We start from the raw sequence: 125,303 nt of genomic DNA, 5'->3' as shown, positions 1-125,303 counted from the left end.
TAGTCGACTAGGTATTCTAGATCTAGACACGAAATTATCTCTTATCTCTGGTGGTATGATCGTTGGCGGCGACGGTGTTGTAAACTGATCCTATTCGAGAAGACAAACTAAGAACGTGAGCAACCATATAAACCGAGAATCCATAAAGGAGAGCATTGTGACGACTTTGGCCATCGTAGCAACAAAATAGAGAGAAATAGAGAGGTGGTGATCGTAGCAGTAGAAGAGAGATACAATGTCGGTGTCGGCACCAGTCAATTTTCCGATGGACGGTGAAGAGAGTGAGTGAGAGATCGAGTCGGTAAAAGAGGGATGTAAGTGGGTTATGAAGGGGTAGGTTTAGATTTTGTCTTATGTTTTATTTTAATAAGATAAAATAAATAAATAAATAAACAAAAAGAAGGGATAAAACAATCATTTTAGTTAGTTTTGATTTTGAAAATGGTCCAAACATTTATAAACGGGAAAATGGCTCTTGAGGGTAATTAACTTTTGCGTTTGTACTCATTTGGTCCTTTTTCTTTTTTTTGTTTTCAATATACCATCGAACTTGTTGTTGGTGTTTACCATAGCCCTTTTGACCGGCTTTTGACCTGTGATAGCCGGTCAAAGGGTTATGGTGAACACAAACAACAAGTTCGATGGTATATTGAGTACAAAAAAAGGAAAAGGACCAAATGAGAACAAACGCAACAGTTGGTTACCCTCCTGATTCATTTTCTCTTTACTCATTTACAACAAATCACACATCATCTCCTACTAATATTAATGACTTTATGAGATTCATTCTTGCTTCACTTCAAAACATAACCTACGAAAGGACATTATTCATACATGTACAACTTTGTAATGCACTTGAATATTTATTAGGGGAATCTTGACTAAGCACTTGTGATTCCACTCGTTTGTAGACTTGTCTAGAATCCATGATACGATAAATCATTTGATTGGAAATGTAAATGTAGTCATGAAATGCGCCTGCTTAGTCAAGATTCCCCTAATAAATATTCAAGTGCATTACAAAGTTATACATGTATGAATAATGTCCTTTCGTAGGTTATGTTTTGAAGAGAAGCAAGAATGAATCTCATAAAGTCATTAATATTAGTAGGAGATGATGTGGGATTTGTTGTAAATGAGTAAAGAGAAAATGAATCAATAGGGTAACCAACTGTTGCGTTTGTTCTCATTTGGTCCCTTTTCTTTTTTTTGTATTCAATATACCATCGAACTTGTTGTTTGTTCACCATAACCCTTTGACCGGCTATCACAGGTCAAAAGCCGGTCAAAAGGGCTATGGTAAACACTAACAACAAGTTCGATGGTATATTGAATACAAAAAAAAAAAAAAAAAAAAAAGGACCAAATGAGTACAAACGCAAAAATTAATTACCCTCAAGAGTCATTTTCCCTTTATAAACATATATTTTGGACTAGTAGTGAGAACTAATAGTCCTACTCTAAAACTTCTTGGACCAAAGTGAGAACTTTTGGCTAAACGGACACCATTTTTGCAAAATTGTCCCTAATATATTTTTAAGGCCTTACTTGTAAAATACTATGTAATTAAAATATGGATAAATATATGAAAATTGAATAAACTAATCAAATGTTTATAGTATTTTGAAGGAAATAATCAATTCATATATTTTTTTTGCAAAATAACCTTGCAACTCCGGAATGGACATTTTAGAGTTGTCGAAAATGGGTCAAGCCCACTAGTGAATCTAGGTGTTATATATATATATATATATATATATATATATATATATATATATATATATATATATATATATATATATATATATATATATATATATATATATATATATATAGATATATATATATATATATAATTAGGTTATTTTGTTTCTTATATCTATTATGTGCCAGAATGCATATATCTGGACCATTAGATGAAATATAACTAATGGTCATGATCTGAGAGTCTATGATATTACAATGGGATAGCATATACTATATAATCATACAAATTTCAGCATAAAAGTATTTTGGACAATTAACTATTTTTAAAAATGGAAATTTTTAGGGATAATTAATTCTCCTAATTTTAAAAATCTGGATTTTTTATATTAATTCAATTTTAATTCTAATGTAATTTGTAAACATAACCGATTTTATTCCGTCATAATGTTTTTTGTTAGAATGATGTTCTTTCAGAATTTTATTCTATTAGAATATTATTGAAGAATAACATAATTCGTGAATCCCCGGTTGAAGAATAACTATGTTCTAATATATTCTTATACATTCAAACATAAATTCAAATTCTTATATATTCTAACAGACTAATAGTCTTATACATTTTAATATAATTATACATATTCTAAAAAAATATCAACAAAAATGAATAAAATTCTTAAAAAATAACAACATTCTTAAATTGTGAGTGTGATCAATCTTTTATTCATTTTTCAAGTAATTCCTATCATGTCTTCAACCCGTTATTCCAGTCATTCATATTACAAATACAAAAAAAAAAAAAAAAAAACAAAAACAACAACAACAACAACAACGAAGTACGGTTAAAAGCATGTTACTTGCAATTCTTCACACTTTATATATTATGACAGAATACGTATAATATGATAGAATTCAAATAATACATTATGGAAGAATACATAAAATACATTCTAACAGAATACATAAAATACATTCTGCTAGTTATAGCTTTAATCGCCACTATACTTGTTTTTTTTTTAACTTCATTCCAAGTCTTTCTTAGGTATGATCAATATTTGATTCGTTCTTGAAGGCATTCTGAAAGAATAACATGCATTATTCATTATTACCAGTTAAGCAAATATACTTGTCAACAAACATTCTTAAAACATTCTGACAGAATGCATTTATACAAATAAATTTTGACAAATTGTATATATTATATCAAGTTCTCTTTTAGACATTTTCACAAACACCTTACATGCAATAAAATTAAAATAAAACTAACATATGTTTGATTTTCCATTAATAATTCTACAATAAAATTAACATATGTTTCTGCAAGTTTTTTTAATACACGTAATGAACATTAATAGATAAAAACAACTTACTGTAATTTGTTAATTAGATACAACATTTTTTTTGCCCAAATGGTGAAGTAAAATTAACACAATATGCCAACATGAAAAAAGTTACTTCATGCTCCATTATTGAAAATACGGCAATACAACATTGTATAATTGCTAATCATTCTAAACTAGCAATACAACCAAGCTTAAGAATAGGAGTACATGAATGTTTCGTGTATGTTCCAAGATATTCAAGTTCGAATCCACATATCAAGAAATATATTAAAAAATGGATTAAATGAAATCTCATGTAGGGTTTTAAGCCTCATTCATCCGATGTATAATTCCAATTGACCCCACCTAAATTAAAGGAGAAGTATGAATGGGGTACAACCGAAGCGTATTTAAAAATTAAAAGAAGTGAGAAGATTACCTGATTGGGGGATACGACGACGCCTGCCACCAAGGTGAACAAGATCAGATCAGAAAGGGAAGCAGAACCAAAAAAATCAGAAGAGGAAAGTGAAAAACCATGAGCGCTATTGTATCGATCGAGAAACCTTCTTCTGAATCTGAATCGTACTAAAAAAATAAACAATAAGGCGTCATTTATCTGAAGCTAAGGATTTCAATGAACATACGATGATTGAACACAATTCAAATATCAAAAGCTTGAATAGTCAAAAGAACAATACAATTTTATTACCTCGTGCAATACCACTCAATCTAGGTAGTATTCGGTAAACAGGTAGTCCACCCTCAAAATCACTTCTTGAAAGCATATGTCAGCATCGTTTTCCATGGTGGGTATGTTTCTTGGATTGTGTTTCAAAAAATGGAAATGGAAGGGAAGCAAGAGATGAGATAGGGCTGAGGAGACAAAACATATTATAGAGTGCATACATGGAAGCCGGCTATCTCCAAATTGAAGCTTGGAAGTAGATGAGTACTCGTATGCCATCCTCTTTAAAAAAATGCTTCGATGGAGGATGGGATAACAGGGTATACAGATGAATGAAAAAAAAAAGCCCTGATTTTTAGCTTAAATTTGCAGGGAGTTCGACAGCCTCTTGTCCACTATGAAATGATGGAGCACCTTCTTCTCAATGAGGGTGAGTAGAAACATAAATGGGTGGTGAAGGACAGTTGGTGAAGACGGTAGTTGAGGAGGAAGATAGATGTGCAGTGCAGGGCGCCGATTGAAATCGATTTAGGGCTAATGTTCTATATTTATCTTTTGCTTCTTACGTGATATAAGGAATTGTTGTTGATCTACTATAATTAACTATGCAAATATTACTATAATACCCTTAAATGATTTACGTAATGATTTATTTTTTCCTAATTTCATATTGGTGCATTCATACACACAATAGTTACTAGAAACATTTGAACCTAGCTCTCTTTCTCTCTCTCTCTCTCTCTCTCTCTCTATATATATATATATATATATATATATATATATATATATATATATATATATATATATATATATATATATATATATATATAGCCGAATACATGTGTGCTGCATAAAATACTACTATATACTTGAATATTTACAAATATATGTTTTTTAAATATAATAGTGACGTTATTGTTGATGTTAATATAATAATTTTATATTAAGTTGCTATAAAACATTGATTAATTTGAATTATATATAAGGCAGTAATCTGTTAAAACTATATAATTTCAATCGTCTCAACGGCCTCTACCTACGGGTTAGAAATGAAAAAAAAAAAATATAATATATGGTTTAATGTTATTTATAGTTATTTTCATGATTAATCAATTTAAAAAAAATATTTGTTTAACATTTAAATTTTTATCATTTTAATTATTTAAAACATCAAACATAGTTTTTTGTTTTTAAAGGTAATAACACAAATTTTTATATAATATTAATTTTGATAATTATTGTTCTAATTTATTTAAAATGGAAAATGACGCAACAACCCTATTATGTATTTCGATTTTACCATTTCAGTCCCTAAAGTTATATTCATATCCGATAAGGGAACAAAGTTGATGTCGACCTATTTTTTTGGTCACTACGACCTAATATACCAAGTTAAAGCTGATGTGGCTTATGATTTGGGTTATTTTATTAAAAAAATAATAATCAAAATTAGAGCCCACCATCTCTCTCTCTCTCTCTCTCTCTCTCTCTCTCCCTCTTAATCTCTCTTATTCTTGGTACAAAACCCACCATGAAACCTCAACAACCCACCATCTTTGCTTTCTTTTTTTATTGACCGGAGCAACCCCAACTGATGTTGTCATCAACCACCTGTTAGTGGCCCCAACTGTGTCACCACCACCCCCTTCGAATTTGTACAATGGCGAGAGGAAGAGATTGTAACGTCCATAAAATTCATAAAAATCTAAAACTTTTTCAAACATCCAAAAACCACCATTTATTACAAATTGTTTTCAAAATAGTTCAATATTAGAGAATCCCAGAAATCATAATATAACATGTGAGGAGGTGCACGATCAAGCATTCACCTTCCCATGATCATCCGAAGTACCTAAAACAAAATCCACAACTGTAACCCCAAAGCTTAGTGAGTTCCCCCAAAGTACCAACACTCACAAATAACACATATCACAAACAGCATATAATGGGTCCAATCAACCATCGGGTTGGAATACCCCAGGCCCCTCAACCATCGGGTTGGAATGCCAACATACTATGGGTCTGATCAACCATAGGGTTGGAATACCCCATGACCCTCAACCATCGGGTTGGAATGCCAACATACTATGAGTCTAATCATCCTTGGGATGGAATACTATGAGCCCTCAACCATCGAGTTGGAATACCACTGCCTGTTGGCTTACAAACAAAGCAGTGAAGCCTCAGCCACCAATCAAACATGTGCACATATATAGATAATCATATAACCGTATACAGCTAGTCAAACAGGTCTTACCGATCACTAATCATAGCAACATCCTATCTACCAGTATACAGAACATAATAGCATAGCAACATCCTATCTACCAGGATACCGATCTAACAGATCATAACAACATAGCAACATCCTATATACCAGGATACCGATCTAACAGATCATAACAGTACTTAATCATATGACAAAACAAGATAACAATCCAAAGGGCCGACCTTGGTGCCTTAGACCCTTAAGTACGGTAAGGAAAACTCACCTCACAAGCTGAACAGAACTGATAAGGACCGACTCCGAATCTTAGCTCTTTACTCAATGCCTACATTCACCAAGTGATCAATCCATCAAAATCCTAAAATACCCTCAAAGTCAAACTTGGCCAACCATGGTCAAAGTCAAAGTCAAAAATCAAGGTCAACAGTCCATGTTAACCCAACTCGTCGAGTACATTTATTGCTTGTTGAGTTTCTTCAGTACTCAGAGAAACGGGAAAAAACCAACTCACCGAGTTGTCAGAACAACTCGTCGAGTTCCTACAGTGTCCAGAACGAAGCAAGAGGCTAAAACACCAGAATGAAGCTTATTAAGGGACTTAGGGAATGAAGGAGGGCCAAGACTTGAAAAAGCTTAAAGCTTTAGTCCCAATGGGGCCACAAGGCTTCCAGATCTGAAGTTCTAACTTCATAAAATGCCCAAATCCAAGAATGGTCCCAAAATGAGCCAAAAATAGCCATAAACTCTCAAATGAAGAGATCTAGTAATTAGATGGTCAATGTATCGACTTTATACCTCAATGTGGATGCAACAATAGTGAATATTTTGGATCTAGAGCTTCTCCCTTCAGCCAAGCACCACCAACTTCAAACTTCTTCAAGAAAAGCACCAAAGAACACTCTTTAAACTCACACACACACTCAAAATCGAGAGGGAACGCGCAATTAGGGTTTCTCTGGACTGAGGGGACGATAAGGGAGGCTAAAAGTGAGTCATAAAGTCTTTAAATAGGGTGAAAAACCCTGAAAATTAGGGTTTCATAAACAACTGTCAACTCGTTGAGTTTTTCTCAACAACTTGTCGAGTAGATAGCTTCCTACACGTCGATTCTGAGGCCATCAATTCGACAAGTTCAAAGGTAAAAATGTATTTTAAGCCGTAAATCTTATACCTGGGATTTAGGATGTTACAACTCTCCCCCTCTTAAACTAGGCTTCGTCCTCGAAGCCTTCTGCCGTGAACAAATCCGAATAATGCTCCCGCATCTCGTCATCCCGCTCCTAACTCCACTCGGATCCCCTCCGATGCTGCCACTGTACCTTTACCAAATGTATCTCCTCGTTACATAGAATCTTTTCCTTCCACTCCAAAATAGCCATCATCCTCTCAACATAGTTCAGGCGCTCATCGATCTGAAAATCATCCAATGACACAACCGCATCCTCATCCAATACACACTTTTGCAACTGCGAAACGTGGAATGTGATATGGATCTGGTTGAGCTCCTTCGGAATATCCAATCTCTATGCCACCTTGCCAACCCTGGAAATAATCCGAAACGGCCCAAAGTATCGACGACCCAACTTTCCCCTCTTGCTGAAGCGGATCACACCCTTCCAAGGTGAGACCTTCAGTAACACCATGTCACCGACCTGAAACTCCAACTCAGCTCGGCACCGGTCGACGTAACTCTTCTGCCAACTCTGAGCAGTCTGCAAGCGTTGCTTGATCTGCTGAATCATCTTGGTAGTCTACAAGACCACCTCAGTCCGACCTAACACCCTGTGACCAACCTCGTCCCAACAAACTAGGGTACGACATCTCCGCCCGTATAACAACTCAAAAGGTAGGGCACCAATGCTGGAGTGAAAGTTTTTGATGTAGGAGAACTCTACAAGGGGTAGGTAAGTGTCCCAACTCCCACCAAAATCAATGAGACATGCTCGCAACATGTCCTCGAGAGTCTGAATGGTCCGCTCAATCTGGTCATCGGTCTACGGATGATAAGCTATGCTGAAATGTAGCCTCGTTCCCAGTTCCTCATGGAACATTTGCTAGAAACAGGAGGTAAACTGAACATCACAGTATAAAAAAATAGTGACTAATACCCCATGGCGAGCAACGATCTTGCGAATATATACATCAACCAACTTCTCGGCTGATGAGCTCTCCCGAATTGCCAGAAAATGGGCACTCTTGGTCAATCGGTCCACGATGACCCAAGTAGCATCGAAACTCTTTTCCGTTCTTGGCAACTTGGTAATGAAACCCATCATGATCTGCTCCCACTTCCACATGGGAACCTCTAGAGGCTGTAGTTTTCCATGCGGCCTCTGATGCTCGGCGTTGACCATCCAATGGGTCAAGCACCTCTCGGCGTACCAAGTGATTTCTCTTTTCATGTACGACCACTAGTAACTCAGTCTCAGATCCCGGTACATCTTGGAGGCCTCCGGGTGAATATAGAAGCAAGACTCATGAGCCTCCTCCAATACAATCTATCTGACCCCAGCAGGAACATGAATCCATACTCGTCCATAATGGGTCAACAAACCACGACTGTCCTGAACAAATCTAGTGATCTCGCCCCTGATCCTCACATTCTTCCAATTTTCCTCCTACACTCCCTCGGCCTGAGCCTCACTAATCAAACTGACCAACATAGAATCCACAGATATCATCATACATGCCACTGGAACAGATGGTTCAGCCAACTTGCGGCTCAGGGAATCTCCCACCACTTTCGCTTTACCCGGATGGTAAAGGCTCTTGCAATCATAATCCTTGACTACATCCAGCCACCTGCGTTGTATCATGTTTAGGTTCGATTGATCCATAGTGTGTCTTAGACTCTTGTGATCTGTGTACATGGTACAACGGACCCATTATAGGTAATGCCTCCAGATCTTGAGGGCGAACACCACCGCTCCCAACTCAAGATCATGCGTGGGATATCTCGCCTCATGTGACTTCAGCTGCCACGAAGCGTAAACTATCACCCATCCTCTCTGTATGAGAACTACCCCAATCCCGTGATGGATTCATCACGGAAAACTACAAAATCCTCTACTCCCTTAGGGAGGGTCAACACCGGTGCCTCGCAGAGTCTCTACCAAAGGGACTCAAATGCCGTATGATGCTAAGGGCCCCACCAGAACTCCACCCCTTCCTCGTCAGATGAGTGAGGGGTACCACAATCTTGGAGAAATCCTGAATAAATCTCCGATAGTACCCTGCCAACCCTAAGAAACTCCTGATGTCTGAAGGAGATTTCAGAACCTCCCACTGCATCACCGCATCAATTTTGGCCGGATCGACCAAAATCTCATCCTAGTTAACGAGGTGTCCAAGGAACTGAACCTCTCGCAACCAAAACTCACATTTCAAGAACTTCGCATAAAGCCACTCTCGTCTCAAAACTCCCAGAAGCTTTCGGAGATGCTCCTCGTGCTGCTCTTGTTGGATTAGGTGTCTAATCCCATAACTATATTTAGTATGTACTTGACCCGATAGTAGCATGATCCATTTCGGGTTGGCTTCACCAGAACAATTTGATAGGATGGATATTTGAGAAATAGGTTATTTGTGATTTATTAATATATTATAAGAATAATATATTAATTGAGAAATCATATTATTTAATTACTATTGGTCAAGAATTAATTTGGAATTAATTTAGTGATCAAAAGAGACTAATTAAATTTACAAGGACTGATTAGGTAAATCAATAATATTTATAGTTTGGGCTAATGATCCAAGTTGATTATGTTTGGGCTACTTCTATGTGGAAGTCCATGAAGAGTTAATCTAAAGGGCCTATCATATGGATCATTGGATTACCAAAGGTTTTAGGGTTTTACATATGAAACCCTAAGGATTCTAAACTATAAATTGAACCCCAAGCTTGCTAAAATCGGCCCTATGTATTCTAAGAAGAAGCTAGCCTATTTTGATGTCTCCGAAATCTCTCTCATATTCCTCTAATTGTTCTTGGTGTTTGTGACTTGTTTGAGGCATCATACTTGAGGTGATAGGCTCTTATAAGGCCAAGTTCTACAAGCTACAACAAAGAGGTAATCATCTAACTAGTTTTTTATTTTATGTTTCAAATATCAATGTTGTATGCTAGTTAGGCTTCATGCTTTGGATAAAAAGAAATTGCCTGTAAATTAGAGAAAACTTAGATCCAAGGCATTAGGGTTGTATGTGTACCATAGGAGTGTTATACTACTTAAATCGAACAGTGGTATCAGAGCCATGTGTGTTTTCTGTGATAGATGATTTTGTTAATTGTTCAAAGTTGAAAAAACTACAATTCTGCATTCTGTCTGTTGGACTCGATGAGTCCCATGAGTGGACTCGATGAGTTGAGTCGTATGATGATGAACTCGATGAGTCCATTGCCTGACTCGACGAGTTACATCATCTGTTTGCAGATGTTCGGGGTTTTTGGCCTGAAATGGATTAAGATCATTATCACAAACTGTTTTGGCTCATAAAATTCGATTTTATTGATAAGGTAATGATTATCTTCATTCAATTTAATGATGATTGTCAATTTTAGGATAATTACTTGATTTTGTGAAAAACTAATTATTTGTGAAATTTGCATCATCTTGCTATATGAATTTGAATTTGATCAAATTGGTAAATGATAAAAAAAATATATGATTATTTTATTAGTTTAAATTTGATCTAACTGTTTTAAAGGGAGTTACAAAACTTGTCATCAAGTTTTGGAAGCCAAAAGGTTTTGAAGAGTTTCAAAACTTACCCTCAAGTTTTGAAATTTGAAAAGTCTCATTAAATTCTAGAACTCTAGTAATTGAAAGTTTTCAAAATGTGCAACTCTTGGTTTCGTAACTTAGAAAAATTAATTGAATAGTTTTAATTTTGAGTTTTATATTCAGAACCATGATGTTTTTTGAATAGTTCAAATTACACTATTATGGAGTGTAACGACCCAAAAATCATGACTAAAAATTTCTTTAAAAAACATTACTAAAATCATATTTATAAAAACTGTATCATAAGTCATAACATAAATTCTCGAGTATTAATTCAAAACATAATATCATTATCAGAGTCAAACATTCCCAGGCTAACTGACTATGATGTGTGCACTGCAATCTTTCCCGAGCTCCTCTTTTGAAAACTGAGTACCTGAAACCAAAACTGAAAACCGTAAGCACGAAGCTTAGTGAGCTCCCCCAATCTACCACATACCATGCAATAACCTATAAAGCACATACTGGGCCTTGCCCACTGCATCGGATCAAGGTCCGGACAGACTGGGGCCTTGCCCCCTACATCAGACCGAAGTCTGGAAACTGACTGGGACCTTGTCCTCTGCATCGGACTGAAGTCCGGACTAACTGGGGCCTTGCCCCCTGCATCGGACCTAAGTCCGGAAGCTGACTGGGACCTTGTCCCCTGCATCAGACCAAAGTCCGGAAACTGACTGAACATAGCATAGCATAACATATCAACTAGCATGAACACATATACTGCATACTGCATCGGGCCGTAGCCCGGAACACATAACACATAACACATAACACATAAATCCTGTCTGAGCCACGAAGGCATCAAACATACTAACTACTGCATCGGAACGAAGTCTGGAAACTACTGCTAACTGAACGGGTCGGCATTGTGGCCTTAGACCCGTTCCTACTGGAAGGAAACTCACCTGATACTACTGAACTGCTGCTGCTAATCCCTTTAGCTGCTACCTGACCTCTGACTTCGAACTGCTGCTCCACTAGCTCCTCGAGCTACCAATATCAATATAACACTTAGTCCAACTGACCTCCAAAGGTCAACTAAGTCAACTCTGGTCAAAGTCAACCTTCTAGGTCAACCCTACTCGCCGAGTTCATATGCTCAGGGTCTTTCTATTCGCGACTCGACTCGTCGAGTCAGTCCATGACTCGCTGAGTCAACTATTCCCGAGTCCTGACCTGTCCAACTCGCTGAGTCTCTACATAACTCACTAATCTGAGCCTTGACTCGAAGGGTTTAGGGTTTCGCGACTTGACTCGCCGAGTCCATGAACAGACTCGTCGAGTCCAAGGCAATCTTCAACAGACTCGCCGAGTTGTTCATCCAACTCGTCGAGTTCATCTCCATCTTCATACTACTCGCCGAGTCCACTCAAAGGACTCCTCGAGTCCATTCAGTCCTTAATCCATGCAGTGGCTTTTCGAGCCAAACAGGGCTTCCAACTCAAAGATCCATACTTCTAAGGCCTATCCCCCACGTAAAGTGGCAAACTTTACGTGTAGATCAAGAGATCTAGGCTTAAAACAATCCAAACTAGGGTTTAAGACAAAGAGGCTTCACTATCAACCCAATAACAGATGCTTTATGACTTTCTAGGCCAATATACACTCAGATCTGAAGTAGCAACTTTAGATCTAGGCTTCTAACTCGAAATAGTTCTTAAGCATGGCATAAAATCCCCAAATCTCATAACAAAATAGATCTATATGCAAAGAAGGGAAAAATGGCAGCTTAATACCTCCAAGAAGAACACAAACAGAAGCAGATCTCGGATCTACACCTCTCCTTTGAAGCAACCTTCTTGATCTTCAATTTCCTTCCAAGATTTCCTTCTTCCAAAGCTATTTCTCTCAATAGATGGAGGCTCCTACGAAATCTAGGGTTTACAGGTTCTCTAGGATGATATGGAGGCTGAGGGAGGGACATAACTCCCTTTAAATAGGATACAACTCCCAGAATTAGGGTTTTCCTCGCACAGACCAGACTCGCCGAGTCTCCTTGGCCGACTCGCCGAGTCGGTCACTTACTCCCCGACCCGGATCCCGCTCGGACTCGCCGAGTCCCTCCTTTGACTCGCCGAGTCGACCTCTAAACTTGGGGTTTTCTTTCCTTTCTTGGTCTTCAAAACTTTGGGTGTTACAACTCTCCCCCACTTAAACTAAACTTCGTCCTCGAAGTTTGCTATGGCCAACTGCCCTGTGAACTGCCTCCAACTCTCTGACTGGGAATTCTGTTACCCTTCATCCGCCTACCGGATGCACAGAGACTACCCTGGTCCAACTATTCTGCCAATATCTGAGTTACCGGACTCCCACCGGCCACTACACTCCATCGCAATCTCCTAGTCGCTCCCAGCGACTCCGGAAGGTACTTCAACTATCTATAACTGTTCTATCCATTCTGCCATCCATACTGAAACGATGCTGCTGGAACCAGCCTACTTATCTCTCACCTGATTACTCAACTCCTACTAATTCGAGCCTTTCATCCTAAAGAAAAGCTACCTGCCTAGCTATCCTTACATATCACTTATACTTGGCAGAAGGGCTCAACTGATCCTGCTGAGAGGGATTTGTCGTTCCAAATCAATCAACTTATACCGTCAGCACTTGCATTCCCACACAAATACTAATACTGTCCAAAACTCTGAAACTATCCAAACACTGAACTGCCTGCAATACTGAACATGCCTGAAACTCTAAACTGCCTGAAACACTGAGCTGCCCGAAACACTAAACTGACTAAAACACTGAACTGTCTGATACACTGAGTTCCAACTCAATTGTGGAGTCAAAGGACTCCTTACTTAGTCGCTCCCATGACTTCTGAACGAAATCTTTCTCTAGAACTAGTGTCAACTAGTTATCCTGTCACTGTGGCTCTTATAACCTCCCGATCCACCGATTAGGTCCTTACGTCACATCCTGACATCATCAATTCCACGACTAACAATATGATGGCTCCCAGACTAACGGTAGCCCTTAACATACCCGAACCCCAACGGTCCACTGCTACTCTGATCTCATAACTGCAGTGACGATCTACTGACAAATCGCCGACTTAACCATAACTGAACCATTTGGGAAATCTAGGATCTAACCCGTGGATTCCCATATCCTCACTACTGCACCCGAACTGGTGGGTACTACTGCTTTCCCGCGTCCAACAACGCGCTCATGCTACCTACCAATCCGATAAAGGCTACGGCTACCCCCGCAGAATTACAACACTCTACTACTATCTGACTGCTAGTGAATGCTATGGCTACCCCCGCAGACTTACAACACCACTACTACTATCTGACTGCTAGTGGATGCTACGGCTACCCCCGCAGACTTACAACACTCTACTACTATCTGACTGCTAGTGAATGCTATGGCTACCCCCGCAGACTTACAACACCACTACTACTATCTGACTGCTAGTGGATGCTACGGCTACCCCCGCAGACTTACAACACCACTACTACTATCTGACTGCTAGTGAATGCTACAGCTACCCCAGCAGACTTACAACACTTTACTACTATCTGACTGCTAGTGAATGCTACGGCTACCCCCGCAGACTTACAACACCACTACTACTATCTGACTGCTAGTGAATGCTACGGCTACCCCCGCAGACTTACAACACCACTACTACTATCTGACTGCTAGTGAATGCTACGGCTACCCCCGCAGACTTACAACACTCTACTACTATCTGACTGCTAGTGAATGTTACGGCTACCCCCGCAGACTTATAATACCACTACTACTATCTGACTGCTAGTGAATGCTATGGCTACCCCCGCAGACTTACAACACCACTACTACTATCTGACTGCTAGTGAATGCTACGGCTACCCCCGCAGACTTACAACACCACTACTACTATTATCTGAGGACATCCTGACTATCCCTAGTCCTGCTAGTGATTCCTCATCCTGATTTCTCAAAACCAGCCCTCAGCCCTTGAATACTGCATCATTCTCGACATCTTATATCCTTGATATACTTAGCGCTTCGTCGAGGAACTCTTCGGCTTGGTTCCCAAACCAACCGTCTACTAATCCGGATACAAGAAACTATTGTTGGGAAGTTTCCAAACTCCCAACTCCTGAATCTACACAATCCTGCATGTTGACTCTGTCACTGGCTACTAATACGAAAACATCTCTTGCTAACCGTTCTCAGGATCCTCATTCCGACTCACTTGAGTCCTATAGGTGGTCCTCCAATCCTGGATTCCCAACCAGCTTCTAACCATCTCGAATACATGAACTAACTGCTGGGAAGGTCCTTGCATTCCCAATTCTGAACTTCTCAATCCATCAATCACTGTGCTACTATCATTTATTCTCAGAGGCTGTGCACTCATTCTGGGCCTACGTGGCTCTTATCCTTGCATACTCGGAGGGTTCTCCCCCACTTAGATTCGGCTAGATCCTTACTGCTCACTGGTTGAAAGGATTTCCAACCTTCCTTCCACTAAAAGGGCGATATGCTGACCGCCGACGTTTACCCTTGCCAACGCTCCTACTAACTCTTACCAGATCCGCACCCTTTTTGCTATCCGACTGAGCAACCTTCAATCCTTAACCATAATTGCTTAAGGGACTGCATTCTGAGAACCTGCGTTTGGGGTGCACATTCCCAACCCACTTCCTTACTGACCGCTAGCTACTCCACTAAAAACTCTGGATTATCACTACCGAGAATATAACTGATCATTACCCGACTAACGCCTCCCGCAAGTAGTAAGGCACTACTGAATCTTACACATACCTGTTACAGTCACCGCATCTGAAGTAACCTGATCTAGAGGGAACGACCTCTAATTCACCATTCTAATCCCATGGTATGCAGATGGCATAAAACTCCGTCACAAGCAGGTAATATAATACCCCCAACACATTGTAAGGTCAAACCTTGAAATATGATAATGTTTAAAATAGACTCAGCGTGAGCACATGTCTCAGCATCAGCGCCAGCGTGTAACTGCTCAGTTTGTATTTCTGTGCATTGTAACAAATCTTGTATATATTCTGTTTCCTTAGTTATCCTGATTAATTAGGTAGCGTATCCCTGAATTGTAGGGATTGTCTAGAATAGCAGTATATATTATCTTGTACAGGTTTGTGAATGGTTACGCCTTTCACAAACCCTAATCGTCGCTTTGTGCACACGATAATCTCTTTGTGAGATTATCTTTCTTAGTGAAAGTTTTTCTTTGTGAATTTCTCTTGTTCTTATTTGTAGTCATTGTTTGATATTTCGATTGATCTAAAGGCCTCTTCAATTGGTATCAGAGCAGGTTTCTTTTATCAAACAAATGGCTTCATCTTCTTCTTCATCAAACTCATCAAATCATCCTTCTGCTAAAATCCCTCCTTTCGATGAAACTAACTTTGCTATGTGGAAAATAAAGGCTCTATATTCCTTGGAGTCTGTTGATAAAGACATGCTGGACATCGTTGAAAAAGGTCCTTATGTTCCGATGTATCAGCCTCTTAAAAATAATGTTCCTGATGGCACTATGAAGAAAACTCCCAAAGAAAACTCCCAAAGAAAACTGGACGGCAGATGACAAGAGAAAACATGGTTTAGATGTTCGTTCTCGTGCCGCTATCAGCTACTCGTTGCCATACAACATCTTTGGGCTGGTTCAAAATTGCATCTCAGCAAAAGAGATGATGGATACTCTGACTGTATCCTTTGAAGGAACTAAAGAAGTCAAGGCTACTCAAATAAATGATCTTAACCGAAGGTATGAACATTTTTTTGCTAAGAAAGGTGAAACCTTGACTCAAACTTTTAACAGATTCAATACTCTTGTTAATGATCTTCGGAGACTAGATCAGTTGAAGCATAGAACTGTTCTAGTGCAAAAGTTTTTGGATTCTCTAGGTGCAGGTTGGGAGAATCATGTTGATGTGCTGAAAAACAGTGAGAAGATCAACTCTATGGACTTACAAAGTCTCTATGGAAATCTTCGATACTATGAAGAACCCAAGCTTCAAAGAAAGGAACTGATGAAAGATTCTCAGCGTGAATCTTCTGTAGCCTTGTTCTCCAGCAAAAAGCTGGTGTCAGATTCAGACACTGAAAGTGATTCAGACATTGATTCATCTAAAACTGACACTGATGATCTTGAAACGGTTGTAGCCAGTGCAGCTTTGATTGTGAAGACCTTTGAAAAATCAGGTCAAAACTTCTCAAAGTTTCAAAAGAAGATTGGTGGAAAATTCTCAAAAGGGTCAGGAGCTGATAAAAGGCATGGTGCTGATAAGAAAGAGAAGGCTCAGTGCTTTAACTATGGGAACACTGATCATTTTGCAAAGGATTGTAAACAAAAGAAACAAGGCTCAGATGAATACTGGAAGCAGAAGTACAACAAGCTGATTGAAAAGTTGAAAGCTGAAAACTTGGAACATAAAGTGCTTGTAGCTGAAGAAGAAAAATGGAAAACTGATGAACAGTCATCAGATGATGAAGTCAAATGTCTCATGGTCAAAATAGAGGACCCGGATATTCCTGATAAAGACAAAAGTACTTTTGACACTGATATGTCTGATGCTGAAAATTTCAGGAAGCACAACATTGACTCTTCTTCAATGTACCATGTTAAAAACTTTGTTTCCTATTCAATGAATGAAAAAATCAAAATGTTTGAGTATTTGGGTGTCATTAATTCTAAGAAGAATCAAACCATAAGAAATTTGCAAAATAAAATTGATCTTCTTGAAACTGATATATCCATGAAAAATAGCATTATTGAGTCCACTCAGGAAAAACTTAGAATTACTAGTTTGTCAAATTCATCCTTTTCTGCTGAAATTGACGATGTTAAAAATCTTTTGATCAAAGAACAAACTGTGCTTCACACTTGGGCAAAATCTCATAAGAATGCCAATTATATTATTTCAGCTCAAATTCCACATTCTTGTGAGAAAATTCTTGGGGGTAATTTTGCAGAAGCTGAAAAAGTTTTTAAATCACAAGAAAAGGAATCTGAGGTCTATTCCATGAATGAGATGAAAAACAATTTCAAAAATAAGTTTCTCAGTAACTCTTTTATTAATCAAAGTTTAATTGATGAATATTGTACTATTAATTATGATGGTATTACTGAGTGTAATGTTGAAATTACCGGAATTGATCCTACTTCTTATCCTGCACATCTTGTTAGACCAACCCCTCTAACTGAGAATATTATTGCTTTTCCTATCTCTAATGGAGTGTTTCATGCTGTTCATGAACAACTCAAGCACTTCCCTGATTGCAATCCATCTGTGAATGAGTCAAAATCAGATACTGATAGTTCATCTCCTAACACTGATCAAATTCCTTCTGACACTAATCTCAGTCATGACTCAGTGATAAACAAAAGGACTCAAAGCTCTATTGGTGAATCTTACATATCAAAATGTGTTAAATCAAAAAATTTGCTCACCGAGAACTTTGGAACTAGAGTTTGTTACAGATGTGGTGATTCCTCTCACAAGATCAGTGAATGTTCTTTTGATAAATCATCCTCAAGAGCTGAAAATATTAAAGTTAGGAATGAAAACTGGACTCTTAAGTCAAACTCTTTAAACTGTCTTCCTAAGGAGTGTTATAATTTATTATCAAATAACTTTGTGAATGACCCATCTTCGAATGGGTCAGTGTGTTCTAACTAGTTTCTCAGCACTGTAGGGTCAGGAGCATCTTTGGTACTTAGACAGTGGTTGCTTAAGGCATATGACAGGATCAAAGTCTCTCCTAGAAGATTATGTTAAGAAAACTGGTCCTGTAGTTACTTATGGAGACAATGGAAAGGGGTTCACTAAGGGATATGGAAACATCAAATGCAATAACGTGGTTTTTCAAAACGTTTCATATGTTAAGGGTCTCAAACACAACCTTATTTCTATCAGTCAATTGTGTGATGCTGACTATGAAGTTCACTTTACAAAGAAAGAAGGAAGAGTTGTAAACACTGACAAGAACATCGTACTCTCAGCAAGTAGAAAAGATGATATATATGTTCTTGACATGTTCTCAAGTGACAAGGCACTGATGCAATGTTTCTTTACAAAGTCTCAGACGAATCTTAGCTGGATTTGGCACAAAAGGTTTTCTCATCTGAACTTCAAGAATCTATCCAAGATATCCAATCAAGACCTAGTTAGAGGGCTCCCAAAATTCAGCATTGTGAAAGACAAGATGTGTTCAGCTTGTGAACAAGGAAAACAAACCAAGTCCTCTTTCAAACCCAAGTCATGTTCCAGTATATCAGTCCCTCTTCATCTACTCCATATGGACTTGTTTGGACCTATTCCTGTTCGTTCACTAGGTGGAAATAAGTATACTCTAGTGGTCGTTGATGAGTTCACTCGATTTACATGGGTAGTTTTCTTGAAGAAGAAAAGTCATGCTGCACAGGAAATTATCTCACTGATTCGTAAAAATGAGACACTGACAGGTTTTAAAGTTAAGCAACTAAGAAGTGATCATGGTACTGAGTTCCGAAACTCAACTCTTGAAGAATTTTGTGATCATAAAGGAATTGGACAAAACTTCTCAGCTCCTCGTACTCCTCAGCAAAATGGTGTTGCTGAACGAAGGAATAGAACACTGATTGAGGCAGGAAGAACCTTGATGATTCATGCTGGTCTTCCTATGTTGTTTTGGGCTGAAGCTGTCAATACAGCATGTTTTACTCAGAATCGATCTCTAATTCACAGGATTCACAAGAAGACTCCATATGAAATGCTGAAAGATCGAAAACCAGATGTATCCTTTTTTCATGTGTTTGGATGCATTTGTTATATTCTAAATCAGCGTGACCTAAGATCCAAGTTTGAACCTAAAGCTGATAAAGGTATTTTTGTTGGGTACTCATCTATTTCAAAGGCTTTTCGTGTTTTTCATGTGAACAGGCAATGTGTTGAAGAATCCATTCATGTGAAGTTTGATGAGGAATCATACACTGATGAAAAAGTCACTCATTCTCCTTCTATCTTTCAAGAGCTTCTCTCTTGTCCATTCGATGAAGCTCCTTCTGCTGAAGATAAGACTGATTCCTCTGATCCTATCATTCCAGTTCCATGTTCCTTGAATCAAGATACTGCTGCCACATCAGCAGATAATTCATTAAGTGCTGATGAAACCCTTGAAGCTGAAGATTCTCCTGAAACTGACAATGTGTCAGTGTCTATCTCTCCGGAATCAGCATCAGTCATTGAACATCGAGATCATCCCGTTGATCGAATTATAGGGAATATTCATGATGGTGTCCGAACCAGATCTAGTGTACTTAATAACTTTTGCATGTATGTTAACTTTGTTTCAATGATCTTACCTGATAAAGTACACACAGCTCTTCAAGATACTGATTGGATCAAAGCCATGCAAGAAGAACTGAATGAGTTTGAAAGGCACAAAGTTTGGACTCTTGTCCCAAGACCATCCGGGAAGACTATCACTGGAACTCGCTGGGTCTATCGTAACAAGGTTGATAAAGATGGAATCATCACTCGCAACAAGGCAAGGCTTGTAGCTCAAGGGTTTACTCAGATTGAATCTATCGACTACGGGGAAACTTTTGCCCCAGTTGCTCGCATTGAAGCTATCAGACTGTTTCTCGCATACGCATCCTACATGAACTTCATTGTCTATCAGATGGATGTGAAAACAGCATTCCTTCATGGTGTGTTAGAAGAAGAAGTGTTCCTAAATCAGCCCCCAGGCTTTGTGGACAAAGATCATCCTGATAATGTGTACCGGTTAGACAAAGCTGTTTATGGACTGAAGCAAGCTCCCAGGGCTTGGTATGAGACGCTGACATCGTATCTGCTTGAAAATGGATACAGACGAGGAGTAATCGACAATACTCTCTTCATCAAAAACAAAGGCTCAGACATGGTTCTTGTTCAAATTTATGATGATGACATCATTTTTGGCTCTCCAAATGAGACACTGAGCAAGGAATTTGCAGAGATCATGTCTCAAAGGTTCGAGATGAGCATGATGGGGAAGATGACCTTTTTCTTAGGTCTTGAAGTTCAGCAACAAAAGACAGGTATTTCCATTTGTCAAAGTAAATATATATCTGACCTGCTTGTTAAGTATTCTCTCAGTGACTGCAAACCAGCCTCTACTCCAGTGTCTAAGACTGATAAGATACACGCTGATCCAACTGGAACTGATGTCAATCACTCTCTGTATCGAGGAATGATTGGATCCCTCTTATATCTCACAACTAGTCGTCCTGATATCATGTTTGGAACCATTCTCTGTGCCCGATTCCAAGCTAATCCAAAAGAATCTCACCTCATGGCTGTCAAATGTATTTTTCGATACTTGAAGGGAACTCAAAACCTTGCTCTGTGGTATCCTCACGACTCAGCATTTGAACTTTATGGATACACTGACTCAGATTATGCTGGATGCAATTTAGACAAAAAAGAGTACATCTGGTGGATGTCACTTCCTTGGCAATCGTCTCATCAGCTGGTCTAGCAAGAAACAAACATCAGTAGCCATCTCAACTGCAGAAGCTGAGTATGTTGCCGCTGGGAGATGTTGTGCTCAGCTCTTATGGATTCAAAATCAGCTTCTCGACTATGGGTTCAAGTTCTCAAAGACTCCCATATCTTGTGACAACACCAGTGCCATTCAGATCACACAAAATCCTGTTCAGCACTCAAAGACAAAGCATATCGAGATCAGACATCACTTCATCAGAGATAATGTTGAAAAGGGAAAAGTTGTTCTTGAACATGTCAAGACTTCGGAGCAACTTGCTGATATCTTTACAAAGGCACTGGATTCTCAATCAATGCTTACATTATCGGAGAACTGGGAATGATTTCCTTGTAATTAATTTTGATGTTTAATTGTGCTAATGTTTGATTTTGTCTTATAAGCTGATGTACATTATGCTGATGATGACATACTGATGATATTTGCTACTGAGCACTTTGGTTTGATTTCTTATCTTTATCTCTTCTTCAAGTCTTCTAAATAAAAGTTGAATGATTCACTGTATTAAACCATACACTGATAACAACTTGAAACTCTTTGCCGATGGTTAGATCAAAACACCAAGATCTATCACACGCAACTACCCCTTCTTACCAATCTTACACTGATTCTGTGATTCAGTGTGCCAAAACACACGCTGATGAGAGTCTAAAAATCTTTGCCGATTGTTAGATCAAAACACCAAGATCTATCACACGCAACTACCCCTTCTTACCAATCTTACACTGATTCTGTGATTCAGTGTGCCAAAACACACGCTGATGAGAGTCTAAAAATCTTTGCCGATGGTTAGACCAAAACACCAAGGTTTATCACACGCAACAATCCATTCTTTACCCTCCTCTTATTCAGTGTCTAATGATTCAGTAAGATAAACCACTCACTGATGAAGTCACAACACTCTGTGCCGATGGTTAGATAATGTAACTAGTATCTATCACACGCACCAATCTCCTTGCTAGCCCTGAATAAGCAAGCTGTACCTTGAATTGACGGAGAAATATTTTCAGCATGTAACTTTTGTGACACTGAGCTCAGCGCTTCCGCAAACACTGATTGACGTTTCACCTTCAGTCAACGGCTCTTTTATCCAACGGCTATTTTCTACTCTGACAGGTTGTTACGATGCGCCGTTATCCTTAATGAAGATAATCATCACCTTTTTAATGAAGATAATCATTACCTTTTAAAACCCCCCTTTTCATTCCATATTTAAATCTCTTTCTCCATTGGTTTAATTTTTCCTTCCAAAACCTTGAACTTCTCTCAAAAACCCTAGAATTCTCAAATACTCTCCAATGGCGGCATCTCTGTTCACATACTCCTCAACCTCTCGAAGAGTCGTTCCTGCCCCAAACTCTCCCCCACTTCCAATTCACATTAAGGCAACCAATGTCGTCTTCAACCCTGACATTCCAGAGGTTCATCGAGGTCTTGGACTCGATGATTTCGTCAATTTCTTGGCTTCTTGCCGCCTTCGATATGCAATCAGTGATGTACCGTCCGAGTTCTTCCCTGAACAAGTATGTGAGTTCTACTATACTGCAACAGTTAATGAAGAAAACAATGCCATCACCGGAACCATTGGCCATGGCAGACACTCTGTCTTCATCACCGCAGAACTACTCAGTGCTACGTTAAGGTTACCAATTTTCGAACCCTTTTCTGAACCTCCTACTATTGAAAGATGTAAACGCATGTTTGATCAACTGGGCTATGATCATTCAAAGGCTGGCACTCGATCAGCTGTTATTTTGCGTCAGTGCATGACCCTAGGCTGGAAGTTTTTCACTGGTGCTTTATGCAAGTGTGTGGGTCACAAGTCTCGCAGTGGTGATCAATTGAGCAACTACGAGCAACAAGTCGTCTGCTCCCTTCTTCTCAACAAAAGATTAGATTATGGGGCACTATTCTTTGATCAGCTTGTTCAGCTTCTACGTGCAAATGTGCGTGCTGATCATGTTCCCTTTCCACGCTGGATTGCCCTAGTGTTCGATAAATTCTTCGCTGCTGACTACTTTTCTCATTCTGGGAATCCAATCCAATGCCCTCGAATGTCCGTTCGTATGTATCAGGATGATCCTTTGGATACTGACATTGGAATCTCCGATAGGATGAGAGAATGGATTGCCAATCCATACACTGTGCCTTCTCTCACCGCTGACACTGATGAAGGAGGTGCTGATGGTAATCATATGGATCATGCTGATCAAGAGGTGAAACATCATGATGGCGGTCATTTCTCCCCTCAAATGTCTCATCACATCATCTCGGACTCTGGCAAAGCCTCCTCAGCACCACAGGATTCCATGCCTCTGGGGGAGCAACCATCTCAGGGGAGCATCCCTCACAGGGGGAACATCAGTCTCAGGGGGAGTATCCGTCACCAACAGCTCACCACTTCTCTCCAAGGATGCCTCCTAGCTCTCCAGTTGCCCCAGGTACCTCACTGGTTCAAATTCCCGCTTCAGCATTTTCTGAACTGATGTCACTGACTCGGGACATGAGTCAGCGTCTGCTTCGAATTGAGGCTGATGTTCAACAAATCAAGGAGGTTCTCTTACTTACTCCTCCCGCTAGTCCTAAATCTGATGATGCTCAAAAAGGGGGAAATACTGATGATGATGCTGATGCTGATGATCATGCTGGTGGTGAACCAAATGCTCATGCTGATGGTGAACCAAATGCTCATGCTGATGGTGAACCAAATGAGAAAGAGACAGAACTGGCTGACAACACTTTCATTCAGCATGAATCTCCCAGCCCCGTTTGTGAATCTGATTCTGCGGGGCATAATAGTCCAGCAGCTACTGAAAAATTGTTTGAAGACAGTGAGCATGATGAAGAGCATGATGAACCTGATGATGAATGTCAAATTCTTGACATGAACTTCATTGATCCTCTCATTCCAGTTCAACAAGAAAGCTCAGATGACCTTGAAGAATCTCATCCGATATTAGCCGATCTTATTGCTAATCCCATCATTCCGGTCCAAGGAGAGGATTCGGACGTTGCTAGTGAAGAATCTCATCCGCTGTCTCGAAAGCGGAAGGTAGCAGATACTGACTTGGATCATTCTCAAACTGATACTTCTTCAACTGTGAAGAAACCCAAGTCCATTGTCAGTATTTCAAACCTTGCCACTGAATGGAACATGTCCCCTGATCAAGTCAAGCAAATTCTTGATGAAGCCAATCGAGCTCAGCTTCTAAAGAACATTTCTCAAGCTGATGAATCTCTTATTCAGCACAAACTTCAGGCCAAGGGATCTTTTGAAGCTCAGATGCAAAAGTTCCTGTAATTTCAGTCCAAGGCTCAGTCTTCTCAACCTCCTCCTAGCTCTAACAAGCCTAAGACTGACAGCGTTCTTGACCGGATTGATCGAAAGAGATTTGAAGATGTTTTTAATCGGCGAATGTATGGAGACAAGATCATCAAAGTCAAAGCTTCTAAACCTCGAAAAGAGAAAATCCTTACGTTGCTGATCACTCGTCAAGGTTCTCAGCATTCTTATACTGAAGTTGTCAAGAGGGATGAGCTGATCAGATATGGGTATTCGGAATGGATGGAACTGCTCGATCTAGCATCCAAGCAAACCTCAACTCACTCTTCCGAACTGACTTGTGCTCTTCATCTGCTGATCAAAAAGGTTCAGCGTTTGGATCTTGTTCCTAAAGAACGACCTCAGCATCAAGGCCAAAGGTTGTCAGTTCCTAGATCTCGAAGAACCAAGTTTCATGTTGATGGTGAAGATGTATTGGTTCTAGACTTTGGTACTGGTGTTATTAACAATTCACTTCCTCTAGGTGTTGATCCGGTTCAGCATCAATTCATCTCAGCTCCTGAACACGGGATGTTTTATCTCGATAAAAACAGGAGGATGTGCTTTCAACGAACAACTGAGATCCCAAAAGCTCCAACCACTCACCTTGTTGGCTTAAGGCAAATGTGTATGAGTCATCAAGATTTGTCGGGAGAATTTCACATTCTTATTGCCATGGAGCTGCTGAATAGAAGACAGGAGTTGCTGGACAGTCCTTACTGGCCAGTCAAAATTGAAGCTGAAGCTGAGTATGAAGAATTTCTTTCCAGAGGTGTCTTAATTTAGTTTGTTTTGAACATCATCATATTGGGGGAGATTGTAAGGTCAAACCTTGAAATATGATAATGTTTAAAATAGACTCAGCGTGAGCACATGTCTCAGCATCAGCGCCAGCGTGTAACTGCTCAGTTTGTATTTCAGTGCATTGTAACAAATCTTGTATTTATTCTGTTTCCTTAGTTATCCCGATTAATTAGGTAGCGTATCCCTGAATTATAGGGATTGTCTAGAATAGCAGTATATATTATCTTGTACAGGTTTGTGAATGGTTATGCCTTTCACAAACCCTAATCGTCGCTTTGTGCACACGATAATCTCTTTGTGAGATTATCTTTCTTAGTGAAAGTTTTTCTTCGTGAATTTCTCTTGTTCTTATTTGTAGTCATTGTTTGATATTTCGATTGATCTAAAGGCCTCTTCACACATATACTTACTAATATCAATGCAACAACATAACAATAATACTATGAATAATGATTGACAGGGAGGTAAAAGATACATACCTCCATCACTCAGGGCTGCTCGAATCCTTGCTGAAATCATCCGGAAAAACTCGGCTTCGAGCCGTGGGCGCCCTTGCCCGGCCTCGGCAACCACTGGCGGTACTTGAAGTCCCAAGGGCAGGAGCTGGCGCCTGCCCTGCTGAATACAAACTCGGACAGTGGGCCTTCTTGTGGCCCCTCTGACTGCAATGGAAACATATCGGATCAAGTCCCTGGGCGATGGTAATAATACAATCCCTGCTAAAATGGCCAATCTGGCTGCACTTGAAACATTCGGCATCGCCACCACTTCTACGCCTGCACGCACCCAGGTGCGTCCTACCGCACTTCCCGCATCGACTGCGACTCTGATGGTCCCTCGTTCTCAAATCCGACCCCTTGGGCCTCTTACCCGAACCTGTGGCTACCTGAGTCTCATCCGTTTTCCTCTTCCCTTTCGACTCCCTGCCCGTCTCTCGCTCCTGCGTTACCTCGTCGACACCGCCCGTCGACTGAACAACAGCTGTCTGATCCTGGAGCTTCGCAATCAACCTATCAGTGATCCTTACGACCTAGTCGGGCAGATCCTCGCGAAGGGCTCGCGTAACCTCCTCTACTATCCAATCATGCAAAGGTCTCTCTTGGAGACAGGGTGCCCCACTCACTCCTATCCACTGATGACAAAAACTAGAGATGGGATCTCCTTTCCCGATGGATCCCTGAATTCCACAAGAATCGGGGCCTAGACGAGCCCCATTCTGTCTTGAAACTATCCCGGCCTTAAAGGCCTTAAGATGACTGTCCATGACCTCCATAATGGCCTTTCTAACTGAACCGAAAATCACTGGAGTCTGATCAACAATGTTGCGCGTGATCTCTGCGGAAATGAAGTTCCTCATCTGATCATCAAGCTTCCCGACTCTAGAGCCTGAGCCCGATCCCTCCCCGGCACCTGAACGACCAACCGATATTTCGCGCAACGTCACCATGCTGAAAATATAACAATTTCGGATCAATTTACACACTATTGCTGAGGGATCTCTCACACACTCTACTAGTTCCCTGGTTTTGCCTTGGCCCCTCTTGAATCGAGTACGGATCCTCTGCTTTCAGTAGTACGGGCCCATACTACCTTCCACATCTATCCGTACTTTCCTCAAGAGTTACCTCAACTCCACCAAGTCCCCTTTTCTCTACTACTGATCTCTGCTACTCTCATCCTAGGCTTGCCCTAGGGAACCTCTGACTCTACCCAAACAGTCCTCAGCTGTTGAAGGCCTTCTTGTGATGCCAATTAGCCACCACCTGAATACCATCACATGCAATGAGGCTCGGATAATCCTTCGAGTAAAAGTCTCGTCCCTACAATGGTTGGACTCAGACAAGAGCTGCGCAATAGGGCCAAATCCAACACTCTGAGATTATTCAACCCTGATCACATGTGATGTGACGTATTCACCTAATGGATAACTCCCATCACTCAGAGTCCCACAAAGCACAAAGCAAGCAGCATTCGGATAAAGGAAACATACTCAGACAAAACTATTCTCATAACAAGAAACTGTACTAGCATACAATGCTAAGCTCATACTATCAGGCATAACCTACACAGGCTATCCTACTACTGTCTACTCATTACTAGCATGAAATTCTTATCAAGCCGAAACACATAAAGCAGGAACATAAGGCATCATCCTAGATCCTTAGTCTTATTCTAGCATGCTGTTCTACTGAAACTGAAAATCATAACGTAACTTGTATGGGTAATTTGGGAATACTTACTTGAGCTCGGCTGATTGCATGCACCACATCCTTTTCTCTTACCAAAACTTCTTTCTTTCTGAATTCTTTTGCTTTACTAAAACTGTTTTCTTTCTCAAAATTCTTTTTACAAAACTGTCTTTTCCTTTTGAAAACCTTTATACCAATCCCTTAGTTTGAGTTCAGACACGCCCGAGGGTATGTCCGAATCCCTCAAACCAAGGCTCTGATACCAACTTGTAACGACCCAAAAATCATGACTAAAAATTTCTTTAAAAAACATTACTAAAATCATATTTATAAAAACTGTATCATAAGTCATAACATAAATTCTCGAGTATTAATTCAAAACATAATATCATTATCAGAGTCAAACATTCACAGGCTAACTGACTATCATGTGTGCACTGCAATCTTTCCCGAGCTCCTCTTTTGAAAACTGAGTACCTGAAACCAAAACTGAAAACCGTAAGCACGAAGCTTAGTGAGCTCCCCCAATTTACCACATACCATGCAATAACCTATAAAGCACATACTGGGCCTTGCCCACTGCATCGGACCGTGGTCCGGACTGACTGGGGCCTTGCCCCCTGCATCGGACCGAAGTCCAGAAACTGACTGGGACCTTGTCCCCTGCATCGGACCAAAGTCCGGACTAACTGGGGCCTTGCCCCCTGCATCGGACCTAAGTCTGGAAGCTGATTGGGACCTTGTCCCCTGCATCGGACCGAAGTCCGGAAACTGACTGAATATAGCATAGCATAACATATCAACTAGCATGAACACATATACTGCATACTGCATCGGGCCGTAGCCCGGAACACATAACACATAACACATAACACATAAATCCTGTCTGAGCCATGAAGGCATCAAACATACTAACTACTGCAGCGGACCGAAGTCCGGAAACTACTCACCTGATACTACTGAACTGCTGCTACTAATCCCTTTGGCTGCTACCTGACCTCTGACTTCGAACTGCTGCTCCACTAGCTCCTCGAGCTACCAATATCAATATAACACTTAGTCCAACTGACCTCCAAAGGTCAACTAAGTCAACTCTGGTCAAAGTCAACCTTCCAGGTCAACCGTACTCGCCGAGTCCACCTAATGACTCGCCGAGTTCATATGCTCAGGGTCTTTCTATTCGCGACTCGACTCGTCGAGTCAGTCCATGACTCACCGAGTCAACTATTCCTGAGTCCTGACCTGTCCAACTCGCTGAGTCTCCACACAACTCACTAATCTGAGCCTTGACTCGAAGGGTTGGGGTTTCGCGACTTAACTCGCCGAGTCCATGAACAGACTCGTCGAGTCCAAGGCAATCTTCAACAGACTCGCCGAGTTGTTCATCCAACTCGTCGAGTTTATCTCCATCTTCATACTACTCGCCGAGTCCACTCAAAGGACTCGCCGAGTCCATTCAGTCCTTAATCCATGCAGTGGCTTTTCGAGCCAAACAGGGCTTCCAACTCAAAGATCCATACTTCTAAGGCCTATCCCCCACGTAAAGTGGCAAACTTTACGTGTAGATCAAGAGATCTAGGCTTAAAACAATCCAAACTAGGGTTTAAGAGAAAGAGGCTTCACTATCAACCCAATAACAGATGCTTTATGACTTTCTAGGCCAATATACACTCAGATCTGAAGTAGCAACTTCAGATATAGGCTTCTAACTCGAAATAGTTCTTAAGCATGGCATAAATTCCCCAAATCTCATAACAAAATAGATCTAGATGCAAAGAAGGGAAAAATGGCAGCTTAATACCTCCAAGAAGAACACAAACAGAAGCATATCTCGGATCTACACCTCTCCTTTGAAGCAACCTTCTTGATCTTCAATTTCCTTCCAAAATTTCCTTCTTCCAAAGCTATTTCTCTCAATAGATGGAGGCTCCTACAAAATCTAGGGTTTACAGGTTCTCTAGGATGATATGGAGGCTGAGAGAGGGACATAACTCCCTTTAAATAGGATACAACTCCCAGAATTAGGGTTTTCCTCGCACAGACCAGACTCGCCGAGTCTCCTTGGCCAACTCGCTGTGTCGGTCACTTACTCCCCGACCCGGATCCCGCTCGGACTCGCCGAGTCCCTCCTTGGACTCGCCGAGTCGACCCCTAAACTTGGGGTTTTCTTTCCTTTCTTGGTCTTCAAAACTTTGGGTGTTTCATGGAGTTTATTAAATTAATTAAATGTTTAATTAAAAGAGAGAATTAATAAATCCATTATAATATGGTTTAAACTTAATTAAATTCAAAGTCTATTTTATTAATAAATTAAATCACCTAGTATTTTAAATGTATAAAATACACCCTTATACTTTATTAAATTAAAAGTCTAATATATTATATATGTATAAGTTAAAATTCAGTCTTACCGTTAGTAGGACTCATTCACGACGATGGTCTATAAGAGGTGTGAAAGGAAGGCGCCTGTAAAATGATTACCATTGGGTATTCATTTCTTACGCACCGCACACTTGACTAGTGGAGGGTCATTAGCCGAATGGGTAGGATAGGACATTCTCATTAAAGTATAATGAAAATACTAAGTAACTAAATGTCTTACAAATTCCCAATCTTAGTTACTTTAGGAAAAATGTGAATTTAGTGCTAATCCATGAAACTACACATTGCAACTTGTTCGTTAGTGGAACGTGTGTGGTTAACCAGCACACTAATATGGGACTAATGAAGGATGACAATGGGTAGCTCGTAGATTATCATAGATCAATGGAGCGTGTGTGGTTAACCGGCACATTGATTAGGTGATAGATGTCTTCGAGAGTACCAAGCTAATTTGCGTGGTTATTCACACCTTGTTTGTGACCCTTGGTATCCCAGTCACAAACTTGAAGGGCATAATCGAGATTAAACATGCCATTGAAAAGCTCAATGAATCTCAAAGAATCTAGGAATTTCAATTCATTTAAAACATAATGTTCATTTTCGTTTTTCATGGTGGAAATTGGTAAATCGTCATTTACCTACCAACAAATAGTTTGCAATTGGATTATGACATCCCTCTTCCAAAATGTAATTTATTATGTTGGGTCCTAGCCTTAATATTTCATTTGGGTGTTATTAAGGATTAAATCAAATCACTTCACTTTCGCCCCTTGTAGATGTCTAATTCTGACAACTATGGTCTTCCCAAATCTTTTGGAAAAAGTTTTTCCCATGAAGATGATGTTCCACGTTTGGATCGTGGAAATGGGAATCATATTTCACTCCTTCCACCTCCTCCAATAGTTCTCCCTGACCCACGTGTTCAAAGACTTGAAAATTTCAAGGTCACTCAAGCCTTATTGGCAAGCAAACACAAAGATGGAAAGTCTGTATGTGTTCACGTCTTGGAGATGAAGTTGCATGTTGACAGATTGTGAATGTTGGGTGTCGATATCTCCAGGAAGCTGGCAATGACTTCCTGAGTCATATAGCGGATTAATTAAGGGCTACTATATGACGGATCACGACATGACCCTTATTGATCTAACTTATTTGCTTGTTGCTGCTGAATCAACAATGATTTGGCGCACTGGTAAAGCAAATTTGATTGGCAGATCTACTTCCCAAACTGCCATGGATATTGACTGGTTGGTAAAGAGAAAGGATGAATATGAGATAGTCCCACGTACCATTCCAAAAGAGTATGTTTGTTTCTATTTCCAAGAGAAGGGGAATTGGTTGCGAAGCTCCCATATCTACCTGAAGGATCGCAAGGATGGTAAAGTCAAAGTGCATGACTCTAATTCGGGTAAATCTATTATCTAACTCTATTAAGTTCCTATTTATACTGTCACACCCCGACCGTTAGTGGAAACAACGGGCAGTGTAACGTCATTTCTTGTATCATAATTAGAAACTTCCTGAAAACACATGCATTTTAAAATACGTCAACATAAAGTTGGTGAGTTCACAGGTTTTGACTCCATATACAATAACATTTTTTCTCAAGTTCAAAAGTATAGTTTTGAAAGTATCATTTGGACTCTCCAACATTTAATATATATTAGGTATAATGGTTTACTTATTAAATAAGTGATATACCTATAAGTTTCACATATTATCAATAAATGATTGTAATCCCATACAAACTAAGGTTCCTACGTATAAATATTATTTCAATTCTAAACGAGTTAAACCAGTACGTATAAATCTATTTCAATTCTATACGAGTAAAACCGCTACGTATAAATCTATTTCAATTCTATACGAGTAAGTGTGCTAGGTATAATTGTCTACTTAATGAGCAAGTAGTATACCTACAAGTTCATTGTACTTAGAGTATAAGTCTTTGGGAAACTTATACTTAACATTCATACTTGTATATCGACAAAGTATAATGCTTCTAAAGTTGTGCTACCATGAGTCCGTAACCACTGATAGACATACAAACCTCTGACTAAAAGATATCCCATTAACGGTTCCTCCATTGGTGCGACAATAAAACCGCCATTGGTGCCATAAAGGATTCCACAAAGGTAAATACTTCCCCCGTACGCTTCATCGCCACCGGGTCCATAACAATCAATAGGACAGTTTGTCACCCGCAGACCGTTGGGTTGTAGCTAGCAACCACGGGTGGGGTCATCAACTTGCATAGATCTATACTCCACCGTAAAACCGATTGGGTTGTCGCCAACAACCACGGATGGGGCGTTAACCCACATAGATACACAACTTCCTTACTCACACAGGATTAACGGTTACAGGTCAGAGGATTTCCACTAAGATTCCCAATCTTAGTTGATGAATGAGGTAGCTCATGTAGACTTTGTCGGCTTCCTATAACTCTAACAACAAAGCATATTCGTGTCTAAAACCCTAAGTTACTAGACTATGCTTTTAAACATTACTCTTAAGTTTATAATACTTTAGGCAGTACAACAGCTATAACTTGAGGTAAAACCCGGTTTTATATTAACATAAAAACAACAATATATAACATACCAAGTTTTTTCTTGACATAAAACTAACAATAACAACATATAACATACCAGGTTTTATCTTAACATAAAACCAACAATAACAACATACTTATCAATTAACATATAGAACTTCCAAGTATAACTCTGGAACCATATCGCACATAACATATATATATATATATATATATATATATATATATATATATATATATATATATAGAACTCCCAAGTATAACTCAGGGTCTACATTAGTATAATATTATGCTAACAAGTTTACGATAGTTGTATGTTTTCAAAATATCAGATTCAAAACAACTATATCCCGGTTAATATAACTATCTATGTTGATACGAACATGCTATCATATAGACATAATATCAACTTAAATACAATATTTAGCATGTGTTTTCCCCCGAAAACATTTAAAAGTGGGGTTGTGAAACCCACCCTAGTAGCATGATCTATAGAATCTAAACGGTCAGAGGCTCGTCGTTGTTAGGCTTAGGAAGGGAAACAGCCTTCGGAAACGAGAGAGAAAGAAGAGAAACAGTGTAAGGAATGAAAGGGTCGAAGCCTCTATTTATAGGCTGATTTTTGGCCCTCATGACGTAAGAATGATAGGCTCATGTCGTGAGCTATGGCAAGAGTCATCCCATATCCTTCCTAGGTGTTTTCCAGGCTCGATTAGTGTCCTGCAGCATCCTCACGTCGTGACAAATCCTTGCTCACGTCGTGAGCTTTTGGGTTATCATTCCATAGACTTGTAACTTCAAAATGTGGCATTTTGACTCCTTACGTCGTGATTTTTTATGGTCACGTCGTGACTCTAGTCAAATTAGGGTTTCTGACACGTGTCATCCTCTCAGACAACTATAACTTCAGAAGGTCATAACTTTCGCATACGAACTTCATTTTTTACAATCTTTATATCCACACGTAGGTAATTCCAAGTACTACAACTTTGTTTTGGATTCCTATAGCTAATTCTAAGCCTATTTTAAATTCCTCTTGTTATACAGATTTTATAGTGTTAGAGTTTATCATAACTTCTTCATGTGATGTCAGATTTAGCCGTTTATTATATTTTTGGAATCGTATGGACATATACTTTGATTTATACTATAAATAATGTATGAAAGTTCATATTTGTATTAGAATTTATCATGAACTACATAGTAAGTTTATCACATTACTAGTTTAACAAAATCATATTACATGATTGGTATAATCACATGTGATTGTTATTGACCTATATTGACGAGTGTTACATATATATTCTTAATACATGATGTGATAAGATTTAATTTTGATGTTTTGTAGGATCGAAGAAAATAAAGGAAGCTTGAAAAGAAGAGTGAACTGATTCTGATCGTGAACAGATGGATTTCGATCGCATGGTTCGATGATCTAATGGTTGAGCTGTTGCTTAGGAGTTATGATAAATTTCTTAGGAATATATTTAGCAACATAGTTTTCAATTATATTTGCATTGTAAGGACAAGTTTTCTGCACTTTTTATAAATAAAGAAACTTTCTTTTTTATCTTATTTTAAGTTTCCTTGCAATGGCATTTGTGAAAAATGTTGTTTATATGTTTCCATTAGTATCAATGTTGAAAGATGTTTGATTCGTAATTACATCAATTGTGGTAGTGTCATAATTTTCTAAGTAAGGAAAGATTCTCATCGCCCAAGTTTCAATTGGAAAGAAACTTAGAATCATATGATTTGAATCATGCGATGTATGAAAATCTTGGTACTTGGGAAAATTGGGACTAATTCCTTGGTCACATAAGTATGTAAGTCAAGTGAAAGACCAAAGGATCTAGTACACATTGATGTGCATTGGTCAGATCCATCACAAAGAATGATAAAGGCAATTCGCCATGATTTACTAATGGTTCAGTAAATATGATTGTGCTTACAAGATTAAGTATAATTCTGATACTTTGAAAAGGATTCAATGTATAGCAGAACGACTAAGAAGAATCAAATTAGGCAGAAAGATAAAAGGTTTCTTGAATCTGAAAGGAAAGGAGAGTACCTTAGTATCATGTTTTATGATCATCCTATTGATTATGAAACCATGTCACAATTGATCCTCTAAGGACAACTTAGTGCACTTGTATGACTAAAAAGAGGAATCGAGTATTGTTGAAATGGTTAAATCAAATAGGTGAATCATACTTCATTCCAGAATCAAGTCTTAGAGTCATACTCCAAGATTGTACATTGAGTGACATATCTTAATTAGGTTTGTAATTTCTCATGAAATGTGGAGTAGAAAATTTTCTTATTCTTTCACATTTGAAATTGGTAGTTGTGATGTTTTGGATAAAATAAAGATCAACTAAGACCAGTTACATTAAGTGTTGTCTTGATAAGGTCTCACACTAACTATTGAATATATAGTTGTCAAGCAATGGTTCTTGACAGAGAATCTTATATGTCAAGAGGTCAGTAGGAATGTTAATGATCCTGAAAGGTTCAAGAACTAATCAAGAATAAACCTATTGTTTATCACTAGCACACGACTTGAGGTTTATAACCTATCGTGTTGACATATTCTTGTTTCGTTTCTATGCCTATTCCAGTTGGTTTGACTATGCGTGTGAGTTCTATGAGTTCTCAATTGTTTGCATCAGGCAAATCACCTTAATCAATGGAAATTATATTAATATGTGGGAGTGAGCTACTAAATAACTTGGAAGCAATGGTAGGACCTCTTGTGCTACCAGATGGCAAGAAATTAAGATTAAACAAGTTCAGTCCATATGAATTTGGATTTCTCATAAACCTTGTCTTATGATAGTGGTTGGAAATGACAAGTTTATATGGATAGGAACACATACAACATAAAATCTAAGTGGCAAAAGGTCTCTCTCCAATTCAAAAAAATGATTGTGAGGAAACGCTTTCACTTAGTAGATTTTAGAGGATTAGAGTTAGCATTTGCGACAATTGCATTCTCAAATTCGAGTATGATTACGACATCCATTTTCATAGTTCGAATGGTGAGAAATTGGCAATTAGTATAACCATTCGGGACTTATTGTTTTAAGTTCTGAAAGGTTTAAACACACATTTCTGCAATTTAATCTGAAAGGTGTATGAGCTTCAGAAATCTGTGAAGGGTTTTGAGCATTCTAACACTCTTAAGGTGTACATGCAACCCTAAATACCTTGGATCTATGTTTTCTCTATTATACATGCAAATATCAATTTTCCAAGGTATTGTTCTAACTAGCATAATAAGAAGTACATATAATATAAATTCTAGTAGAACTACATACCTCTTTGTTGTAGCTTGATTCCATGGAGCTTAAGAGCCTAGTGCCTCAAGTGTGACACCTCAAATGGTTCACACAACATCACCAACATCTTGGCATAACTCTAGAGAAAAGGTTCCTATGCTCAAATCGGCTAGCGCTCATGAGTACAGACACTAGTCCCAATTTCTTAAGCCATAGGGTCCTTATATATGGTGGCTATTAAGGTTACACCATGTAACTCATGTCTTTCCATATTCTTCATGATCCATGGGTTAAAACCTCCATGGAGTATCCATGGGTTACTCCATGGGTTTAGCCCAACATGAAGAACTATGGATCATAAGCCCACATATATAAGAATAAATGATTTACACAATCAATCCTCATATATTTAATTAGTCTCCTTTTGATCACAAAATTAATTCCAAATTAATTCTTGATCAATACTAATTAAATAATATGATTTCATATTAATATATTAGAACTTATAATATATTAACAAATCATAATTATCCTTTTCTCACAAAAGTCTATCCAAATTGTTCGAATGCCATGCAACCCAAATGGACCATGCTAATCGGGTCAAGTACATACCAGTTATATTTATGTACTTAGACACTAATCCAATAGTCTCCCACTTGGATAAGTCTAAAACTATTATTGCGTATGACTTCAAAACTCGACTATCAATCGTAGCTCTTAAAAGCTGCTGTCGAACTCTGAACAAATCAATGACACATCCATTAGATGAGGGATCATATATTCCTCCATTCTAGATATCATATGGACTGAGACATGGATTATAATCATTCTCTCTATCTATTTGTTGTTTCCCGATTTCCAATTTATGACGACCAACTAATTGAACAAATCACATCAGTCCAGGCTTGGCCAAGCACTTCGGGGCGTCATCACTAAATCATCGAGGGGCCCATAGATATCACTTTTATCCCTCCAAGGGTAAAAGGGTTGGATAAACTTTGACTCATATGCTTGTTCTACTACTTTTTGAATCATACACAAAGGCATGTTTCATAACATCGAGTTACCAATGCGTTTTCGTACAATAAATGTATAACCAACTCGTAGGCAACAACTCATATCTCTAGGTTTGAAGAATATAAGATATTATCGTCTCATGATCACTCGTGATAAAATCCATGAAGTGAGTCAAATGAGCATGGGTTTAATCCAATACTCAGAACTTATGAGCACTCATGGATGTTGCAAGAACTCTTACTATGTCCACTACCTTGGACATCTACAAACCAGCTTCATGACAGTCTTAATTCATATCTACTTCCAACATATGACCAAATGTGGATGGTTTGAATAATTTAGTCATTCAGGAAGAACGGTCTAGTTATTCTGGAAGTCAAAACATGCAAAGTGAAACACAAAAATAATTGAATCCAATATGGTCTCAGAACTTATGAATATAAATAGAACACCTTTTATTTATGACCATATTGATTACACATTATTCATTACATACTGTTTCAAACTATCAACTTTATACTTGAATTAAAACAATAGTTGTCCCATGCTCCGAGCATGTACACTATGTTTTCTAAACACTAGTCATGCTATACACCAAGTATGCACACTATGTTTTTCCAAACATTAGTTATGCCATACACCAAGTATGCACTCTAATTTTGTCTATGATCGTTACTTTGTGAAATAAATCGATTAAACATAATTCCAATGATTCTCATTTCACAATCCCAAATCCTTACCGCAAATGCAAGAATTCCAAATTCCTGCCATTTACCGAAAATCTGTTAGATTTTAAACTTATATGCACTGATCCTCTATGATGATTATGCACAAAGTCACAAAGACTTGTCAACAGACATTACAGAGTATTCTAATGGAGATCACCTCCATGGAAATCAAGTCTCATATTCAAAGTACATTGCTTTGAACATTCTTCTTGCATTAAGTTTCCTAATCTTACATAGATTTAATGAATAACTTCCACCTATGGGAACATTTCCATATTTCCATTTTGACTATCACTTCTAAACAAGAGTTACCTTTTTTTTTTTTCAGAATATGTCAAAATGGTCCACTCCAAAAATTTACACCATACTTCCAACTATCCCTAAGCAACCAATTTTTGGTAAACCTAAGATTGTCCTCGACAATTGCTTAATCATTTTAGTCATATCCAGTTCTGGTACTTTTACCCTCTTAATGCTCTAGGCATTTGGAAAAATTTAGAATAGAAGAATATTGTAAGACATGCAATCGATACTATATCCTAAGCATATGGGACACGATTCATGATGTCTCACATAAAGACATGATACTAGACTAGTCTTTTTGCTATAATATTTCTATTTCTATTTGCCAAGTTCTCATAATTCAGATTATGAAAAGGGATGTCGTAATCATAATTGAATTTTAGAAAGCAAATAATGTTCCTATATATAGAATTTCCTTATGTTAAACCATTCCAACATAACATTCATATATATATACTTGACTAAATTTGATTAAAATCTCTCGATCTAAGCTTTTAGATTTGAAATGAAGTACAAATTTCCTCTCCCTTAATTGTAGCAGAACAACTTTTCCCGATTGAAACTTTTGTTTTTTATAATTCATATTGCTAACTTGCAACACTTATCATAATTATCATGCTCTCAGTAACATGATGATTATTATCATAACACTTATTCTCCCACTAGCTTTGACATGTACTCAGAAATCAGCTGGACTTCTAGAAATAAATACTTTATTGACTTTCTTACCAAAGTTCAAATTTCTACTACGAGATGCTTTGATAAAACTTTATCAAGATCATACACATTTCCATAGATAACACACATGTGTGTCTAAACAATTTTAGAACTATGAAAAGGGATGCCGTAATCATAGTCTCAATTGGTTAGACCTTTGCCATTCCTCACAAGTCCATGTTAATATGCCAGTTAACCATACACACTACACTAACAACTTTGAGAATGAAAATATCACAATTGCTATCTACTTAAAATCTACTTAGTGAAAGCCTTTCCTCACCATCATTTTCATGAATCGGAGAGAAACCTTATGACACTTAGATTTTATGGTTTATGTTTACCTATCCATTTGAATTTGTCAAAACCATAATCACAAGACAAGGTTAGTGACAAATTCAAACTCATATGGATTAAACTTGTGTTGTCTTAACTTCTTGCCACCTGGCAGCACAAGGGCCTGCCATTGCTTCCAAGTTGTTATGCAACCAATTGAGAACTCTTAGAACTCATATGAAAATCCAACTTTAACTGGAATGGGCACAGAAATAGGAATATGTCAACACGATAGGTTATAAACCTCAAGTCGTGAGCTAGTGATAAACTATAGGTTTCATTCTTGATTAGGTCTTGAAATTCTTTCAGGATCTTTAAGACTCCCACTGTCCTCTTGACATATAAGACTCTTTTTCCAAATATTCAAGAGATAGTGCGGATTCATATCAAGACAAACACTTCACACAATTAGTCTAAGTTAGTCTCTGTTTTATCCAAAACATCACAACTTACCAATTTCAAATGTATAAGAGTAGGACACATTTTACTCTTACATTTGACAAGTGTTAATAAACCTTCTTCAAGATGTGTCACTCAAACTAAAATCTTGGAGTATGACTCTTGGACTTGTTTTGGAACGCAGTATGACTCATCTTCTTGATTTAAACATTTCAACAATTCACGATTCCTCTTTTTAGTCATAAGAATGCACTAAGATGACCTTAGAGGAGAAATTGTGAAATGGTTTCTTAATCATCAAGATGACCACTAAACATGATACTAAAGTACTCTCCCATCTCTTCAGAATTGAGAAACTTTTATCTTTCTGCCTAATTTTATTCTTCTCTTTCGTTCTGCCATACATCAAAACTTTTCCAATGTTTCAGAATTATACTTAAACTTGTAAGTATAACCATATTAACTAAACTTTAGTAAATCATGACGAATAGTCTTATCAATCTTTTGTGGTGGACTTGACCAGTGCACAAGAATGGGTACTCGATCCATTAGTCCTTCACTTGACTCACATATACATGTGAACAAGGAATTAGTCTTAATTTTCCAAAGATGAAGATTTTCATTCATCCTACTATACAACTTGCATGATTCCAAGTTTCGGTCCAGTTGAAACTTAGGTGATGAGAATCTTTCCTTATTTGGTAAATTTAGACACTACCATAAATGAAAGAATCAAATTCATATTTCCATTATTGCTAGAAACAAACAAATATCAATTTTCAATAAAAGCCATTACAAGGAGATATAAACTAAAATAAAATCAAATTTTTATTTATTTATAAACTGCGGAAATTTTTTTCCTTACAATGCAACTTAAATGAAAAGCTATGCCATTACATATTTTCTAGCAAACTATCATAACTCCTAAGTAGCAGCTCAAGAATTCGATCTTCGAACCATGCAATTAAAATCCATCTTCGTGATCAGATTCAACATACTCTTTCTTTAAGTTTCCTTCCCTTTGCATGATCGTGCCATACATCAAAATGTATTAAGAATATCCAAATGGGAACTTAATTGAGTTACATAGTGGACTTACCTAAAGCAGAGGTGAAGCTTTTTGACTAGACCTTCTTTCAGATCTTTCAGGTAGTTAGGGAAGCTTTGCAACCAATTCCCCTTCCTTTTAGCAATAGAAACATATGGACTCTTTGGGAATGGTACACTGGACTATCTCAGACTTGCCTTTCTCTTTACCAATTGGTCAACCGCGTTGACTATGGTCAATCCCTTTCCTTGGGAAGAGAAGACTTTTCTAGATATCCAATGTTACCATCGTCAATTTCCATGGAAGTCTGGGAAGCTGATCTTCTTAATCAAATTTCCTCTACCAGTGCTCCAAATCATTGCTGATTCAGCAGCACCAAGCAAATAGATAATATCATTAAGGGTCATGTCATAGTCTTTTACATAGTAGTCCTAAAAGAACTCACTATGTGACTTAAGAAGTGATTGAAGAACTTAGTCAACATCCAACTTCCTCAAGACTTTGACACCCAGCTCTTCCGGCTTGTCAATATGTGACTTTATCTCCAAGATGTGACCACACATAGACTTTGCTTGCCAATAGGGCTTGAGTGACCTTAAACTATTCAAGAAATTGTGGGTTAGGGAGAATAATTGGAGGAGGTGGAGGGAGTGAAGAATGATTTCCAGGACATCATTTTCATTAGGAAATCTTGTTCCAAAAGTTTTGGGAAGATCATATTTTCTGAACCAAACATCTTTTGGGAGATATTCAAGATAGTTGATTTAAAGTCCTTAATATAACACCCAATATGAAATATTAAGGCTAGGACCCAACACAATATTTTATAACTTGGAAGAGGGATGTCGTAATCCAAGCTATAGAATATTTGAAGGTAGGCGAATGACGATTCACCAATTTCCACCATGAAAAACGAAATAATTTATTAGGTTTTAATTGAATTTGAAACTCCTAGATCTTTTGCGATTCATTGAACTTTTCAATGGCATGTTTCAATCTCGATTGTGCCCTCTCAAAATGTAACAACCCGTTATTTCAGGTCATTATAAATCGAGTCTTGTAACCTCTTTGGAATGTAATAGGATTATCATCGATAAATGAATTATTCAAAAGCTCTGTTTGGAGTACGCTATGTAGTAGATATCGTCTTAAGGTTTCCAACTATATAAAGAACACTAAAATCCGAGTTATAACGAAGAAGTTATGACCATTCTAAGTTTTCCGACAAAACCGGCAATACGGATTTACGTAAAAATGCGAAGTCTCGAAAAAAATACTTTTTGACCTTAGGTGTCTAAATGAAAGTCATAGATATCACTAAGCTGCAAACATACACGAAAAGAACGCCCAGATCCGACGTCAGATAAAGAAGTTATGAATTTTAGAAGAATTTCCTTAATCACGTAATTTTAATAAATAAATAATAAAAATAATTTCGGAATTTGCCGATAGAGTCTAAACGAAAGTTGTAGAGCGTAGTCTCACCTACGCGTGGATATAAAGACCATCGAAAACGGAGATCGTATGAAGAAGATATGATTTTTTGAAGTTTATTAAATAAATTATATATAAATTTTATTATAAATTCTTGGTATTATCCGAAGGAGTCAGCAGATAGGGCCGAAGTACGCCCTACGTACCCCCGTACGCCCCGCGTACTCAAGGCCAAGGCTGCGGTCCGTCCACGTCTCCCCTATGCGAGCCTACACCCCCGTCCCATCCGAAGTCCGAGGCAGTCGAGGACTCGGTCATGCATGACGTACGCGTACGCGCTGCGTACTAGCGTACGCCCCGCGTACCGAGGCGGTTCAGCATCCCTATAAATAGAGATGCGAGGGTTCCCGGGGTTTTTGCTCATTCTCTCTCAAGTTTTTTGCATTTTGCCTCACTTTCCGTGCCCGCACTACCCCGAAGCCCTGGTCATTTTGCTCAAAGTCCCGAAGGTCAATTCTACTCCCGAGATTCCCGAGGATCCCGAGAAAAATCCGTTTCCCGAGACGAAACTCTGCCCGGTTTTCCATCTCGCTATCTTCAAATTTTCAAGTGAGTTCGTACCCCCTTTTCATACACTTTCAAATACTTTAAATGTACTTTTAATACATTTCGGGGGAGAATACAAGTAAACACACTGTGATTATCGCGTGTTACATAAAGTTTCACTTTGCTCGTTTTATCAAATGAATCATATGTGAATCATAACTACTATATGAAAACTCTTGTTATACCTTTCATGCACCAAATTTATACAAAGTACATAGTATCTGAAGTAACCATCATTGTTAAACCATGTTGTGCATTCAAAGAACCTATGACTTATGCTTTGTCAAACATTGTGAAAAAGAATAAACTTTGCATGCAAGCCTACCACTTTAATACAAACTTAGTTGACAATCCGTGAGACATGTACATCTTCAAACACTGCCTTTTTGCTAAAAGGTATCGCTACAAGTCCTGTCTATAACCAGAGTCTCCCGTTCGGAGAACGTGTCAAATGTGTATAGATCTATACGGGAAGTCATGATCTCGCGCCCTGACTGTTAGCTACAGTCCATCTTTTGGGGTGACAGTTTGTCATAACGCTACGACGCCTGAAGAACGTTGATACAGGCATATTATGTATAGTATGGTTATAAAACTCATCGGATAGACAATTATTATAGTATGGCTGATTGATGAATGAGTGGTTATTAAAACTATTCTTTATCTAACAACTGAATTCTTCTTATAGGTTTTATTATATAAACCTATGCTTCAATCTTCTAAAAGCATATCGCTTGCTTTTAGTTTTAGTCTTGGACATTAGGCTAACGATTACTTTAGGAAAATATGGGATTTTCCTGTATACAAACCAACAACTAATAGGAAAATAAGGGGTTTTCTTGATTCAACTAGCTGCATTTCTACAACACAAATATTCTCATGCATTCCTTCATTTATAAGAAAATAAGGGATTTTCTTGGAAAACATACACTCATTTGGAATGGCATTCGACTTTTCTAAAACCACTTATGAACTCACCAACTTAAATGTTGACACTTTCTCTTTGAAATAACTTGTATTCTCAGGGAACCGCTAAGCAGGTTGGAAATCAACTTTTGGGGATTAACGTACTGGCGTTAATTACTTCTTTTGAATGATATTATGTATTTACCTTTTTGAACATGTAATGAATTCTATTATGTAAACATTTTTAAAACCTTTATATATATGTATGGTGGTGTGTACTTTCCTTTCTATGAACTGTTATGATACTGAGTATGACGTCCTCCGCCCCTGAACGTTTCCGCCGTTCTGGTTTGGGGGTGTGACAGATTGGTATCAGAGCAATGTTTATAGGGAATTAAGTATATCAAAACCATTTTTGGTATACAACTATAAACTCAACTGGGCGAAAACACTCTGAGAATAGCCATACTTTTGAAATTAAAGCTTATTTAGTTTTTGTAAAGTAGGCGCGCACTCATTTCATACTAATAACAGTTTCATATCAGATCATTTTAGAAGTATTATAAATAAGTTGTGCAGTGCAGGTACGCCTTGGGACATTTAATCGGAACTAGGAAGAATATAGCCTGATCAACTATATTTGTCCGAGAGCCGACTAACGTATGCCAAGGAGTGTCTGCAGTGGACAACAAATTTAAAACTTACCAAAAGCATATCGTTAAATAATACTAAGGGAGTATTTGAGTATCAACGACCATTAAAACTTAAAGGTAAAATTCATGTACTCTAGCTTATAGTAAATTCTTAACCTTATTCTCGTACAGACTCTATGGCTGGATTCCATCACCCCAATGACCCCTACTACCCCAACCAAGGTAATGGAGGATGGATCGAAGAAGATCCTGAAGAAGACGAAGAGCCTATAGAGTTGGATGAAGGAGATGACTCTGGTACAGATTCGGAGCCAGAGGTTATCAATCCACCGGCCCCACAATCCCCCGTCCATGTGACGAACTTCCAAGGACCCAATCCTGTGTGGGGGAGTCACCTCCATCATTGGAGCTAGCAACAGAGCTTACGCCCTCCCTACGGCATGTGCCGAGATTTCTACGATGTCCACGGCGGAGGTTCAGCCGATCGGGCACTCCCAGTCATGGTGGGCAAACTCGCCAACCAGTCCTACCAATCCGGAGTTCAAGCTAGCCGGATTCGGGAAGTCAACGTGGAAGTACAGGTTCACACTTCCGACATCCGTAGACTGGACAAAGCTCAAGACAATGCCCAACACCAAACTGAGGCATTTCAGGCGCAAATGATTGCGGCGCTCGCCGAATTAAGGGAGCAACAAGCCGCTTTTGATAAGCGTCTAATGGAGTCAAAGCAATCAGATGCGGAGTCAAGCTCCAAGCGCAACCTACGTCGCAAGTAGTGCTTATCGATGACTCAAATTTTGTTATAACTTAGGACCTCGGCTAAAAGTCTTTAAAATTCTTGAACTTTGTAACCGGAGACCCTTATAGGGGTCAAAATTTTGTAATCATTGTATCAACTATTATATTAATATAAGTGGCACTATTATCACTACGAGGAGTATTTCGTTCAATCCTTAAAAGGTCATCGAGACACCGAATGCTTGATTTATAATTGCAGTCTCACAAATAACTTTCATTCTTCTATTTTGAGACTCATACATTTTCTATGCCATGAAATTATTATCCTTATCTTTTCAACCTATAGTTGAAGGATGCCTCCGCGTAGGAACCCAAGACGAAACAACGGTGGGGAAGCACCTACACCACCACCACCTCCACCACCAACGTATGATCCGGCCATGGTCCAGGCTGCTATCACAGCAACAGTAACAACAGCTCTCTTGCAAATAAACTCCAATGTAAATGGAGGTACAGGAAGCAGCACGAATCATTCCAATCCTGGCGCTGGTCATGGCCAAGTAAGGGAATGTACTTACAAGGAGTTCTCCAACTCTAAACCGAAGACTTTTAATGGCCTTGGGGGAGTCATTGCACTAATACAATGGTTCGAAAAGACCGAAACGGTCTTCGAGATCTGCTCATGCCAGGAAGCAAGCAAGGTTAAGTTTGCTGCCTGCACCTTCATAAATCGAGCCCTCACCTGGTGGAAAAGCCATGTGAGTTCAGTGACACTCACTTTCGCCAACGCCATGAGTTGGGAGGACCTGAAGGTTCTAATACTGGAAGAATACTGCCCAAGGGGCGAGGTGCAAAAGCTTGAGCATGAACTCTGGAATCTGAAGATGAATGGGACTGATCTAGTCGCCTACACAACTAGGTTCAACAACCTCGCTGCATTGTGCCCTACCATGGTCAACCCAGAATCAAAGAAGGTTGAAAGGTACATTTGGGGGTTGTCACCCCTGATTCAAGGGCATGTCCTAGCTTCCAACACTACTACCTACAATAACGCTAAACGCCTGGCTCAGCAACTTATCGACCACAGGGTAAAACAGGGTACCATTGCAGCTACCGCCCCTCCATCTAAAGAGGCACAAGGCCAGAGTAGGCCTTGGAACAAGAGAAGGGGGCAAACCCTACAGGAGAAGCCCAGGAAACAACAAGTAGTAGCGACCCACACTATTACTATACCTACCAACACTGCCCCCACAAGCTCTTACAATGGGAAACTTCCGAAATGCAACCAATGCAACTTCCACCACCACGGTCTCCGTCGTGACCTCCAGTGCACTAGGTGCAATAAGAAAGGGCATACAGCCCGCTACTGCAAAGAACCGACCCAACAATCCGCCCCCACTGCTAATACCGGAGTAAGCCGCGCCTGCTTTGAATGCGGAGACACGGGGCACTACCGCAGGGACTGCCCGAAGGCAAACAACAGGAATACCGGCGGAAGAGGCCGAGTATTCGCAATGGGACAAGATGAAGCCGTTGCGGACCCCACTGTTGTTACGAGTACGTTTCTTCTCGATAACTCGTATGCATGCATTTTGTTTGATAGTGGAGCGGAGAGAAGTTTTGTGAGTCACGATTTTAAAGGCCTGCTAAAACCATTACCACAATCATTAAGTGAACCATTTATAGTAGAAATGGCCAACGGTAAAACCGAAGACACTAAGGAGATATACTTAAACTGTACCCTAACTCAAAACGATAATCCGTTTCCAATCAACCTCATGCCAGTCTCGATCAAGAGTTTCGATGTCATCATTGGCATGGATTGGCTGAGTTCTCATCATGTTGACATTTTATGTTACGATAAGGCCGTTCGCCTTAATCTGCCAACCGGCGAAACTTTCTTTGTCTTGGGCGACAAACCCAGTACCACTCTTCGTATCATCTCAAGTATCTAAGCCCAGAAGTGTCTACGTAAGGAGTATCACGCGTTTTTGGCACATGTCGTGGATGTGAAACGCGAAGTCCAGGACATCAAGAACGTGCCTGACGTATGCGATTTTCCCGACGTTTTTCCCGAAGAGCTTCCAGGAATATCACCCGCAAGACAAGTCGAATTCAGAATCGACTTGGTTCCCGGAGCTACCCCAGTAGCCAAAGCGCCCTATCGGTTAGCCCCGGCGGAGATGCAAGAGCTATCATCCCAACTGAATGAGCTACTCGGAAAAGGATTCATCAGGCCGAGCTTCTCGCCTTGGGGAGCACCTGTGTTATTCATGAAAAAGAAGGATGGATCGTTCTGGATGTGCATAGACTACCTAGAACTCAACAAACTTACCATCAAGAACCGATATCCCCTACCCCGAATCGACGACTTATTCGACTAACTCTAAGGAGCCAACTACTTCTCCAAGATCGATTTGAGATCGCGATATCACCAGCTGCAGGTCCTGGAGAGTGACGTTCCCAAGACGGCCTTCCGAACGAGATACGGGCATTACGAGTTCGTAGTGATGCCGTTCGGACTAACTAATGCGCCGGCCATATTCATGGATCTAATGAATCGGGTATGTTGTCTATTCTTGGATAAATTTGTGATAGTATTCATAGACGACATACTCATTTATTCGAAGAATAAAGAAGAGCATAGTCAACATCTAAGACAAGTCTTAGAGACGTTGTGAACTGAAAGACTTTATGCTAAGTTCTCAAAATGCGAGTTTTGGATTAGAAAGGTGGACTTCCTCGGTCACGTGGTCAGCAAGGAAGGAATCCACGTGGATCCATAAAAAATCAAGGCTATCAAAAATTGTTCTGCACCAACTACGCCAACGGAGATTCGCCAATTTCTAGGTCTTGTTGGTTATTACCGAAGGTTCATTCAGAACTTCTCCAGCATCGCCAAGCCTCTTACCGCCTTAACTCATAAGGGTGTGACCTACAACTGGGGAGAAAAACAAGATGATGCATTTCAAACTCTGAAACAGGCCCTTTGCAGTGCGCCCATTCTTTCTCTTCCAGAGGGTATCAAAGATTTTGTGGTGTATTGCGACGCTTCGAAGCAAGGGTTGGGCTGTGTTCTAATGCAGAGAGGAAAGGTTATTGCATATGCCTCACGACAACTGAAAACGCATGAAGTCAACTACACCACTCATGACCTAGAACTTGGAGCAGTGGTCTTCGCTCTGAAAATTTGGAGGCAATACCTATACGGGACCAAGTGCACCATCTTTACTGACCACAAGAGCCTTCAACACATCTTCGACCAGAAGGATTTGAACATGAGACAACGATGTTGGGTCGAATTGCTCAACGACTACGAATGTGAGATTCGCTATCATCCGGGAAAGGCAAACGTCATTGCCGATGCCCTTAGTCGTAAGGAGTATTCTGGTCGAAGAGTGAAGTCATTAACAATGTCGATCCATTCGCGTCTGTCATCACAAGTCAAAGAAGCTCAAATAGAGGCCTTGAAACCCGAAAACGTGACAGGTGAGACCCTTACGGGGATGGACAAGAACCTAGAAATCAAGAGTGATGGAGTACGCTACCTCATGAACCGAATCTGGACACCCAAGTTTGGTGGGTTCAGAGAGGTAGGTTATGGATGAAGCACACAAGACTCCATACTCCGTGCACCCAGGTTCAGATAAGATGTATCTAGATCTCAAGCAACTTTACTGGTGGCCAAACATGAAAGCAGAGATTGCTACCTATGTGAGCAAGTGCTTGACTTGCGCCAAGATAAAAATAGAACACCAAAAACCCTCAGGTCTACTCCATCAACCCGAAATACCTGAGTGGAAATGGGAACAGATTTCCATGGACTTCATTACGAAACTGCCCAAAACTCAGGGTGGCCAAGATACTATTTGGGTGATCGTGGCCACCCGTCGAGATCATGGATAGGGAAGTTAAAAGAATTAAACAGAGTCGCATACCAATAGTAAAGGTCCGTTGGAATGCTAAGAGGGGACCTGAGTTCACGTAGGAACGAGAAGATCAGATGCAACAGAAATATCTGCATCTTTTCCTCAGCCCCTAAAACTTTTCTCTTGTATTTAACTTCGGGATGAAATTCCCTCTAACGGGGGGATGATGTAACAACCCGTTATTTCAGGTCATTATAAATCGAGTCTTGTAACCTCTTTGGAATGTAATAGGATTATAATCGATAAATGAATTATTCAAAAGCTCTATTTGGAGTATGCTATGTAGTAGATATCGTCTTAAGGTTTCCAAATATATAAAGAACACTAAAATCCGAGTTATAACGAAGAAGTTATGACCATTCTAAGTTTTCCGACAAAACCGGCAATACGGATTTACGTAAAAACGCGAAGTCTCGATAAAATACTTTTTGACCTTAGGTGTCTAAATGAAAGTCATAGATATCACTAAGCTACAAACATACACAAAAAGAACGCCTAAATCCGACGTCAGATAAAGAAGTTATGAATTTTAGAAGAATTTCCTTAATCACGTCATTTTAATAAATAAATAATAAAAATAATTTCGGAATTTGCCAACGAAGTCTAAATGAAAGTTGTAGAGCGTAGTCTCACCTACGCGTGGATATAAAGACCATCGAAAACGGAGATCGTATGAAGAAGATATGATTTTTTGAAGTTTATTAAATAAATTATATATAAATCTTATTATAAACTCTTGGTATTATCCGAAGGAGTCAGCAGATAGGGCCGAAGTACGCCCTGCGTACCCCCGGACGCCCCGCGTACTCAAGGCCAAGGCTGCGGTCCGTCCACGTCTCCCCTATGCGAGCTTACACCCCCGTCCCATCCGAAGTCCGAGGCAGTCGAGGACTCGGTCATGCATGACGTACGCGCTGCGTACTAGCGTACGCCCCACGTACCGAGGCGGTTCAGCATCCCTATAAATAGAGATGCGAGGGTTCCTGGGGTTTTTGCTCATTCTCTCTCTAGTTTCTTGCGTTTTGCCTCGTTTTCTGTGCCCGCACTACCCCGAAGCCCTGGTCATTTTGCTCAAAGTCCCGAAGGTTAATTCTACTCCTGAGATTCCCGAGGATCCCCAGAAAAATCCGTTTCCCGAGACGAAACTCTGCCCGGTTTTCCATCTCGCAATCTTCAAACTTTCAAGTGAGTTCGTACCCCCTTTTCATACACTTTCAAATACTTTAAATGTACTTTTAATACATTTCGGGGGAGAATACAAGTAAACACACTGTGATTATCGCGTGTTACATAAAGTTTCACTTTGCTCGTTTTATCAAATGAATCATATGTGAATCATAACTACTATATGAAAACTCTTGTTATACCTTGCCTGCACCAGATTTATACAAAGTACATAGTATCTAAAGTAACCATCATTGTTAAACCATGTTGTGCATTCAAAGAACCTATGACTTATGCTTTGTCAAACATTGTGAAAAAGAATAAACTTTGCATGCAAGCCTACCACTTTAATACAAACTTAGTTGACAATCCGTGAGACATGTACATCTTCAAACACTGCCTTTTGCTAAAAGGTATCGCTACAAGTCCTGTCTATAACCAGAGTCTCCCGTTCAGAGAACGTGTCAAATGTGTATAGATCTATACGGGAAGTCATGATCCCGCGCCCTGACTGTTAGCTACAGTCCGTCTTTTGGGGTGACAGTTTGTCATAACGCTAGGACGCCTGAAGAACGTCGATACAGGCATATTATGTATAGTATGGTTATAAAACTCATCGGATAGATAATTATTATAGTACGGCTGATTGATGAATGAGTGGTTATTAAAACTATTCTTTATCTAACAACTGAATTCTTCTTATAGGTTTTATTATATAAACCTATGCTTCAATCTTCTAAAAGCATATCGCTTGCTTTCAGTTTTAGTCTTGGACATTAGGCTAACGATTACTTTAGGAAAATATGGGATTTTCCTGTATACAAACCAACAACTAATAGGAAAATAAGGGTTTTTCTTGATTCAACTAGCTGCATTTCTACAACACAAATATTCTCATGCATTCCTTCATTTATAAGAAAATAAGGGATTTTATTGGAAAACATACACTCATTTGGAATGGCATTCGACTTTTCTAAAACCACTTATGAACTCACCAACTTAAATGTTGACACTTTCTCTTTGAAATAACTTGTATTCTCAGGGAACCGCTAAGCAAGTTGGAAATAAACTTTTGGGGATTAACGTACTGGCGTTAATTACTTCTTTTGAATGATATTATGTATTTACCTTTTTGAACATGTAATGAATTCTATTATGTAAACATTTTTAAAACCTTTATATATATGTATGGTGGTGTGTACTTTCCTTTCTATGAACTGTTATGATACTGAGTATGACGTCCTCCGCCCCTGAACGTTTCCGCCGTTCTGGTTTGGGGGTGTGACACAAAATTTGTGATTGGGATGTCAAGGATCACAAAACAAGGTGTGAATAACCATGCAATTGAGTTGGATGATTTTATGCATGGACTCGGTGATTCCATCAGTGGACTCGGCGAGTCCACTGTCTAGAACAGCAGAACATCAAAATTTTCAGCATTTTTCAGCAATTTGCATCAAGTATAATTTAAAAAAAGCCTAGGCTCAGATACCACTGAAGGGTTTTGAGCAAAATAACACTCCTAAGGTGTACATGAAACCCTAAATACCTTGGATCTATATTTTCTCTAATATACATGCAAATATCAATTTTCCAAGGTATTGTTCTAACTAGCATAATAAGAAGTACATATAATATAAATTTTTGTAGAATTACATACCTCTTTGTTGTAGCTTGATTTCATGGAGCTTAAGAGCCTAGTGCCTCAAGTGTGACACCTCAAATGGTTCAGACAACATCACCAACATCTTAGAATAACTTGAGATAAAAGGTTCCTATGCTCAAATCGGCTAGCCCTCATGTGTACACACACTAGTCCCAATTAGCCGTGGGGTCCTTATATATGGTGGCTATTAAGGTTACACCATGTAACTCATGCCTTTCCATATTCTTCATGTTCCATGGGTTAAAACCTCCATGGAGTATTCATGGGTTATTCCATGGGTTTAGCCCAACATGAAGAACTATGGATCATAAGTCCACATATATAAGAATGGATGGTTTACACAATCAATCCTCATATATGTAATTAGTCTCCTTTTAATCACAAAATTAATTCCAAATTAATTCTTGATCAATACTAATTAAATAATATGATTTCATATTAAGATATTAGAACTTATAATATATTAACAAATCATAATTATCCTTTTCTCACAAAAGTCTATCCAAATTGTTCCGATGCCATGCAACCCAAACGGACCATGCGAATCGGGTCAAGTACATACCGATTATAGTTATGGACTTAGACACTAATCCAACGGTCTGGGCAAGGACTTATCGAAGCATCACATACCAGAAATCTGAACTTTGGTATGAAATTCAATAAGTATTGATTTCTAAAAATCCAGCTGATTTTTGGGTATATGTCAAAGCTAGTGGGAGCATAAGGGTTGTGCTAAAGTAGGCAAAATTGTTATGTTGGAAAGAGTATAAGTGTTAAGCTAGTGGGAGCTCAGTTATTATACTAAGTATTGCAAGGTTGTAATATTGTTTATAGGAAACAAGGTTACAAATTTGCAAAGTTGTAAGTTTGGATATTGTTTCGCTATAGAATGATATATGGAAAAGATACTCGTACTTCGTTTTGAATCTAAAAGCGTAGATTGAAATTTTTAATTTAGTCATGAACATATATGAGCGTTATGTTGAAATGATTCAACATAAGGAAATTATATATATGGAAATATTGTAGAAAGAGACTGATAAAGAATTATGTCTTTATGTGAGACATTATGAATCGTATCCCATATGCTTCGGATATAGGATCGATTACATGTGCTAAAATATTAATATGTTCTAATTTTCGAAATTCCTAGGGCATTAAGAGGGAAAAAGGACTAGAATGAGATATGAATAAAGTTGTTAAACAACTGTCAAGGACAATCTGAGTTTCGATGAGGATTGGTTGCATGTGGACAATTGGAAGTATAGTATAATTTTGGAAGGAACATATTGACATGTTCTGAGAAGAGGTAACTCTTTTTCAGAAGTGATAGTCAAAGTGGGAATATGGAAATGTTTCCATAAGTGGAAGTTAGTAATAAAGATCTGTGTAAGATTAGAAACCTTAATGCAAGAAGGATGTTCAAAGGAATGTACTTTGGATTTGAGACTTCACTTCCATGGAAATGCTCTACATTGGAATACTTTGTAATATCTTTTGCAACGTCTTTGTGACTTTTTGTGCATAGTCATTACAAAAGGAATCATTGCATATAACTTTAGAATCTATCAGATTATAGTAAGTGGCAAGAAATTGGTATTCTTACACTTATGATAAGGATTTGGAATTATGAAATGAGTGTCATTGGAAATGTTTACAATTGATCTGTTTCAAAAAGTTAGGATCATATGTAAACATAGTGTGCATGCTTGGAGCATGAGATGACTATTGTTTTAATTCAAGTGTTAAGTTGATTAGTCGAAACATTATAAAATGAATAATGTGTAATCAATATGGTGATTAAATAATAAGTGTTTTATTTATATTCAAAAGCTTTGAAACCATATTGGATTCAGTTATTCTTGTGTTTCACTTTGCATGTTTTACTTCCTGAATAACTAGGTTATTCAAATATCCACAGTCAATCATACTTTGGAAGTAAGTAATGAGGTAAGGCTATCATGCATCTGACTGTAGATTGTCTAAGTGTTTAGACATAGCACAAGTTTGCTGCAGTGTTCATGAGTACTCCTGTAATAAGATTTGAGTATTGGATTAAACCCATGCTCATCTGAATCACTTCATGGATTTTATCACGAGTGATTGTGAGATGATAATATCTTATATTCTTGAAACCAAGACATGTGAGTTATAGTTTATAAATCGGATGCATATTGATGATGCGTAAACGTACCAGTAACTTGGTGTTATAAAACGTATTGTTATGTGTGATTTGATGAGTAAATTAAGCAAGCATATGAGTCGAAGTTTATCCATTCCTTTTACCCAATATGGGCTAAAAGTGATATCTGTGGGCCTTCGATGATTTAGTGATGAAACCCTAAGCGCTTGGCCAAGCTTGGATTGATTTGATTTGTTCAATTAGTTAGTCATCATAAATAGGAAATCGGGAAACAAAACATGAACAAAGAGAATGATTATAATCCATGTCTCAGTTTATACGATATCTTGTAGAACCGAGGAATATTTGATCCCTTATATAATGGACGGGTCAGAGTTCAACAACAGCTTTTGAGAGCTATGATTGTTGGTCGATTTTGAAGTCTTGTTTGCAATTATAGTTATTAGACTTATCGAAGTGGGAGACTGTTGGATTAGGTGTCTAATCCCATAAATATAATTGGTATGTACTTGACCCGATATTAGCATGGTCCATTTCGGGTTGCCTTCACAGGAACAATTTGATAGGATGGATATATGAGAAAGAGGTTATTTGTGATTTATTAATATATTATAAGATTAATATATTAATTTAGAAATCATATTATTTAATTAGTATCGGTCAATAATTAATTTAATGATCAAACGAGATTGATTAAGTTTACAGGGACCGATTAGGTAAATCAGTATTATTTATAGTTTGGGCTAATGATCCAAGTTGATTAAGTTTAGGCTAATTCTATGTGGAAGTCCATGAAGATTTAACCCAAAGGGCCTATCATATGGATCATTGGATTACCAAAGGTTTTAGGGTTTTATGTATGAAACCCTATGGATTCCAAACAATAAATTGAACCCCTAGCTTGGTAAAATCAACACCATGTATTCTAAGAAGAAGCTAGCCGATTTTGGTGTTTCTAAAATCTCTCTCATATTCCTCTAATTGTTCTTGGTGTTTTTAACTTGTTTAAGGCATCACACTTGAAGTGCTAAGCTCTTATAAAGCCAAGTTCTACAAGCTACAACAAAGAGGTAATCATCTAACTTGTTTTTTATTTTATGTTTCAAATAGCAATGTTGTATGCTAGTTAGGCTTCATGCTTTGGATAAAATGAAATTGCATGTATAATTATAGAAAACTTAGATCCAAGGCATTAGGGCACCATAGGAGTGTTATACTCCCTCCGTCCCGAAATAATATTCCACTGATAAAAAACACATATATTAAGAAAAAAGTAATTATGTAACTTTACTGAATAAAATGACAAATTTACCCTTTCATCTAAAACTTGGAGCCAACTTTTTCCCACCAATTTTTCCTATCACTTTTTAGTTCCCTGCATTTTCTTATCATAAAACGTAGATTTACAGTAAACTAAATTATTCCCACTAATTTTGGAGACAATTATTTTTATTGAAATTAAATAAGGAGCCAATTTATGGGTTAGAATCTTTTCAAGATCTATCTCTTTTTAAACACATGTATGTTACCTTCCACCCTTACAACCTTATCTCTTTCTATGTACCTCTCTCTCTCTCTCTCAACAATTACTCCACCATATCTTTCTCTCTCTCTCTCTCTCTCTCTCTCTCAAAGTGAACAACCAATTTTTTTTGGTTTAGATATTCCTTTATTGATGCTCTCGATCATTCCCTCTTCAACTGCCCCTCCCCGATTAGTCGTTATCCATATCCTCCCATGTGAAGCCACCATTCGGATATCGCCACAACCCATAGCAACATTGGAGACCTTCGGCCTAATTAACAACCAAGGTTTGTGTTTGTTCCTGTTGTCTATACTTGATTTTTTCCTGCTATCTGTTTTCATTCTTTTTCTTTTTGGTTTAGATATGCCTTTATTACTGCTCATGTCGATCGTTCCCTCTTCAAGCCGCCCCTCCCCTATTAGTCGTTATCCATATCCTCTCGTGTGAAGCCACCGGCCGGATATCGCCGCAACCGACAACAATATCGGAGACCTCCGACACCACAACCAAGGTTTGTTTTTGTTCCTATTGTCTACACTCAATTTTTTTCCTGCTATCTGCTTTAATTCATTTTCTCTTTTCATCCAAAAATTTGTAATCGAAATCTGCTGACCATAGAAAATTGGAAAATCAATAACAATACACCATTTGTATATTTCTGTTTTCAGTTTGTTTAAGTGAGCATTGTCAACAATTGTTATGTTTAGGAAGATTGTTTCTTAGACCAAACAAGATTCTTAATTCTTGCTGATGCAACTGCATCAAATGATATAGACACAAATTCCACTACACAAAGGATTATAAGGAAGAGTGTTGCTTAGACCAAACAAGATTTTTATTATTATGCAACTACATCAATTCATACAGACACAAAACTGATTTGTTTAAAAATTTGAATTACTACTGTTTTTTCAGTTGCGCCTGTTTGTTTTATGTATGTTTATAACTAGTACTTCTGACCAAGATTGATACTATTGTTGTTTTTTATTGCAAAACTTAAAATTTTGATGTTGCTATTGTTTTCTTAGATGCTACTGTATAGATCATTTCGATATTACACTCACTAAAAAGAATACTATTGTTGAACGATGTCACGCTATATATGAAGCCTTATTTCAAGCAAGTGTTTATGGAGAGTTACGAAGGGGTGCCATAAGTGATATTGCTTCACAATTCTCGGTATCCAACCGGACCGTTAGTCGCATTTGGCATAAGGATGAATTTCAAATTAATCATGGACTACCGGTTGTTTTATCTTCAAATATGGCAAAGGTTGTTGGACAAAAAAGGGTACAAGTTAATTTTAATCAAGTTTTAGATATTCCATTACGTCGGTCGATCTAATATACAGTCTCTTTCAAAGTCTTTAAATGTTTATAAATCTACTGTGCATAGATGAATCAAGGAAGGTGCACTTCGACCACACACAAATTCCACTAAGCCGACTCTTACTCATGAGAAAAAGAGAGCAAGATTAGAATTTTTTTTATCTAAAGTTAGGCGGTCATTATCAAGTCATATTCCCACATTTCATGAGATGTTTAATGTTATCCACATTGATGAAAAATGGTTTTACATGTCAAAACCATCAAGACGTTACTACCTTGTCCCCGGTGAAGATAAACCATTAAGAACATGTCAAAGGAAAAAAAATTCACAAAGGTTATGTTTCTAGCGGTTGTGGTGAGACCAAGATTTGATGCATCTGGTGATGAAGTTTTTTTTGGGAAAAATTGGTATCTACATGTTTACAAGATTAGAACCCGCTAAGCATTAAAGCAAAAACCGTGTTGTAGGAACGTTGGAGACAAAGCCTATTTTATCTGTGACTAAAGAAATAACAAGGTCATGGTTGATAGAAAAAGTTTTTTCGGATATTAGAGCTAAATGACCCAGAAGTCATGTCGGTCCCATATTTATCCAACAAGACAACGCCAAGCCCCATATTGATGTCAATGATAACGAGTTTCTTGAAGTGAAATCTCAAGATGGGTTTGATATCCGAGTTAATTTTCAGCCCCCCAATAGTCTGGATTTGAATGTGTTAGACCTTGGATTCTTTCAAGCAATCCAATCACTTCAAGAACAAGGTGATTTAGCTATAATTGATGAATTGGTCATGCGGTTCGAACGTCTTTCGAAAAAATGCAATCTCTACAACTTAACAATGTGTTTTTAACTCTACAAACGTGTATGAGGGAAATCATAAAGGTTCAAGGCGGCAACAACTATCAAATACCGCATATTGGTAAGAATAGGTTGGAACGAGAAGGTAACTTACCACTTCAAATTGGATGTGATGAAAATTTGATAAATGGGGTTTTATTGCATTTGGCTGCCTAGTTATTTGAGAAAAAGTATTGTGATCAAAATAGTGGTAAAAAAACACTTTAGTATTGGTACCTTTAATTGTAACATCCATTAAAATCAAGCTAGTTTAAAACTTTTTTTAATCATTCAAAAACTGATAGTTATTACAATATATTTTCAAAATGGTTTAATATCAGAGTATCCCAGAATCAATTCATAAAACATAAGGATGTGCACGATCACATATTTGCCTTCTCGCGATCATCAGAAGTACCGGAAAAATGATTGATAAATGTAAGCTCGAAGACTTAGTGAGTTAGCCCCAAAATACCAAAGACATACAGGTATAACCATATCATATAAACAAATAAGCAAACAACATGCATAATGAGCCTTCAGCCTGACCGGACCGCCTTGCAAGGCCTACAACCTATCTGGACCGCTCCCAAGCCTTCGGCATGATTGGACCGTCTCGTAGGGCCTACAGCCTATCCGGACCGCTCGTTGGGCCTTCAGCCTGACTGGACCGTCTCGCAGGCCTACAGTCTATCTGGACCACGCCAGGTATGTTGGCCTCCAGCACAAAGCAGGACCGCCTCAACCCAACCACAACCACATATGTCGACATATATCCTAACACATGATCAATTAATAACAGGCACATATCATATAGATCACTAAACGTAACATCATCCTATCTACCAGGATACTGATTTAACATATCATACTAACATACTAACATCCTATAACCAGGATAATAATCTAAAGGGCCGGCCTTGGTGCCTTAGAACCTATTGATATAGTGAGGAGAACTCACATGGCACTGCTGAATCCCCGCAAATAAAACCCCACCTGTTAATTGACAGATTCCCGAACTGTCAATATCAAAACGACACCAAATTAATAATTGGGTTCCAGTACATAATCACAAGTTTGTGCTTGGCGTAATAGGGTACTTTACCCCCAACCTAGCTTGATACAAGCCCAAGGCCCAACTCACACTCCAAAGGCCCAATTGTCAAGTACTGGGCTAGCCCAACATATGGCCCAACTTTCCAAATTGCGCCCAACCTTTCACATGGGCCTTACCTTAAAGCCCAACCACCTATTCTGGTACAAACACTTGGCGTTCTAGTGGTCCAAGATCTCATAATCATAAAGGCGAAATTATGGCCCAATTTTCCAAATTGGGCCCAAACCCCTTACATGGACCTTACCCTAAAGCCCATTAAACTATTCTAGTCCATATGCTTGATTTTGGATGGTCCGTTAATAGCCCAATCACCAAAGCCCAATAGAGAGGCCCAACTCAAAGCGCAAGTGAAATTAGGGTTTTCACATAAAATGACGATTAGGGTTAAGTTTTCCTACTTAACCCATTAAGGAATTAATACATTAAGTCTAATATTTTAATTTTATTAAATAATTCCAGTGTGGGTCTCGATCAATCCCTAAAATTAGGGTTTCCTAACATTAGGGTTTTACAAACCCTAATAGTGTTTTGCAACCGACATATTAGCCCATTAGTCAAATGGTTGGGATTTTAGGTCAACTAGGGCTTCATTAGACCCATTAGGGTTTCATTAGGCCCACTAGGGTTTCATTAGTCGGGCACCACCCACTACCACCTCGAGTAGTGGTGTTCAATGACAGCTCACGGCGGCGGCCACCACCTGGTGGTGGTGGTTATGACTTTTAGCTAAAAAATATACAAGCATCCCAAAATGACAATCACACACACAAAAGCACACAGCCACCCAAGGTGGCGACTAGCGGCGATAGAATGGCGGTGTGGCGTGGCAACCACCACCTCACGACAGTGACGTGTTGTGTCTTTGATTATTCCGGCCATAGATTACATTTTACATCAAAAATATCCTCAAACACACAAACCTAAAATAACACACACATACACACATAGCCACCTTGTGGTGGCCGACAGTGGTATATGGCAGCAGCCACCATGGCTGACAGTCATGGTGGTTATCTTCTTCGTTTTCCAGCCATCAACACCACCTACAACACACACAAACATGAGCGGGACACGTAAAACACACCCCATCGAACATCTCGAGGCGGCAACATTGACAGTTTGCAATGACAACCACCACCTCACGGTGGTGGCGAGTTTTCTTGAATCCCCATCAACAACACACGAACGAAGGTGTCTCTAATTGAGTTACCATCGAGATGACGATGGAAACAATTGTGGTTAACGAAAGGAATAGAAGAAGATGGTGAAAGTGGGTGTTCCCGATGGTCCTCGTCAGTAGCTTCGTCCTCAACAGTAATAGCACAGCGGTGACATAACCAACCCGGTAGTGGCAATGTCGAACAACAATAAGAAGGGGCGAAGAAGGAGAAGGCGGCGATAGCATCACACGCAAGTTGGTTTCCCGACGGTCTTCGATGTCTTCGGTCGTAGAAAACGTCGTTGGTGACCTTGCTGATCGGAAACCGGGGTGAAGGGTGGTGGCGGCCGAACGATGGAGGAAGGAGTGGTGTCAGCTGAAGTATAAGTGGCTAGGGTTAGGGTTGCAAGGTGACTGGTTTATAAGTTAAACCCCCGTCCCTTTCCAAACTGCTATCCATATTGTCAATATTAGTCTCACCTTATCCCATTTTCTTTCAAATCAAATCCCAATTTTTACCATTTGGCCCCTGCTCCTATAAATCCTTCCAGAATAAGCCCAAAAGTTACCAATTACACCCTACCTTCTAAAATTCTTTTCAAAATAAATCTTGAAATAACACTTTATCCCCTCAAGATTCAAATATCGTCATTTGGCTTCCCAAAACAAACACCCCACTAATTATTATTTGATTTTGGACTATAATAACATAAAATAATAATAAAAGTTACTTCTCGAGGTTCCGGGTTTGTTATTTAATTATTTTATTTTAAACGGGATGTTACATTGATGGTGTATTGTATTTTGTGTTAATTATGTTTTGGTTGTATGCCATGAAATTAGTTTGACATTGTGAATGTGGAAGTAATTTTCAAGACAAAAAAAATTGGAAATTGTATGTGATAACACAGAAAAAAAGTAACGCTGGATATGCTTAATTGACATTTTTGTTATTCTTTGCTTTATTTGTGATAATGTGGCAATCTACAAAAAAATATAAATAAATAAAAAATAAAAAAATAAACAATCGTGTAGAAAAAAAAGTCTTTGGTTAGTTATAGGAAAACAAAAATAAAAAGAGGCCTTCGTGATTGTGTGATAATCTACAAAAAAATACACAAAAGGAAAAGAAACAGTCGTGCAGGAAAAAAAGGCAAGCAAAAAAAACAAAAAGTCTATGGTTGGATAAAAATAAGTGGCTTTTATGCATTAAATTCCACATGTAAAAGCAATCATGAAAAGTAACTTTTAGGGTATTTTGGTAAAAGGGACATTTCATTTTAGAAATGGGCAAATATTTTGGGACAAATAGAAATGGAAAGATGGACTATTATATTGGGACAGAGGGAGTAGTACTTAAAACCCACAAACTCTCTGGTCTTGGAATACACCAAGATATCATCAATGAACACAATAACTGAGCGATTGAGCATCGACATGCATACCCGATTCATCAGATCCATGAACACTGCCAGCACGTTGCTGAGCCCAAACGGCATCACCACGAACTCATAATGCCCATAACGAGTCCGAAACGTGGTCTTCTTAACGTCCTCCTCCCTCACCCTAACCTAATGATACTCAGACCTAATATCTATCTAAGAGAACCAAGATGCTCCCTGCAACTGATCGAAGAGATCATCAATTAATGGAAGAGGGTAACGATTCTTCACCATTAACTTGTTCAACTCTCGGTAATCAATGTACATCCGGTGTGAACCATCCTTTTTCTTGACGAACAGAATCAGCGCTCCCCACGGAGAACTGCTCGGATGGATGAAGTGCTTGCCTAGCAACTCCTGCATCTCAGGTGGTGCCAAATGGTACGACGCCTTGGCAATAGGGTCGCACCTGGCACAGGGTCGATGACCTGCCTCTTAGGAGGCACTCCGGGTAACTCCTCTGGAAATACATCAGCAAACTCTCTGACGACTGGAATATCTGAAATCGAGACCTGGTCCATGACCCGCATATCACCACATATTCCAAATAACTCGCACACCCGTGCTGAATATATTGTCGAGCCCTGACTGCTGAGCAAAACCTTGAACCCAACCCAGTGCCCTCTCCATAGATAACCAATTGTAACAGCCCAGAATTCCAGGTATTGTTACATTTATGATTTTGGGTGTTTTAAGAGGGGACTCGGCGAGTTGGAGCCTAGACTCGCCGAGTAGGATCGCGGATCTGGTCGCGGGTTCGCGACTGGACTCGACGAGTCCGGATATGGACTCGACAAGTCTGCGCTGTTTAGCGAAAACCCTAACCGTTCAAGGTTGGGACGTTTATCAGGGACCTTATGGCCGTCATTGTTCACCCTAGTCCTCTGAGAGAAACCCTAATTCGATTGTGAGCATCTGGAGCAAGGTAGAAGACCATTGTTGATTTTGGAAGTGTTGTTTTGCAAGGAAGAGGAGGCTTGGTTAAGGGAACAACAAGAGAAGTCACGTTCTGTGGATTGGGGACACAGAGAGCACATTGTTCAGGTAATATTTCGAGTTACATTCTTCTATGTTGATGTGTATATGGATTTAGGGTTTATTGAACCCTTTTTGTGGCTAGATTGAGTGTTACCTTAGTCCCCCAAGCGATTGGAACCCTGTATTGGGACCTTTGGAAGTCCATAATGTCCCATGTCTGAGTATTTCGGGAATCCATGGAGGTTTTGGATTGGAATCCTTATACCTTAGGTCAAAATGTAAATTATGAGTCATGGGGTGTATTATGAGCACCGAAATAAGGACCTTACTTGATGAACCAGTCTAGGAAGGCCAGACCTATGAATTGCCGGAGCAGATCTGACCTTAGGAAGCAGTTTGAGCGGTTGCATGGCATGGACTCGCTGAGTCCGATGAACAGACTCGGCGAGTAGCTTGAAGATTAACTGGGACTCGACGAGTTGTTCTTAGACTCGGTGAGTCTTGTCGAAGAGTCCCGATATTCTCTGGTTGAGTCGAGAATCGGTGAGTCAAGGGATGACTCGGTGAGTTGAGGGCGAGTGGACTCAGAGTTGTTGAACTCGGCGAGTCTTGGGGTGACTCGGCGAGTTAGATCACGGGTTGAGTGAAGTTCTGAGTATGGGGACTCGGCGAGTCATAGGGTTGACTCGGCGAGTAGGGTCAATCAGGGGTTGACTTTGACCTTGTCTTTGACCAAGGACTGACCAATGGTTCCAGGGGTATTTTGGTAATTGTTGTTTATTGTTTGTGTTCAGTGCATTGGTGGCTGTCCAGAGGTGGAGATCGTATCAGTGATCGGAGAAGCTTGAGCTATCTGTTCAGTCGGCAGTTTCGAGGTGAGTTATCCTCACTATATCGCTAGGGTTCATGGCACCAAGGCCGACCCTTTTATCGGATGGAAATCCGGGTAGTTGTCATTACATGATATGGGCCGGAAGGCATTGCTATGTGGACCGGAAGGTCATGGCCTGGAAAGGCGTATGTATGCATTTAGTATGTTGACTGATTCGTAGGGTAATGTTATGCTAGTGACCGGCTAGACCGGTATCTTGTTTAGAGTAATGCTATGATATGTGATCTGTTGATAGATTACTGTCTGTGAACTGCTATATGATTATGTGTTATGATTGCTAGATCTGGGGTTTGACCCGATATGTAGGGTCGTTCTATGATTTGTTATGTTATGTTTGCATTTTATGCTATGGGCCGGAAGGCAATATGTTATGGGCCAGAAGGCAATATGTTATGGGCCGGAAGGCAATATGTTGTGTTGTGGACCGGAAGGTCGGCGTGGGTAGGACCGGAAGGTTTACCCAGCAGGGACGGAAGTCCCCTGAGACACATGGACCGGAAGGTCGTGGCCTGGAAGGGCATATATGTGGTTGGTATTTTGGGGGTATCTCACTAAGCTTTCGGGCTTACAGTTGTGGTTTTGTGTTTTCAGGTTCTCAGGAGTCTGTGGCAAGGCAAGGGCGTGATCGTACCGTTCCTCGCGTTGATGTTTATGATATGAACCTGGGAAAATACTCTGTTAAATAATGTATTGAAAACCTTTTGTAACAACGTTATTAAAATGAGTGGTTTTTGAAAAGTTTTAATTGTTTTGAAATTTTGGACGTTACAAGTTGGTATCAGAGCCTTGGTTTGAGTGAATTGGGGGAACATTCGTGTGACTCCAGTCTCAAATCGAGGAGGATTTTAAAAAGAGAAATTAAAATGGTTTTCAAATTAAGTAAAAGGAGGACGCGGAGGTACGATCAGCTGGAGCCAGTAAGTAACCCCAAAGATACCATACATGATATTTGTTTTATTTGAGCTTGATAGAACAGCATGCTAGAGTTAGGCTAGGGATCTTCAGGAATTCATGATACTGTTGCCTGATTTGTGATGCCTGTAGCCTAGGGTCCCTTATGGGAGATTCTCAGTGTTCCTCTAGTGGTGAGGGTAGATAGTTGTTATGTATGTTCTCTAGGGTATTGTGGTAGTACTTCATACAAATATGGGTAGGTGTGGAAGGTAGTATGGGCCCGTACTACTGAAAGCATAGGACCCGTACGCGTATCAGGGAAACCACGATCTCTAGGGTTGGGTTGCGAGAGTGGGATCCCAGGATTGTGGAAAGTGTCTAAGATTGGTATGGTGTCTTCAGTATGGAGATGTCGAGGCATGAGGATAGTCGATCCGGATCAGGATCGGGAGCTGGAGAGCGAGTTCCGGATGGATCGGTGCCGTCTGAGGTTATCGATCAGACGAGCCCGAGCGAGTTGGATGCGAGGATTCGCAAGACCCTGCGTGATGGGGTTGCTGCATTGTTCCGGGCTGAGTTGCCGGAATTGTTTGGGTCGATCAAGACCGCCATGATTGAGTATTTTGAAGAGCGATATGCGGCTCTCGCAGAGACGGTTGCCGCGGTGGCTACAGCGGCTGTAGCAGCGGCAAGGGGAGGAGCTAGTCAGAGTTTTCAGTATCGGGACTTCTATTATACGAAGCCTCCCACATTCGATGGAGTTCAGGACCCGATTGTCGCCATGAGATGGTTATCAGACGTGGAGGGGTGTTTCTTCACGAGTTTATGCCCTGCTGATCAGAGGGTGAGGTGGGCTCTGGACCTATTGGGGCTCGGGGCGAAGGATTGGTGGAGATTGACCACGGAGTCCTATTCCGATGCGCAGAGGGCTGCGGTTTCACGGGATCAGTTCAGAGAGATGTTCAGTACTCGCTAAGTTCCACGAGATGAGAGGGAGAGATTGGCTCGGGAGTTCCTTGAGCTGAAGCAGGATTCGGAATCGGTGACTGAGATCACCAGGATGTTTATTGAGAGGGCGATGTTTTGCCCTGAGTTCGCTTCGGAGCAGGCTCAGATGTCCCGATATTTGAGTATGCTTATGGGGGATATCAGACAGTTCGTGTCTGCGCAGAGGTGCGAGACCTTGTTGGTGTTGCAGGAGGCCGCCATGCGGCGTGATTTAGAGGTTGAGTTGCAGTTGCGTGAACTGAGGCAGGCTCCGATGCAGTCGCAGCTAGCGCCGAAACGGTCGAGTACCATGGATGTTAGAGTGGGGGATCGGAGCGGCCACACTTGTGGGAAGTGCGGGAGGGGTCACACCGGAGTTGCTGGTCCGGTGATGCATGCCGCAAGTGCGGAAAGGAGGGGCACTATGCGCAGGATTGTCGGCAGTCAGTGCCGGTTCGGGATTTGAGGATTTGTTATCATTGTCGGCAGGTTGGACATTTGAGGGTCAACTGTCCACAGCTTTCTGCAGGACCGGTGCAGGCTCTAGCACCGGCCATCTTGAGGAGTTCAGGAGGAGGACAGGATGGAGCAGAGCCCCAAGGGCTCAGGGTCGTGCTTATCAGCTTGCGGCAGAGAGAGACGGAGCAGTACCGGAGGCAGCTGCGGGTATGATGCTTACTTGATGTCTTGATTATCTTGCGTTGATTGTGGCGTATTGTTTGTGCTGGTATCTTGCGTGGATTTTGATGCGGTATTCGTTGTTTCGCGGGTTTGGAATGGTTATGGATTGGTGTTTCAGGTTTTCGCTTTGGCATTCGTTGTTCCCTGATGGTTTGGTATGGTTATAGTTTGGTGTTTTGGTGCTGGTATCCTTGTGCGGTTTTCGATGCGGTATTCATCCTTTTGCAGGTTGTGGGTTTGGTATTGGGTTATTGTTTGGGAATTCCGTTGGTTATCATTCGTGAGAGTTGATAGTGGAGATGCGGCACTGGTTTGGATGTCGGGTAGCATCTGCAGTCGTGGAGTGGATAATTGAAAGACCGGAATCTTTTGAGTGAATTGATCAGGGAGGAGATGTGTTTTGCTAAGGGTTGCTTATGCTTGTGGGAAGCAGTCAGTGTGTAAGTGTTCTCTTTGTGCGGGATTGTTCTGGAAGGTCGTTAATGGCGATCGGTGGCTGTTAGTCAGTGCTTTAAGTGGGGGAGAATTGGAGAATTCTCTGGGAAATCGATAAGTATGTGAGGGTGCTTAGCTGTTGGGATTCAGCAGTGTTCTGTCAGCTCAGAGTATAGGCTGACAAGAGCGAGTGTCGGGTATGCGGGGCGGGATACAGACCTAGGGCATTTGATTGTGGAGGCCTGGGAGCAGGCCGGGATCAAGTTTGAGTAGGTAACCAGGGTTATGCGATCAGAGTATTTGTATGCTTGATGTACGTGATGGGTTGTACTGCATTAATCCCACGAGATTTATGTTGTGCATGTTTCTAGAGTTGGAACCGGAAGGTTCCCAGAGTTAGAACCTGAGGGTTCATAGAGTTGGGTGTACGGACCCACAGAGATATAGCCTCGAGTGGCTAGTGTGTGTTATGAGAGTCGGTCCAGTCATGCTGGGGACTCTGATGGTATTGTTGGATCAATTTGAGATTTCGGATTTTGTATGTTGCAGTGTGATTACATTGGAAGGTCTGGCCCCGGGTAGCGATCTTGTTTAGTTGAGGTAGTGCATGGGCTTGAGAGTCCCTGCGAGGAGAGTCAGAATAAGTGTATTGGATGGATAGCGGACACGCTAAGGGTGGTGTAGCGTCGGGCAAGCACCATGGCAATTGTCGGAGTGACATTGTAGCCGGGTGGATTCCTTGGTAAAGGAAGAGAGAAAGGTAGGAGGTGTGTAACTCCGAGAGGGAGTACAAGTCCACGGAAGTCAAAGTGACAGAGCAGAATTATGTTAGAGCAATTTGAGTATGATTAGTAAGCAGCGTGTTTGCGGCAGTGGATTAGAAGCTCATCCGGTTTGGAATGACCGCTGAGATCGCGGGGGGAAATCCGCAAGTGTAGAGCCAAAAGGCTCGGAAGGGATGTAGAGAGAGAGAGAGTCTTGAACTCTTAGTGGGATTCTGATCAGGGTATGGGGTGTATATTAGTAATTCATTCTGGGAGATGTTTGAGGATATTATCAGTGCGTCAGGTTTTCACAACCTGAGGTTGTAGGAGCTAGTCCAGCATGAGTATGTGATTGCCAGAGGAGAACTCGTGAGAGTTGCTCTAAAAGTGAGAATGGGTCTCTCAGTCGGTTCGGAATGGACAAAGTGGGCTTTGGATCGGGGATCCGGTGGTTCATGGTTTCCTAACCCTTAAGGGTCGGGTGATTGTTAAGATTTAGAGCAGAGTTGCATATTGGGTAATTCTCGGTTACAGAGAGTGATGGGCAGTACAGAGATCGTGCTTCAGTCGACAGAGCAGATGCAGCAAGTTAGACAGAGGTTATTGGCCGCCCAGAGCCGACAGAAGAGTTATGCAGACAGACGCCGGTCCGAGATTGAGTTTCAGTTCGGCGACTTCGTACTCCTGAAGGTCTCTCCTTGGAAAGGAGTGATTCGATTCGGGAAGAGGGGCAAGTTGGGGCCCCGGTATATTAGGCCATTTCGTGTGATTGCAAGAATAGGCCGGGTAGCCTATCGTTCAGAGTTGCCAGCAGAGTTGGGGCAGATCCACGACACTTTTCATGTGTCGCAATTGAGGCAGTGTATAGCCGATGAGTCGGCAGTGGTTCCATTAGAGGATATTCAGGTGGATGCGATCCTGAATTATGCCGAGAGACCAGTGGCCATCAGGGATCGGAAGATCAAGGTTCTGAGGAACAAGGAGGCACCTCTGGTGTTGGTTCAGTGGCAACACCAGAAGGGATCGGAAATGACTTGGGAGCCGGAGCGTGAGATGCGGGAGCAGCATCCGGAGCTATTTTCAGAGTGAGACTTCGAGGGCGAAGTCTAGTCCTAGTGGGGGAGAATTGTAACAGCCCGGAATTCCAGGTATTGTTATATTTATGATTTTGGGTGTTTTAAGAGGGGACTCGGCGAGTTGGAGCCTAGACTCGCCGAGTAGGATCGCGGATCTGGTCGCGGGTTCGCGACTGGACTCGACGAGTCCGGATATGGACTCGGCGAGTCTGCGCTGTTTAGCGAAAACCCTAACCGTTCAGGGTTGGGACGTATATGAGGGACCTTATGGCCGTCATTGTTCACCCTGGTCCTCTGAGAGAAACCCTAATTCGATTGTGAGCATCTGGAGCAAGGTAGAAGACCATTGTTGATTTTGGAAGTGTTGTTTTGCAAGGAAGAGGAGGCTTGGTTAAGGGAACAACAAGAGAAGTCACGTTCTGTGGATTGGTGACACAGAGAGCACATTGTTCTGGTAATATTTCGAGTTACATTCTTTTATGTTGATGTGTATATGGATTTAGGGTTTATTGAACCCTTTTGTGGCTAGATTGAGTGTTACCTTAGTCCCCCAAGCGATTGGAACCCTGTATTGGGACCTTTGGAAGTCCAGAATGTCCCATGCCTGAGTATTTCGGGAATCAATGGAGGTTTTGGATTGGAATCCTTATACCTTAGGTCAAAATGTAAATTATGAGTCATGGGGTGTATTATGAGCACCGAAATGAGGACCTTACGTGATGAACCAGTCTAGGAAGGCCAGACCTATGAATTGCCGGAGCAGATCTGACCTTAGGAAGCAGTTTGAGCGGATGCATGGCATGGACTCGCCGAGTCCGATGAACAGACTCAGCGAGTTGCTTGAAGATTAACTGGGACTCGACGAGTTGTTCTTAGACTCAGCGAGTCTTGTCGAAGATTCCCGATATTCTCTGGTTGAGTCGAGAATCGGTGAGTCAAGGGATGACTCGGTGAGTTGAGGGCAAGTGGACTCAGAGTTGTTGAACTCGGCGAGTCTTGGGGTGACTCGGCGAGTTCAACAACTCTGAGTCCACTTGCCCTCAACTCACCGAGTCATCCCTTGACTCACCGATTCTCGAGACTCGGCGAGTTAGATCACGGGTTGAGTGAAGTTCTGAGTATGGGGACTCGGCGAGTCATAGGGTTGACTCGGCGAGTAGGGTCAGTCAGGGGTTGACTTTGACCTTGTCTTTGACCAAGGATTGACCAGTGGTTCCAGGGGTATTTTGGTAATTGTTGTTTATTGTTTGTGTTCAGTGCATTGGTGGCTGTCCAGAGGTGGAGATCGTATCAGTGATCGGAGCAGCTTGAGCTATCTGTTCAGTCGGCAGTTTCGAGGTGAATTATCCTCACTATATCGCTAGGGTTCATGGCACCAAGGCCGACCCTTTTATCGGATGGAAATCCGGGTAGTTGTCATTACATGATATGGGCCGGAAGGCATTGCTATGTGGACCAAAAGGTCATGGCCTGGAAAGGCGTATGTATGCATTTAGTATGTTGACTGATTCGTAGGGTAATGTTATGCTAGTGACCGGCTAGACCGGTATCTTGTTTAGAGTAATGCTATGATATGTGATCTGTTGATAGATTGTTGTCTGTGAACTGCTATATGATTATGTGTTATGATTGCTAGATCTGGGGTTTGACCCGATATGTAGGGTCGTTCTATGATTTGTTATGTTATGTATGCATTTTATGCTATGGGCCGGAAGGCAATACGTTATGGGCCGGAAGGCAATATGTTATGGGCCGGAAGGCAATATGTTGTGTTGTGGACCGGAAGGTCGGTGTGGGTAGGACCGGAAGGTTTACCCAGCAGGGACGGAAGTCCCCTGAGACACATGGACCGGAAGGTCGTGGCCTGTAAGGGCGTATATGTGGTTGGTATTTTGGGGGTATCTCACTAAGCTTTCGGGCTTACAGTTGTGGTTTTGTGTTTTCAGGTTCTCAGGAGTCTGTGGCAAGGCAAGGGCGTGATCGTACCGTTCCTTGCGTTGATGTTTATGATATGAACCTGGGAAAATACTCTGTTAAATAATGTATTGAAAAGCTTTTGTAACAACGTTATTAAAATGAGTGGTTTTTGAAAAGTTTTAATTGTTTTGAAATTTTGGACGTTACACCAGTTCTCCCCCACTTGGGGTTCGAACTACCACACATTGACCCTCGCAGTCGATCATGGCACCAAAACTGCTCATCCAGTTCATACCCACAATCACACAGACGTCCCCCATAGGAATAGGAACCAGGTCAATCGAAAAGGATACCCCAAAGATATCTAGTACGCAACCCTGATAGACTGAAGAAGCAAAAACCCCGTGTTCATTGGTGATAGAAACTTGCAACAGACACTCTAACTCTCCCAGGGGTAGATGAAACTCCCTACTAAAGGACTGAGAGACAAAAGATCGACTCGCACCCGATTCGAACAACACAACATCACTTGATCTTCTTTAAGAAACCTGAAAATGAACCAATTTTCTTGTAATTAGAAGATTACAACTAAAGAATTCAATTATATGCATATAAAAGACATTCTGACAACATTTTGTGTGAATTTCAACAAAAAATCAGATTAAATTTATGAAGTTACTCAATTACACATCAAAACCAATACTTCTCGATCAATGTTCTAGTCAACATACAGATAAAAATGAAAGCTTTATTATTTTGAAAATAACAAATATGAATACGAGAATGAAAGGTAAAATGGTATCCTTCAACTCTTTACTTGTTATTAGGTGTGGTTTTTTAAAGCTTAATTAACATAATATGAAAATTAATGGAATTAGTATACTAAAATGGAATTAATATACTAAAAAGTCTTTCACTTTTTTCATTATTTCAAGTCTATCATCTTTTACAACAGTTGGTAGGACTATTATGAAAAAACAAGTACCACACAGAAAGACATTTGGAAATCTGAACATTATTCTTTAACTTTGATGAATATATTAATCAACTAGGTGTAAAACTCATGTAATACACATGTTGATTAAAAAAAGATTAAATATCAAAGGGTAAACAATAAGTATTTTTTAAAATAAAATTTTGAAATAAAGAACAAAGAAAGATATTAATTGTAATTTACTATCATATTTATCACATTTAATATTTTACATATATAAATATATAAGTATTACGTGGCTTTTTAAATTTAAAATTTGAAAAACCCCAAAGATTGACATGTGCATATTATTTATTTAAAAAATATCATAAAATAATAAGTGTCAAAACTCATGAGAGATTGACATGTATCAAATGGATCTTCATTTATTATAGTTGATTTCTAAACCTATGAATTGAATGACCTTGAATTTTGTTAAAGTTCACAACCATCAGTTGAGAAACTAAAGCTATAACCTAAGTAAAAAATCACTAACAAAATACACTAACCAACTTCAAAATCATATAATGACGTTAGGAAAACTAGACCCCATAACACAAATGAATTTTAAATAGGGTTCATAAATAACAAAATCAACAAAATGCAGATGGAGTTAAAAAAATATATATGAAATATATATTAGAAAGTTTCATCCAATATATATATATATATATATATATATATATATATATATATATATATATATATATTAGAAAGTTTCATCCAATAAAATATAGTAATATGCACTTATTAAACAACTTTTATCTATGAAATACTTAACTATAACATATTTTTCTTAATAGGTGACTAATATTTAAGTTATATAATCTTTAAAAAGTCTTGTCTTTTAAAAATGATAAAATCAAATTGTAGTTATGTTGAATCAAATCTGATTTAAATTTAGTTTTGACTATTTAGATACAGGTCTTGAAAACCAAAATCAATTTGGATTCGCTTGAATGGATTGGATCAAACCTATCCATTCAAACAAACACCCTTATATATTCCAACCATAAAGGGACCCAACAAAGTTATCACTGTAAACAACCTCAAAATTTGTAACATGTACTAGTTTAGTATGAGGATCTATTTTGGAATGTTTGGTAGAATCATTTTCGATCCTTCGAAATGTAATGTTTTGAAATTTGTATGTCGTTGCATTTCGACAATAATAACATACCAAAAAAGTTCCAATAGAGAGATATATAATGTACTATAAGCAACTCCTTTGAAACATGTCAATTACAAGGCACTATGCTTCAATAAAAGTCATAATTTCATAAATAAATCGAATTGAATTCTAACTTTATATAAATAAAGTTGGTCCCACAACATTTTTCCATCATTTGGGACATTTAGGCCTCTATTTTCTCCATTATTAAGGTATCCTTGTGCACCATTTGATCCCCTAATATCATTTTTAAATTTCAATTTTAGTGTACATCCTCTTAGATGTTTCTACATCATCTTAGATGTTTCTCTTTCGTAATCACAAATCTTACAAAGAATGCACTTACCTGCTTCTTGTCAACATGTACTACAAACATACTAATCATAATTACGTACCATAAAAAATATGGTAGTTAATATAAAATTGTTTATCATGTAAAACTCGTGTTGCAGTATGGTTTAGCTTTTATTCTCTAGGGCTAAAGATTGAGCTCTTGGGAAAAATGTATGCCTCGTTGTGGAGCAAAAATTCCCACAGCATGGAATTGAATAAATTGCACATGTAATTTTATTGAGTGACCACGTGCTTTTTTGTGTATGTGTTTTATTTTATGTAGTATTTTGGGTAACACACTAAGATTTGTGCTTACGGTTTCATATTTACGGTTTCAGGTACTTCAAGTTCGAACGGGAAGGGCCCAACATGACTGCACAACATCCCTAAATTTTTCCGCATGGGCAATTAATGATATTACTCTAATGTTTCAATAATATATTCAATTTGATCGGTTTTGGAACAACTCGTTTGTATGATTAATTGTTTTAAAAATGAAAATTTTACTCTAAATTTTTGGGATGTTACAAGTTGGTATCAGAGCCTTGGTTTGAGGGATTCGACACACTCTCGGGTTTGACTGAACTCAAATTGAGGAGTTGATAATCTTTTAAAAGAAAACTAATTTCTAAAAAGACTTTTGTAAGGAAAAGGGGGATGTGTTGCATGCAATCGACTGAGCTCAGGTAAGTGATTCCTAGAATACCCATACATGTTGATATGTTATACGATATGAATGTTGGATGCTAGGATAAGTCTAGGGATACTTTGAGGAATTGCATGATAGATTGGCCTGATATATGATTCCTTGTAGCATAGGATGCATTGGATGCCATGATAGATTTGGAATCTGTATTGATAAAAGTTATTGCTAATTGTATGCTTTAAAAATTATACACGGTTAGGATCATATACCTATAGAATGACCGATTTAGCCTTATTTCCTATTCCTTGGGTATAGACTTTCATTAGACAGTCTATTTGATCATGTATTGTGTGTAATTCGCATGCATAAGGAAATCGGCAGTGAGGATAGAAGTTCCTAGCATGGTAGTAGAAAGTGAGTTTGGGAGGTCCTTTGTTTGTTTGGTGACTTCTAGTGTTATTGCATGAATGTTGCATGCTTTGTGCTTTGTGGGACCCCTAGTGATGTGAGTTATCTATTAAGTGAATACGTAAATTTACATGTTGCGGAAGTTAAGTAATCTCAGAGTGATGGATTTTACCCTATTGTGCATCTCTTGTTTGTGTCTACCCATTGTAGGGTTAAGTCTTTTACTCGAAGGATTATATAAGCTTTGTTACATATGACTGTATTCATGAAGTAGTTAGCTGAATTTAGTAGAAGTTCTTTAGTAGCTGATGACAGGGTGAGGTCGGGAACTTAGGAGAGCCTAAGAAGTTCAGTAATGGGTTTGGATGCGTTGTTAGCAAGTACTTGGAGTACCAATTTAAGAAGGTGACTTACAGGATTCAGAATAAATCTTGAGGAAAGTATGGATAGGTGTGGAAGGTAGTATTGGGCCCATATTACTGTAAGCATAAGATCCCTACTTGAATCGAGGGGAGTCACAAAGAGTCTTGGAAGCCCGTGGGATGAGGATTATTTGAGTATGTTCTGGTTATTGTATGGTTTTTTAGTATGGTGATGAGCACTCATGGAGGAGGATTTGGTTTAGGCTCAGGTGTAGGAATTGAGCCGATTGACGAGCAAATGTGGGAGTTCATCTCATCGGAGATCACTTGCGGTATTTTGGAGCAGACTCCTGTGATCTTTGGTACTATCAAGGAAGGTATCATGGAGATTATGCAGGAACGTAGGACACATATCACATTAGGGTTATAGAGTTACTGGAAGAGTGACTCAGGGGTTTCGGACCAAGATCACAGCAGGCCAGTTGGGCGTGCGGACTCGCTCATTGTGGGAGTTCAAGGCTTATGGAGCTCTAGAGTTCTTTGGTGATAAGGACCCCATCGCTAGCCTCCAATGGATCACTGACAAGGAGAATGCTCAGTAGACGAGCTTCTGCCATGAGGTGGCAAAAGTGGGATATGCATATTGTCTTTTGAGGGGTCGGGCCTGTGATTGGTGGGAGGATGTCAGTAGGTCATTGCGATTTGTGGTCGTGGTGACTACGTCTTGGGAGGATTTTATCACGAGATTCTAGGAGGAGTTTGCACCGGCAATTGAGGTGCAGTAGTTCGCGAGGGAGTTTCAGGACCTTCGCCAGACTACAGTGATTGTGGCAGAGATCACTGTCAAGTTTCGAGACATGGCCTTTTTTTCACAGTATGCAACAGACGAAGAGATGAAGACGGTGAGGTATCATAATATGCTGAGGGATGACATCATGGAATTTATGAGCTTGTCAGGGTGTAAGACCCTGAATGATACGATTGCTAGAGCCCGAGAGTGGGAGATTGATTTACAGCACCTTGGGAAGAGGAAGCCAGGGTAGGTGCAGACAGTTGGGGGTCCTGCAAAGAGACCCAAGACTTCTTATTAGCGAGAGAGAGGCCATCAGGTTCGTGGTCAGTTTAGCATGTGAAGGAAGCAAAATGATGGAGTTTTTCGATCTAGGGGATTGGGTCGCTACAAGCATGGCATGATTGGTCATGTCAACAGAGATTGTCCCTAGGGAACAAGTCCATTATGTTACCACTACAACCAAGTGGGCCACAATAAGGTCAATTGTCAAGAGTTAATGAATGGAGTAGTGAGGGCATCTGCTCCAGCCACTGTAAGGATGATTGATGGTTGCAAGGGTAGAGTGGAAGTTCCGGTAGTGAGGAGCTGAGCATTACTGTCATAAGCCGAGGAAATCCAAGTTCCACTAGTGGATGTCGCAGGTATGTGTTGTATTCACCTCCTTCATTCTCTTATTAATTGTGTTTATGATTGCATGTTTGTGTGTGAGACGCTATGTGCGGTTTATCTAATTCTCCACCTAGAAACTAGATTTTTCGTCATGATGGTCTATACATTGTGTTTTGAGAATCTTCATATGCCATTTTTCATATCGAGAGTCGTGCTTAGAGGATATTCGGATAAGCCGGTTTTGGATTTTGATGTGGGAAGCATCGACCATCGTCAGAACAAGCTTTAAGTGGGAGAAGACCATCAGTCGTTTTGATTTTTGGTGGTATCAAAAATGAATTCAAGGAATCTGTATGGTGGGCATGCTATATTTGAATGGAGGAATTGTAGGGATCTTTTGAGGCTGCGAGGCAATGAGGAATTGGTTTGATCGTGGGTGTAAGATCGGTAGTTGTTAAGTTGATACCTTCAAAGTGCGGTTGGTTGCAGGTTCGCATGTGAAATGCCCTAGTGTAAGTAGGTCATTGAATTGGTTGGGTACCTGTTTTGATATTTAAGATGTTGTTCTTCGTCATCCGATAAGTCGCCAAGGACTTGTAATGGGGTTAATGGGAAGTACTTGGGATTATTGAGCTCGTTGATATTTCGGGAAGTAGTCATCTAGTTTTGGAATATGTGTGATTGCTAAGATTGGCTAATAATAGAATGCTAGTTCTTGTAAGCTCAGGTTGTTGACAGATTGAATTGTAAGGTTGTGAAAGGGATTTGAAATCCATCAATTTTTATGGATTAGACGAGCGCAGTCGAATCCAAGTGGGGAAGAATCGTTTGGACGAAGGTTTGGTCATAAGAACATCCTATGTGCTCATACAAACCCTAATGCTTGGATCTAGGTTTCTCTATTGTACATGCTTTGAATCCAAGACTATAAACCCTAATTCTAACATATGGAAATTGATATTAACATATAATTAGGTTTAAGATATTACCTTGATTGTTATGTAGCAATAACAATCCCAATTCCTCCTTGTATTGACTTTAGAAAGCTTAGAGTCACAAATGTCACTCCTCTAATGGCTCACAAACACTAAGAGCAAGAGGATGAAGAGGAGAGAGGATGGAGGCTGCCCTAAAATGTGTGAAACCCTAAAAGGATGCTTAGCCACGTTTTTGAGTCATAAGGGATCTATATATATAGGAGGCTATTAGGGTTATCTAACAAGGAAACTCTAAATTGGATGCTGAAGCCCTAAGCAACCCATGGACCCTTTTAATTAAGGCCTTGGACGATTTCTAATGGGTTTCCCCATAGAATTCGTCCACCTCATAATATAAGGAAATCCATGGCCCAAATTGCAATTATCTTATAATTACAATTCCAGTCCCTTAAGTTTAATTAATCTCTTTTAGTCACAAAACTAATTACTAATTAATTCTTGACCAATATTAATCAAACAATATGATTTCTCCTTTAATATATTATTCTCATAATATATTAATAAATCATATTTAATCCTTTCTCTCCATAACTCATCCTATCAAGTTGCTTTGGTGAAGGCAACCTAAAAGGACCATGCACCATCGGGTCAAGTACATACCAAAATAGTTATGGACTTAGACACTAATCCAACAGTCTCCCACTTGGATAAGTCTAATAACTATTATGCGTATGACTTCAGATCCTGATCTGCAATCTTAGCTTTCCAAAGCCGCTGTCAACTCTGATCCTATCAGATATGCGTGTCCTTTAGATAAGGGATCATATATTCCTCCATTCTTGATATCGTATAAGACATGATTTCAAATCATTCTTTCTGTACTATTTCTCAACTTCCGATTTATGACGACTGACTAACTGAACAAATCAAATTAGCCCTAGCCCAGCCGAGCATTTACGTTTGTCATCACTAAATCATCGAGGGGCCCAAAGATATCGCTTTTATCCTACTTTGAATAAAAGGAACGGATAAACTTTGATTCAATGCTCGCTTGCACTCACTCACCGAATCACGCACAACAATATGTTTTATGACACCAAGTTACTGGTGCGTTTACATATTATCAATGTGCAACCGATTTGCAAGATACAACTCACACATCTCGGTTTCAAGAATATAAGATGTTATCGTCTCACCAATCACTTGTGATATAATTCATGGAGTGATCCAAGTGAGCGTGGGTTTAATCCAATGCTCAAATCATATTCATAAGCACTCATGAACGTTGCAACAAACATTTGCTTATGTCTAATACTCTTTAGACAATCCACACACCAATTCACGACAGTCTTTACTCATACCTACTTCCAACATATGAATGACTGTGGCCCGTTCGAATAATTTGACTATTCTAAATCAATTAAATTATTCAGGAAGTCAAAACATGCAAAGTGAAACACAAGAATAATACTAATCCCATATGGACTCAAACCTTTGAGTATAAATAAAACATATTTTATTTATCACCATATCGATTACTCATTATTTGTCGTTTCGGGTAATCAACTTCCTACTTGAATTATTACACTTTTCCCATGCTCTTATCATGCACACAATGTTTACTTATGGTTCTTACTTTGTGAAATAGATCAAATTGAACACATTTCCAATCATTCTCATTTCACAACTCCAAATCCTTTTTTTTCATAAGTGAAAGAATATTAAATTATTGCCACTTACAGAATATGTTAGATTCTATCATTTTAGGCAATAATCCTTTTCGTAATGTCATAGCACAAAAGGTCACAAAAACTATTGCCAATGATATTACAAAGTCCTCTATCGGAGATTGTTACAATACAATTCCTTAGATATGATGTCTCCCACTCAAAGTACATTCCTTTGAACATCCTTTGCATAAAAGTTTCTAATCTAAACATAGATTTTCAATATTCAATTCCCAATATGGACACGTTTCCATATTTTCCATATGACAACTCATTCTTAATAGAATCTTATCTATTCATAATAATGCCGATATGGTCCATTCAATACTATACTTCAAACTACTCACAAGAGACCAATCCTCGGCGAACTTTGGATTGTCCTTTGATAGTTGTTTAATTATCTTAGTCAAAACCGATTATTGTCCTTTTTCCCTCAAAATGCGCTAGACATTTGGAAAATTTTAGAATGGTCAAATATTATAGCATTTGCAATCGATCCTATACCTGAAGCGTATGGACACAATGCACAATGTCTTACATGAAGATTTAATACTTTATCAATCTTCTGTCATAATATTTTATGTGCTACGTTCTCATAATTCGAAATATGAAGAGGAATGCCGTAATCATAATCGAAATTTAAGAACGCACTATGTATCATTTGGCTAAATTTATTAAAATTTCTCAATCTAAGCGTTTAGATTTGAAATGAAGCATAATATTCTCTCCCTTAATTATAGCAAAACAACTATTCCATCCTTACAACTTAATTATAGCAAAACAACTATTCCATCCTTACAACTTTGCAAAGAATGACTCTTGTTTTCTATAATTAATATTGCCAACTTGCAATACTTTCCTTAATAATCATACAATCATAACATTTATGCTCCCACTATCATGATGATTATTATAAACATAACACGTATGCTCCCACTAGCTTTGACATGTATTCAGAAAACAGCTTAACTTACAGAAAAACAATACCTATTGAATTTCTTAAGTTCATGTTTCTAATACTTAATGCTTTGATAATCCTTTATCAAGGCTTCTTAATCTCATACACCTTTATCCAAGATATCTAATATGTGTCTTAAACAATTAAGACTAATTGTCAAATCTGACAATTCAAATCATGGAGAGGGATACCGTAACCATAATCAAATTTGAGAATGCAATTTTACAATTGCTATCTTCTTAAAATCTCTCTTAGTGAAAGCATTTTCTCACAGCCATTTTCATGAAGGAAAAAAATCTTATGACACTTAGATTTTAATGGTGTCTGTGTTCCTATCCATGTGAATTTGTCAAAACCAAGGTTTACGACAAATTCAAACTCATATGGACCGAACTTTCTTAATTTTGATTTTTTGCCTTATGGTAGCACAGCTGCCCACCATGTCTTCCAAGTAGTTAAACAGCTCACCTTTTTCCTATCAATGTACTTTTCATTGATCAAGGTGTCTACCTTTTATGCGTTCAAATGAGAACTCATAGAACTCATATGCATAATTAACTTAATTGGAACAAAATAGTGTCAACACGATAGGTTGTAAACCTCAACTCGTGTGCTAGTGATGACCGATAAGGTTTATTTTGATTTGTTCTTGAAACCTTTCAAGACCATTAAGACTCCCACTGACTCCTTGACATATAAGATTCTCTTGTCAATAAACATTTCTTGACAAACAAATTTTCAAGAGTTAGTGTAGTTTTTATCAAAACACTTCATAAATTGGTCCTATTTGGTCTTTGTCTTATCCAAGACATCACAACTTTCCATGTTTGATGAATGTTATAAACCTTCTTAATACTTATAACTCAATGTCATAATCTTAACTCTAAGACTTGTTTTGGAACGAAGTATGATTGACTTCTTGATTTTAACCATTTGTTCAATTCTTGATTCCTCTTCTTAGACATACAATTGTACTAAGACTTACTTAGAGGATCAATTGAGATATGGTTCTTAATCATTAAGACCTATCATAAAGCATAAAAGGTACTCTCCCTTCTTCTTAGAATGGAGAAACTTTTATCTTTCTGCCTTCTTGATTCTTCTTATTCGTTCTGCTATTGATTTAAACTTTTTCAATCAACTAAGAATTACACTTAATCTTATAAGTATAATCATATTTACTAATCCTTTAGTAAACTATGACGAATATCTTGTTACTCTTATGGTGGACTTTGACCAACACACAACTTTGTGTACTCGATCTCCTAGTCCCTCATTTGACACTTTGTCAATGAATTAGTCTAATTTCCAAATATGAAATTTCTCATTCTTCGTGAAACCAAGTTGCATGATTCCAAATTTCTGTCCAATTGAAATTTGGGTGATGAGAAACTTTCCCTATTTGGTAAAGTCTTGACATTTCCACTATTAACATAATTAAGAATCTTATCCATTCGTTGTAGAAATATGCAAATATCAATTTTTTAATAACGATTTCATTGCAAGAAAATAAATAAATGAGTCAAAACAAAATTTATTTTATTCATAAAAGCAGCGGAAAACATTTGTCCTTGCAAAATAAACTGAAAAACTATGTAGTCAAATATTTCTAACAATTCTATCATAACTTTCTAAGCTCAAAACTAATCTTCAAATCCATGCGATCGAGATCCATTTCTTTGTGATTAGATCCATCTTGCTCTTTCATCAAGCTTCCTTTCTTTTAATTGATCCTGCAAAACGTTCAAATGCAATCTTATCACATTATGTATCAATTAATAGGAACTTAATGGAGTTAGATAGTGGATTTTACCTGAAGTACAGCCATACTCTTTGACTCTCCCATCTTCTGGACTCTTCAGGCTCTTAGGGCAGACTTGTATCCAACGCCCTTTCACTTGGCAAAAAACGCAGGTCGGTTCTCCTAGAACGTCCTCGGAAGCATGGTTGGTTGACTTTCTCAACAAATATGCTCCATTGTTTTGCCAAATCATTTCTGATTCAGCAGCAATGAGCATGTAAGTTAAGTCAATGAGGTTTGTATCATGATCTATCATATAATACTTTCCTTTGAACTCATCATATGATTCAGGGAGTGACTGTAGAACCCCGCCTATAGCCAACTCATCGGGGAATGACGCACCCAACATAATCAACCTATCGATGTGTGATTTCATTCCTAGAACATGGGCACACACGGGCTTACCATCTTCATGTTTCATTGCCAATAGGGCTTTAGTGATATTGAAACTTTCAATTCTTTGAATCTGTGGGTTAGGGAGAACAACAGGAGGAGGAGGAGGAAGTGAAGCATGATTTCTTGTTCCTCGATTGAATCGTGGAATATCATCTTCATGTGGAATGCTTGTTCCACGGGATTTGGGAAGACCATAGTTGTCGAACTTAGACATCTACAAAACAGGAGAAACAAATTCAAGTTAGTTGATCGATTGAGTCCTTAGTAAATTACCCAAATGAGATACTAAGGCTAGGACCCAACACAATATTCTACAACTCGGGAGAGGGATGCCATAACCCTAATTGCAGAACATTTGAAGGTAAGTGAATGACGATTCACTAATTTTCCACCATCAAAAACGAAAAATAAATTTTAAGTTTTAAATCTATGAAAACTCCTAGATACTTTGAGGTTCATTGAACATTTCAATGGCATGTTTAAATCTCGATATGCCCCTCTTGTTTGTGACTGGGATGCCGAGGATCACAAAGCGGGTATGAATAACCATGCAAACTTACATGGTGCCCTCACATGTTACAGTCACATATTCGATGTGCCGGTAAACCACACACGCTCCACCGAACTATGACAAACATTGAGTCACCCATTGCTACCTTTGCTTAGAGCCATTTAGTGTGCCAGTAAACCACACACGCTCCACTAACATCTTCGCAAGGGCACAAAGTGTAATTTCATGGAATTACATCAATTCACTTTGCCTAAGTAACTAAGATTGGGAATTTGTAAAAACATTTAGTTACTTTTGTACTTCATTATACTTATAATAGAAGGTTTTGTCCTATCCTACCCGTTCGGCTAACGACCCTCCACTAGTCAAGAGTGCGGTGGGTAAGAGTGGATACCCAATCAATCGCCATTTTATAGGCAATTTCCTTAAACACCCCTTATAGACCAGCTTTGTGAATGAGGCCTACTAACGGTAAGACTGACTTTTACTCATACATATATAATGTTAGACTTTTAATGTTATATATAGTATAGGGTGTATTTTACACTGTTAAAATACTAGGTGGTCAAATTTAACGATTAAACTTTTAATTCAATTAAATTGTAAACCAAAACTTTTATGGATTTATTAAACCTCTTTTAATTATACACCTTAATTAATTAATAAAACCATAAGGGTGTGATATGATCTTTTCAAAACACTACTAGGGTTTTAGAATTTAACATTCCTATATTAAACTTTTAATCAAAATTTAAATTCCAAAACTTGAGGACAAGTTTTGAAACATTTCAAAAAATTAGGGTTTAGAATTTAAATATACATCAAAATTAAACTTTTAATCAAAATTTAAATTCCAAAACTTCAGGGCAAGTTTTGAAACCTTTTAAAAACATTAGGGTTTCAACTATTTAAATTTCAAAACTAAACTTTTGAGTTTAAATTTAAACTATAAAACCTAAAGGGGAAAATTGAAACTTTTCATAATACAAGGATCAAATAACAAATAATCTAAATTAACATTTAATCAATAATTATCCATATTTGATTTATTTAATGATTTCTTGCAAAAAAAATTTACCAATTTAATCAAAATAATTAATCAATTATCACATAAGGAAACAAATATTTTATTAATTGATAAATATCTTTAATTAGATCAAGAATATAGTCAAATATATCATAAAATCGGATTTATATTGATCTAATATGATAAGGCAACTATCCATAAGCAAAAACAGCAAGAAATCCTGGTTTTCCCTCCATCTGACCAGCCGACTCGCCGAGTTAGGTATGGACTCGTCGAGTCAGCATGAACTCGGCGAATTCATCTATGGACTCGGCGAGTCCAGCCCCCAAAAACACAAAAATCGAATTTTTCAGTCATACAAAGCATCAATACAATAGAAACCAATCTAGGCTCTGATACCACTGATGGGTTTTGGTTATAAGAACATCCTATGTGCTCATACAAACCCTAATGCTTGGATCTAGGTTTCTCTATTGTACATGCTTTGAATCCAAGACTATAAACCCTAATTCTAACATATGGAAATTGATATTAACATATAATTAGGTTTAAGATATTACCTTGATTGTTATATAGCAATAACAATCCTAATTCCTCCTTGTATTGACTTTAGAAAGCTTAGAGTCACAAATGTCACTCCTCTAATGGCTCACAAACACTAAGAGCAAGAGGATGAAGAGGAGAGAGGATGGAGGCTGCCCTAAAATGTGTGAAACCCTAAAAGGATGCTTAGCCACGTTTTTGAGTCATAAGGGATCTATATATATAGGAGGCTATTAGGGTTATCTAACAAGGAAACCCTAAATTGGATGCTGAAGCCCTAAGCAACCCATGGACCCTTTTAATTAAGGCCTTGGACGATTTCTAATGGGTTTCCCCATAGAATTCGTCCACCTCATAATATAAGGAAATCCATGGCCCAAATTGCAATTATCTTATAATTACAATTCCAGTCCCTTAAGTTTAATTAATCTCTTTTAGTCACAAAACTAATTACTAATTAATTCTTGACCAATATTAATTAAACAATATGATTTCTCCTTTAATATATTATTCTCATAATATATTAATAAATCATATTTAATCCTTTCTCTCCATAACTCATCCTATCAAGTTGCTTTGGTGAAGGCAACCCAAAAGGACCATGCACCATCGGGTGAAGTACATACCAAAATAGTTATGGACTTAGACACTAATCCAACATTGAGAATCTACAATTTGACTCATAGTTTTCTCTAGGTAAAGTTAGACCTTGGCTTGATAGGTTATGAGATTGTGGGAGGACCACAATATTCGTGGGATTGAGGATGGTTGAGGGTCGTTTGGGGCCGATTGTGATGTAAGAGTGCAGCTGGGCGATTAACATTCATTTAGAACAAGTAGATTATGTTGCCTCGATATAGTGGTTGGTTATGTGATCCCTAGTTAGGTCAAGGGGGTTGTTGGAGCCATTATGGTAAGCAGGCTTGGATAACACTTTCTAGATAGACCCTCATTCGGAGTCGTACGGTGTAATTTTGCATGAGGCTATAAACCTCAGCAACCCGTCGGATATCCAATACTTTGGTTAATAAGTAGGTAAATACAAGGCCAGAGAGATCTCAGTTAGATCATAAATGTGATTATAGGATAGCAAGTTGAGCCTGAGATTGTACGAATGATTCAGACTCATGTTGGGAGTCACCTTTGTTTCGAGGTGAAAGTTTTTTCGCAAAAATGAATGGGTAAGGATTCTTTTTCCCAGTAGAATCAACAAGATAATTCAAGTCCGATAGGGGGTGTTTTTTTTTTATTTAGTGTTGCAAAGTGGAGTCATATTCGCAATAATTTAGAATGGTTTTGTGTGTCGGGAAGTCAGACAAGGTATTGTATTTCTAGAAATTGAGTTGAGTAGTGGTGGTTATTCTTCATTGGTTAAGTTAGCGGGGTAAGGAATCAGTTGTCGTCAGTATGTGGGTACTACTAAGGTTGGTTTCAATTAATATACTAGAAGGCCATCGTATGGCAGAGTTGAATCATTAGGGTGCCTAGAATGTAGTGACAAGTGATTTCGAGGAGGAAGTCTAATTTCAGTGGGGGAGAGTTATAACACACGTGTTCCAGTATGGTTTAATTTTTATTCTCTAAGGCTAAATACGGAGTTTTTTGGGAAATACTCTATGCCATGACATGGATCAAGGATGCCCACATCCTGGAATTGAATAAATGGCACACATAATTTTATTGAGTCGCCATGGCATAACCAAGAGTTGCCACGACGTGGTAGCTGTTCTAGGCTAAGCCCATCATTCTTTTAGGTTTCCATTCGTATTTAAACCTCTCTAAACCCATTGTAGGGTTCATTATTAGCCTCCAATCCCTCTTTCCCCTCAGCAAACCCTAGCCTCCATCCGTTGTTTGATTCTTAAGATTTTTGGAGCTTTCTTATCTTGGAAAAGAAAAGGAAAAGGAGAAGAAGGTGCTTTATTATTGGATCTTGCAATGAAGAAATACCATCAACATCTCTCATTGTCTTTAGACCTTTGTAAGTGTCCAAGTTCCTTGCTTATGACTTTTGGTGGTTGGATCTGGAATATTATTCCATGTTCCTCATGTTGGAGCAAGGTTGGAAGGAAGTAACTCATAAAGTTGGCAACTTTATGACTCTCCTGAGTCTTATGGATCTATCCTTTGGTAGATATTCTTGGCATTTGATTATGTTTTGGTCTTTAGAACTCAAATTTAACCTAAAATGGATCTTATACATGTATTGGACATTCATATCTATACAACTTCCACCTTTATGATAGATTTGGTGTTATAAACCTTTCTGGAGTGGTTGGGTTAAGGACTTTTTCAGATTAAGGGCTTAATGATTAAGTCACCATTTATTTTGGCTTTATCTAGACCTAGGGTTTGAGATCTTGATCTCTTTGGGTGTATTAATGGATAAAGTTGGAAACTTTATCCATTTAGACAATAGTATGGACCAGATCTACGCTTTGGAGCCCTTAGGATCGAAGGAGATAGCTTAATCCGTTCCTTTGCTGAAGACTCAATGCCCACGGCATGACACCAAGTTGCCACAAAGTGACGCTAAGGAATATCGTGATGGACTGTTACTGAAGGGCCATGGTGTGATAATAGGAGACCATGATGTGGCGCTTGACTAAAGCCAATGTTGGTCGTTGATTTTTAGCATGGGTTGACTTTTTGTTCAATCTATATTTTTAGAAGGTAAACTTAGGGTTTTCCTTATGTGGATTGTTAGGTGGTGCTTTGCACCCATCTTTTGGGTGAAAGAGTTGTTGGTTGTGATCGGTGCGGCGTTGCGTGAGGTTTTAGTCAACATCGTGATCCACGTGAGTCTCTTCACTATATTCGTGGTTCGATGGCACCAATGCCAACCCACTGAATTATGTTGTAGGATTATAGTTGTCTTTGTAACACTTACTGATATTCATGTATGTGCTTGTTGTCTTTATGACTCATGCTGATATGACTGTACGTTTTATATATATGGGATTGATATGTAACACTTACTGATATGCCGGTATGTGCTTGTTGTCTTTGTGACTCATGTTGATATGCACCAGACACAAATACCTACTGTTATGTAGAGTAATTATGGATCGGGGTTTACACATATCCGAGGGTTGATACGGACTACCCGTCACAACTACTAGTTGTCATATGGGTTGATACGGATCTGAGGGTTGACATAGACCCGAAACAGCTACATGTTGTCGTATGGGGTTGATACGGACCTGACACAACCATGTGTTGTTATATGTATATGTGTATTATATGTGGTATTTTGGGGAACTCGCTAAGATTTGTGCTTATGGTTCATATTTATGGCTTTACGTACTTCCGGTTCGGAAGGAAGGGGCCCGACATGATCTCACAGCATCCTTAGAATTTTTTGCATTGGCAATTAATGATATTACCCTGATTATGTAATAATTTATTCACTGTGATCTGTTTTGGAGCAACTAGTTTGTGTAATTTATTGTTTTAAAAATGAAAATTGTACTTTGAATTTTTGGGACATTACATATCATTTAAAATTCATGGCATATTGTGAAGACAATAACATACATGAATACAAAAAGGATGCGCCTTAATAAATAAATTCTTATACTTTATAAAGATCATTTTCCTATATCTTAAAAAGTGACAACAAAAAATAGTATGAAATGAAACAACTACCATGATAAAGGCATATCGTAACAACAATGACATATATAAATATAAGGATAGGAAAGAAGTAAAGTAAAATGTCCATAAAAATTTTACAATGAATATGATTATGTATTATTTAAACAATGAACCGTGGATAACATATTTTTAACATCCCAATGAAGACGTACTTCTAAATTTTGACATATAATTAGAATAATATTTCATTTTGGTCCCTAAGTGTAAGGAAATGTGAAAAAGGGACCAAATGGTAAGAAATGAAACAACTACCATAATAATGGCATATTGTAATAAGAATGACATATATGAATATATATATGGGGTAAATAAGTAAAATTAAATGCCCATAAAAATATTAAAATCAAAATGGTTAAACCTTATCCAAAAAGTGAAGCCTGGATAATCCATTAATTAAAAATAGATATGTACAAAAGTCTAATAGAATTTTGAGGGAAGCCTTTTAGAATGAAAACATTGATTTATATTTGTTAGAACATAGTATCGGACGATGTTACACTATTTCTTGCTTCTATAGAGTTATATGTGTTGAGTTTTTTTTGGCTAAATGACTAGTTGTTCCCATCCAACATTAGTAAAATGATAAAAGTTTGAGGGCACTCCTAGTATATAAATGTAATCCTAAGCTTTGGTTATAAAAGAATCCAAATCAATAAACTTCATGTGTAGACAAGTGTTTTTCAAAACTTCCGAGAGTGTGATTGTAATTTGGGCGGAGGATTGAGACATTATTATATGTTATTTACAATAACTAGTTGATCGTTTTTGTTGGACACGCCCAAATTTTTTCCTCTGGTTTTAGAGTTTTCCATGTACATTCCTGTGTCTAATTTTTTCTCTATTATTGCTATTTCCAATATCTTTTTATTCCCCCATCTTGGTATTGTTGCCAACTTCCTTTTTTATGTTTGCGACATCCCCAATTTCACCGCCAGAAAAGACCGATTTATATATGCTTATTTAAAACCATAGTATACTTTTTGAAGAATAATATTGTGGATTTGTTCCAAAAAATATGAAAAAGATATTATCAGAGCATTTTCTGAAGAAATTTATTTTAATTATATTAAAAGGGTTGGGATGTCATCGTTAATACAGTACATAAGAATAAATGGAAAGAATATAGGACTTACAAACATTTATTATTATATTGGCCTATAATCTATGAATCCCTCATCTGAGCATTACACCCATGCTCTCATACCACCACGTGTAATACAAGAAACTGAGTGGGTCAGGTTTGGGAGCCTAGTGAGCACATAGGGTTTTTAATCCACAATAATTAAATTCTTTTAATTATATATATATATATATATATATATATATATATATATATATATATATATATATATATATCTTCATTAAACAGTTCAACCCGATTACCTATTCCAGTTATCCTCACTTTCTTTCCCTAAAGCATCTAATTCAAGGGCCCTATCCTAAGGATTATCTTCGGGATAGAAGATACTTCTTAGGGGATTGCTTAGCAGTATTTGTCAATAAGGTAACCATGGGGCGAAGGAGTACACTTGGTGAACACTTAGTTGAAAAACATCTACAGGTTGCGAGCCCGCTAGCGTTCCACTGGAATGTCTAGAATATTATGTGGCCGTCATCTAGACTCCGCTAAACGACTATATGATATTTAATTCAAGGCCTCTCATCTTCTAGTTCATCTTTCATCTCTCATCATCTATATCATCTTTTATCTACCAATGTGTACCCATTAAGCTATCCATTTAGACCCTTGGAAGGGTTTTGAGTCATAAAAATGGGTTTTAAATGGTTGGTTTTACTCCATGCATCATTTAGACGATCTTAATGGATTAAGAAGTTGAGTTAAGCTCCTAATGTACATGAAAAGTCATAAATTTGGAAACCTTATGACTCTTGGGGGTATTTTAGGCATGGATCTGAAAAAGGAATGTGAGTGCTTAAGCCATTAATCATTTAATGAGTTTTTGGGACTTCTGGGAGTACGCCGCACGTACTTGGAGTACGACTAGCGTACGAGGTCAACCACCCTGGTGGTGGTCAACATGCGAGTATGACGAGTGTACCTTTGGAGTATGCCCTACGTACTCACTCTGAGGTGACTCGGTTGGGTTGACTTAGTTAGGTTAACCGGTTTGACTTTGAGTTTGACCTATTTTGACTTTAAGGGTATTTTGGGTATTTTTAGATTTGGATTGAGATTGGTCATTTGGTAGCAATAGGTGTTAATTAGATATGAGATTTGGAGTCGAGACCTCATCAACTTTTTTCCAATTTGCGAGGTGAGTTTTCCTTCACAATACTTAAGGGTCGAGGGCACCAAGGCCGTCCCATTGGATTAGATATCTTGTTATGTGATTGTATGTTATCGTGCTATAGTGATCTGTTAGATCCATATCCTAGTATATAGGATTATGCTATGCTTAGTGATCTATAGATCTGTCTAACTATCTATAGATTGTTTATATGTTTATTTGTTATTTGTGTAGATATTTGGTTGGTGGTTGAGGCTTTAATGCTTTGTGTGTAATCCAATAGGCCGGGGACACACCAACCCAATGGTTGATTGGGCCCGAGGGTATTCCATCTCGAGGATGACAGGACACATTGAATATTGACATTCCAACCTGATGGTTGATTGGGCCTAGGGTATTCCAACCTGATGGTTGATTGGACCCATAACATACTGGCATTCCAACCTGATGTTTGATTGGGCCTATGGTATTCCAACCCGATGGTTGATTGGACCCAACATGTTGTTATGGTATATGTTATATGTTTATGTGTTGTTAATTTGGGGGAACTCATTAAGCGTTGGATTACAGTTTTGGGTTATGTTTTAGGTACTTCGGATAACCGCATGAAGGTGAAGGCGTGACCATACACATCGTCTTGTTTATGACTTATGATTTAGGGAGACTCTGATGTTTGGAAAAGTGTTTTGAAAACTATGATTTTTAAACAATTTATGAATTGGGTTGATTCTAAAAGTTTAAATTTCTTGTGATTTTTTATGGGTGTTATAATATTAATTAAAAATTGAGACATTCAAAAGTCTAACAGAATTTTGAGGGAAGACTTTCAAAATACAAACATTAATTTATAGATTCATAGGTGTTGAGCTTTTTTTTTACTAAGTGACTACTTGTTTCCATCCCACATTGGTAAAATAATAAATGTTTGGGAAGACTCCAAGTATATAAAAGTAGTCTAATGCTTTTGTTTCTAAGCATCCCAAACAATACACTTCAAGTATAGAAAAGTGTTAGCCAAACTCTGGAGAGTGTGATTGTAATTTGGGAGGAGGCTTGAGACATTATTCTATGTGATTTTAACAATTATTGGATCATTCTTGTTGTATAACCATTCTTTTTCTTCGGTTTTGTAGTTTTTCATGTATATTCTTGTGTCTAGTTATTTTTCTCTATTAGTGTTATTTGGAGGGTTGTTAGGGATCTTTGAGGTTGTTTTGTCAACAATAATGGACAATCTGATTTCCAATATCTTTTTTATTCCCCTATTTTGGTTTTGTTCCCATCTTCTTTTTTATTTTACACATATAATGGTTTTCTTCTTCATTCTTAATGTAGTTCAACATGTACCTGGAAAATCTAGGATTGGTAAATGGAAAATGGTTTCTATCTAGAAGCTATTACATAATACCGAAATGTTGATGGTGCTTTGGAGGAATTGGTTTCTGTTACACCCTTACTTTTCAAAAAGCAAAAAATCGCAATAGTTGTATTAATATCATGACATGCTATCATGATCAAACAGAGTTTTACCAAAACATTTATAAATTTATTAGTCACAAACTATTTTGGTGTTACAACAATATAATCTGAAGACCCTCCTAAGTCTTCCATAAACCATTTATGCTCTTTTCAACTTTCAAGATTTCATTATCATGAAAACCCTTTCAATCTTTACAAACTCAACAAGTCAAAAATCACAAAACACATGGAATCTGTTCCTCAAAATATAAGATACTTAAATAAACTACGTACACATGGATTCTATGTCATAAAGAAATATAACACCGAAATAATTCTTTTTTACACATAACTATTCACTGTCAAGTAATCCTTCCTGATTCAACCTTTTTTAAGATGGTATCCTGTGTGCAACCAATATCCTTGTTAGAAAGTAATCCCTTCCTAACCAAGCCACATGCATAACACTTTCAATTTCCAGGATATTAATTACAAGACCATATGCTTGCAACAATAGTCATAATTTCACAAACGAATCAAAATGAATTCTACCTTTATACAAATAAAGTTGGTCCCCCAACATTTGGAAATCATTTGGGACATTTGGGCCTCTATTTTATCCATTATTCAATTCTCCTTGTGCTCCATTTGCTCCCTTAACATCATTAGTTGGGTCGTCATTTGTTCCACTTGGGCCTCCTACCTCTAAAATTTAGACCATATGTGTCACTTTGGCCTCCCACCTCAAATTATGGGGCATAATTGAGCCACTCGTCATCCAAATGAAGACCCAAGTAGAATTGTTGGTCTTCTGTGTATCGGTTTCTACCATTTGGTCCTCCAAGTCCGGAGTGATGTTAGCAGTTCATAATAGCCGAGTTTCCACCGTGAAAATGAATATTGTTTCCAGGCATATATTAGGTCTAGGTTCGGAGAAAACAAATTTCATTCAAAGATAAAAGTTAGTAAAATTCATTAATTTGTAATATATACCTCTTCTATGTTATTAGATAAAAAAAACTATAAATAATATATCAAGATCAACATTGAAAAACAAATGAGCCAAACCATCGATGAAATTAATTAAATTTTGTACTAAATATCGATTTTAGTGTAGGTTCACTGTTCCAAACAAGGAATTATTTCTACATCATCTTTGATGTTTCTTTATCATAATCACAAGTGCTATAAAGAATGCATTTACTTGCTTCTTTTCAATATGTTCAACAAACATACTAATCATATTGGGTACCATAAACAAAAACTATGCACCATAATAAAAATTATCATTTCCAACTCATGGCATTTTTTTGATAATAATGACATACAAGAATACAAAAAAGTATGCACCTTAATACACAAATTCTTACATGGTTCAAAGACCATCTTCCTATATGCTTAAATGGTGACTACAGAAAATGGTAAGATTTGAAACAACTACCTTAATAATTGTATATTGTAATAAGAATGACATATATGAATATATATGGAGGAAATAAGTAAAATTAAATGCCCATAAAAATTTTAAAATCTAAATGGTTAAACCTTATCCAAAAAGTGAAGCCTATATAATCCATTAATTAACAATGGAGATGTACAAAAATCTAATAAAATTTCAAGGGAAGCCTTTTAGAATGAAAACATTTATTTATATTTGTTAAAACATAGTATGAGACGATGTTACACCATTTCTTGCTTCTATAGAGTCATATGTGCTGAGTTATTATTATTATTATTATTATTATTATTATTATTATTATTATTATTATTATTATTATTATCTAAATGACTAGTTGTTCCCATCCAATATTAGTAAAATGATAAAAGTTTGGGAGACTCCAAGTATATATATATATATATATATATATATATATATATATATATATATATATATATATATATATATATATATATATATATATATATATATATATATATATATATATATATATATATATATATAATCCTAAGCTTTGGTTTAAAAGCATCCAAATCAATACACTTCATGTGTAGAAAAGTGTTTGTCAATATTTTCAAGAGTGTGATTGTAATTTGAGCGGAGCTTGAGACATTATTTTGTGTTATTTGCAATAATTATTTGATCATTCTTGTTGGACACACCCAATTTTTTTCTTTGGATTTAGAGTTTTTCATGTACATTCTTGTGTCTAATTGTTTTTCTCTATTATTGTTATTTCCAATATCTTTTTATTCCCCTATTTTGGTATTGTTCCCAACTTCCTTATTTTTTTTGTGACATCCCTAATTTCACAGCCAGAAAAGAACGAGTTATTTAAACTTATTTAAAACCATACTATCCTTTTTCAAGAATAATATTGTTGGTTTGTTCCTAAAAATATGATAAAGTTATTATCAGAGTATTTCTGAAGAAATGTATTTTAATTATATTAAAAACGTTCAGATGTCATCGTCAATATAGTACATAAGAACAAATGGAAATAATAAAGGACTTACAAACATTTATTGTTATATTGGTCTATAATCCATAAATCCCTCATCTGATCATTACAGTCATGCTCTTGTACCATTACATGTAATAAAATAAACTAAGTGGGTCAGGCTTGGGAGCCTGGTGAGCGCATAAGAATTTCAACCCACAATAATTAAATTCTTTTAATTATATATATCCTCATCAAATAATTCAACCTGATTACCTGTTCCTATTATCCTCATTTTCTATCCCTAAATCATCTAATTCAAGGGCCCCATCCTAAGGATTATCTTCGGATTAAACGACAATGCTTAGGGGATTCCTTAGCAGTATTTGTCAATAAGGCAACCACATGGCGATGGAGTACACATGGTGAACACTTAGTTCAAAAATGCATACAGGTTGTGAGCCTACTAGCGTTCTACAAGACTGTCTATAATAGTCTGTGGTCGTCATCTATACTCCACTAGACGACTATCATCTTTAACTCAAGGCCTCTCATCTTATAGTTCATCTTTCATCTCTTATCATATATATCATCATTTATCTACCCATCTCTACCCATTAAGCTGTCTATTCACGCCCTTGGAAGGGTTTTGAGTCATAAAAATGGGTTTCAAATGGTTGGTTTAGCTCCATGCATCATTTAGAAGGTCTTAATGAATTAAGAATTTGAGTTAAGCTCTTAATGGACATGCAAAGTCATAAAGTTGGAAACTTTATGACTCTTGAGGGTATTTTAGCCATGGATATGATTGGATTATTGTATGTTATGGTGTTGTAGTGATCTATTAGATTGGCATCATGATATATAGGATGATGTTATGCTTAGTGATCTGTAGATCTGCCTAACAATCTGTACATTGTTTATATGTTTATCTATTATATGTGTACATATTTGGTTGGTGGTTGAGGCTTTACTGCTTTGTGTGTAAGCCAACAGAGCGGGGGCATACTAACCCAATGGTTGATTGGGCCCTAGGGTATTCTATCCCGAGGATGAAAGGACCCGTTGTATATTGGCATTCCAATTGAATGGTCGATTGTTGCTAGGGTATTCCAACCCGATTGTTGATTGGGCATGAGGTATTCCAACCTGATGGTTTATTGGACCCAACATGATGTTACGGTATATGTTATATGTTTATGTGTTGGTACTTTGGGGAACTCATTAAGCGTTGAATTACAGTTTTGGATTATGTTTCAGGTACTTTGGATGACCGCAGGAAGACAAAGACGTGACCGTACATATCATCTTGTTTATGGCTGATGATTTTGGGAGACTCTGATGTTTGGAAAAATGTTTAGAAAACTATGATTTGTAAACAATTTATGAATTGTGTTGATTTTAAAAGTTTAAATTTCTTGTGATTTTTTATGGGTGTTACAATATTAATTAAAAATTGAGACATTCAAAAGTATAATAGAATTTGAGGGAAGCCTTTCAAAATACAAACATTGAATTATATATGTTAGAACATAGTATTAGAGATGTCCACCATAGCTTTCTTTTATAGAGTCATAGGTTTTGAGCTTTTTTTTTGCTAAGTGACTAGTTGTTTCCATCCCACATTGGTAAGATAATAAATGTTTGGGGATTTGGGGATACTCTGACTTACAAGGCTTATTATTTTTACACTCCACTCTCTAGACAATCCAGACTACAAGCTATTTTGACTTTTGACTTTCTTTTTCATTGGAATGTTTGAGTAGTTTTTATTGGTTTTTTAACTGTTTCCAACATCTGTTTTCAAGAAAATTATCCACTATTTTCCATATAATTTTTTATTTTCCAAAGAATGAAAACACAAAAAACCATAACTAATTAAATTTACGTTGTCTATAATTAATACAAACTTAATACAAAATCAGTAAACTTAATAAAAGCTACCGGAAATCAAAACAAGATCGTTGGAAAATAGTCGTCAAAGTCGTTGTTCGTCGGTAAGTTGTCTCTTTATAACTTCGTATCTTCATTTATAGGTTGTTCGTCGGAGTTGTATCTTCATTTATATGTTGTTCGTCGGAGTTATTGTTCGCCGGAGGCTGCCATCCGATGGCGGTGGCGGTGGTAAAATTACCCGACAACAGTGTGATACCAAAAGAAAAAAAACCCAAATCGGGTGTTGTGAGTTTGTGGCCACCAAAAACACGTTGACAAATCTGGTACAATGAGAATGTGAGTACATAGCTCCGACGGAGGCGGGTTGGCGGTTGCAGTGCTCCGGCGGAAAAAATTGATTTGAGTTCTCTAGTTTGGCTTGTTGGCGGCAGTACACCATAGAGAGAGACAGGAACTTTAGGTGATAACGTGATATAAAAATTGATTTAAGAGAAAGTAGGGTTATATATATATATATATATATATATATATATATATATATATATATATATATATATATATATATATATATATATATGGAACAAATGGGCTTGTTATTGGATTAAGCTTATTTTGGGCTAAGATTTTGGGTTTTTTAAATAATTTTACTATTAGGTTTAAAAAAATATTATTATCTAATCAGTTTTTTTTTAAAAATAGGTTATTAATAATACAAAATTTTAAATAAAATTTGGGTTATTAATTAATATATATATATATATTTTTTTTTTGCAGGAAAAAATAGAGAATATTTTGAAATTTTCAACAGACCAAGTATATCTCTAATCTTATTATTTACTTATGTGTAATTAATTGATGTATTTTATTAATTTTTTTAACATGAGTTTTTTTTTTTCAATTGTTAGGTCTTTAGATCTCGTGTGGATTTAATGATGTGGGTGCAAACTAAACGATCAAAGACAATAACTAAGGACTTCATTTCTAAAATAGTACTTGGTTGTGATCGTGGTGGTATAGCTAGGAATAAAGATGCGCAAAAAAAAAATTAATTGTCCATTCAAATTGACAGGAAAGTATTTGAAGGCACACGATGGTTGGAAGTTAAGGGCCGTACGTGATGAACACAATCATGAACCATCAATGTACATGGAGGGTCATCCTTTTGCAATGCGTTTGTCGGATAAAGAAGTTTGTTTGATGCAAGATTTGACAGAGTTGGATGTGAAACCGCGAAATATTTTGCCAACACTAAAAGCGCAAAATCAAAATAATGTGTCTTCATTGAGAACTATATATAATTTTATCCAGAAGTTGGGGAGATCTCGGCGAGAAGGTAGAACCCCGATGCAGAATGTTATGCACATTTGGCAAACTAAAGGGTACAACTTACAGTATCGTGTAAACACGATTACTAACGAATTAGAAGATCTATTTTTTATTCATCCAACATCATTAAAGATGTGACAAACATTTCCATATGTGGTGTTGATGGATGCTACATATAAAACAAACAAGTATAATCTTCCTTTTCTAGAAATTGTTGGTGTCACTTCTACAAACAAGACATTTTCCATAGCCTTTGCATTCATGCATAATGAAAAATGGGCAACTATATATGGGCATTGACTTATTTGAAATTGACGATTAACGATTGTTTTTGTCCTCATGTTATTGTCACTGATAGAGATTTGACATTGATGAAAGCATGCAGAGATGTTTTTCCACAAAGTAATCATTTACTTTCTAGGTGGCATATATTCAACGATATAACAAAGAATTGTAGACAACGAATCAAACCACAAAAGACTTGGAATTTTTTTCATCTAAAGTGGACGGAGTTAGTCAAATCTCCAAGACTAAATGCATATATGCAAAATTATGCAGACCTTCAAACATTATTGTTCGAACATGAAGGTATTATTCTTATATTTGTTGAAGTCTTAATTTGTTTAACAATTATTATTAATTCATTCAAACTAATTTTTTTCACCTTTTAGATGTTTTTGATTATCTTTATACTGTTTGGTTGGGGAAGTATGCTGAAAGATTTGTATCGTTGTGGACCGACAAACATGTCAATTTTGGAAATTCAACAACAAACAGTGTCAAGAGCCAACACGCCAAGCTAAAAAAACACCTGGAATCAACGAAATGCGATTTGGAGAAATTCATATGTGTTATTGAAAAGGTTGTACAATCACAAGAAACCACTATCAAAGAAACTTTCACACGCTGCATAATCACTTATATGCCAAGGTTTAAAGATCGGATATTCGAAGTACTGCGAAAACGTGTTTCAGTGCATGTTATGGATAAAATCTTGGAAGAGCTTCATCGGTCAAAAAGATTTGTACCAACTCCTGAGAATCGTGGATGTCAATTGCGAACATGTTTTGGATTACCATGTGCTCACGAACTTGTGATGTATGTCGGTACAGGTATGTTTAATCTATTGAATTAAATTGACATTTTTATACTTATAACCACTTTATGATATTTTATCTGTTTGACTATAGGTTTACCTATTCCATTAGATTCGGTTGAACCTTTTTGGAGAAAGCTTGATTTGACACCTTCTATATCTGTGGAATATGGTGATCTTAATGTTGATCGTCGTATGCAAAGGCTTAAAGAAATATACAATAATCAACCAGATCATATCAAATACAATTATTTAAGGAGAATGGAGGAGATAACAGATCCATCAACAAATTTGATCAATGAACCTTCGGTTAAGAAAAATAATTGTGAACTCCCAAAAGTAAAGCATGTCCAACATCAAAGTCAAGCTCCTCACAGATACATTTGTTCAGACTTAAATCAGGAGCCACCACGATATAGTTCATCATTCATGGACTTGAACAATGATCCGGCCAAGCATAGTTCATTCTTCATGGGTTCATATGAGGAACCAATAGGCCAATGTTCATACAACATAGACTTAAACGAGGAACCAATAGGTGAATGTTCATACAACATAGACTTAAATGAGGAACCAATAGGGCAATGTTCATACCAGGCAGACTTGAACGAGGATCCGATAGGCTAATGTGCATACAAGATTGACTTGAACGATGAACCACCATTGGGACATAATTCATTGTTGGATGAAATTCCATCTATATTTCATTCGTACATCACACATATACAAAATGTATTGGGTGATGGAAATTGTAGTTTTCGATCAGTAGCCGTTTGTCTTGGATATAGTGAAGATTAGTGGCTTTACATCCATCAACAATTGTTAGACGAGTTATTGAGTTCATATGACGACTATACAAGAGTTTTTGTTGGATGTGATGAAGTAGTTACTTCATTGTATTTCTTTACGAAGACTAAGTCAGCACCAACAAAACATTTGATGCTTATGCTTGAGATAGGCATCTTGATAGCCAACAAGTTTGGTGTGATCGTTCAATTTTTGACCACTGAAGGCCCCGTAACTTTTTTCCTTTTTGGAGAGGTCCTAGAGAGTTTCAAAATCATCGGGTCCTTACATTTGCACTTGTGTACGCCAATCATTATGTGATGGTACAATTGGAAGGAGAATACCCAATGCCTCTGATTGCGTCATTGTGGATCCGCCACAAAGCCCCATCAACAACCCAATGATAAACTATGTATAAGTCGCGACTATAATTTTATAAGCATCTGAAACCTACTGAAATATTTTTTATGACTATAAATGATTAGTTGTTGCTTATTTTGACTCAAATTTTTGCTATGTAATATTTGAAATTTAAAAGAAAAAGATTGGTGAGGATTTGTTTATAATATATTTTTCTTGAAATTTATATCGTTGTTGTCTTATTTATCTTATAAAAATATAAGGTTGAAAATTAATAATAATATGATTAAATAATAATGTTAACAATAATAATGTAATTTTCAAAATAAATAGTATGAATAAATGGTCCAATTAAAAAAATAGTTGGATTAACATATGTAAATCACAATAATAAGTTAAATACTAAATTTTTTTACATGGATACAATAAAAGTCATATTTTACTATTTATTTATAAACTATTGTTTAAATAATAATAAGATTAATAGAAATTATTAATTGTAAGAAATAATTAATAATTGAAAAATAAAGTTAATAAAATGATTATATTATAATAAGTTAATAAATAGTAAAAGTTAGTAAAATGATTAGGTAAAGAATAACTTATAATAACTTATAGACTAGATTAAAGTGTATTAGACCAGAGTGGAGTATCCATATAACACCCTACTCATAATTATGATTTTTAGAAACTATGTTTGATATGATTTATAAAATTTTTTATCATAATTTTTGGAATGTTACAGGCTATCTCTTGAGAATTAAATTTTTATATTAGGGGTTTGGATTACTTTTTGTTTTGTATCCATTAACTCTCAATGATCGTATCTAGAGTTGCTATTAGATATTTAGATCTCATCATAATTAACATTAATCTCTTTTTAATTGTTCAAGATTAATAGCTCATCATGATTAACATTAATCTCTTTTTAATAGTTCAAGATTATCAATTTAACGATTCTTGGTAATGATGATCTTAATCATCTTATTTCAGATTTTCTACATATTGCCGATGTTTAACTTTGAAGGGTTTTAATTTTACTTTTCAAGGTATTATAAATTTTAGTTAAAATTACATGAATGATCCCTATGGTTTCTACTTCTTAAGTGATTGGTCCTTGACCCATATAAAATAACTTTTATATCATTTTTAATTTATTTTATATTTTTTTAAACTAACTTTAATTTAAAAGAAAAAAAGAGAAAATAAGTAAACCATAACTTTAATGAGATCCGATTTTGAAGAATTGCTTTTTTCACCTATGTACATGTTCAAAAACAAACAATTGAGCTAAGTACAAAGTCCTAGGCTGGGGACAAACAACACAATAAATTTAAACCACTAGGATAATCCCCATCAAAAAAATGCAAAAACTTAAGTAGTAGTGACATTTTACAAAACACATAATCCATTTTTGTAACTTTGTCTTCATAAAATAAACAAGACAAAAAATAAGAAGACACTTATGTTATTAAGGATAAATATATTCCAAACAAAACAAAATTATAAAACATAAAGGATTTTTATTTTTTAATCCATTTAAATACAAACAATCTAAATCCAAATCATATTCAAAATCCAATTAAAACAATTTATGAATCCAAACATCTTGAATTCTTATAATTAGTTTAAAGGAGGGATTGACGGGTTTTGCCGCGTGTTTACTTTTCCGCAAGACTAATTCCTTTTTTTATTTTTTAATCAACTAATGTGCAAATTTTGGTCGTTGGCGTTGACTTATATTTGAGGGCCATAATATATTAAAAGCCCAGCAATCTTTGAATAAAAGCATCAATTATTCAGTGCAATAGCTATTCGTTTCTTTTCTGATTCTGTTTTACTCAAACAGATTTCGTCTCCCATCTTTCGTCTACCTTCCTTCATCGTCGACACTCGCCATTTACAGGCCGGCTCACCTCCGCCCGCTCTGTGCTTTTCACCTGTCATCCTTCACTGTCGCTTTGCGGTTGGCTCTTACTCTATTCTGTCGCTTCATGTCTGGTTATCATTCTGTATGCAGGTAACTGTGACGACACATTTTTACAAGTTAGTTTTACATGTTGTTACACTATTTTATCTTATCAATCATAAAATTAGATCATAATCATTTGTTTGTTCATTAACAGCTGATTGTGGTTTCAATTATTTGAATTTCTTTTGTTGATTTTTTCTACATCAATTAGGGAGGGTTAACTCCTCTCTATTTGGTATTTGATTTTAAAAATGATAAATTGGGTGGTAAATATGCTACTGACCTGTTGAAGCCAGATTGTAAGAACTTTTAGGCGTTATATTCTATGAATAAAATTAGGATTTTGTTAGTGGAGAGTCTAGATCTATGTCGATTAATGTATGCACCATTTGTTTGCAAGGGATAAAGTCATTGGAGTCCATGTACTCTTTACTTTTGGTTGAAAATGCGGTTCATGTATTTTTGTTAACCAATAAAAAAACTTAAAAATCAAATAGGATGTTTAAATGGAAAATTTGGGTGTCTTTTTAGCCAACCCCATTCAAAATGTAAAGGGGTTAACCGGTTACCCTTGACAATGTTTGTGTCCACGTGACAATGAGATGGCATCCACATGGCCTTTGACAATGAAAAGTCACTTTATTATTATTATTATTATTATTATTATTATTATTATTATTTATCTTCCACCTTACACCACCACTATCTCTCATCACCTTCTTCCTAACCTACTCTCCACCATCCACCACCGCCGCCCTTCAATATTTAAACCCTTTTTCTCTTTGTGTTCCATTGTTACAGAGATGCTGCAGATTCTAGAAACAAAAGGGACAATGAAAAGCGTTGATGCTTGTTTTATTTCCTATTGTGGTGATAATAAGCTCAACTATAAGTATCCAGAACATGATACTAATGTTCTTTCTAAAAATAAAAATAAAGACACGGGAAAGTGAATTAGAAGGATTTTCTTCATGTGACCGAGTTTACAAAAAAATGTATTCTCCCTTATTAGTATGTATGAAAGAAAGGGAACATTAAAGATCATTAGGTACTTCAATATACATATTTTTATCTATAGATTTTCGGTATTTCCAAGGTATATATGGTCATGTCGCCAGCCACCCATTTCCACCATGTGAGAGATGCCTGCATCTCACTTTGACATTACATCACTTTGACATTGCATCGAACACCTAGTGGGCGATCACTAAAGTTACCAAAAGACTAGATAAACTGTTAGAAGTTTCAGTATAAATATTATATTTTTACTAACTTTGAAAAACTATAAATATATACATATGTTGTATATATAATATACTCCAAGTGGGTTTGTGCTCTTCTCCATGAGATCTTCGAAATGATATATTGTATATCCAAAATGGAGTATATATGAATGAGATATCGATGCTCAAATATGAGTATTCGAGAATAGAAGTTAGCAAGTCAGGTGGGTGTGGGAATGAGTCCAACATTGGTAGAAAGACCGTACCAATGTGAGTTTATAGGCTTGAATCTATGATAGGTTTACAAGCTTGTATATATGGTTTTACTCCAACTCATACATGCGCGTACCAAATTGTTTCTCTGAAAACAAGGGTAGTGCTCACCGACCAACATCCTTGTTTAAGGTTTAGGCATCATTGGTGTACATGAGAACATGAAGAGTGCCTGTCACATACCAAATTTTTGGATGTTTCCAGACCCATCCAGAGAACGTTACAACAATAAAGGATGCTCTAGAAAAATCTAGTACATACTAGAAGATTTCATAATATTATAGAATGTTGCGGAAAATAGAGGAACATTTTAGAATGCCCTAGAAGACATTGGAAGGGTCAAGCATATCCTAGAAAATAGTAGAAGGTTTTAGAATATAATGCCAAATCTCGTAGGAGTTTGACGTGGAATACCCATGAAAATCGTAGAATGTGAAGGCACCATTAACGTGGTAGATGTGCCCATGGATGACTATATCATGATATCAGGAATGGAATTCCTAGATGGAGTACGCCATTCGAAAATTACAATACCATGCATATCACTAAAGGTTCAATCATTCATATTGTACCTTTGATAAAAAGCAGAACAAGGTCCCAAACATTATCAACCATGTAACTAGACAAAGGACCCAAGAAGGTTGGGAAGATAAAGAAGTACAATACAGTAACTAATAAGAAGGAATGACACAAAAATGATTGGTGGTCATAACAATCAATTCAAGAGGCATGAAGGACCAAACGGTGTAGTTCAAGGGTTTACATGTTAGTGCATGACAAAATCAGAATCCAACTTGAGAATCTACCCAATATTCCACGATGCTGATATTGGAAAGTTCTAGAACATAAGAGAATTCCATGGAAGAGTATGCAACATTCCAGAACATGTTTGAAGAACCAAGAAAGTCCTAGACCTGTCTAGGACATCAAAGAATGGTCTAGAATAATACGGAAGCCATTTAAATAGGGGAGAGGTTATTGGTACTATCCATCAATAGTTGTCTTGTAAAATAAAGACTTTGAACTAATATACCTAATTGTTTCCATTGTATTTAGCCTTAGTTGCTTGTTTTCTAGTTTGTTAATATATCATCAGGAGATAAATTAACTTAACTTAGCCACAAGTATGCTAAGCGCCACACGATATTGACTTGTAGAATGAGTCAACCCATGACATCTTGTAGGAAATGGTGGTGTATGCTTTAGTTAGGTTGGGTATAATAGGTCTAGCATATTTGGGGTTTTCCCTTTTAAAAAAGCCATATGGAATAGGTAATTTCTAATAGTTAAAAAAAATTAGAAAAAAGCCATATGGAATAGATAATTTCTAATAGTTAGTTGAAAAATAAAAAAGTCATGTGGATTAGTTGTAATAGGTGAAACCGGATTCAAAATGGAGTCATTCCTCTTTTTATGACGCAAAGTAATAATTTAGGAACACTAAATACCAAAAAATATATAAATGACCTATTAAATCAAAACTAAAGAGTTGTTGGACTATAGTGAAATTATCCTATTTGCAAATTGATAATGAATTTCTTTGTAAAATTTAAGGATTAATATCACAAAACATCTTATAGTCATTTTTTTTCATATTAAACATTAACTTTATTTTTTTTCTTAAAAAAAACCTTTCATTTTTCAATTTATTCCAAATAGTCATCCGGTTTTAGACAAAACTTTTTCTGAGAAATCTCCAATTATTTTTCTGAAAAACCCTCAAATTTTTACTGTTTCTGAAAAAAAAAATCCTATGCTTTTTATCCAAAGAAAATTCTCAAATGTGAAGTTTTTTTCCGAAAAAAAAAAGAAAAAATCAGATGGTTGTTTTAGGAAAAAAGAAAGTTAAGGGTTTTTTTGGAAAAAATTGTCTAAAGCCTTAAAATCTATTAAAAATGCTAACTTGGAAAAAATTAAAAGAAAAACACAAAGACTTTTTTAGGAAAATAAAATAAAATTGAGGTTTAATCCAGAAATAAATTAAATGATAATATTTTATGATATTAACAGTAACTTTAACATGCTAATGTGGGACTAGCATGCACTTGGTAGAGGCTTTCCTTCTTAGATTGAAGGTTTCGAGTTTTAATCCATGCGTGACAAATTCGTGATACTAACTTCTAACCACTAACCCCGTCGTTAAAAAAACAGTAAATTTAACACCTATAATGTTGGTCAAAGCCTATGTAACTTGTCACTTGAGTCACCTTTGTAGCACTCCTTGTTTTAGTTGTTCTCTCAGTTGTCTTACATGAACCACGTATAATATCTACTTTCAGATGCAACTGCTTTTAGCCACTTTCTCATCTCTGTGCTTGGGTTCCTCCATTTAATAGTATTTCCATGTGGACATTGTAATTAAAAGTAGGGGTTTGTTAACTTGAAGTCATGTTCTAGGGGGTACAAAGCAAATTAAGTCATTAGATCGTTTTCGGAAAGATGTATCTCAAAATTGAAGGTGATATCTATATACTTGTGTATAAAGTGTGTTTACCCCGAAGTTTCATGTAGTACATACTTTGTAATCAAAAGCTATGAAGCCATGCGACTTGTTAGATTCAAAATCATATCATTTGGATGTATATATTCAAATTTGAAAAGATTGTTCTTGCAAAATACCAGGGTCCTACAAACAACCATTGCAAGAAATTTTTTCTTTCTTGCGTTTGGATCTTTTACTTATTTTTTCATGTCTAGTGAAATTTGGAAATTGCCAATACGTTTTTGCAATTCCTTTCGTGGGTAGTGGATCTTGTAGTTGTTTCTAGAATGGTATTTGGTGTTGATTTTTTCTAGGATTTTTTAACTTAACTTTAGATGATAATTGTTGTTTTGTTATTTACAAAATTTATTATTAAGACTATAAGGTATTGTTGTTGAGGTTATATTCTTTGATGAGACTTATGTTGCATAAGGTATTAATACTTTGGATATTTTGTAGGGACGATGTGTATGAGATCTTGTGATTGAGCCACAAGTGAGGAAAGCATGGAATTCAAATGCTTCATAGCACAATACTTACTTTCTTATGAGAGACACAAGACGTAAGCAATCAAACCAACAATCATAGCGTATTGAGATACAGAAACCGTGGGAAGGGTGAAGGGCCATCGCCCAATAACTCATAATGGTTGTTCTCTCTGAACTTTCAAAACGATCTTCATCCTCTTCATCAACTCATGGTCATATATATGACGTATTTTTAAGTTTTAGAGGTGTTGACACACGTCATAGTTTCACTAATCGCCTTTATAACGCCCTCATGGATGCCAATATCACTACCTTTTTGGATGATGAAGAGATTGAAACAGGGGAAGATCTGAAACCAGAATTGGAGAGTGCGATTAAAGCATCTAGGGCTTCTATTATCGTATTGTCGAAGAATTATGCTACTTCAACATGGTGTCTTGATGAATTGATGCTAATCCTTCAGCAACAACGTGTGACATCCAACTATATTGTAATCCCTATCTTTTATCATGTCGAGCCCACCCATGTTAGGAAGCAACAAAGTAGCTTCGGAGATGCAATGGCTAAGCATAGAGAGAAGATGCATGCAGAGACAAATTCACGTAAAAAAAGTCAATGGGCTCAAAAGATAGAGCTTTGGAATAATGCACTTAGAGAAGTTGCTAATTTAAAAGGGAAGGATGCAAATGGCAGGTAACTATATTCATACCCATATTTCCACACTCCTTTAAATTGTTTAATTAGCACATGAAAATTCAACATAAACTTCTCCTTATACATTTCAACACGTCATATTCATCAAATGTGCATATTTTTTTATGCATTTAATTTTGTAAGAATGGTAGGGCTGTTAGATTTCTTTTTGCAAAAATATATAGGGTCATGGCCCTACCTTTCTACCATCGACTTCAAGTAGTTGGGGGATCAGAGTTCATTTAAAATTACTCTATTATTTCTCGGGGCTAAATAAACATATTTAAGTCATCTTCAATAGAAACACATTAGTTTGTTTATTTTATTTAATCAAACACTTTTCATTTTTTTATTGCAAGTGCTTATGTGATAGAAATTATATTGTTTTATGTGTTAACTAAACACAAACTAATTACTATACATCAATCATACCAAATACAATCTAATCATAAGTTTATTTTTCAAAATTAATAAAACTAATTTAATATTAATTATCTTATTTATTATATATATTTTTAATGAGGGTTACTAAAATAATACTAACACTAAAAGCAATAGTTTATAATAATAATAGAATTGGTCACGAAGCTTATATAAACAGAGTCATTTATGCTAGATGTTGTTTATCTATTTTCAAACTTAAATTTTTTATGATGATGATTATTTATATTAATGAGATTTAAAATATAAAATTTAATTTTTATCAATAAAGTTCTCTTTCCTTTGATTTATCAAAATTATTAAATTGAATTTGATAAAAGTGCTCATAAAATTTATAAGAAAAATTAGGTTAAACAATTTAAGATAAACCCTTCTTCCAAAATTGCCATATAGTTGATAAGTAATATTTTTTTCACTTTATTTTAACAAAAATAATAATTAAATTGGTTTTTATTATATTTCAAAAGAAATAAAAATATTAAATAAGTATTTTCTAGTTAAAAAGTTGACTTTTATAGACTAAAAACATATTTATATGTTGTTTCTTTGAAAATATCAAAATAAATAATAATAATAATAATAATAATAATAATAATAATACTATTATTATTATTATTATTATTATTATTATTATTATTATTATTATTAGTAGTAGTAGTAGTATTTTTTATTTTTGCTTTAATTTAAGGATACAAAGGAGATTCTTTAATGTTATTGTTTATTAAAATATATATATAAACATTAACTCCATATACTTTAGATAAAAGTTAAATATACAAATATAATAAAGATATAAATAAGATTGTTTATATAAAGGATACAAAGTAAATATTTAAATATGTAATTTAATATAAAGGATACAAAGGTAACATACGATTAATTTAAAGGTGTAAACCTAAAAATATGACAGGGGTCAGAAGTGAAACTATATGGAATCGATTAAGGTTATCAAAATCCTACATATGATCGTTTTTGGATCTGTAAAATCGGGATTGGGATCTTAAGATCCCACAAAATAAAATATAATTTTAACTTATAATTTTATAACATGAAAAAGTTCTCAAAATTTAGTTTTCGTTCAATAACTATATAAAATCCAAAACATTAGTCACAACTCACAATACCAAATGATAAATAGTAAACTGATAAATTGTAAAAAGCTGGTTAAAAGACATCAAGTGCAATTTTTTTTTCCAAACAATAAAAATAAAAAATTTCAAGGGAAAGTAAGATTGGATCGGATCCTGAATCTACAATCCTACCTACGATGGTAAGATCCTACCGGTGACGATAACCTAAATACTACCATACTCGTTTTTCATACTACAGTTAAGATCACAATTTTGATAACCTTGAAATCTATGGTCAATGGTGGGGCCACCTCCCATTTTTGCAAATAGTATTCTAACAATCACATTTTTGCAAACATATTATTCTTACAAAAAAGAAAAAACAATTAAACTATCCTGCTAATTTTAATATGTGTCCTATGCATCTATTATTTTATCAAAATTAGTTCATGTAGGTAGATCATTTTAATGATTTTATATGAATATGATTTTAATTAATAAACCATAATTTTGAACAATTGTAATGCATGTACTATTTTTATATTATTCTACTGTCAAACTATATCATCTTTTATTATGATATATTAATGCTTTTACTTGTAAGTATTAAAGATTAAGTTATAACTATTCACTGACATTGTATTCATATTCATGCAAAACCATGTTGAGATTTAATTTTGATGGTTCTGTAGAAACACAATGAGCTTTGGTGCTCAGTTAATGAAATCTTGTATTACATTGGTGGCTCTGTTCTTATTAATAGATGATAACTGTGAGTTTGTATATTAAATGCTTAATTACATGGTTAGGAGTGCAAATACGATAATAGTTATGACATGAAAAACTTAATTATATAATAGCTTAATATGATATAATTTTGATTTGGTTCATTTGAAAATTAAATCTGCAGTATGGCATGTTAGTTGTTTGGGTTATGTTTTGATTTTATTAAAATCAAATTGCAGGTTTGAGGTAGAGTTTATTGATGAAGTTGTTAAGGACATCTTTCGTAGATTACGTATATCTTCAAGGTTTCCACTACCACAACTTATTGGGATGGAGGATTCCATTAACTTCGTCACTTCATGGTTGAAAGATGTATCCTCATGTACAACTGATATACTCAATATCTTGGGTATGAGTGGGATCGGGAAGACATCTTTATCTAAATATGTATATGCATTACATTCTCATGAATTTGACACAAGCAGCTTCATTGAAGATATTAGTAGGAAATGTGATGAAAAATATAATGGGGTGCTTGATGTACAAAAACAACTATGTGATGACATTTCAAAACCAAGTTCTATTCAAGTTCTTGATGATTCTATATACACCTCAATGATAGAGAATGTAGTGGCCCGTAAAAAGGTGTTTCTAGTTCTTGATGATATTGGTAGTCTCGATCAATTAGATGCGTTACTTGGAAGTAAAGGTTTTCATCCTGGAACCAAAATCATAATAACAACAAAAGATGCATGGTTGACAAAAAGTTGTTCATTATTCAAAACGAACTTTAAACCTAAGTATGCACAATACAAGCTTGAAGGCTTATCTAAGACTGAATCACAAAAACTATTGTGTTATCATGCATTTATGCGCAATGATCCTGAGGCAGGTTATGAAGAGGTCTCAGAAAAACTTGTGAAGTATTGTGAAGGACATCCAATGGCTCTTAAAGTTTTGGGTAGATCTCTACATAATCGAGATGTGACTTATTGGGAGGGGTGCATAGATACACTAAAGAAAGAAAATGATTCACCTATAAATAATGTCTTGAAAACGAGCTTTGACTCGTTGTCATCAAAAAATGAAAAGGATTTGTTTAAGCATATTGCTTGTATTTTTGTTGGAATGGATAGAAATTATACCATAACAATATTAGAGGCATGTGATATGGAAACAACAACTGGGATCACTAATCTCATCGACAAATGCCTTCTTAGTATTGGATGGAATAATGAATTGATGATGCATGAGTTGGTTCAAGAGATGGGAAGATTTGTGGTACGTGAGGAATCAATTAACAAGCCTTGGAAACGAAGTCGAATATGGGGCTATGAGTCATTTGAAGTGTTGAAACAAAAAAAGGTAAGATGTCATGTACAGTTGTTTAAAGCATTTTGTATTTCTATATACATGTCTAACATTTTAAAATTATTTTTGCATCCCCTGTTTTGTTAGGGTACGGAAAATGTTCTAGGCCTCACCCTTGACATGGAAATGCTTGAGAAAGAGAAGTTACATGGACCAATCGAGTTGAAAACAGATGCATTGAGTAAGATGGATAGATTAATGCTTTTACAACTCAATTATGTGCAAATAACCGGCTCTTACAAGAACTTTCCAGAAGAATTAAGATGGTTGTGTATGCATGGGTTCCCGTTGAAGTCTCTACCTTCAGACTTACCAATGGAGAATGTGGTTGCACTTGACATGTCATATAGCAATATTGAATCATTTGAGATTTGTTATCACTATCCAGAACGACTTCATAAGAGGCCAAAGGTAACTTATCTTCATGTATTACTCTTCTAGTTTGAGTTGATAAAATTCACTACTATTCTAACTTATCTCAATTTCAGCAATTAATTGGATCGTGCTCAAAAGATAAATGTTTGCTTGGATCGTTGAAGATTCTTAATTTAAGTTTCTGTGAAGAGCTTCAGAGTCTTCTTGGTTTTGACCACATCCCTAAACTTGAGAGATTAATACTTAAAGGTTGTATTGGCATGCTTGATGTTTGTGAATCACTTGAGCAATGTCTTGAACTTGTTTTCGTTGATCTAAGCTACTGCAACAAGCTAGGAAAACTTCCAAGCATCATAGGCATGTTGAAGAAGGTTGAAACACTTTTGCTAGAGGGTTGTAATCTTGGTGAATCTAGAATAGAAATTGTAGGTATGGATTCACCAGAAATAAGCAAGGCTAACAAAATTGGCATAAACACAATAACTTCTTCCTCCACTGTTTTGGAGGCTATACCAAGTTATTCAAAGTTATTTGCGATTTCTTTACCGAGATATTTAGTAAGCCTATTACTTAAGAATAATAATCTGTCCATTGAATCTTTTCCATTGGACTTCAGTTGCCTAGCCATGTTAAAGGAATTAAATCTAGATGAAAATCCTATTGTTTCCCTACCTAGTTGTGTGAGAAGCCTTCCTAGGCTTCAGACACTTGGTATGAAAAATTGTAATATGCTTATGTCAGTCGAGCATCCTCCACATACACTCACCCATTTGAACCTTGATTCTCATTCTAATAATCCTTTGCTACAAAAAGTTCTATTTGATCAAAAAATGTCCCCACTCCAGTTCTTTCTAGGACGTATGATCTTGGCACTTTCATCGTTTGAATTTGAAGGTATGGTCAAAATCCAACCAATGGCAGCTATTGACGAAAAGGTATTACATTGTTTGGGCTGGACTAACCTAGACTTCCTTAATGGAAGCCACACGACAACTTCTGTTGAATATAGAGAATCAGAGGAATCTGAGATACAGGTTTGGTCTAGTTAGCTATATGTCCTTGTGAATATGTGTGTATATATATAATTAATGAAGGTGGTTGTATTTGGCAGATGTATTATGAATTTGGAATATTCAGCACAAGTTATTGGGGTAAAGAGATGCCGAATTGGATAACAGATAAAAGCATTGGGCCATCAATATCATTTACAGTCCCATTATCTCCGAAGAAGCTCACAGGATTAAATTGCTGCTGTATGCTGACAAAATTAGGAGAAGGTATTGTCGTTGATTTACCGGTGATCAAAATTAGTAATTTAACAAAGAATCTCACCTGGATATATAAAAATTACATAGGTAGTGTATTCGATACTGATGGAGAGTGTGTGTCATTGTTAAGTCATTGGATGTTTGGGATGAATGAGATGGAATATGGTGACCACATTACTATTAATATCCTGAGGGAGAAACCAGATGTTTTTTCTTATAAATTTAGAATTGAGTGTGGGGTGAGTTTTGTGTATGATGATGAAGACATAGATAAAGAAGAAGATGTGTTGAGTTATTACAAGTCATGGAATCACATCATTGGTGGAGATCTTTCTGGATTTCAGTTAACAACCGGAGAATACATCCTAAGAAAAGATCGAATGTTGCGGTCTTTCATGGATATAGATTATTTGTGTGGAGATGGTGCCCAATTTAAAGGTAGATATCATTCTTATGCATTGCATTTTATCTAGATCTGAAAGATACTAAAATGATAAAGTTTTGATGGTAAATAATTCATGCTTTGGTTTTCTGCAACCAATTTCAAATCTTTAATCTATTTCTTTTCATTAGATGAGAAAGTGGATTTCATAGCTCTCTCTCAAAGGAACTCTGGTCATTTACCTGAGGATGGGCCCTAAGGTACTTTATATCCCAAAAACCCTTTTCCTGTCACATAATACAAGAACAAACAAATCAACTGTCTTTTAGGTTTGTTTTTATGTTTTCTAATGACATTGAAGGTTCTTTTTTTAGTGTTTTTTTTCTCAAAGAGTTGGATCTTCCAAGCGTTCATGTTCAAAAGTTATCCAATACTCGGTTGGATGCATTCTTTTTATATATATTTTATATTTATCTTCTCCACCAAAAAACACAGCCCATTGCACTACGTAGCTGATCATAAGACACATTTCTTTGCATTAATAAACTGATCTTATTCTCAAAATTTACCAATAGATATTTAAATCATTAGAAGGAAAAAACAAGTTACATATGCACTTCCTGATAAGTTTTTTCCAATATGAACTTATGTGTCTAAAAAAGCCGCTATATATCTACCTCTCGTATATATGTTCGATGTCTACACAAGTTCCTTTAAGCTTCCATCCGTCTATATCCTTTGAGATGCTTAAAATTTTGACTAAAACTTTACAAGATACAATCAGACAAGGAAAAAAAGGATCTGAGAGCTAATCAAAATAATGGGAAAGTTGAATGTTCCATTTTATGTTGGTGTAGTAATTTACTTTCTTGAAGAAAAAAATGAACACAAACATTTCTTTTAATATATACAACATATTATAAAAAGAATCACCTACAGAGTAAAATCCTTGGGAGCATGATAATGAGGGTATGCAACTTTACTTATTTAAACCATATTCTTTTTTTTTTTTGAACCGGCAAATCTAATCTATCCTAAGCTAACAACACCTATTCCACCTATGTCCACAAGGGGACTTGAACCCTCGACCTCAAAGAGGGAGGGCACCACCTGATACCGTTGGGCTACAAGCCCTTTGGTATTTAAACCATATTCATTTTGACATAAAAACTACACATTCAGTTGTACTTCAAAAAGAAAATATGAAGAGGTTGCAAGGGGGTAAAATTACTTGCTCTCCATGTTTATTGCTCTGCACAGTGTTAATTTAATAAAATAGCTTCCTCCCTTTTACTATCAATGAGTTGCATGTCTTTTCTGTTTTTTATTCAGGACACCAACAAAAATCACAACGTAGCATGTGTGTTCCATCTCCTACAGTTCCCAGTCCTCTTGTAGGCAAATGAATTAATCTAACAATTAACTTAAGGCTAAATGCAAGAAATAGAAACGTACTTTCAATTATCTGTGGAGTGCAAAAGAACAATTATCAGAATCTATGGAAAATGCACCAGAAAGCCAAAGTGCATCACTAGATTGTACTGTACAACACAATAACAAATTCTTGGAGGACTTTTTGGCTCATGGTTGCTGCTGTTACTCGAAGTTGCCACTTAGTTAAGTAATCTTTATCCAATATAACTTAAGAAGACGTTTTCTAGTTGTCAAAAGTTTCACATTTCATGACTACATGGCATGGCCAATTTGACGATATTTGTGAAAAATAGCTTGTAGTAAGGGGTCGTTTTCTGATGTGTCATTCGATTCGAATGGTTGTTTGCTGGGTTACACATTGTTTGATTGTTCATTTATTGGAAGTGTTTGATCATCCATTTTCCATTGTAAATGGTCTTTCTTGGGTTTATAAATAAGGTGTGTTGGACAATCTACTCAACAAATAATATGTTTATGATGCTTTATGTGTATAGTGTATTGGTTGTTGAGTATTTTATTGATTTGTTATTCTTTTTTATCATTGGTTGTTGATATCCTCTTTTTTGTTTGTATAAAAAATCATAATCAGGTTTGTTCTGTTTTGTGGAGACAATATGTGTGCATGCTGGTGTTGGAATTCATCAACATGAGGTAGTTATCTGATATGTCTTTAGAATCATATTTTTTTCTCCTCTGTGGAGGCAATATGTCGTAAGTATTAGCTAGCTAATTGAGTTTTGTGATCTTTTTGGTTTAATGTTGTTTTTGTTTGTTTGTTTGTTTGATCATGACAAGGGAGTGTGTTTATAGTACTCATGAGAATGATATGGAAGTCCAATGGATTAGGATTACTGAAAGGATGAAACACATATGTCAATAAATTTGTCAACGGAGCCTGGTATGGAAGTTCAATGGATTGGTCAAAGGATGAAACACATATATATCAATGGATTGGTCAAATGACGAAACATATATGCCTTTGTTCTTCATATTTTTTTTCCAAACACATATCTATATTGTTTAATGTGAAGGATGAAACACATATGTCTTTGTTCTTGATAATTTTTCCCTATTGAATATGGTAATTGGTAAATAGGAAATAGTGGAAAGAATTAAGACAATTTAAATTGTTTTTTTAGTGTTTGTTGTCATTGTTTTGGTGTGGTTTTTGTAACACTTAATACAAGATTTGTTCATCAATCATCATATGTTGTAAATTTTTGTAATTTTGAAACAGTTAGAAACCGTATATTACTAATATGTATATCTTTATTGGAGCTAGATATTCTTCCAAATAGCACCGCATGTTTGAGCATTTTCTTACATCATATATATGGATAACAAAATCTGCACATTATTCTATGTTATTATTTTCAATAGTAAGAATAATAACATTTGAGATAGGATATAGCAATTGTTTGTAGCCTTTTCAGTTTCTAGCATCTGAAAATTGGAAAATATTAACTATGATTAAATTTATTCGGGTAATTATTAGTTACCATTAAACGTATTCAACTTCTGACTTCATCTGATATATAATATACTGAAATTTTACTTCTCATTTACACTTCTTAATCTTCTATTCTCTTTGGTTAGCAGACTTTTTTTTTATAATTTTCAAGAATTATGCAAGCAACATGAGAAAACTGAATTTTTTTTGGAGGATGTCAAAGTTTTGCCACCCTCAACAGAACAGATGATTACAAAAGTACTTCTCCTAGAATCTACATGTTCTGAAATTCTTACCATGAAGAGTTTGATAGATGTTATGGTAATCCCTTAAAAGTCAAGTGATGATCATTGATAATTTGTAGTAAGAGTGTTTATTCAGCGTAGTTGTGTTGATGGGTTTTGGGGTTTTTTGAATATATAAAATAATTTACTTATTATTTTCATTTTTTATTCAACTACTTTCTCTTTGAGTCTTTTCAGTTGTACATGGTGTTATGATATTCTATATAACCAATTTACTATTAATCAATAACATTTATCATAAAAGCATATTTTGATACCAAATATATGGTTATTGGAACTGAAAATATTAGCATTCTACATTGTACATAATCGTTGCCAAAAAATATTTCAGTATTGCGACAACATCCTTGTTAGATATGATCGAATATAAGTATGAATAGCTTTCGATTAATAAAAAATATTTATAGGAAAAACATTTATTACTGTTCAAAAAAGGCAAGTGATAGAATTTGAATTCGTGCCTAAGAATATAAGGTTATGTTATGTAAATACTGTTAGCTTCGACAACGCACATAATCGGTCATAGTATCAAATATAATTTGGAAAATGTTCAATTGCAGATGCAAAGATGAGGAACTAATATATATTACTTGTTGGGAATATTAGCGTTTGTGGTAGAGATCTGGATACCAACTTGGATCGTGATATCACTTTCCGAACTGATATTTCTACCATATGTCTGGGTTACAAGAAATTCAGCCTAGGATAATTCAAGTGGACACTTACGTTTCTAGGCACAGAAAACGTAAGCTAATATGCTAAAAGGTTATGTGAATGTGTGATGAAAAACGAGAGCTCAGAAAAGGACCCCCTTCTGGAAAGAAAGAGTTGTTTATATATACTAAACACGATTAGGGTTTCATTAGGGTTGGGCCATCATTAATTGCTTTGGAAGCAAGTAATATTAATCCGGATTAGGGTTACCAAAAACTAACGAGTTTCGTTAGTTTTACCATAATCACCCTCAAGAAATTGAGTTTTCCATTATGTTCCCACATGCAAAATTCGGTGAGGTTTGCCCTTGGCTAGGGTCCCGCTAGGGGCGCTGTCCCTTTGGAAACCCTGGACCTGGGGGCGCTGCCCCCGGACCCCCGATTAGTCGTCGAACCGGCTTCTGGTTCGATCTTATATATGCGTGCACTCTGCACAACCCCGTACATGCATTAGAATACAAATCATGAACCCCTTAACTCACATGTTAGTTCCAGTTACTTAAAATGACATGGTGACACTAAAATCACCAACATTATTCTGGTGGCTTTAATTCATATTGGAAAAAATACTATCTACCGAATATAATTTAATGAATGTTCAAGAACAAATGCACTCGTAGGGCCAAATATACGGTGGTGGCAGTGTTAATTGCATATTTTAAAAAGATTATTTGCAGGTGTCTAATGGTATCTTTTTGTCGATAACGTTGGCATAATTTTTAGCATATTAAAATAATAATATTAATGGAATCATTGGTGATTCTATTGATTTTCTAAATACAATATTGCGTATTGCATCTTTTATAAACTAGCTAAACAAAACATCATAATTTATTTAATATTTCATATATTCTTCATGGTCTTTCTTATCCTCTTCCAGATTCTATCATCTTCATATAATTTTATTACTATTTTCTCATCTTTAATTTCATTTGTTAGATATTTAGTAACAAAATCTTTCCTTTCAACTTCAATACCCTTCAATAATGAAAGTTTCCTTTGTCTAGCAGTCTGATCAAATTTGTTGAAATATGTATGATTTAGAAGTTGCCTAATGTTGTTCGTTTTGCCAAACTTTGTTTTTGCAAATTTGGACAGTTCCTTTTCAAATTTTTTGTTAGGGAGGTTTGAAGTTTTTGGTTGGTGGGTAGAAGAAAAAAAGGATGAAGCCATCAAAAATGGTTTTTGTTACAGATTGGTTAATAGTGATTTTGTTTTGAGAGAACAATGATGTTTTTTTTTCTCTGAGAATAGAGTTCCATGTGTAGTCTTTTTATATTTAAAGTTATAGATATGCATAAAGATAATAATGAATATTTGGTAGGTGTATCTTCTAAATTTATTGTGTATATCTATAATTAAACTTATTGCAATAAGTCAATTTTGATGTCATAATTACGGTATGTGATTTTATGGCTTAGTAGGTTGGCGGCATTCTAATAGTAGTAATTAATTATAACCATCTATATTGTATTTTAAATTAAACTTCAAAAGACTTCTTTTTGTGTGTCATGTATGTATCGTATTTATAAGTCGTATCACTTTTATATTCTTGTAACCTAACATTAGTAGGTGTCATTGCATCTTTTATAGGGTAACCAAGCCAACACCTTATTAAATGTCATTTTTTGTCTATTAATGATGCAAACTACACAAAGAAGAGCCATATACTTAGATCAATGGGAAAAGATATTGAAAGGGATATGGATACGATATTATTTATAATTGAGTTGGTGTATGAGACCATTAAAGATTCAAGAGATAAGATGAAACATTTAACAAATGTAGAAGGTTTTGACATGTCGAACATTGGATTCAATGCTGAGTTATATCTCATCCAATTATGAGGAGGATATACATGGATTACGGCTACTTTGACAATATTACTTGAGCTTATGAATAAGAAGATTGACACAAAATGGAGCTAATAAGGTTACACACAAAAACTTAGTATATATTGGCCCAAGTGGCTTTGTATTTATACGTATGTTAATGTATAATTGAGTTATGGGAAAATGACGGCTTAGCATGGTATCAGAGCGTGTTTCTCTCAAACCCTAGCCGATCCCTTCTATCTTCTTCAAAATTCTGCTTCTTCCCTCCTGTTTGCTTTCTCTTCGTCCTTCTCTACAATGCCTCCTCCTCTAAACCTCCTCACAAGGCATACAGAATAACCAACATCAAGACCTACGTTCCCTTGATTCTCGACCTCAACAGCCATAACTATGATCCTTGGAGCGACTTCTTTACTACTCATTGCATTGCTTACGATCTCCGGGACCACATCGATGATACCTATGACCCACCAAACAAGCCACCCGCCAACATAGAATGGGACAGCTCGACAATCTCGTCAAACTGTGGCTGTTCAATTCGATTTCCCAGAATCTCATCACCAATGCCTACTCTCCTCTTGCATATGCCCGTAAAATCTGGTTGAACATCTCATCTATCTTCAATGACAACAAAGAAACCACAACCATTCAATTAGAAAACGAGCTTCGATGCATCACCATGGGCGACCTAAGTGTTCATGACTACTGTAACAAAATCAAGAAACTCACTGATTTGCTTGAAGGTTTAGGAGAAAAAGTCAAAGAAAGGCATGTAGTTATTCATGCCCTCAACAGATTGTCCAGCAAATTTGAGAGTCTTGCCAACATCATCCGACTGTCAAAACCGTTCCCTACCTTTTCTGAAGTGCGCTCAATCCTTACTGCAGAAGAAACCCGGCTTGCCAATCCTCGTGTCGTTGCTCCTTCTCCTGCTGCCAATCCCTCGTCCAACTCCCTTCTTCACGTTGCCACCACTCCTTCCAATCGAGGTGGTGGCGGTGGTGGTTCTTCCTACCGACGCAACGACCGGCGTGGGGGTGGTAACAATCGCCGATCTCGACAGCAAAACCCATCCGCCGGCGGTGCACCAGCTAGCGGTCAATATGGCTAGGTTTATATCGCACCTCCTTTTCACCATGTTCACCGCCCTTCATCTCCGTGGGGTCCCACTGTGTGGTCTTACGCTACTTTTTGGTCTGGGAACCATTTTCCTCAGCCGGCCCAACAATGGAGCAGCCCAACATCGAATACTCAAGGCCTGCTTGGCAGCAGACCCTCTTCGGCCCATTCTAGTGCCCAGCAGCCTCAATCTTTACCTCCTCAGGCCCACCATCAGCAGTCTAGATATGATCAGCCCCCGTGGGCATGGCTCGGTAGTAGCGATCAACCTACTTCCCTTCCACATATTTTCAACACAATGTCCCTTTCGGACCCGGGGCAAAACGGATGGGTAATGGACACCGGCACAACAGACCATGTCCACTGTAACACATGTATACTCACTTCATTTTGTAATAATTCATATACTCCTCGTTCTATTTATGTCGGTAACAGATCTGCAATACCGGTTGTGACCTCGGGACATTCAAACTTTCCTGTCTCCAATATTTATCGTTCGCTTCATTTACAAAATATTCTTATCACACCCAACATTCTTAAAAACCTTATCTCTATTAGAAAATTCACAACTCATAATAATTGCTCTGTTGACTTTGATCCTTATGGTTTTACTGTTCTTGATTATCAGACTCGTCGCCCTTTAATCTGCTATGATAGCTCCGGGCCCCTATATCCTGTCACAAGCTCCTCTAGTCATGCGTTTGTCGCTACCACTCCCTCCACGTGGCATCAACGACTTGGTCACCCAGGCAATCAAGTTTTGAAGCATCTATCATAAATAGTTCAATTTCTTGTCGTTTATCAAAAAATAATGTTACATGTCATGCTTGTCAACTTGGTAAACACTCTAGACTACCTTTTTATTTATCTGACTCTATTGTTTATGCACCCTTTGAGATTATTCACTTTGATTTATGGACATCTCCTGTTACTAGTAATGGTGGTTTGCGCTATTATATTATATTTCTTGATCATTTTACTCATTATGTTTGGGTGTATCCTTTAAAACAAAAATCTGAAGTATTTCAAAAGTTCTTATACCTCTCCAAACTCATCTCAACTCAATTTGGTGGCACCATTAAACAATTTCAATGTGATAATGGGGAGGGGGGGGGGGGAGTATAACAACCAATAATTTCATGACTACTTTGCATCGAACGACATCACTTTTCGATTTTCATGCCCCCACACGTCTCAACAAAATGGTCGTTCAGAGCGAATGATTCGCACCATCAATAATATGATCCGAACTCTCATGTTTCACTCCCACCTACCACCTACCTTTTGGCCTGAAGCCCTTCATATGTCTGCCCACCTTCTCAATATATTACCGTCCGCTTCCATCTTAAACAATGCCCCATATTATCGTCTCTTTCATCGCCACCCTACATATGACCATCTCCATGTGTTTAGTTGTCTCTGCTTTCCTCACCTTCTTCCCAATAATAAGCTTCAGCCCCGCTCCACCCCACACATCTTCCTCGGATACCCAACACACCACCGTGGGTTCCGATGCTATGATCTGTCCTATCGAAAGATCATCATCTCTCGTCATGTTACATTTGATGAGTCGATTTTTCCCTATGGTTCAGTTACTCCCATCGAGCCTCCCTCCTATGATTTCTTATTTGACTCTGATATTTCTCCCACCCTTCGCCATATATTACATCCTAGCCCTCCTACTCTTGAACCTATAGATCATACCAATCCTTCTCCTACCCCTCCCACTTCTGTTCATGAGGAGTCTCCCTCCAGTCCCTCTCCACCTGAGGCCCCTACAGTGCCACCTCCTCCTCATCCCATGCATACACATTCCAGAACTGGTATTGTCAAACCTGTCACCCGCCTCAATCTTCACACTACTTCCATTTCCTCTGTCTTGAGGTCACATCTCCAGGATTTGAAAGATCCAAACTAGCATAAAGCCATGCACGAGGAATATAATGCTCTTATTACAAATGGTACTTGGGTACTTATACCATGACCGCTAGGCGTCAATGTCGTTCGCTCTATGTGGCTTTTAAACAAAAATTTAATGTTGAGGGATCTCTATCTAGATATAAAGCTCACCTGGTGGCAAATGGGCATAGTCAGCAACAGGGGATCGATTGTGATGAAACGTTTAGCCTGGTTGTCAAACCGGCCACTATACGCATGGTACTCAGTTTGGCTATTTCACAGGACTGGCCCATTCATCATTTAGACATAAAAAATTCTTTTCTTCATGGTCATCTTTAGGAGACCGTTTACATGCATCAACCACCCGGTTTTCATGATCCTCGATACCCGGACCATGTTTGTCATCTTCAGAGATCTCTATATGGTCTCAAGAAAGCCCCTCGGGCCTGGTACCAAAGGTTTGCTCAGCATACTCTTCACATGCGATTTCATCACAGCCTCACCGATTCGTCTCTTTTCATCTATCATCATGGAGGTGACACTGCCTACCCGTTACTCTATGTGGATGATATTGTATTGACGGCCTCTTCGACTTCTCTCCTCCAGTCCATCATTACTCAACTTAGCAGAGAGTTCGCAATGACTGATCTTGGAGCCCTTAAGTACTTTCTCGGCATCTCTACCACTCGCTCTCCTCAAGGTCTCTTTCTCTCTCAGCGGAAATATGCTTTTGAGAACCTTGGGCGAGCCAATATGCTTCAATGTAATCCAGCTTGTACCCTTGCAGAGACTACTCATAAGCTGGACAACTCTGGTACTCCTATTGTAGATCCATCATTATATCGTAGTTTTGCCGGTGCCCTCCAGTATCTCACGTTTACTCATCCAGATATTGCATTTGCAGTTCAACAAATATGTTTATTCATGCATGATCCTCGGGAACCTCATATGAATGCTCTCAAGCATATACTACGCTATGTTCGAGGAACTCTGGACCACGACCTGCAGCTTCATGTTTCCTCGTCTTCTGATCGTCGTGTATATTCAAACGCCGACTGGGGAGGATGCCCCTTCTCTCGCCGTTCGACCTCCGGTTATTGTGTTTTTCTCAGTGATAATCTTATTTCTTGGTCTTCTAAACGACAAGGGGTCATTTCTCGCTCCAGCGCAGAGGCAGAGTATCGCGGTGTTGCTAATGTTGTTGCCAAGACTTGTTGGGTTCGTAATTTACTTTGTGAGCTTCGTAGTTCTCCTACTGTCACAACTGTAAATTTTGAGCCATGTAATCTATGCATTCAACCTAATGTGAATCAAAAACTTCAATCAAATACAAGATACAAGTACTATGAGTAGTCATCAAACAATTGGAGACCCTAGAAGTTCTTGTTAAGTCCATTTAGGACTAGGACTTCCTTATTGGATCCAAATGGACCAATAAACTTCCAATTGGACTATCATGGGTTTAGGACCCTAATTGGGCTCTAATTAGACCCACATTCGTTTATTTCAATATTTTGGGCTAGGTAGAACCTAGGATGAAATAAAACACAAGTTTTGATCCATAATTTAACCTAACCTAGCTTAATAAAGCATAAAAATCACAATTTTATTTTATAAGTCCAATAAATACCCTAAACTACCTCTAATGTTGGGCTTAGGGGCAAAAGCCCAAATTTTTCCTTCTTCTCTCTCCATTCTCGGCCCAAGCCCAAGGAAAAGGGAGAGTTGACCTTGGGTTGCCACCTCACCTTTACATGTTGGACTTCCATGCATATAACTCATGTTTCCAAGCAAACATCATATCAAAGATCACTTCTTTTCTCTCTTCTCTTCTTGTTCGGCCGAGAGCAACACCACACACACCAAAAATATCTCAACTTTCTCTCTAGAACACTCAAGAACTCTCCTTCCTCCCCTCTCCAAAAATCTCGAAAATTAGGGACTTTCCAAGAGGATTTTGCAAGTAAATCATCATCTAAGGTAAGATTATGCATAGATCTATGGTTTAAATTCTTTTGTTATCAAAATCCTTTCCTAATCTATGCAAAAATCGTGATCTTGCACCCTAGAACCATCTCAAAACTCGAGATCTTCATCAAGGGGAGCCAAGGCCAAAAACACTTCATTTTTCCTTCCATTTTCCTTGCAAAAACCGAACCAACACCCCAAGGTGAGCTTCATACCCCCTATTTTCTGTTTTTATGAGTTTTGTGGGGGGGGAATACAAGTGAAAGTGTAGATCTATATGTGTTTGTATGCCTTGTATGATTTCCATGCTTATATGTATGCTTTTATGTGTTTTATGTTGGATCTAGCCTCAAATGGCTAAGTAGTTTAGTAATAATTTTCTTTGGGTTAAAAACACAAATTTTGGGCCTAAAATGTGAAAAATGCAAAAATAAGGGCCCAAATCGACATTTCACAGATTCTGATGGATGAAGTGTGCCAAAACAGTTTTCATAAGTAAATTTCTGGAAATATACTCATTTAGGGGACTAAAATCATAAATTTTAAGCTTAATGGGCTAAAAATGTAACTTTCGGCCCAATAAGGCCCATTATGCGAATTTTTCTGTTTTGGAGGGCCAAAACTGTAACTTTCTGTAAAACAGTGGACTATAAGTGTTCCAACTCCTTTTCAAAGGTTAAAAATGCTTTTTAAATTTAAAAAGGACCAAAGTTGCAAAAATTTTCCAAATTGGGCCAAAATTGTAAAAGTTGCGAAAAGAAGGGGTTAAAACCGTGAAAACTGCATTTTTAAGAACTTAAACTGTTTTTATGAAAAACATGTTGAAAAATATTAATTTCAATAATTTTTGGTGTTAAAATGTCAAGAAAAATAGTTTAAGGACTAAACCGGGAAGTATTTAATATAAAGGGTTAAAAATGTAAATTTTACAAATGATGAGGGGCTGAAAACAGGAATATTTCAAGGCTAGTTCAATATACACAATTTGATCGAATAATGGCACCACAACTATCAACGAAATACAATACATTACAATACCAAAAGTCGTTGTTAAACGAATTGGCTCGGTCTCGAGCCAATAAAAATCTACAACTACTAACACTACGATTCATACAAGTAACGTTTGGTTATACATACACATGCGAGTGTGCACAGACGTCTATGCACCATCTTTGGGCCCCACAAGTGTAAAATCTTGTTCGTTGAGCCTAGCTAGCCCAATGACCTGATCTTAAGGCCCGAAGACATTTTTTTTACGGAGTGTTGGGTTTTACCGATCCGACACAACGTAAATGGACTTTCAATGGCTTGTGTACCACCGGTCCCCAAGGGTCCTTTGGTCTTGCTAGTAAGGTCTACATTTTATGCGAGGCGGGTCTGGGACCCCTCGTACATTTTATCCCCAACCGGCTAATGGAGTTACCGGGGTCTTCGTGACCTCTTTCTCTTCGGATGTGGGACTACACCTAGTCAGGGCGATTGGATAACGCGATTAGTACTGACGACGCCTTCGGAGTCGTTAGTATAACTATAAACTGGGCGTTTGTGTAACGCGGGTTTTTAGTAAATAATCCTGCTCGAGAACCTTCCAACGTCGCCCGGGACTGACACTATACGCTATGCAATGGTTTCAATGTAATTTCGTGTAACTCAAGGAACTAGGAGAACATCGGGTTTTCCTAGGGTTTTCAATGCTTACAAATTTGAAATGCATACATTTTCAGTGAACATTTTTTTTTACAAGTATAGAAACAAACAAGCATACCTATGGATCTTCACAAACCTTTTCAAAAGCTTTTCTTTTCAGAAAATATCGGATTTTCTGGTGGTTTTTCAAACGATACAAATATTCGATTTTAAACACTACTTATGAACTCACCAACATTTCATATGTTGACGTTTTTCAAAATACTTGTATTCTCAGGGAACCAGTGAATCAAGAGAAATCATATTCAGTGACGGTTGCAGTTTATTTATGTACGAATCAAACAATTTAATTTTTGGGAATGTAATGTTTAAACAATGTTTGATATGTAAACACTACTGGTTGTACTATGTTGATGAATGGTAACGAATGTTGTTATGTTTCATATATATTCAATGTTATGGTATTCAATTGAGTCACGGCAAGCCCCCGGACGTTTCCGCCGTCTGGTTCGGGGGTGTGACACCTACCAAAGCCACTATTGTTTATTGTGACAATATTAGCTCCGTTTACATGACATCGAACCCTGTTCAGCACCAACGCACGAAGCACATCGAGATTGATATTCATTTTGTTCGTGACTTGGTTGCTTGGGGTGATGTTCGTGTCTTTCACGTTCCATCGTCCTCTAGTATGCATACATCTTTACCAAAGGCCTTCCTACTCAACATATAACGATTTTAAGGCCACTTTAAACTTCGGAAATATCCTCCCGATTAAATTCCAGTTGGGTTGTTAGTGGATCACATGTTACATTGTATTATTCCTTTATATTTCTAGATAGCCCATTGTGTAAGCCTTGTATGTATTGGCCCAAGTGGCTTCGTATATATACGTATGTTAATGTATAATTGAGTTATGGGAAAATGACGGCTTAGCAGTTTTTAATATATCTACTACATTTTGGTATTTTGTATGTTTGAGTAATTAGTTTTTTTGTATGTTATTTGTGAACAATGAAATAGAAGTGATAGTATTAAGTATATTGTTTTATTTTATAGTTATTAATTATTAATATTAATATTTGTTATAGTTATTTATTATTATATTTGTGAGTGAACATGGTTGTAAGTAAAAGTAGACGATTTTTACTTACATTTTTTAGAAAAATCATTGAAGGGTCATAAAAGGTCATAATTAATGAGTTTAATTTGCAAATATAATAATAATATGAATCTAGAAATTAATATCTCCGTTTAGTGCTATCAAAAGGTTGCCATTAATAGGCAAACCAACTTTATTATTCATTACAGGGACAATGACTTAGAAGACCATTGAAGTTTCAAATTTGTTCAAAAAACACGTTACATGTTCAAAAAACATCATCAAACTAAGACATATGTTCAAAAAACACCAACGAATTACATATTCTGTTCAAAAAACAACATCTTTATGGTTTGGGGTAACTTACATGTTTAGTCCCTAACTTTTTTTGTTGGATTAGTGTCTAAGTCCATAACTATTTTGGTATGTACTTGACCCGATTATGAGCATGGTCCTTTTGGGTTGCCTTCACCATAGCAATATGTAGGATGAATTAAGGAGAGAGAGGTTTAAATATGATTTATTCATATATTATGAGAATAATATATTAAAGGAGAAATCATATTGTTTAATTAATATTAGTCAATAATTAATTATGAATTAATTTTGTGGCTAAAAGAGATTAATTAAACTTAAGGGACTGGACTACAATTATTGGATAATTGATTTATTGGGATAAGGAATGCTAAAGGAATAAGGGGTGAACGAAATTATGATGGAAGCCCATCATATTTTCGTCTATGGCCTTATCCAGAAAGTTCCATGGGCTGCTTAGAGTTTAAGCTGTCCATTAGGGTTTTGACTGAAACCCTAGCAGCCCACACAAGTATATAAAGGACCCCTTAGGCTCCCAAAACGCGTACAACTGATTCTCTAGGGTTTCTAGTCGTTTTTGGCAGCCTCTTTTCTTCTCCTCTTCATCCAAGTTGCATAAGGTGTTTGTGACTCCATTAGAGGTGCAGCATTTGAGGCACTAAGCTTTCTACGGCCAATCCAAGCAAGGAATTGATTGTTATTGCTATATAACAATCAAAGGTAATTCTCTAAACCCTAAT

The 125,303-nt window shown here is 37.3% G+C and overlaps 2 protein-coding genes across 5 annotated transcripts; both read left to right on the top strand.

The window, feature by feature from the left end:
* Positions 1-26,087: 26,087 nt before the first annotated feature.
* LOC145010419 (uncharacterized) lies at positions 26,088-95,908 on the top strand. The gene is made up of 5 exons (XM_078968963.1): positions 26,088-26,153; positions 94,585-94,767; positions 95,219-95,257; positions 95,350-95,455; positions 95,514-95,908. The coding sequence occupies exons 1-5, from the start codon at positions 26,088-26,090 to the stop codon at positions 95,906-95,908; spliced, it is 789 nt and encodes a 262-aa protein (XP_078825089.1).
* Positions 95,909-99,820: 3,912 nt separating this feature from the next.
* Positions 99,821-113,468, top strand: LOC145043255 (disease resistance protein RUN1-like). Of its 4 annotated transcripts, none has more exons than XM_078991869.1 (10): positions 99,821-100,032; positions 104,422-105,143; positions 107,620-108,745; positions 108,839-109,162; positions 109,240-110,160; positions 110,238-110,403; positions 110,482-110,832; positions 110,968-111,036; positions 112,800-112,861; positions 113,006-113,468. In XM_078991869.1, exons 2-8 carry the CDS (start codon positions 104,608-104,610, stop codon positions 111,033-111,035), a joined length of 3,492 nt encoding a protein of 1,163 aa, XP_078847995.1. In that variant the 5' UTR covers positions 99,821-100,032; positions 104,422-104,607; the 3' UTR covers position 111,036; positions 112,800-112,861; positions 113,006-113,468. The 4 variants fall into 4 exon arrangements, with proteins under 4 accessions (XP_078847995.1, XP_078847981.1, XP_078847970.1 ...); XM_078991855.1 differs by adding an exon at positions 112,109-112,392 and having other exon boundaries at positions 110,238-110,832; XM_078991844.1 differs by having other exon boundaries at positions 110,238-110,832.
* Positions 113,469-125,303: the final 11,835 nt, after the last annotated feature.

The sequence above is a fragment of the Lactuca saligna genome, chromosome 1 (assembly GCF_052625555.1).
Source record: "Lactuca saligna cultivar CGN05327 chromosome 1, ASM5262555v1, whole genome shotgun sequence".
NCBI lineage: Eukaryota > Viridiplantae > Streptophyta > Magnoliopsida > Asterales > Asteraceae > Lactuca > Lactuca saligna.
The sequence above is the reverse complement of the archived record's forward strand: the minus strand, read 5'-3'. Positions and strand labels throughout refer to the sequence as shown.

Bases quoted from the DNA above. Each gene is read 5' to 3' on its own strand.
- LOC145010419 (XM_078968963.1), top strand. From the start codon at position 26,088: ATGGCCAATCTGGCTGCACTTGAAACATTCGGCATCGCCACCACTTCT. The intron at 95,258-95,349 runs GTATATCTCTAA...TTCAATTGTTAG, and splicing joins TGAAATTTTCAACAGACCAA to GTCTTTAGATCTCGTGTGGA. The intron at 95,456-95,513 runs GTATAGCTAGGA...TCAAATTGACAG, and splicing joins ACTTGGTTGTGATCGTGGTG to GAAAGTATTTGAAGGCACAC.
- LOC145043255 (XM_078991844.1), top strand. From the start codon at position 104,608: ATGGTTGTTCTCTCTGAACTTTCAAAACGATCTTCATCCTCTTCATCA. The intron at 109,163-109,239 runs GTAACTTATCTT...TCTCAATTTCAG, and splicing joins GACTTCATAAGAGGCCAAAG to CAATTAATTGGATCGTGCTC. The intron at 110,833-110,967 runs GTAGATATCATT...TCTTTTCATTAG, and splicing joins AGATGGTGCCCAATTTAAAG to ATGAGAAAGTGGATTTCATA.